Source organism: Gossypium hirsutum, chromosome D06 (genome assembly GCF_007990345.1).
Source record: "Gossypium hirsutum isolate 1008001.06 chromosome D06, Gossypium_hirsutum_v2.1, whole genome shotgun sequence".
NCBI classification, from domain to species: Eukaryota; Viridiplantae; Streptophyta; class Magnoliopsida; order Malvales; family Malvaceae; genus Gossypium; species Gossypium hirsutum.
This window is the reverse complement of record NC_053442.1, coordinates 64749777-64871672: the sequence shown is the minus strand read 5'-3', so window position 1 is coordinate 64871672 and position 121896 is coordinate 64749777. Positions and strand designations below refer to the sequence as shown.

The 121896-nt window shown below is 31.9% G+C and overlaps 17 protein-coding genes and 1 non-coding gene across 22 annotated transcripts; 11 read left to right on the top strand and 7 right to left on the bottom strand.

The window, feature by feature from the left end:
• The first annotated feature begins 626 nt into the window (after positions 1-626).
• Positions 627-1844, top strand: LOC107937261 (NDR1/HIN1-like protein 13). The gene has a single exon (XM_016870112.2). The coding sequence runs from the start codon at positions 887-889 to the stop codon at positions 1649-1651; it is 765 nt and encodes a 254-aa protein (XP_016725601.1). The 5' UTR covers positions 627-886; the 3' UTR covers positions 1652-1844.
• A 2796-nt stretch (positions 1845-4640) lies between these two features.
• Positions 4641-5069, top strand: LOC107937276 (LOB domain-containing protein 22). Its single transcript, XM_016870127.2, has one exon. It carries the CDS (start codon positions 4641-4643, stop codon positions 5067-5069), a length of 429 nt encoding a protein of 142 aa, XP_016725616.1.
• A 1715-nt stretch (positions 5070-6784) lies between these two features.
• Positions 6785-7297, top strand: LOC107937275 (LOB domain-containing protein 22). The gene has a single exon (XM_016870126.2). The coding sequence runs from the start codon at positions 6785-6787 to the stop codon at positions 7295-7297; it is 513 nt and encodes a 170-aa protein (XP_016725615.1).
• A 6006-nt stretch (positions 7298-13303) lies between these two features.
• LOC107937279 (transmembrane 9 superfamily member 7) lies at positions 13304-18364 on the bottom strand. The gene is made up of 7 exons (XM_016870131.2): positions 18138-18364; positions 16773-16937; positions 16546-16655; positions 16280-16388; positions 16087-16199; positions 14872-15022; positions 13304-14778 (listed from the first exon to the last, which is right to left on the bottom strand). Exons 1-7 carry the CDS (start codon positions 18237-18239, stop codon positions 13621-13623), a joined length of 1908 nt encoding a protein of 635 aa, XP_016725620.2. The 5' UTR covers positions 18240-18364; the 3' UTR covers positions 13304-13620.
• A 1800-nt stretch (positions 18365-20164) lies between these two features.
• LOC107937242 (WD-40 repeat-containing protein MSI4) lies at positions 20165-26899 on the bottom strand. Its single transcript, XM_016870093.2, has 15 exons — positions 26652-26899; positions 26255-26318; positions 25844-25930; positions 25629-25691; positions 25195-25260; positions 24991-25065; positions 24609-24684; positions 23723-23948; positions 23390-23471; positions 22633-22706; positions 22384-22486; positions 22197-22271; positions 21932-22011; positions 21467-21566; positions 20165-20563 (listed from the first exon to the last, which is right to left on the bottom strand). Exons 1-15 carry the CDS (start codon positions 26768-26770, stop codon positions 20465-20467), a joined length of 1389 nt encoding a protein of 462 aa, XP_016725582.1. The 5' UTR covers positions 26771-26899; the 3' UTR covers positions 20165-20464.
• Positions 26900-29845: 2946 nt separating this feature from the next.
• LOC107937247 (HIV Tat-specific factor 1 homolog) lies at positions 29846-31976 on the top strand. The gene is made up of 2 exons (XM_016870099.2): positions 29846-30372; positions 31350-31976. Exons 1-2 carry the CDS (start codon positions 29952-29954, stop codon positions 31847-31849), a joined length of 921 nt encoding a protein of 306 aa, XP_016725588.1. The 5' UTR covers positions 29846-29951; the 3' UTR covers positions 31850-31976.
• Positions 31977-33905: 1929 nt separating this feature from the next.
• On the bottom strand, positions 33906-34732 carry LOC107937263 (DNA ligase 1). Its single transcript, XM_016870113.1, has 3 exons — positions 34510-34732; positions 34261-34356; positions 33906-34177 (listed from the first exon to the last, which is right to left on the bottom strand). Exons 1-3 carry the CDS (start codon positions 34730-34732, stop codon positions 33906-33908), a joined length of 591 nt encoding a protein of 196 aa, XP_016725602.1.
• Positions 34733-35156: 424 nt separating this feature from the next.
• On the top strand, positions 35157-37549 carry LOC107937288 (60S ribosomal protein L28-1). Its single transcript, XM_016870153.2, has 4 exons — positions 35157-35304; positions 35424-35597; positions 36502-36665; positions 37214-37549. Exons 2-4 carry the CDS (start codon positions 35450-35452, stop codon positions 37352-37354), a joined length of 453 nt encoding a protein of 150 aa, XP_016725642.1. The 5' UTR covers positions 35157-35304; positions 35424-35449; the 3' UTR covers positions 37355-37549.
• Positions 36871-36960, top strand: LOC121218971 (small nucleolar RNA R24). Its single transcript, XR_005915452.1, has one exon. It is a non-coding gene; the product is annotated as a small nucleolar RNA R24 (small nucleolar RNA).
• A 2093-nt stretch (positions 37550-39642) lies between the features above and the next one.
• LOC121218658 (uncharacterized) lies at positions 39643-40500 on the bottom strand. Its single transcript, XM_041096227.1, has one exon. It carries the CDS (start codon positions 40498-40500, stop codon positions 39808-39810), a length of 693 nt encoding a protein of 230 aa, XP_040952161.1. The 3' UTR covers positions 39643-39807.
• Positions 40501-40597: 97 nt separating this feature from the next.
• On the top strand, positions 40598-43375 carry LOC121218659 (ESCRT-related protein CHMP1B). The gene is made up of 2 exons (XM_041096228.1): positions 40598-42326; positions 42919-43375. Exons 1-2 carry the CDS (start codon positions 42002-42004, stop codon positions 43203-43205), a joined length of 612 nt encoding a protein of 203 aa, XP_040952162.1. The 5' UTR covers positions 40598-42001; the 3' UTR covers positions 43206-43375.
• A 1814-nt stretch (positions 43376-45189) lies between these two features.
• Positions 45190-48339, bottom strand: LOC107937283 (protein CHUP1, chloroplastic). Of its 3 annotated transcripts, none has more exons than XM_016870144.2 (5): positions 48055-48339; positions 47580-47709; positions 47394-47479; positions 46236-46985; positions 45190-46137 (listed from the first exon to the last, which is right to left on the bottom strand). In XM_016870144.2, exons 2-5 carry the CDS (start codon positions 47707-47709, stop codon positions 45292-45294), a joined length of 1812 nt encoding a protein of 603 aa, XP_016725633.1. In that variant the 5' UTR covers positions 48055-48339; the 3' UTR covers positions 45190-45291. The 3 variants fall into 3 exon arrangements, with proteins under 3 accessions (XP_016725633.1, XP_016725634.1, XP_016725635.1); XM_016870145.2 differs by lacking the exon at positions 48055-48339 and adding an exon at positions 47838-47948; XM_016870146.2 differs by lacking the exon at positions 48055-48339 and having other exon boundaries at positions 47572-47709.
• Positions 48340-50837: 2498 nt separating this feature from the next.
• On the top strand, positions 50838-56675 carry LOC107937290 (mitochondrial-processing peptidase subunit alpha). The gene is made up of 14 exons (XM_016870155.2): positions 50838-50965; positions 51090-51187; positions 51985-52161; positions 52260-52556; positions 52905-53072; positions 53172-53339; positions 53944-54024; positions 54140-54206; positions 54558-54655; positions 54851-54923; positions 55012-55082; positions 55235-55284; positions 56062-56174; positions 56255-56675. The coding sequence occupies exons 2-14, from the start codon at positions 51149-51151 to the stop codon at positions 56305-56307; spliced, it is 1455 nt and encodes a 484-aa protein (XP_016725644.1). The 5' UTR covers positions 50838-50965; positions 51090-51148; the 3' UTR covers positions 56308-56675.
• Positions 56676-58856: 2181 nt separating this feature from the next.
• On the bottom strand, positions 58857-61805 carry LOC107937243 (auxin-responsive protein IAA18). The gene is made up of 6 exons (XM_041096226.1): positions 61323-61805; positions 60850-61223; positions 59627-59904; positions 59389-59530; positions 59166-59230; positions 58857-59068 (listed from the first exon to the last, which is right to left on the bottom strand). Exons 2-6 carry the CDS (start codon positions 61164-61166, stop codon positions 59031-59033), a joined length of 840 nt encoding a protein of 279 aa, XP_040952160.1. The 5' UTR covers positions 61167-61223; positions 61323-61805; the 3' UTR covers positions 58857-59030.
• Positions 61806-70745: 8940 nt separating this feature from the next.
• Positions 70746-87425, bottom strand: LOC107937241 (clavaminate synthase-like protein At3g21360). The gene is made up of 3 exons (XM_016870092.2): positions 86824-87425; positions 72307-72560; positions 70746-71326 (listed from the first exon to the last, which is right to left on the bottom strand). Exons 1-3 carry the CDS (start codon positions 87196-87198, stop codon positions 70966-70968), a joined length of 990 nt encoding a protein of 329 aa, XP_016725581.1. The 5' UTR covers positions 87199-87425; the 3' UTR covers positions 70746-70965.
• An 8576-nt stretch (positions 87426-96001) lies between these two features.
• LOC107937253 (LRR receptor-like serine/threonine-protein kinase IOS1) lies at positions 96002-100042 on the top strand. The gene is made up of 13 exons (XM_016870104.2): positions 96002-96210; positions 96295-96838; positions 96920-97383; positions 97468-97606; positions 97699-97770; positions 97870-97941; positions 98023-98103; positions 98215-98381; positions 98468-98682; positions 98764-98890; positions 98982-99044; positions 99128-99311; positions 99406-100042. The coding sequence occupies exons 1-13, from the start codon at positions 96009-96011 to the stop codon at positions 99818-99820; spliced, it is 2745 nt and encodes a 914-aa protein (XP_016725593.2). The 5' UTR covers positions 96002-96008; the 3' UTR covers positions 99821-100042.
• A 6530-nt stretch (positions 100043-106572) lies between these two features.
• On the top strand, positions 106573-110274 carry LOC107937266 (uncharacterized). The gene is made up of 4 exons (XM_016870116.2): positions 106573-106896; positions 108497-108604; positions 108710-109580; positions 109827-110274. Exons 1-4 carry the CDS (start codon positions 106693-106695, stop codon positions 110057-110059), a joined length of 1416 nt encoding a protein of 471 aa, XP_016725605.2. The 5' UTR covers positions 106573-106692; the 3' UTR covers positions 110060-110274.
• A 1012-nt stretch (positions 110275-111286) lies between these two features.
• LOC107937284 (MMS19 nucleotide excision repair protein homolog) lies at positions 111287-120548 on the top strand. 3 transcript variants are annotated; one of them, XM_016870147.2, is made up of 20 exons: positions 111287-111467; positions 111655-111717; positions 111886-111940; positions 112165-112262; positions 112617-112775; positions 112928-112987; positions 113642-113830; positions 114445-114498; positions 115361-115447; positions 115565-116279; positions 116755-117134; positions 117446-117519; positions 117681-117789; positions 117887-118770; positions 119050-119125; positions 119241-119352; positions 119476-119552; positions 119797-119877; positions 120059-120138; positions 120241-120548. In XM_016870147.2, the coding sequence occupies exons 1-20, from the start codon at positions 111396-111398 to the stop codon at positions 120272-120274; spliced, it is 3459 nt and encodes a 1152-aa protein (XP_016725636.1). In that variant the 5' UTR covers positions 111287-111395; the 3' UTR covers positions 120275-120548. The 3 variants fall into 3 exon arrangements, with proteins under 3 accessions (XP_016725636.1, XP_016725637.1, XP_016725638.1); XM_016870148.2 differs by lacking the exon at positions 111287-111467 and having other exon boundaries at positions 111660-111738; XM_016870149.2 differs by lacking the exons at positions 111287-111467; positions 111655-111717 and having other exon boundaries at positions 112621-112775.
• Positions 120549-121896: the final 1348 nt, after the last annotated feature.

Sequence of the window (121896 nt, the reverse complement as noted above, 5' to 3'; positions counted from 1 at the left end):
GTAAATCAAACCAATACAAAGCACGAATGAATAAAGAATTAAAATATAATTAGACAAAATCCACACATAATAACTACACATGATGAAATTTGAAACTTTTTTCAACTTAATCCTTAATCTTTTTTTGTCCCTATTAGTCTTGGAATGTAACAATTTTTTTCACTTTGGTCCTTAAACTTCAATTCGTTAATGTATTGAATTTCTTTAAAAATATATATATAATATAAAAAAAATAGAAAACAAAATATAAAATTACATGTTTTTAGAAAATTTTGGTAATGATGCGGCGAAGTCTGAGAGTATTACATTACCATGCTTCAATTAGAATCAAAGATTTAAGGACTAAATTAAAGAAAATTAACAAATTTAGGGACTAAATCTTGCTTTCACATAATATATTTTTAGCTTGCGTTTTGTGTAAGATATAATATTTTCGTTCTTTTTTCCGAAAATATTCCTCCTTTAAGTTGGTCAAAGTATCTTAGTTAGATTACATTTTAGTCCGTATAAAATAGAAATTAATTTTTATACATTAAGTAAAAGTTGATTTTTATACGTAAATATGAGATAGAAGCTATAGCTACACTAATTTTTATCTATACAAAGGAATTATTTTTAATATAAAAATTAATTTATTTTTTGATTTAATGTATAAAAACCGATTTAGAGCAAAATATAATCCAATTACTAGTACAAGAACCTCCATAGTAATTTTACCGGGTTACCTTTAAAACAATCCCCACCTTCAATATCCTAGTCGCGTTCAAACTTACGTGCATTCCACTTTACATAAACTAAACAAAATTAAAAAGAAAAAGGAAGAAGCCAAGTATAAAGACATCAGTGACAGAGTATTTTCCCTTTGAATCCCCAAAGCAAAAACACCATGAAAGACACTGTTTTCCCTTCATCCAGACAAGCCACAAACGGCCGCGCCGCCGCCGCCAAACCTTCCTTTCCCGCCACCAAATCTCAACTCTACGGAGCCACCCGCCCTCTCTACCGTCCACAACCAAAGCCTCACCGTTACCGCCGTTCCTGCTGCTGTTCATGTTGCATTTGGACCACCGTCGCCATCCTCATCCTCCTCCTCCTCGCCGGCGTATCAGCCGCCATATTAACCCTTATTTACAGCCCCCACCGCCCCACTTTCACAGTCTCCTCCCTCAAAGTCTCCACCCTTAAAATCACGTCATCTTCCAAGCTCATCACCAACATCACTCTCAACGTCAACGCCAAAAACCCTAATAAAGAACTCATCTATATTTACGACCCTATCGCCATATCTCTCACAACCAAAAACGACGTCGTTATGGCGAACGGCTCGTTTGGTCCCTTCGTGCATGGTACTAAAAACAATACCCTTTTGAAAGCCACCATTAGTGGTGGAAGCCAAGAGCTGGATGACTCGTCGGCCGGCGAGTTAAGGGTTGCCTTGAAGAACAAGAAAGGGTTGCTATTGAAGATGAAGCTTGATACTAAAGTGAAAGCTAAAATTGGGGGTTTAAAAACACCAAAGGTTGGGATTAGGGTCATTTGTGAAGGAATTAAAGTAACTGTTCCAAACGGAAAATCCCCATCAAAGGCTTCAATTTCTAATGCAAAATGCAAAGTTGATTTGAGGGTTAAGGTCTGGAGATGGACTTTTTGATGAGAATTGAGGAAGTGAAATTGAGAAATAGAAAAAAAAAATGTTTATTTTGTTTCATTTTTTCCGCTTTTTTTAATTATTTTTTGGTTAACAATATCTTGCGTAAATTTGGTGATTGTTTGTAATAACAGGATAGGGGGATTTGGTGTACTTTCTTTTAATTTGGTATTTAATTTAATTATTTATTTTAATAGTTATTTAGGTAAAATAGAGATGTGTGATTCACCTTATCCGATTGAAGCACACAAGAGAAAAGAAAACTCTAACACAGTAGACTACTATCTGGTCCTGGCAAACTCACAACCGCAACCGGTGGAGTGTCCGAAATCACTAGTCTATTTAGTTGACCTGAACCAATCCTGGACATATGTAGTCTGCAACCTCATTATGCTGTCGACCATTATGTCTCAGGCGGACACTCCATTCCCGTCCACCGCATTATTCACTGCTCATTCCTCTCGCCATAACAATCTCGAATAAGCTCAACAAGCAAACCATTATCGCTTTCCACCTCAAACCCTTCGTCCCATGCGAACCGCATCCCCTCGTACAAGGCTTTGGCCTCTACTTGGAAGATGGGAGTGGCACTGACATCCATCGTGAAGCCTACAACCCAATCCCCGCCACAATCGCGAATGACACCACCGATGCTTGCCTTATTCCCACAACTTGACGGAAAGCCACTCGTATTAACCTTCACCCACCACAACCGCGAATGACACCGCCGATTTAAGAGATAAATTATCTTCTCACAAAATTCTATCATGCAAAATGACGTGCAGGGTTGTTAAAGAGCCAAGTTGTTTCTAAGTAAAGCCTGTTATGTTTTGTCTTTGACCCAATTTCTTTTTCTTTCCTAAAGAGAAAGGAAATACTAAAAAAAAAAGAAATTCTTTATATAAATCTATATATTATAAATATTAGGAGACTTCTTTTTCTTTTTAGATAATATAGGTGATTTTTAGTGGTTGTCATGTCATGTCTTACTCCAAATATGAAGAGTTTTGACTCCATTGAAATTAAGACAAAAAAATTAATGCATTATTCTATTAAATAAATAAACTACTAAACATTGAATAGGATAATGAGTAGGTGAAAGTTGGCAAAACATATAATAGTAATGGTGTTTTAAGGTATTTTTAATACATTAATAAATATATTATATAGTTTTTTAAACATTATTGTATCATGATATTATATTGGTGTAAATAAAAATATGAAATTAATTGCTTTGTCACTTGTGGAGTGGTTGGTCGACCTAAGCACTTAGGATGGCAGCTTAATTATATAGTCTCAGTCAAATCATAAATATTAAAAAAACCCTAAAAATTAAAGTGATAGTTGTTAAAAGTTTATTAAAATGATGAGTTGGTACTTATCCCAAAAAAAAATTTCTAATTGTAGAAAATCTTGCCAAGAGACCATGATGGTGCATAGTTAGAGAATTCTCCATACACAACGTTGTAGGCTGAGGTTCATGTTACTCAGCCGAATGTGTTGTTCAATCAGATTTCCTTTTAGCTATTAAGAAAATCACTGGTGCTCTTAATCAGTTGATGTCAATGTTGTCTTTATGTAAGATCGTCTACATTTTCCAAGAGAGACAAACTGTTATTCTGATTTCCTTACTGCTTGGAGACATGAGTCTACAATAAAAAACATTGAGATCCCTCCTCTTACTCTCATGAAGACCAAGAGCTTATCGTCTGTAAGCGATTAACCACTCATTTTCTCAAAAGAAAAAGATATATATATGTATATATAATATGAAATGAAAAGAGATAGATTAAAATCTCACAATCAATCTATTCAAGGGAAGAATCTATGTTATGAACAGATCTTGAGAAAGCAAGGACATCATTAGGGTTTTGAGCTACATCACCTTGAGTAACAGTTTCATTAATCACCAATTTAGCCATTGGATCCATACCTACCGTCTTTGTTGTTGTTGTTGTTCTTTCAGTTTCTTCCTTTTTCCTTCCCTTTCTCGCTTCTTCTTCTTCTTCTCCATCTTTGAATGTTCTCTCTTTGTTATTATTGCCCTCCATCGTCTCTTTGTTTTGTGTAGCTAATTGTAGAGATGTATGATACACTTATATGATAGGGCAATCAGTATTTGTTAAATTAACATAATAAACGTGTCCCCTTTCTTTCATGCAATCGACTTGGAAGTTACACGTAAATGCACCGCTAAAATAAGGCTTGCCAAGTGGCGCTTCGTTGTTTTAATTTGAAAAAGGGTTAGATTATTTTTTGGGTCTTGTAACTTTTTTGACTTTGAGTTGTTTTTTTTTTTAATTAAGATATGAACTTGATCATTCTTCTCACATTAAACTTAAATAATTTCACTCGATTTGTCTCGAACTGAATTTTATTTTATTCGAAAAATTCAAATCGAGTTGGCATGATAAAATGAGACTCGTCAACTTGACTAACTCAATTTTTTTCACTTAAGTCAATTCGATTAAACGCTTACCCCTAACTTTAAACACGAAGAAACCATAAAAAAATTTTTAAAGGCTACATTTTAATTTCATATTTTTATGAAAGCTAAAATATAATTTCAAAATCTTAATAGTTTATATATTTATAATTTTTAAAAGATTAAATTAAAATTTTATAATTTTAAAACTCTAAAAGATTGGATTTATGGAGAAACTTTTAGGAAATTAATTTGTTGGACTCTTATTTGACCCATTCTTAGAACAATAAAAATAGGATTCAAACCCTAAAAATAGAGGAATCAATTTAATAGAAATTTATTAAGTCAGAATAAATTTAATAATTAATTTTTCGCATTCTATAACGAGTAGATACTCATCAAATTTCGAGTTTTTTCATTGTTGTTTGACCCTTTCTTCTCTTATAAAATCAGTCTATCTCATCCTTTTTTAATTTTTCTTTTATTTTCCATTTTCTCCACAAGAAAAAAAATTCTCCCCTAAAGCTACCTTGCTACGAGACCGCCTCCGGGCCGAAACCATAAACTATGAGTATTTCAACAAGCGGCAAAACCGCCGTCGCGACAGAAGATTGCTTGGCGTGCAAATACCAACGTCGGAGGTGCCCTGCCGATTGCTCTTTTGCCCCGAATTTCCCCCACGATCGCGAACAACAGTTCAAGAACATGCATAAATTGTTTGGGATGGCCAATGTTATAAAGCTCGTTAGAACCCTAAAAGATCCTTCGAAGAAAGACATTGCGATGCGAACGATCGTCGTTGAATCGGATATGCGAGCTAAAGACCCCGTCGGTGGCTGTTATCGGATCATTCAAGAGCTTCAACATCAAATAGAGTGTAAGGAAGCCGAGCTCGACAAGATTTATTATACCATCGCTAATTGTAGAGCCCAAAATGCACATCGTTTGCAAATGCAAACGCTAAAGATAGACGATGGTGTGATCATTGCCAAATGATGAACAAGCTGCCACTGATCGGGTTTGAAACTGAAAAATGAGCTAATTTGTCTATTAAATCAGATGATAATATAGGGGGAAAATAAATGTAATTAATTTAGGATTATTTGGAACAATAGCAGAATCGTGCAACCGTTGGCCCTTGGCTCGAAATTACGTAATACTATAGTCATGTCGTCGGTGCAATTATTGGCCTGTGGCTTAAAATTACGCAATAGTGGAATCGTGTTAGCCTATGACTCGAAATTACACAATAGTAGAATTGTGTCATAGGTGCAATCGTTGGTCGATGGCCTAGAATTACACCATAAAAGAATCATGCAACTAGCAAAAGTTATCAAATTAAAAAATTAATATAAATGGCAACATAAAGATTCGCATGTACATAAACATTAAACTTACCATTTGGACAAACATGTAAAATTATAAATATAATATATGCATAGACGAGACCCTCATTTGCTTTAATCAAGAAGGATATATATAGGGGTATTTGGTGAACCCACATTGTAACCATAATATTATGTATAATAAATTTGTAGTTTGTGGTCGATTATAAGTACGGGAGATTAAAACTTGATTCGACTTAAAAACATATAGTTTTTAATTTGAGCTAATTGAATTGAATTATTCAATTTTTTTAAGTTAACTCGAATAAGTTTTTTTTTTTTGAGTTCGAGTAGAGTTAAATTTTACAATTCAAATAACTCGAATAACATATTAATGTAAATACCCCTTTGGTCCCTATAAATATCGAAAATGAGCAAATTGATCATTTTCAACAAAAATTACAAAAAAAGATTTAAAATAATTTTCAAAATTTTAAAATATTTATAAGAATTCCGAAATTTTATAAATTATTCTAAAAAATTATAATTTTTTGTTTAAAAAAAAAGAGAATTCTAAAAAATAATATATATAAAAAGTTAAAAATCTTCCAAAATAATAATTTTGAGGACCTAAATTACGAAGTTTATCATACTAGAGTATCAATATATATGGTTTCAAATTTCTATGCTCTAATATGAAATTAGTTATATGGTAACAAGATTTTAATTTTACATGCTTATTTCTAATTACATTTAACTTAAACAATTTCATTCGATTCGTCTCGAATTGAATTTTGTTTCACTCAACGTGTTTCAAAAAATTCAAATCGAGTTAACATGATAAAATGAGACTCATCAGCTTGACTAACTCAAAATTTTTTTCACTTAATTCGATTCGATCAAACGCTCACCCTTAATTATAAACACAACGAAGCCATAAAAAATTTTTTGGAAGCTACGTTTTAGTTACATATTTTTATGAAAGCTAAAATGCAATTTCACAATTGATAGTTTATATGTTTATAATTTTTAAATAATTAAATTAAAAATTTATAATTTTAAAACTCTAAATAATTGGATTTATATATGGAGAAATCTTAAGGAAATTAATTTGTTAAACTCTTATTTGACCCATTCTTGAGCAATAAAAATAGGATAAAAAATTTATTTATTTTAAGCTATTTATTTCAAACCCCCAAAAATAGACAAATTAACAGAAATTTGTTAAGCTTCATTGTTCTTTGACCCTTTCTTCTCTTATAAAATCAGTCTATCTCATCCTTTATATATTTTTCCTTTTATTTCCCATTTTCTCCACAAGAAAAAAATTTTCTCCCCCAGAGCCACCTTGCTAAGATACCGCCTCCGGAGCGAAACCGAAAAAATATGAGTATTCCAACAAGCGGCAATACCGCCATCGTGACAGAAGATTGCTTGGCGTGTAAATACCAACGTCGGAGGTGCCCTGCCTATTGCCTTTTTGCCCCGTATTTCCCCCACGGTCACGAACAACAGTTAAAGAACATGCATAAATTGTTTGGGTCTGGGATGGTCAATGTTATAAAGCTTGTTAGAACCATAGAAGATCCTTTGAAGAAAGACATTGCGATACGAACGATCATGGTTCAGTCGGATATGCGAGCTAAAGACCCCGTCGGCGGCTGTTATCGGGTCATTCAAGAGCTTCAACATCAAATAGAGTGTACGCAAGCCGAGCTCGACCAGATTTATTATACCATCGCTATTTGTAGAACCCAAAATGCGCATCGTTTGCAAATGCAAAAGATAGATGATGGTGATCGTTGCCAAATGATGAACAAGTTGCCACTGATCGGGTTTGAAACTGAAAAATTAGCTAATTTGTCTATTAAATCAGATGATAATATAGGAGAAAAATAAATGTGGGGAATCAAGTTTTGATACCTTTAGTTTGTTTCTTGTAATTAATTTAGGATTATTTGAAATAATTTTTTCTTTTGTTTTGGAAGTTAAAATTAATTAGGTCACTTAACCATTGTTAAATTTACACATTCGATACTCAATTTCAAAAGGTCTTCGTAACAGATGTCAGATTGTGGTGGACGGGTGAATTTATAATTTGGTCTTTAGTCACCATATTATTAGTAAATTTACAAGCTTAGACTTTGGTCACTCAATATATGCATCATTACTTCCCAACTTGATAATCCAAACACTATCAACAACTCAAGGCTCAAGCTCTAGCAAAGCCACTGTCAACTTTGTGTCTAATTACCTCTGACCCTATCAATGCAGCAACCCTTCATTCTTAACCCACTCACCATTTTCCCTTAGGTCAAAATTGTAACCTAAAAAATTCACAATCAACCTATTAACACACACCTCAAACAAGACTAACAAAATGTCACCACAACCACAATGAAAGCAAACAAAAATACCAAAAAGAAGCAAATAAAAAAAAAGGAAGAAAGTCTCCTCTTTCGGCAAGCCCCAAATAGAAGCAAAACAAAAGAATTAATTGGAGAGTTCCAAACAACGAAGAATCAATCCAAAAGGTCAAAGAGAGCCTCATTGAGAAGAAGAACATATCAGAATCAGGCGGCCATTCAATGACGGTGTACGAATGCCAGTGACCAACTTGTAACTTTTTTAAAATTGAGTGACTACAATGTAAACTTGCTAATAGTTGAATGACTTTAGATATAGTTTACCCAAAATAATTAACTAATTATACCAATAATTCCAATTCAAATCAATCATTATAAATACTGACCTGAATAATTTAACTGAAGTCTAACTAACTAACTGACTAGTTAACCCACGTATATTTTTCACAAGTTGAGACTCAAACCTAAATGTTCAAAATCTCAAGTCTTTGTCAACACAACCAAGAAGTTGTTCAATATGCATGCAAAATAGAATTGATTTTATCTTAGGATTAGATATATATAAATTTGGGCTACTCTTGTTAGTTGGGCGCATCAAGTTGGTTTCGGATCATTTTGATTTGTGCTGGTTTAGAGTTTAGATTTAGGTAATTTCGGTTTATTTGTTCAAATTATTTTAAGTTGAGTGAATTTGATCAAGTTAATTCGGATTCATGTCCGGATTAATGACTTTTTATAGCCAAATCCAGTTGGATCAAGTTTATCATGTTGGGTTTCCAATTCATAGAATAGACAAGTCTAATTTGGACGCATTGTGATAATATAAATACGATAAAAGAATAATAATTAAAATAAGGCATATTGAAAAATAATATGAATATGATATAAATATGTACAAATGTGTTACCCCAAACATTTGCTAAGAAACAAATTACCATAGTGAAAGAGTGATAAAGGGAGGGGACACTCCATCACAATGAAAACAGTAAACAAATCAGAATAGGAGGAGTTGTTTATCAATTCAGTTTCCTTGCATATATAGAGTCTTGCTCAGTGAGAAATATTCATTCTGTTTACAATTACAACAATTGATTCTAACCTATCACACCCTGTGATAATTTTTCTTACTTTTGTACTTTGAAAATTCGATACCCTTACCACTAAATTCACCCCTTGTGAAGCAAGTAAAACTGCAACACATGTTTTACTATCAAAATACACTCATAGAATAATATTCCTCACAATAATAGATTAAGTGTTTAATTTTCTGTGTACATTAATTTATACAAGTCTCTCAATTATATAAAGTATTTCAAGACTTACTTACATAAGAAATTCTATCACAATCCCACTAAAACAACAATAAGATAAGTTGGATACAATATAATAATAACAACGAGTAACGTAAATATGGACTCTTGGCAACTAATCAATTTAGAGTTTCAATCCAGTCCAATATCCACAATCCAAGGGATTAGATGGGGCGATCTGATTCGATTCAATATCCAAAATAAATTATCCCATGTGATATGATTTTCATTGATAGGCTAGATATCATTTATATACTCAGTCAAGCCCATAAATACAGTTAAATAAATTCAAATCCAAAAATGTTTTTTAGTGGCCAAGGAGGGGCACTCAACGATCATATTTTCAACAAAAATGAATTAAAAATTATATAATTTGAATGATTAAGGCGTTTTAGCCTAGAAAATAATTAATGTGTTAGAATTTATATAAATATATAATAGATTAAACATAGTTATAAAATACACGTATTTCAATTGAATAATTATGATACTCGGGTTATAGTGTGAGTGTCGATTAAGGTATGTGTTTAATATGATTGGGTTTATTGTTTTTTTATGTTAAAATACGAGTCAAAATATGAAAAATATTTCAAGTAAAATCTAGAGGAAATTATAAGATTTTACCGTCCTTCAAACTTTTTTGTAGCAAAGAATCTCAAAACGTTTAATTAAAATTTTAAAATTTTAAAAAATTTAATGAGAATTTCCAAAAATAAAATAGAGGACTTAATTAAAATTTTTAAAAATTTTGAGAAATTTAATGAAAATTTTCCAAAATTAGTGAGCCAAAGCTATCCTTTTAACTTTACACCTACTAATTTAATTTATTGGGGAAGATAATATGATTAATTTATGTTGCTAATAAAAAAATTCAAAAAGAAAACCTCAATTAAGTTCATTATTTACTTGAATTCAGTTTGTTTAATAATTAAGGCTGGTCGAATTTGAACTTAATTTAACAATGATCTAATTCAATTTTAAAATAAAAAAAAAATTCGAATCAAGTCAGGATAACTTATAAATCGAGACGTTGACTATAGGCTCGATTCCAGAAAATGCTCAACCCCAAATAGTTTGCTTAAACCACTCAAACCAAAACCGATCAAATTAAATTGGTCAATTTAGTTGGTTTAAACCAATAAATGCTCTCCTTTAGGATCATAGACTTATCTTAAGAATACGGCGTCGTTTTTTGGCTAGCTCCGTCACTAATTGTTTTCCCTTTGGCGGCGCACGACTATAGCGAGGAATATACGGGTCGTCGCTAATAATAATAAAACCTTTGACCATTTATTTTTCTTCAATAAAATTCGGCTTCTAATGGTAAAAAATATTACAAACGTGTTGTGTATAATAAGTAGCAACCCTAATTTGTAGCTCTCCACCAGAGGATAAAAAGGAAGCAAATATATATATATTGAAGATTTTTTTATTATTATTAACGAAATTTACTTACATTTTCTTTTTATTTAGCTTACGATAGTGGCAAAAAGGACTAAATCGAAAAGATTTCATCTTCAAGTTTTTAAGGTTTGATTTCTTCAATCTCTTATCCGTTATATGATCTAAAATTATGTTGAAAATTTTGTGGAAATGGGTACTAACCTAGAATTTTTGAGTTTAAGATTTTGGTTGAAATTATGGGGGAAAAGGATACATCGCTTAAAGGACAAGATTTAGCTCGTGTTTGATTTATATCTGAGTATGAGCATACGGAGATATACAATCTTCGAAAGATTTTCAAATACATAAAAATACTTTAAATACTTAACATATTTATGTACTGTATATATTTCATATTTGATTCTCATACTCGAACTCGAATAACCTTAGATAATAGCTTATACTTAAGTTAAAACAATGTTGTGAAGAGTTAAAATGAAGGATTTCATCGAGACAAAAGTTTCATAGGGAGATATGGATGATTTTTCAATGTTCGGTTTTGTCTACAAAAAATAGGGGCGGAATTAGGAATTTTACATGCGGATTGAGATGAAATTATAAATTTCTGGAGAGGTCAAAGCTATAAACTATGAACGGGCCAAAGTTAAAAAGAATTAAATTGCATTATTAATTTTTTGGAGAGGCCATAAACAGAATTTATTTTTCATTCAATTAAGAAGTAAAGAGCTTAATTAGAATTATTTAATGTTTGAAAGGGGTAAAGAGAAATTTTCCCATTTAATTGGCTACTAGCAAGGAATGTCTAAATATATACAAAGGAGCAAAGACGGGCCTCGGTCTCTAAAAATGATCAATTGTATTTTGAGTTTTTTTTTAAATGTAAAATTATACTTCTACCCTTTCAAATTTTATAATTTAATCTTTGACTCTTAACATAAATTTTTTTGACTTCGCACATACGGTTATGGAGATATAATTATCTAAAAACTCTTTAAATACATTCTTGGATATAGCTATAAAGAGATGACCCTCAAACGGCTCTACATACGTGAATGATTTACAAATTTAAGTATGTTCATATCAAACGCCAAAGGCAACGCTAGGGGTTGGTAAGGGTCCCGGCCTCCTAAAAGTAGAAGTTTAGATTTTGACCCTTTAAAATTTATAAAGTTTTAAATTAGTAAATAATAAAATTGCACTTTGTCCCTGAAAATGAAGAAATTTTGATTTAATCTTTTAAAAATTATAAGCATATCAGGTATTAAAATGAAAAAAATTGCATTTTAGCTCTCGTACAATTATAGAACTTAAATCTACCCCAAATATTTTCTTTGTCCCTGTAAAACACGTATCTATAATCCTTACACCCGAGTCCAAGCCTTGCTTCTATTCTTTTGCATTGTTGCTCAAATGAGACTAGAATTTGAGATTTTTATGATTTTGGAAAATTTTGCAGGACAATCAAAATAAAATTATATATATGGCAGTGAAACCAACCGTAGTGTTGAGGGCATTTCTTGTAGGAGGTGTAGCTATTTTTGCCAAAGTGGGTGGTGCTATGAAGGCTGCTGGCAGTGCAAAGCTTGGCGCGGCAGCAGCCGCCATGACAATGGCGGCATCGGCTGCTATGTCCAAACAGGACCAAAATGTTGTAACTAAGCTACCTTCCAAATGATCATCATTCATTAAAGCTTTCTTTTTTCAGCTTCGTAGACCACTATAATGGGATACTGATTGAGCTCTGTTTTGAATTGTAATTTTGATTATCACAGATATTTTATATTCACTTGAAATAAACAATAATAAGAGAAACCCCATACTGTTGGTTTAAATTAATCTTCTTGTTGTAATTTATTGTCATTTTACTACCGCTTAATAGCTTATTTAGCTTTTCAACTTTACAGAAAAAAATAATTTTGACTTTTTGTTTAATTTTTTGTTTCTTTTAATCATTGAACTTACATTATTTATCAAATCTCCCCAAAATTAACAAAAAAAATTTTAACTCGCTGACAATCCATGCGTATGTCATATTAGCAATTAATTATTTTTTTAAAATTGACATGACTGACGAAATAATTAGACAGTGACACGGCATGCCACGTGTACGTCAACAAGCTAATGTATAGGGACTAATTTTTAACCATAGAAATAAACAATTTTTAACAGAAGAACCAAATTACTTTCTAATTTAACATATAGGAATAAATTTATCCATTCTTTGAGTAAATAGAGCAAAATGCAATCTGACTCCTACTATAAGAACCTCCACGATACTTTTGCCACAAAATTTAGTAATGATTGCCGGGATATGCTCAATGTTTATTACTCCGGAGTGGTGTTAATCGAACTTGTTACCGGATGGAAAGCTATGAACCTTAAGCAGCTGAAGGACCATAGTACCTAACCAAAAGGGTACTTTTAAACATGTCCTTGTCGGATTACGATCTTTGATGTCACTGCTCGATAAGTTGCAAACTGTTTCACCAATTAGTTGAATGTTGTTTCAAAACATGTGCTATGAGTATGGACACAAATTACATCGGTGACAAAGCCGGAATATGATGCTGGCAACCAGTGGCCAGATATGAAGATCGAGAAACGCTATATGGTGGAGTCATAAGTAAACGAGGCATTGGAAGGGTTCAGTAGGAAGCATAGTTTAAGTACACATTCAACAATCACGTCCGAGTAACATAGATAGCAGTTGTAATATTGGAAACACGATGTTTGTGTAACAATCTACGCTACATACTTGAACTACAACATGTTCCAAGACCAAATTCTCTACGTACCATCAGGATGCAATGCTCAACTCTACCAAAGAAAAAATCGAGCCGGAATAATAAGCATTAACAAATCCACAAATCCCCCAATGTTCTGTTACGAGTAGATATTGAAGTATTGAATTATCTACAAGACTAGATCACAAATTTTACTCATTGGAGAAACTACTTAAAACAGTACGGTACATAACAGTGTACATAAAATAACAGGCCAAGCCTACAACACGCAAATTCAGCAAAATAAAAGAAGACTGTAGAGACGATCAGAAATAAAATTTTCTGTACTGTATCATTGTCTCGTCCATCCCGTAATTCGCATAGGTTTGATGTCTGATCCCCTTTCTACATTCTTGATCTCAGTCAATTTTCACTGAAGAGTAGATCTTTCGAACAAACCAGAAGCAAGCATAGAATCCGATTGTCCCTGTTAGGACAAAGAAGGCATATGAAACAATTACCATGTACCCAAAGTAAAGGATGCCTGAAACCAGCTTCGTGATCTCCAACTTGGTAAAGAAGTAGAAAATCGAGTAAAGGAAAAGGTAAAGAGCAGAGGAGCCAGCAGTCAAATAAGATCTCCACCACCAATGGTAGTCTTCACTGCACAACTGGAAGTAGCATAGCACGATTGTTATCTCCGCACAAGTGATTATTAGAATAACGAACACTATGAAAAGGAAGCCGAAGATGTAATAGAACTGGTTTAGCCATATTGATGTTAAGATGAAGAATAGCTCGATAAAAACAGCTCCAAATGGAAGAATGCCTCCAATGAGTATGGAGAAGATGGGCTTCATATACCATGCCTGTTCCAAGATCTGCCTCGGGATTTTATTGGTCTTCACAGGGTCTTCAATGGCTGGTTTTTTGAAACCTAAGTAACTGCCGACAAAGACTAAGGGAACTGATATACCGAACCATAAGCAAACAAGGGCAAACATTGTCCCGAACGGAACAGCACCGGAAGATTGTTCTCCCCAAATTAGTGCATTCAGTACAAAGAAGATGGCGAATAAGATACCCGGAAACATAAATGCAGTTTTCAAAGTAATTCTCTTCCACTCTGTGCCCTTGAACATCTTGTATAGACGTGATGAAGAGTAACCGGCAAATATTCCCATGAAAACCCACAAAAGAACCATAGCTGTCATAAGCCCTCCACGATTGGAAGGAGATAAAAAGCCCAGCAACGCAAATATCATCGTCACGAGCGACATTGCAAAAATCTGGACACCTGTGCCAACATAAACACAGAGTAAACCATAATTGATTGGGGCCCTAAAGACATCCCCGTGAACAAGTTTCCATCCCGTTTCTTCTTGTGCCTCGTCTTGAGTTTCCAACTGATTATAGTTTGCGATATCTTTGTACAATGTTCTCATCATGATCATGGCCACCATGCCAGATAGGAAGAGAACAATCATCAATGAATTTATGATGGAGAACCAGTGGATCTGATCATCGTTCATCAGAAGGTATGTGTCCCAACGTGAAGCCCACTTTATATCACTCTCCTGACAAAGGAAAAAAAACGTAAGTTCACCCATGCATTAGCATATAGAGTGAAAAAAACTAATGACAAGAAAGAGAAACGGAAGGCGGAGTACCTTGAAAGTCACATCGTATGTGAAGACAACCTCCTTGCCTGCGTCAACTTCTTGTGGAACAGTGCTGCCTTGAATTAGATTTTTGGTGTCCTTATTGCATGTTGTTACCTGGGGATTCTTCTCGTCCCATTCCTTGTACTCGTGATTAATGCTGTTCACAAGAGCCACACAATGGACAATAATGACATAAGTAAGCTGGTCACTTGATAACCGATAACCAATAGATGATAACCCTGATCCTAAAAACGCTAGTCTCTAATGTTGCATGATGACTGCATAGTTCATCACAAATTGAGTTCCCCTTTTGAGTAGCATGTTTCAAGGGGACAGACAAATTGCTACTTCAACTATAATTGGAGGAAATTGGAGAATAATGAATATATAAGTGCAAAAAAGAACACTCAAGTAGTTCAATGGCTACATGTACTCAGCATACCATTATAATGACTTTTCAAAATAATGAAACAAAAAGAAACAATGGAGTACAGAAAATTACAGGGCTTGGAACCTGTTGTACATTTTTATTGAACTCCAACATACGATTTAGGGTTAAATTACTTTTTAGGGCCTGAACTTGGCAACTTTCCCTACATTGGGGCCTGAATTTTTTTCGTCCAAGTTAGGTCCTAAACTTAGCAATTTTCTCATATTGGGGCCTGAATTTGTTTCATCCAAGTTAGGTCCTAAACTTAGCAATTTTCTCACATTGGGGACTGAACTTTTTTTTATTCCAGGCCCTGAACTTGGCAATACTTCCCACATTGGGGCTTGAACTTTTTTTTTTGCCCAAGATAGTCCTTGAACCCTAGAGTTTAGGTCCCAATGTGAGAACAATTGCCAAGGTCAATAATTAACTTGGACAAAAAAAAAAGTTCAAGCTCCAATGTAGGAACAATCATCAAGTTCAGGCCCCAATGTAAGAAAAGTTAACAAGTTCAAACCCCAAATAATGATTTAACCCTATGATTTAGTGTGATCTTAATGTAGAATATCTCAGTCTAACACACATCCGTTAGATATTGAAACCAACATATCTGACACAAGAACCTTATGCTTCCAGTGATGTCAAGCATGGAACAATTTTTGAAGGTAGCCCATTACCCCGTAACCTGACCCACAACTCTTAATGGCTAAGTCATAATTAAATCACACATATTAACCAAATGTCAAAACAGATGCAAATGAACAAAAAGTAAAAGAAAAATTGTAGAAAACCTGTTTGGAGTAACCTCGAATCCAACAATTCGAGCAGCATCAGTCTCGGTATCCCTGTGAAACATGACCCTGAAGCTCAAGTGATTGTTGATGAAATACTTCTCTTCCTTGCTCTGCAATGACACATGAATGGCTAAGAAAAGATAAGACGAGCATAAAACTTTGAAAGTAGTACTAGCTTCCCAGAGCATACCCCGGCATAATTCCCTTTGAACCCAACACGGAAACCATGTTCATATGTTGTTGATTGACTTCCATCTCTCCTTTGTCTACGAACCGCAACTGGAAGGTTATCAAGTATCCTGCACATCAACTCCATATAATTCAGTACAAACATGAACATAAAAGGGGGGGGGGGAACAAACATTAAAAGAAATAAAGGGTAAGAATCACATAAAAAATCTTCAAAAAGGAGAAAAGAATAAGGAAACATGAACCTTTAACATCAAATTTACTTACATATTAACTCGATATTCATCATCAATTTTTTCCTTGAAATTCTTGGCAGAATCAGCATCGAGTTTTATTCGACAGACTATTTTGCAAGGCTGATCCTCCCTCATTTCAAACTAAAGAAAGAAAAAAATGATAAACACAACGGATAAAAGATATAATCCATAAAACTTTTAATAGAAAACCACTTGTCACTAATAGCACACAATGCTAGAAAAGGTACAGATGCTCACGGTGTAGACAGAGTTCTCGATGCGGTCACCTCGTAGCACCTCCCCCAAATTTTCAGCATTGTTCACAATCTTGGATGGCTTACAATATTTCAAGTAGTAAAAGTCATATGGAAGTTGTGTCTTTGTAGAGGATAATTTGTTCACTTTTACATAAAGAGGATCACCCTGTTCGGAATAGGTAAAAGAAAATTTTAAGACATAAAACAATTCATAGCAATAAAGGAGACAAAAATACATAATAAAAAAGGATCTTAAGGACCTGATTGTGAAATGTAAAACAGCATTGGAAGATTAACTAACTTCAAGTTTTACAAACAAATAGCCCGAGCACCACATGGAATTAACACTAAATATGCTTTATGTTTTTTTAACTCTTTGGTCAATGATCTTTTGGACTTGGAACACTATTATGATATCTTTATAGTTTTGGATTTTCATGTCGATGGTCGCTACAGTGTAACACACCAAAAAGCCCCTCGGAATCAAAGTGCGAAGCTATAAGCCTTGATCAAAATTAACCATGCACTGCAGTAATTATACTATGATTTGCAAAAAGGTGTTTGCAATTCACATTACACAATCAAGAGACATGGTGTTTATTCAGGGATCAAGCATCCATGCAAGTCAAATACGAAGACTGAACTAATTAATTAGCAAAGAAAGTTCTTGCAATAAATCACCATTGGTCCTACATTTTTAAGCCAAAGTAAGATTTAAATTCTTAAAAACCCTAATACAGTAGCTTAAAATCTTGCCAAAAATCATTACAAATAGGCAATCTGTCAATTATATCCTAAACATTCTACCAGTTGTTAAGCAAAATATGATCATCTCAGCATTAAGATTCAAGAACAAAAAAAAGGGTAAAAGCAAACTATGTTGCTTTGACTCTTCACTTTTGCAAAGTACTGAATCCGACACATGGACTCGAGGATATAATCTCCAAAGATCCTCCAAATAAATGAAAAAAAAAACTTCGAAAGATCCGTCATTTACCCATGTCGGTACCCGAATCTCACACTTAAACCCGAATCCAAGTAACATGATTAGCAGACGTTGTTAAGCTTACACTATGAACAGTCAATTTCATAATCAAAATCCCACAAAATACCAAACAAACAACGCAATCCCCATTAGAACAAAATCCAAAACCCAAAATTGAAAAAAGAATGAAAACCCAAAAGGATACAGCACGCAACTACAGATCTCAAAAAGAAATGAATACACCAACACATCAAATCAAAGCTTAAAAGACCTAGATCCCAACTCCAAACCCACCATCAACAAAAACAAGAACTAACCCATGAATCAACACGAAGATTAAAGATAAACCCAGAGAGGGATAGAGTGAAAAAAAGAAGGTACCCTTTGGAAATCACGAGGTGCAACACCAGGGAGATAGAAGGAATGAGCAGTGGATAACAGTAGCAGAAAAGCGAAGAACAGAGTCTTGCTTTTCGTACCCATTGCACTGCTTCAATAGGGAGACAGATTGAAAGCGAGGAGAGCGAGGTGAGAAGAGTTGACAGAGTTGGGATAGACAAAGAGAAATATATAGCAATATATACACTTAAAATAATATATATATACATATATATATTTGACTTTTAATTAAGGTTTTAAAAACCGAACCACAGTATTCAATCTTTAATTCGTTTTTTATTAAAATTTAATAAAAATTAAAAAATAAAAACTAGTTCAATCGGTTTTTAGTGGTTGGTTCAAAAATCAGTTTAAATTTTTTTGTTTGAATCGATATATTTACCAATTTTTAGTTCAATGAAACGATTTGATTAGTTTTTAACAATTATGCTTTCAATTATTAAATCAAATGATTTTTATTTAAAGATGGCATATTAATTTATTTGGTCCTCCAACTTTAAAAAAAATATTTTAGTATTTCATGTAATTATCGTCTCTTTTAATTCTTGAACTTACATTATTTATCAAATCACTCTAAATCTGAAGCAAAAGTTAACTTATATTAATTTTACTTATGTAGAAGCTTTTATGTATGCCACGTTAGTAATTAATTATTTTTAAAAAAATTAAAAATATATTTTTAAAATATTTTTAATAACTTTTATAATTTTTAATTTTTTAAATTTTAAAAAATTATTTAATTGTTGACATGATAGTCCACATATATACCATGTAAGCAAAATTAGAAGGTGTTAACTTTTTCGTCTATTTTGGAATGATTTGATAAATAGAGCAAATTTAAAAATTAAAATAAGCAAAAAAAATTAAGAGAATGACTAAAATATTTTTTTTATAAAGTTGGAGGGCTAAATAAACTATTATACCTTTAAAGATTTATATTAGTGATAAAATTGATGACTACGTTACAAGTTACTACACTAGTTTTTTTTTTTTTTCAACAAGTGGATATTAACAAAAATTACCAATTTAAAAACCTCAATATTTATTACAAGAATATTTATTTCATTTTATATTTTTTTTATTTTTTATTAAATAGTTTTAACTATAATTTTAAAATAAATTTCCAAATTAATGAATGATTAAATTGAGGGTTTTAAAGGTTAAATCCCTAATATTGTTTTTATTTTTATATATATATTTTCTTTCATCTATATCATAAGTGTCACCTAATATAATTTATGATAAATCTCTTCTACAATAAATATCAAATTGCATGAAAATGTTTTAAGTGAATATATTATATATGTATATATATTAAAAGATGTCTTTTCTTATAACGTTGTTCTAATTATATCTGCTCTTTTCAAACACATATCCTCTTACATTGACAACAATATCTATACTAATTGACTCAATTGGTAAAATTACCTTTAATTTTAATTAAATGTATAAAGCAAAATCAATATTCAATAGGTAACATGTTTGCCTTTTTCTTGCAATTAAAATTATTATATGACCCTTAAAATATCATATTATATATAAATATCCAATTGACTTTTGAAACAGATTCAAAAAGAAAATTTAAAATGCACATGATTTTTAAAAATATATTTTAAATACTAAATAAATATAAAAAATATTTGACTTAATTACTATCGTTTCAATATAAAATTAACGAATATTCCCCCATTTAAGGATTTAGACGTTATAAGTAATGTAAGAATTGAATAAAAAGAAGAAAAAAATTAAACTATATTAAACCAGTTTTTAATTAATTAATTCAATATTTTACTGATAAATAATATTTTTGGAAAAAACCGGTAATCAAACTGATCAAGCCATTAATTCCAAATCTGTCAAGTTCAAAACAAATAAATTATTTAAAAAATCATAAAAATTGAAAATTATAGAATTCAATTCAACCAGTTTTTTTAACCCAATTCAACTGATTTTTTTACTTGTTCCAAACTAGTGTACCAATAGATTCCCTATCCAATTGAAGAGTCCAATTCTAAAAACACTATTGATAGATCATTTCATATATCATTCGATTAAATCGTCAATTCTTAATTCAACCAATCAAATCGGATCAGTGCAGCACTAGTTGGTCCACATGCTTTTTTGCACGTCAACCAAGCCACGGGCACTCGTTTCCCCCTACCAACAAACCAAGTGATATGAAATAAACCATTGGTACTTCAAATCTTCTTCCCTACCTCAACATGCATATGAGAAACTATGGTTCTCAAACAGATTTGGTTTCAACAACTTAAGATTTCCACCGTAAAACAATTAAAGCATTTTTTTCACTAATTTTTTTCACATGCTAGAATGTGAGGTTTAAACTTATCTAGCTCGGCTAAGACTTCGTCTACCGGACGGTAAATCAAATCGATCATCCGCCATATCTGCACGAAAAACATCACTTCTTTCAGCCAATTTCGCTTGGTTAAACACGAAATTTTTTTCAGTTGAAGGTGTAAACATCATATATCCATAATAGTTCTATAATGCAATGTAAATCATGACTATGCCTTTCTCTATCCAAGTATCCGGGAAGCCCCAGTATTATACGCAATTTAGTCCATCTACTAGAAAATTAACCAAGCTTAATCCTAAAATCACTAACAATATTAACGTAAAATATTAAAGATTGTTAACGTGTCAGTCAAATGCTAACACAAAACTCGTTACAATACATCATCATTTAGCTAGTCACGTCAGTATTTAACCAACAGATTAGCAATTTTCAATGGTCCTTTTTACTAAGTTATAAAAGCTGGAGGATTAAATTGGTTAGATTTTTAGTTGAGGGACTAAATTGCCTTAGATGGTATAGTACAAAGATTTTCGAGGTACTTTGACCAATTTTCTTGCTTCAAATATACCACCAATTGTGAATGGCCGCAAGAAGTACACAGATAAGGTAGTGTCCATGGTGCCTACCAATTCCATATGATAAAAGTGAATTCTAGACGGCACGCGGCCAAAGGAAGTGATGAGATACTAAAATAAATAGATGAGCTATGTTACTTGTAACTCTTCATTTTTCATGCAGTATCTATATCCAACACTCGTGCCCAACATATTCATATGAGTATGAAGATATAACCCTCCAAGTACATAGAAAACTTCCAAAACTTAAAACATATTTGTATCCAACACTCACACCTAAATCTAAGTAACATGGATGTTGAGAACTGGTTTTAACAATTTAGCATAAACGATCAACAACCAACCTAAAACCTCAACAAGGTATTTAATTAGCCGAAAGATGACTTCTAAATGCTAAGTGGAGGTAGTTTAATTACCTGTAGAGTACCACCACCATTAGTGCTTTCGCAATCATCTGACACACTGACAATTGTCCACGGATCAGATGTATTCCAATGGAAGTCCACAACCTTGTCCCTGAATATATATACAAGAACATGCTTCTTTAAAAGATCAAAATTGATACTAAAGTTCTGTGTTAAACTACTATGCAAGTTTATCATTTGCAAATGAACCAGATGAAATTAAAAGTAAGAATTCCAACGTATCAAAGCAGATTCTAAAATTGCATAATCATTTTTAATTAATGACACATACAAATTTAACCAGTTTTGTTAAATGTAACAAGAAATATGCTACCGCCTTGAAAATAATGCATAACTAGAATATGATAAACTGGTCATCAAGTAAAATGCGTACGCAGCATAAAGATGTCTTTTCTGGCATATCTCATACATATGTTACAAAAATCAGCAATTGTATTGATTCTTTGAACCCCGTACCTATGCCCTGCATGTTGAAAGAACAATCCAGGAGGAGCATTTGGTGCCTTCAATCCAGTAGTATCTTGCCTTTTCCCAATCTGAAACAAGTTTATCAAACATGAAGTAGCAGAAATATATATATAAACATACATATATATGGACAGATTTTCAACGCTAATGTTTTTTTCTTATCTGTAACCTATACCATTTTACTATAACTATACATGAAAAAGAGTAAGAGAGGGAGAGCAAAGTTGTCTTGCAGAAGCATTTAGCTAAACACCTTTTCATGGTCCCAGATGTTTAAGATCCCATCCTCGGCAGAACTTCCAAAGACTGATGACTTGTCTGGGGACCACTGCAAAGACAAGAATATTGTCAAAAACAGACAATATCCAAACATATTCCATATTATAAATACATAAGAAAGAACGGAGATTTTGAGCTATGTTAGAGAGTTTCATTGGCACCTGTACACAAAGGACAGCAGCACTGTGGCCCACGAGTTTATGAACTGGGGAGCCAGAGGAAAGGTTTCGGCGGTCAAACATGTGAATGGTATTATCAGCAGACCTAATAAATACAAAGAGAATTAAAGCAACTCATAAACATGCATAGATATTGGTCAAAAGAAATGCAGAATGTAAAATATAAAATCACCAGAACATCCTACACTGCAACATAATAGAGAATACAAGTGTTATGTCTAACAGATATACCCAGTCAAAATGAGATTTATGTCATGACGATTCCAATCGACGCAATGAATATCAGCATTATGAGCTTTCTCAACCTGCCCATACACCAAAAATAATCCATAAGCAAATTTAATAATAAATAATAAAGTAAAACAAACCACATGGACAGTTTAAATAGTGAAAGAAGCTTTGAGCTACGAGGATGATGAAGGAGAAGAGCAAAATAGCGTGCAGAAATAAAGGAAATGCCATAAAGAGAGCATCCATGAATTACTTTGAATAGCATAAAGAGGGCATCAAACAACCCAACACAAACCTTTTTGTTCGCATATTCATCAGTACTTTAAACTATCATTGAGTGATAAAGTAGACCCCTATGCCACAGGAGTAAATAGCAAGTCCCTTGTGGCAGCCTTCACTGGAAACATAACAACTACACTCATTACTCTCATATTTGACAAAGCGGTAGTCTTAACACTCAACAGGGACTTTTTTATCCTGATAATCGGGACAAGTTTTAGGGTATAACCTATGATCATTTAAGCATGATAAAGGACATCTCTATCAAGGCTATAGTACAATGGTTGATGATACCCACTGAAGAGTAACTCTTCAGAAGAAGATAATGTGCAATACTAATAACTAGGATTGACATTAAGTGGACAACTCAATATTTAGTTTCCTCCACAACTATTACACATAGATATCTATAACATGTATCGTGAAATAAAATTGGAATAGAAAAAAAAAAGATAGTAATACTGAAAAGAATTTGAACCTTGATAGCTGGAGTTGAGCCAGCTCTAGCATCCCATAATATAAGACAAGAATCATCTCCAACACTGCAGAATTCCTGAGCACTAAAGACAAGGTACAAATAACACGAGAATCAGAGAGGAGTTGTTAAAATGATTCAGGAAAGATGTAAGGGTTTCATTCTGCCATGTCACTCAGAATATCCTCATGAGACTAGCATGAAACTCCAAATGAATAATCTTTAAATAACAATTAAAACCAAAGACATCAATGACATGACTAGCATTCAACTCGGCATTAGCATAAATCATGAAGAAACAATGACACAAACCATGCCAATAATCAAGTCAATTACCTTGATGGGCAGAACTGAACATCTTCAACTGTATCGTCATGGCCTTGGTAGATACCTCGTGCCTCGACGGAAGGGCCCTCAACATGGTTATCGTTACCCCCACCACCCTTAGAGGCATGTTTTGTACTGGTACTAGTAGATCCTGGAGACTTTGTGGGCCCTTGCTCCTTTGCCAGAGTAGAGATATGATCATGAATGCTCCACAAAACCACTAACTTGTCCTTGCCTGCAGGTAAAATCTTGTTTAGGACCATCGGATAGGAGATCAACATAAAAAAGATAAAAGAGAAAATAGTTAAGTCCCAGCACATGAACCGATGAGTGTTTAATTTAATTTTCCAGAAGGAATAATGCATGCTAGCATACTTTTAAAGTATATACAGAGTGCCAACTTTTCCCAGTTTCTCCTAGGTAATTGGAATTAGATGACAAAATTTGTATTCAAGGGGTACAAGGTGTGAGCCAGCTCTTGGCAGGCAAAACAAAGATAAAACAATCTCTCGTGGCAGTAGTGCCTCTCAATGAACTAACACATCATTACAATTGACCACTTGCGTGTCACAACTTCCATACAAAAATCTGCACTTCAAGTCCATAACATGCTTACAGAATCTTTTGTTAAACCACAACTTCCTCATGCTCAATGATGCTTGAATAACAATGAAATACATAATGAATTAGAGTTTTCCAATGCACTAATACTTGCATCAAACTTGGCTTCTTATTTTGAAAAATACCATAAGAAAAATAAACATCTAAACATGTGATTACTATATCAATCTGGTGATATTTGAATAATCATGGCAATACATAAAGGATTATCATGCACTGCTATGACTTAAGTTATAGATTTTAAAAGCCTGCCAAGTAACACAATGATTCAAACCTCCAGATAGGACAAAAGGTTCAGTTGGACACATAGCAAGAGCAAATTCAGCATTTTCTTGATGTCCAGTCAATATCTGCAAGACAGTAGATTCTAAGTAAACAACCTGATGAAAAGAAGCTAATATCTGCATCTTAATTTTCTAAAGGTCCATTAACAGCTAAAATTACACTATTCAAAGATTTCAACCATTTGTCAAAAACTTTTAAATCTGCAATAAATGGAATCATGAATGTGCAAATAAGAGTTTTTCTTTTGGACACCTGTACTTGCAAATTCTACAAATAAGTATATAGATATTGTCAATTTTTTGAATGAATAGTTCAAAGAAAGAAAATGCATAGTAAAAACATCAAAAAACTTAATTCCCTTCAGTACAAACCAGATCTGGACGAGAATCTGCAGCTCCCAGCACAGCATGGCGATTAGGCTGGGCCTCTACATCCCAAATGAGGACCTATTTTGAAAATTCAATGTGCTTAGGTCATATTGAGTGTCAACAACTCATAAATTTCAAGTATACAAGAACAAATAGTATATGACCCCCCTATCTAACGGGATGACATGAGAAATAATAAATTCTTACATCAGGACTGTCAGTATGTGTCGCAACTATCTTGCTGTTCTGTGGGAGTTCTCTGATTCTGTTCACCTGCAAAAATACAACCATATATAAAAAATGACTCCAAAGAGTTCATTCAAAGTTCTACTAGAATTACAAGAGAAATTCATGATTGAGAGAATGAACAGAAGCTTTGATAAAAGCTAGAGTAATACATAAATAACTTTACCATAAATAGCAAGTATTAACTTATCAGAGATTTCTCAAGTAAACACTGTCCTCTCAAGAAAGAAAACTAGTTTTTGTCCATCTTTCTTCATCCCGGTACTAGAATCATGCACTGTTCAGTATCTCAGGTGGGCAGTAGCTTTAATTAAAAATTATTTTTTATTGTATTAATCAACTACCACAGAAACTAATTGAGTTTAAAACTAGCAGAGAATACAAGCCATGGATACCTCTCCAGGATGTATAATAGTTTTATATTTCTTCACAAAGGGAGAGCGGGCTTCTTCATTGAACTGCGAGATCAAGCAAGCGAAAGCACAACAACAATTCAATGAATTATAGATAAAATCAGTGTAGAATCTTGGATGAAAAGGGAAAATGAAAGTGAAAGGGGGTAACTAAGTAAAAATAAAAGGAAACACTTGTGTTGTTTAAGTCACGTCACCTGAGATATGTGCTCAGCAGCAGCAACCCTAGGTTTAACAACCTCACAGTTGGCTATTACAAGTGTGTTTGGAACACTTCCATCAGTCTGGTAGACAAACATAAATTGAACAACCAGGATGAATCAAAGATCAATAAACAAAATCTCCAGACACAACCAGAACAAAGCATACCGTTTACTAAAATGAATAGCTAAGTATAACACATAAACAAAGAATGCAATAGGTTCAAACTTTTCACACAAAGATTAAATTTTCTGAACATACAATTATGTTCTTTGTCAAGATCAAAAGAAATCCAACATATAAATATCAAAATTCTCCAATTCACTCGAATTAAATTACAAGCAGTGACTCAAGAACCAACTTCAAAAATATAATCAATCAAATTCCTCCTACAAACAGTGACTTGCCTGTTCTGAAAGGTAAAGACGCTGACGGGTCTTGTAAGTAGCTTGCTCTAGTTGCGGCCCCCATCTAAAAAAACAAAAAAGAATAACATAAAGATACAGTACTAACTGGAATTTGATTCAAACTCCACGAATTTAAACAGACTTCCATATTCATCACAATAACGTTTTCTAATGCCAATAATAACAAAAATAACAGTATTCATTTTCTCTTTTAAACTATTTACTTCAGTTTCTATGCAACCAAACACAGTATTTCCAAATAAAAATAAAAATAAACGTGAGATTCTCTTTTAAACTGTTCACTTCAGTTTCTCGGCAACCAAACACATTATTTCAAGAAAATAATAATAATAAAAGTGAAAATGTAAGCCCTAAAAAGAGGGGGGACTGTACGGACCGGCAAGAGAGAGAAGGCCAAACGAGGTTGTGATTAGCGAGCCAATCGTAGAGGACAGGGACTAAAGACTTCCATTGAGTGTATTTCTCTTCCACCGATCTCCCTTTCTCCCCCTTCATCCTCGCTTCACTTGTCTTTTTTCTCTTGCATTTTACCTTCGATTTTATTTTTCTTTTTATTAGGAATAAAATGTTTTCCCGCTCCTTTTTTTTTTCTTGGATTTTGCACTGTCAGTTGGGCTCGGCACTAAAATGTCAGGGCTTCTTCATTGTGAAGTTAAATAAGTTAGGTAAAAGGACCTCTCCAGTCCCTCGCAATTTTGATATTGATCAAATTAGTCCCTCTCAAAAAAATCAAAACAATTTAATCTCTTTTAATTTTGAAAGTGAATAAATAAGGACAATTAATCAGATCGTTAATATATTTCATCAATTAATCAAATTTATCTCTCATGATTTACACGTTCTATCAATTTGGTCATGATTTAATAAATTTAACCTGCAATATTTTTGTAAATGTGCAAATGTTGAGGCTAAAGTTGTTGAATTTTTCAAAATCAATATCAAATTAACAAAATATGTAAATATTAAGGGCTAAATTTTCTATTATACTAATCAAAATTATGCACAATTGACGAATAACATTAACTTTGATTAATTGTTATTAATTGCTCACTTCCAAATTTTGTAGGGATTAAATTGCTCCATTTTTTTAGAAGGACTAATTTGCTCAATTTCAAAAATGAAATGGACTGGATAGGTCTTTTTACCAATAAGTTATACAGTTTTCCTTTTATGTGCAATTAAAAATAAATGTTTTTTTAAACATATTTGTGGTCGAATCAGTTAAGCCACCGATTTGATTAATTTTTTTAAATTTTTAAAAATAAAAAATCTAGTTCGGCCTATACTTTAATTCTCGATTTAACTAATACATGTCATTTTTTTACCAACTCTCAATTCAATCAATCCGACTTATTAGTCCAATCTAATTCAAACGTGGTAAAAACAATATTAAAAATATTAAAAATAATCAAATTAGGTTAAAAACATCTTGTAAGATGTTTATTAAACTAAATATTATAAAATAATAAATTATTTATTTAAATAATATGTGTTTATAATTATTTATCAAATTAATATGAAATTAGTATTTTATTAGATTTTAATATAACTTACTGTCTTTCATGATGATTTAGGAATCTCGAGATAATTTTTTGCTCTAATTGTGGTGATTTGAAATCTCAATATAGCATGTCAGACATTAATCTAACATATTAGATAAATTTGATCACCTCAAGATTCCAATATAAGAAATATATAAAAATCTAAATTATAAAAAATATAATATTTTGATAAATAATTTAAGAGTTATATTATTTCGATAAATAATTTATTTTTTTATAACATTTTAATAAAAAAGGCTTAAGATTTTATACATTTTGAATATAGTTTCTTTAATTTTATATTTGAGAATTTTAATGATATTAATAATTGGACTTACATTTTTAAATCTTAAAAATAAAGGTATAAAATTTCTTCAAACAAAAGTAGATGGATTAAATTTCAAATGTGCAAATAATAAAGGGACTTTGAGCACATTCTAACCATTAAATTATAGGCATAATGATTTATTCGGTTTTCCAACTTTACAAATAAAGTCATTTTAACCCATTCTTTATTTTTTCACCTCATCTAGCCTTTGAATTTGTGTTGTTTGTCAAATCACTCTACAAATGATAAAAAGTTAACGTTTGTTCACTTTATTCACGTGACATATATGGAGATTGCCACTTGAATGTCAACGGTAGCAATTAATTGTTATTTTTTAAATTTTAAAGAAATTTAAAATACAAAAAAAGTATTTTTAATATTTTTAATTTAAAAAATTTAATTGCTAATGTGGCATATACGTGGTCTGCCACGTTAACAAAGTTAACATAAGGTTTTTCCATCAAATTTTAGGTGATTTGACAAATAATGCAAGTTCAATGGCTAAAAGAAGCGAAAAATAAATAGAGGCAAAAATGACTTTTTTTGTAAAATTGAAGGGCCAAATAAGTTATCGTGTCATTATTATAATAGGGAGAATAATTTGATTAAAAAGAACCTACAAAATCTTTGATAGAATTTTGAAATCTGAAAAGCAGATGGATTAAATTATTCAAAATAAAAGTAAATGAATCAATTTGAAAATATACAATGATACAGGGACTTGAAGCAAATTTAACAAAAAATTAATAGTAGCTAATTGCATCAGAAATTCCCAAACTATGACCGTAATTCTAAATTGGTTCCCAAACTTCAAAGCATTCTAAGTGCATCTCCAAACTATCAATGTTATATCGATTAAATATTTTAGTTATTAAAACTGTTGACTTAACCGTTAAATGACATGTCAAATCTCTCGTAGCTAAAATTAAAATGAACATTTTAAATAAATAGAATGTTGCCACGTAACTTTTAAAAGTAAAACATTTAAAAATAAAGTAAAACTGAAAAGAGAAAGACCAAACAATCATGTTTTTATAAAAAATTTGAAAATATCAAAACTAATATATTTGAAACATCTATTTTTACAATATTAATTTAAAATTGTCATTTTAAGTTTCATCACACGAGAACTTACGTGTCATTTAACGGTTAAATTAGGTTTTTAGCAATGAAAGGACCTAATTGATATAACCTAAATAGTTTAAAGATGTAATTAGGATGATTTGAAGTTTAGGGATCTTTTTAAAACTACGGTCATAGTTTAGGGATATTTGATGCAATCTAAAAATTCCCCTCACAGTTTCTTTAAAAAATCAAGGTTATACTCCCCGCACGTTTGAAATTTAGTCCCTCTATATGTTAAATTTTAAAATTTAAGTTCAATTGTCAATATAATTAAATTTTTTCTATTAAATTGATATGACATCTTGAAATAAAGAATATATATACATTTGGTAGTCATGTAACAAAAAAATTAACGTTGTAATGAATTTAAAATTTTAGTAGAAGAATTTTAACAACGTTCAAAATTAAACTTAAATTTTAAAATCTAAAAAGTAGAGGGACTAAAGTTCTAATATATGAGGAGTATATAGACTTAAAACAATTTTAACCAAAATCTAATAGACGAAAATTTGTCTAAATTTCAAAATTTCTGCTCGGCCCAATAAATATAATTCGATTAGGGCTAAATTTCTGACATAGAACCCATATCCGATCCATGGACTTGGGATAAGTGAGCACCGTTTTAAAATGATAATTTCGAGATTCATTTCACCATGCCGTTGCTACAATCCAGGGGAAGAAAATGGAAATCGAAGGTGCAGATGGTTCAAAATTGGCGCTAAAATCCGGTTCAAAAACCACATTCGGGAGAGGTTCAGGGTTTAACACCGATGATCGGACCGTGTCTCGCCGTCACGTTGAATTCGAGCTCGAAACTCTGGTTGACGAAAACGGCGAGACTCGAACGGAGGAGCCTAGTGTTTCATTCGAAGTTACCGGTTTGAATCCGGTTTGGGTACGGAGAGGAACGAATGGGGAGATTAAGGTTTTTAATAGTTCCGACAAAGGTCGGCTTGAAAACGGCGATTGGATCTGCGTTTCGGGTCGGGTCCCTGTTTGGTTTGTTTTGAAGAAAACTGAAGAAAATGGAAAAGAAGAAAGGGATTTGGGGAGTGAGAGTGGAGCAGAGAGTGTCGATATTGAAGATATTGACCCTGTTAAAGGTAATAATTTATTCTTATTTCTGAAAATTTTGTTGGATTAAATTTGTGTCTGGTTGCTGAGAAAATGAAAATCCTGGAAAATTTATTAATTAATCAACCAACTTCCCTTTATTTGAACTTACGTGTAACTTCACATGTTAGAAATTTCAAATTCCAACTTTTACCTAGATAATGTAAGTACAGATTTTTTCTTTTTTCTTTTTTTAAAAATTGGGCTTCTTATATCTTAAATTTGTTAGATTAAACTTGAGTTTGGTTGCTGAGAAAATGAAAATACTGGGAAATTAATCAATTAATTACATTTTATTTTATTTTAACTGAGTGGTAACTTTATATTATGGAAGTTTTAGTTTTTAGCTGGATAATAAGTGTTTAATGCTGAATTAAAAAGAAAAAAAGGCATGACTTTGAAGTGGTGTGAATGGCATTTTATTTCTTAAAATTTCTAGATTCAACTGTGTTTGTTTACTGAGAAAATGAAAATACAGGAAAACTCAATCAATCAATTACATTATATTTTATTTGTTTTATATTTTGAAAGTTAAAATTTTTCGTTGGATAATGAAATACTAAATGCAGAATTTGGTTTTGCTAGTTATTGTGGTGGTAAGAATGGCTTTTTGTTTCTCAAATTTGTTTTTCTTTTTGTGTTTGGTCACTGAGAAAAGGAACTCCAGGAAAATTAATCAATTAATTACATTAGTTTTAACTGATTTATGACTTTATATTTTGAAAGTTCCAATTTTTGGTTGGATAATGAAGTGTTAAATGCATAATTTGGTTTTCTAGTAATTGGTGTGGAAAGGATGGTTTCTTGTTCTTAGATTTGTTTGATTCAATTTGTGTTTGGTTACTGAGAAAAGAAACTGCAGGAAAATTAAGCAATTAATTACATTGTTTTTTTTTTCCCAACTATTTATGACTCTATACTTTGAAAAGTTTATGGTTTTAGTTGGATAATGAATTGGTAAATGCAGAATTTGGTTTTCTTGTAATCGGGCACGAGTTTGATCGATACCCTAATCAAAGAATCCGTAATATAAAGAACTGGGAATGGTTTCTTGAGGAACACGGAAACGGTAGCGATGATGAAGATGACGTCGAACGAAAGAGGGGGAGAAGTAAGGGGAAAAAGAGAAAGAAAGGCGATAATGATGATGACGATGACTGGACCGGTGAGAGCGAGGGTGAGATTGAGGAGGTTGCCAGAAAAGGAAGAAAAGCCCGGGGAGCGGTTTATTCTACAAGATCGAAGGACCGTGACAATTCAAAGAAGAATGGTGGCAAAATAAGTTCCACATCGAAGAAAACTGTCACTTCAGGGGAAGAAAGCGGTGTTGATGACGATGACGAAGATGATGAAACACTCGGTGGCTTTATCGTGGAGGACGATGATGCGGAATTGGAAGAAGAAAGCGAATCGGATGAAGAAGAGGAAGAAGATTTTGATGATGAAGACGAGGACAACAACGACTAAGTAAATTTGTAAGTATTTTGGCTTTGGTAGTTGACCTGTTTTAAAACTAGCATGACATGTCGAAGCTTCGGTACATGTCCCGAATAGGTGAAATATAATGTTCAGTCGTGTTCTATTTTTCATGTTATATTCATGTAGTGTAATTGTGTCATGTTCTTGTCAAGTCCGATCGAGAATCATGACCCTCATCCCGACCCTTGATCACATTAGCAACACCGTCACATTCCACGCTTAGCTTCCCATAACTTAAATCCCAAGCCACTATCAAACCATCATAAACGGCCAACAACTCAGCTTGCAACACCGATCCCCACCACCAGCCGATTTGCCATCCACAGTCCCATTTGCATTCCTTATCATCTGTGGTCCTCGGAATCTCCATGTATGTAACCAGACACTATTCTCCGGATTCTTATAAGCTTCTGCCACCGTACAATTACCGTCTTTCGCTCGATTGTAAACACACTTGTCTGGACCAGCCCTCAAATTAATCGGATCCTTGGACTGAGATAATTTTCCTAGACCCGACAGTCACAGTTCCCATTCTCGTAAACTAAATCCTTGACTTCGGCGATGAAATCAACACTTAAATTACCCAGTTTTCTAGATCGATCAAAATTGAATCAAAATCGAATATGAAACTTTTTGAATCAATTCATTGGTTTCGAATAGATTTGATTAATCAAAATTTTAAAAATAGTTTTTATATAATATTTTAAGTTATTTTTACTGATTTAGATATAAAATATTTATTTTTATATTATAAATTCAACATAAATTGAGTAAAAAAAGTATGAATCCAGTCTCAATAAAATTTCAACTAATGAATCGAAAATCAAACTAAAGTGAATGTATTTAAGTAATGTCCAAATCAAAACCGATATAAAGTTTAAAGGAAATTGAACTAAACATTACTATTTGGATCGATTTTCTAGAATTTTTTCTCAGTCCTGAACTACAGTTCATCTGAAGGCACTAATCTTACCAAATAACATGCAATTTGAGGGTATTACTGATTAACAAACAAATGAAATCTCAAACCCTTTGCCTCGGTTATATTGTAAAATGCTGTAACAGGATCATTTGATTGTCTTGACAACTTGCTTTTGATACATTTCAACCATGATCCCCAATGACGAAGCTTGTTCGGGATCCTTGTCTTTTCGAACACGAAAAAAGCTATGAAACCATGTCAAAAGGCCCTCACTAGCTTCCACCACGCCAAAAGCGGCATAATAAACTGGACTGGTCGTCAAAGAGCTAGCTTTCACTTCTCAAACCTCCGAGGGTTCAAACTATACATCCAGTTTAACTTTGTTGGCGACATACAAGCTTCGGTTTTGGAATCACCTTCGAAGCTAGCCTGGAAGATATTTCGGTAAGAATTTTCTTCGAAAATACCGTCTTTAATTTGCATAAAGTTTCGAATTCTGCGGTTTTACTGTCATAGCAAGCCATAAGAAACACGATGTAAGTGCCTGTTTGCTTGAGCGGCCATGGTATGCAGCGATTGAGACGAGATCGAGTGAGTCCCCAATGCCTTCCATGTACTCTTTCTTCAGTTTCAACCATGGATACGTACTCGGTTCATATGCATCATCTAAGCCTTTAATAACAAGGCTTTCACAGTTTGCATCCATGGCAGCTTTTAGGAACTTTTCGATCTTCTTTTACTTAGGATTTGTCGACTCTTATGCAGTTGCGAACTGAAAAAACCCGGATTCTTCCTCGAACGAGCTGTTGTTCATAGATCAAATCACCATTAAGATACAATATATCAAAAGCAAATATGCAAAACTGAACTTTAATCTCGATCAAAGCAACATGTTTACGCCTTCGAGTGCTTAGAATTTTATAAGGCAGTGTTTCGTGTTTGTCAAGGTCGTATGCAACGATTTCACAGTCCTAAACAAACGATTTTACCCCGGATTTCTTCGATCTTGATACGGCGATAACAACATCGGGAAATATTTCGGAACTCGGTTCGAGATTGCGAGTGTAAATCTTCACTTTCCCGTCTTCCATGTAATGAATTTGAGCTTGTTCGCCATCGTACTTATACTTTGCAAACGTATGCCAGACCATTAAATCTTTCGATTATCTCCGATTCAGCTAGACTCAGTTTCGCCAGCATTGGCTCGACCGGAACTCCGATAGAAAAGCTGCATGAACTTGAAAGTTTCGATATTCCATCGTCGAGAATCGCCCAGATTAGCTTATCATAAACCAGACAAATCGAATGCACACGCTTTACGATCTCCGCAGCCTCTGGTGAATCCAAAGGTTCCAAATTTCGGTTTTCGTTGTATACAGCAGCTTGTCCCAATGCTGCTAAAAGACTCGAAACCAAAATCCGATCCGATTGCTTGTTTTAGGGGTAAGAAGATGAATTATATGCTTAACTTCATTACTCCCAGCAGCCATTACAAGTTCTTCAACCAAATCCAGTTTCTTCCTTTTGTTCTTCCTCCTACATTCTTTGGCAATGGCGAGCAATGCTTTGAATACTTTAGAAACCGTAAGAGGCTGGTGGGGTTTGATCAACACCGTCGATCGTATAGTTTTCGCCGTTTAGCCGAAATCTCCGAGAGTGTTGTACTGGTTTCTGATTTCATCTTCGGGTTTGTTGTACGCTTCAGCTAATGCAGTGATGATCAGACCTGATCCAACGCCTAAATCCGACGCTAGTTCATGCTTGGGAGCTATCTTATTAGCCAAAAGATGGAAAACAGCAAGCAAATCACGTGGCGTAGTGCGCATGACGGTCCTTAACATATTACAGGCGACGTTCACGTCGTTGCGGCACACCCGTTGAGTAGTAAAATCAAACGCCCGGAAGAGAAACGAAAAAGGAACCCCATCGTTCTTAGACCAATACGCCATTGATCCCGAAATCTTCTGCCGCTGTTTTCAACACAGATACCTTGCTGCTATTCAGTTCTTCATCAGTCATCTCTTCAGACTCCTTCAATCCCGAAAGTTTCTTCTTCTTTTTCTTTTTCATCATCTTCTTCTCCTAATAACTTCCATTATCGTCGTCTTCGTACTGGCATTGCTTTAATTCCAGGGTTTTAGGTGGTTTAGCTACTGATTCAGCCTTGTCAGAAGCAAATGAATGTGGGATTTTGCGCTTTTTGGATAATGATTGGTGTTTACTCTTCGTTTACAGCGGCGGCGGCGGCGGCGTTGAAAGCCGTCGAAGCCATTGGTGTCTGGTTCTAGTTTTTTGTTTGTCCTTTCTAGGGTAATAAAAAATTGGCGTAAGGTGGGTCCAAATTTTCTATTTGTATTTCCCGTAATATTTTGAAGTGAAAGGATATAATCGTAATTTTACTTAAAACAAAACCCTACTTCCACTAATATAAAGCCTCCATTTTTTTTCCCTTCCTCTCTTACCTCTCTTTCTCCAATTGTTCATCCCTTCATTAAAAAAAAAACCCCTAAAAAACCAACAGGTTCTTCTTTAGTTCTTATTTCAATATCATTAATAAATTTATTCTGATTTCTTTTTCCTTTTTTTTAAAAGATTTTAATCTCACGAATTAGGGTTTTTTTGTGGTTAAATCTGGTGCAGTGAGGTGCAGGGAAATAGAACACAAAATGGCGACAGTTCCAGGACAGTTGATTTGGGAGGTGGTGAAGAAGAACAATTGTTTTTTGGTGAAACAATTTGGAAGAGGAACTGCTGGCGTTCGATTCAGCAAAGAGCCCAACAATCTCTACAATGTCAACTCCTACAAACACTCTGGTATTATTATTTATTTACTTTTTGATCCCAAATCTTCATTTTCATTATCTTTGGGATGATTTGATGATATTGATTTTAGATTTATTTGTAAAACAAAAAGAGATCGATATTGTTGTTATTACCATTTGTTTTTTAATATGTGAAAGAGAAATGGAAATTATATAAGCAAATGGTTTTTTGCGTATAAATGCTTAGATTTTATTGAGGAAATGAGAAGAGGAATAATGGGTATTTGTTGAGGGGAGGCCGACTCTGTTCTGAGAAATCTTCGAAGGTTGTCTTCCCGGAGTTGACCGTCCCTTCAATGGGTTGGTATTATATTTGGGTTAAGCCAGGGTTCACAGAGTGTGAGCGCATCGTTGGATAGTAGGATGGAAAAAGTTTTTGAATTTGGCTCCAGTCGTCTTCACATTGAACTCGAGCACAATTTATCAAGGGGCCTGAATTCGAGCTCTACTAATACTTGAGTCGAGCTGCTCTTGAGCCTAATCAAGCCTTTTTTTTTAAAAAAAAATTGATTTTTATTGAAAAATTTTGATTTAAACTCAAGCAAAGGTAATATGGCTTATTTCCATTTGGAAAGTGAGCCTAATTCAGCAAGCTCGAGCATTTTGATCTTTATCTTGAAACTTGATGAAGATCTAGTGGAGCTTCAAGCTTTGAATTTCTAATGGGTGCTTGAGCTTAAGATTCTTTTATCATGATCTTGTTTCAGCTGTGCTCTATTACAGCATTTATATGGGATGAGAAATGGTAATTGTCGTAAAATGCAAAGAGTTGTGGAAGGTTTTCTTTTATCTTGAGAATAATCAAAAAGCTTAAAATGTGAATTTAATATTTGCATGGTGATATATGTTGTATTTGTAAAGTATATTAACTCTTACCTGGATCCGTGAAATTTTAGGTTTGGCAAACAAGAAAACCGTCACCATTCAACCTGCAGGCAAAGACCAGTCTGTGCTCTTAGCCACAACCAAGTCTAAGAAGCAGAACAAGCCTTCGAGCTTGCTCCATAAGTCTGTCATGAAAAAGGAGTTCCCTAGGATGGCCAAGGCAGTCAAAAACCAGGTAATGAGGAAATCAAATTTTGAAACTTGTCTGTTTATTATTTTACTAGGTTTGCTATCTGTAATTGCTGTGATTCTCTTCCGTAAATTAGGAAAAAAAATAGATCATTTAAAGATTTAAACACTGAAATTCTTGTTAACTCGAATGATTGTTAACTGGTATGGTGTTTCCGGCTTTTGAGTTTAAATTTTTTCGAGGGTTTTATCTTGCGGTGATGAAGCGATAACATATAAGAAGGATCTATTTGTTGGATTCTTCGTTGAAATGTACTTGTTACGCTTGGCTTCTGAGCTTCCATATGATCCTCTTCAATGCTTATGTAGCTACTTTAGGCATTATCGTGTATATGTATGCTTTGAGTAGCCTTTTTGGATATAGATTATCAACGATATTCTGGATCTCATTTGTGTAGTATCCATTTTCAATGATATTCTGAAGTTCTGCTTGAGTGGTTTTATCTTTTCCCATCATCTATTACAATTTGTATCACATCGTTAACGTTCTTTTAATGAATTTTTTCCTAATGATCTACTATTCAAAAATTGCAGGTGACAGACAACTACTACAGGCCGGATTTAACAAAAGCTGCCCTAGCAAGGTTGAGTGCTGTGAACCGAAGCCTGAAGGTTGCCAAATCCGGTGTCAAGAAGAGGAACAGACAAGCATTGAGGATCCATGGCAGGAAGTGAGCTTTTTTACACAACTTCACAATCATTTTGCTGCAATTTTCGTTGTTTCTGACACTTTTTCATCCTTGTTTCGTGGTTTTAGCTTGTTGGTGTATTTTATAACTAGATTTTGAAACAAAAAAAGTGAGAATCATGGTGGTTTTGAGTTTGGTTTTTGGACTATAATATCGCAAGTTTGATAATTTTGCCCTTCAATTTCCTCTTTGACTTTGTTGAGATCATTAAGCTGTGTTTGTTATTTTGTGTTTGGATGATTTAGAAAAAGCTAAACTCACTACCCTTTGATGCTAATTACTCATGTTTTCAAAATATGGGTACGAGGATAATGATTCAATCGCAAAGGGAAAATTTCTTTAAAAATGCTATGAACTAAAAAGGTTGTAGTTGAATCGAATTAAAGCTCTAAAGAGTTTGATATTCGGTTTAAGCTTGACTTAAATATAAATTTTTAAGTTCAAATTTCGTCTGAGACATAATCAAGCTTTCATCTAAAAATTCTTGTATCCTAGCTCGAACTTGCTCGATTTTGCTTGTTAGTATTCAATATTGAGTGCATTATTATTAATCTAATTCTATATTAATGAAAAGTAGTATTATTAAATTTGAATTCGATTTTATTGATGGGTTGAATTGATTAAACTCGAGTTCGGCTTGATAGTATCAAATCAATTGAGTTTCTTAGTACCAATCTATCCACGGGGGTTGAGCCATTTTAGGTTCAATTATGAGTTTCACCAAAATTTTAAATAATTTTCAGTTTTAATGCATATTTAATGTATTATAAATGATAAAAGAAGTTAATAATTAACAAATATATTTTTATTTAATGATATTATATTTTTTATTTCGATTTTTTTGTTCATATATATTATCTATTTTTATACGATACTTTAATTTTACTTATAGTTGTCCTTTAATTGTTATATCGGAAAAATATCACGTGCTCGAACTCACATTTTTTTGTTGTAATAATAAAAATACCTTGAAGCAAGATGAATTGGAAAAAAGTTAAAGAGTAGAAATTAAAAATAATTTAAAAAAATTAAGTTTTCTGTGATCTTATTGGTTCCCAGTATATGACATATTGATAATTGGTCAAATTTTACATATTAGATAAGTTGTGGATTTAGTATCTCTACTTTAATTTGGTTGAATTTGAACATTTTAGTCCTAACTAAATGATAACTATTAAATTTATTAAGTTTTGTTATTCTTAAATATTACTTGTAAAAAATCAATTAATGGTTTTAATGATTGTTGTTTGTATTAAAATTAAAATTTTGAAATTAAAAAAAATAGCTACTAAGAATGATCCAATTAGTAAATGTGGACTAAATATTTAATTTTACACATAATACAGGACTATTACCATAATTTAATTAAACAGAATTAACTGTTATCATTGAGTCAAGATTAAAATTTCAAAACTCGAAAAGTACAGAGATTAAAATTGATCAAATTAAAGTAGAGGTACTAAATCCACAATTTACACAAAGTACATCATCTAATAGCAAAATTTGATACTTCAATTTTTTTATTTCCAATTTAATATTTAAATATAACTTCAATATTCAATTTAAAAATAATTTTAAAAAACGTCTTAGTTTTTCTATTAATCAAACTATTTTCACGATAAAATATAAACAAAATTACAAAAATCATTTTCCATAAACATTTTTTTAAATACACAAGCAATATAATATCCAAGTTTTACTTACTCGATAATTGAGCTACCTAAATCTTAATTTTGTAAACCAAATCTGTACTGATATAAAAATTTGGTAAAAAATCTCTCTAGTCCCTTTCAATTTCAAAAATAAAAAAATTGGTCTCTCTAAAAAAAATCAAAGTAATTTAATCCATGATAATTTCGAAACTAAGCAACTAATGATAATTAATCACGGCTTTAATGTATTTAGTCTATACATAATTTTGGTTAGTATAATAATAAGTTTAGCCCTCAAAATATACACATTCTATCAATTTGAACCAGATTTAACAAATTTATCTTCCAACATTTGTGAAAATATGGAAATATTGAGATGGAATTTTTTGAATTATTTAGAAATAAGGTCAATTTGAGAAAAATATGTAAACGTCAAAGACTGAATTTGTTACCATACCAATTAAATCATATAAAATTGAGGAAAAACATTAATGTTATGATTCATTGTCTTCAGTTATTCACTTTTGAAATTGTCGAGAATAAATTACTCTAAATTGTTTTAGAGGGACCTATTGCTAAATTTCAAAATTGAAAAGGACTGGAGTGGTTTTTTGACATAAAAATTTTCGAACCATATTCGAATAATTTGCCAGAAAAAAAATCTATGATTTAGACATTTTGATGAAAAAAAACATTATTTTGAATGTGCAAAGACAATATTTTCTTGCAAAATGAAATTGCAAAGAAAATAAAAAAGCTTAAATATATAAAATAGAAAAAAGATGGATCAAATTTGAGGACTTATACAGATTGCATGTAGTTGCCTGAGATTGATCCAAAATTTCTTCTTTTTCTTTCGAACTTTCTGTTTCAAGCTCACATCTGTAAAAGATTGGTCCATTAAGGAATCGCTAGTTTCCGATTGATGAACTGGTGAATCACTAGGGATCGATTCAGGTACATCACGAACTGTTGCCTTTGATTTGTTCGCCGATCGGTATTTTCCGGCGAGATTCTCTCCGGCAAGTTCGTGATAACCTATGGCGGAGGCTTTATTCAACGCTTGAAAGCCTGTAAATGCGTTAAGAACCGTTGCGCCGACGTTTAAGGTTCCGAAGAATTCGCCGGAAGGGCTGCGGATCAAGAACGCTGCGAAAGCCGGCGATGTAATCGGAGATGAAGGAGAAGTATGGAGGAAAGTGCTAATGAGAATGCGAACGGTGCCTATGAGTTTGTCTCGAATGATTCCGGCGGCGTAAATCGCGACGGAAACGGCTGAGGTTTCACCGGAAAGGAAATCCGGTGAGACTTTGAAGAGAAATTTATCGTTCCAAGTCGGATTTTCGCCGCCGGTACGATCGATCCGAGTCGGAAGCTTCGTCGATGGATCAACCCAAGCAATGGCGTAGTTTTTGGTATGACGCTTAAGTCCTTGTGCTGAGATTAAGTTGATTTCCAGAACCTGAACTGAAGACTCCATTGCTGTTTCTCTAAATCTCTGAAAATCTCTTCAAGAAAAAAATTATATTACAATGTGAGTATTATTTAAATTTATTTTTTATAAATCTATTTAAACACTTTTAAATTAAAAAAGTTATCTTAATTTAATAAAACAACTAATTTTCAAAATTATTTAATTTGGTAATAATGAAGAAATTAGTTTTATTTAATTTAAAATTCAAATCTAGATCAAACACATTAAAATTTTAAATTTTCAATAATCCTAATATTTAACATTTTGAAAAAAATTAATAATTTAGTATTTACCTTAGATTATTATTATGGTAATAATTTTACATTTAAAGCCTATATTCTTTATTTAAAAATGTCATTTTTTAATGACAAAAATCTATTTTTTTGATATAAGCCGATATGATTTATTCTAAATTACATGTAAGAGAGTCTTAACAAATTAAGAGATTTTAGTTAAATTATTTAAAATATATATTTTAATTAATATTATTATGTTTGGTGAGAAAGATTTTTATTTAAACCTGAAATTTAATTTAAAAATAAAAATTTGACTATTTTTTTAAAAAAAATTATTATAAATTTAGATTATATCTGCTCTTTTTAACATAATATTTAAAACTACTCATAGCCCCCAACCCGTAAATTGGAGTATAACGTGCTTCAGACTCGAAGCCACATCTTATTATATTGGGAACAATATCTATGCCTATTGAGTTAAGACTCAATCGACAATTTGACTCATTCTTTAGTTTTGAAGTTGATTCACAATGAAATATTAAAATTCAAATATCAAATTTATTATATGTTATTTTAAGTTCAAAATAAAATTAAATAATTTAATGGATATTTTTTAATAATAAAATAAAAACAAATAATGATAAATTTTGTCTTTTAACATTTTTTTACTATATCATTTTGATCTTAAATCCTTTATCCTTAGATCACTTTAGTTTACAACACTCAAATTTTAATTATTTTTTAGACGAAAAATTGATAATTATTAAAATTTTAATGGTATTGATACGAGCCACATATATTTTATTATCGACAAAAAATTATATACATTTTAAAAATTTTTAAATTTAATCCAATTTTCATTTAGAAACAAATTGATTAAATTTTAAAATTTGAGGATTGAAGTGATAAAAAATATATATGGACGAATTAGAAAAAAAATATGTTTTAGGGACTAAATTTACATTATACCAAATAAAAATTGTAAAAAGATTATCAGAAAGTTGTATTTATGTTTTTGTAATTGGCATTTATATTGTTTATTTTTAAATATATATTATTTTTAATCAAATGCCCCAAAACAGTAGTAAAATTGGTCCAATTTTTCGCTTTGCGCTAAACGCTGCGTTTCACTATCGTTGAACATAAATAAAAGAAAAGGCAAAACCCGTATACAAACATCAAATCAAAATCGATTAGAAAACGCCCCAAATTTTGAACCCTACTTTCTTTAAATTCATCAATCTCTCTTCGATCAAACAAAGAATCCAGCCATGGGGAACACCGAGAAGCTCTTGAACCAGATCATGGAGCTGAAATGCACGTCCAAATCGTTGCAACGCCAGTCGAGGAAGTGCGAGAAGGACGAGAAATCCGAGAAATTGAAGGTGAAGAAGGCGATCGAGAAAGGTAACATGGACGGAGCTCGTATCTACGCCGAGAACGCCATTCGAAAGCGCAACGAGCAGATGAACTACCTCCGTCTTGCCTCGCGGCTCGATGCCGTTGTTGCTAGGCTTGATACTCAAGCTAAGATGACTACCATTAACAAGTCCATGGCTAATATTGTTAAGTCACTTGAATCTTCATTGGCCACAGGTTATTTCTCAGTACTTTTGTATCATTGATCATCTTTCTTTTTCGTGGCTATTCATGATGATAATAAAATTTAGGAGAAATCAAATATTACGGAGAATTTAGGTTAGAATCTATGAAGCAAGAACACTTTTGTTAGGTAGCTTTTTGGAACTTGGATTTCAAAAATAAAGTAAATTGAGTAGTTATTTCTCAAATCTATGATGATAAATTCGTGTTTTTATACTTTTCAAATACATATTATATTGAATCACATCTAATTTGTCTGTAATGCATGCATTTCATAATAAATGAAATTCAAATCCGAATTTTCAAATTCATGTTACCGAAGGGAGCATTAAGGGAGTGTTCTAGTATCGGATATGGATACATCCTCAACTCGGCGAAATACATATTGGAATATTGGACATGGTTGGTAATGTTAAAAAAATAAAAAATAAAACCGGACATGGTCAAAACGGACATGTATTGACGCGGAACCGTTAAGGGAGTGTCCAGTGATGGACACGAACCCAGCTCCGAGGAAAAATTAGTTGAAATCAACATAATGTAGACATATTAGCCTAAAGCAAAACTAATTCAAATGTTTATGCAGGAAATTTGCAGAAAATGTCAGAAACAATGGATCAATTCGAGAAGCAGTTTGTGAATATGGAGGTTCAAGCAGAGTTTATGGAGAGTGCTATGGCTGGTTCTACTTCGTTATCGACACCCGAAGGTGAAGTCAACAGCCTGATGCAGCAGGTGGCTGATGATTACGGATTAGAGGTCTCCGTTGGGTTGCCAAACGCTGCTGCTCATGCTGTTCCGACGAAGACTGAAGAGAAGGTCGACGAGGATGATTTGTCAAGGCGGCTTGCGGAGCTTAAAGCTCGAGGTTAGAATGAAAATGGTTGAATTTTATTTGAATGAGCTTGTAATATTATGATAACATTATGATGTTTGGGATTATAATTGCTGCTTATATAGATCATAATCTGTTTGTAAATTTGACTGAATTTGTTGCTTTACAATGTCATTAATGCTGATGCCCCTTTAGTGTGAGTTTTCCATTTTGCATGGAATCCTTGTGATAACGTGTTATCCAGGTTTTGGGTGAAGTGACGGACACGGGTATGTATCTACGCGGGTATATCAAGTTTTTTATGTACTTAGGAAAAATTATATGTTTAAATATATGTCAATTGAGGATGACTTTTCAATGTGGATTATGAGTGAGCAAAATTTGATTCAAATTTAAAAAAATTGAAAAAAAAATTAAATTTCTTAATCGAATCAAGTTATTCGATTTTTTTGAATTGATTGGATTATGTAATTTGAGTTTTGAGTCATATTGAAATTTACAATTCGAATAATTCAAATAATAAATTGATGTAAATATTTTTTTGGTCGTTGTTAGTTTTAAAAATGTGCAAATTGGTCTATCTCAACAAAAATTATAAAATTTTTAAAATAATTTTTAAAATTCAAGAAATTTATAGAAAATCCAAAATTTATATTTTTTTTGAAAAGATATAAAAATGATAAAAATATAAAGAATATATAAACTTAAAATTTTAATTTTTCTTGAAAATAGTAATTTTTGCTATTTAAATAAATTAATTAACGATTCAAGTTTATCATATTAGATTTTTTTTCCATCTTGTTTTGAAAAAGTCTTCACATTTATGTGTTCTAACATGAAATTAGTTATATTATAATAATATTTTAATTTGACATATTTAATTTTTTAATTTAATACAAACAATTTTACTCGATTCAACTCACTAACTCAATTAACGATTTGAGAAAAAATTCAAATCGAGTATTAAGACTCACTAACTCGAATTCTTTTTTATTTGATTTGATCGAATACTTACTTCTAATACATATCAGTAAATATAAATTTTTTTTAAATCTAAAGAATATATAATGAAAATTTTAATTTTAATTTTTTTCTAAAATAATAATATTATTACATTAATTGAGGAAGCTATTTGACCAAAGTTGGATTGTATATTTCAACATTGGTGATGAAGGAAATTTCCGAGAAAATAGATTTCACTCCATTGATTCAAAATATCTAAATTCGAAATAAAAATATCTTAAAGTTGATGGGTTTAACTAAGAAAACAGAAGTCGCGTCTCAAACGAATTAGGACATTCCAATTTTCGATAAAATTAATTTAGATTTGGATTTGGATTTGAATTTTGGATAAATTAATTGTAATTGGCTTTGACTGTTTAAAAAACAGTAAATATTTAGATTCATGCCATCCTCTTGTTAGAGATTTTTACTACATAGATTTACATTATTCGGGTTTAGTTGTGAGTATTAAATATATGATATGAGTTCGTGGTTAGTATCTATTTTTTAATGAGTCTATAAAATACGAAAGATTAACTACTAAACCCGTTTTAGTAAATACTTAAAAAAAAAACAGGACAGGAGTATTCTTTTAAGTTTTGTATTTTCAATTTGTTTGGAAATATTTATTTTAATATTTTTAGTGTATTTTACGTATTATATTTTTAAAATTTGTTTTTATATAAAAAGATAATCTAAAAAAATGTATTACGAGATTTAAGTTTAACGTTTATAATATGGGCTGAAATGGTGCAAAATTTTAAGTCTATTTTTTGGGCTGAACTTGATCTGAACTTAGAAAGCGAACCTAAAATTCTACTTCGGCCTAGTTCATGATCATAAACACAACTATTAAACATGTGAAACCGATCTTACATCAATCTCTTGTACAAACCGATTAAATCGAGATAAGGTCAGTTGAGTCAATGGTTAAATCGAGTTTTATAATTTTTTATAATTTTAAATAATTTATTTAATTTAAACCGAATCAACTATCAAACACGTAAAAGAAATCGGAAATCAAAGCAACGTAGGTTATTACCATATTGTGAGTGCATATTTCATTTTCATTTTCTATATGATACATATGGTACATCTGAACAGTATGTCTGAACTAATATTTCATATGATACTTGCTGATTTCTTGTGAATCTTTACTTTTCGTGCTCCTTCCAAAACTTCTCCAAACTTCACTAACTCAGATTTCCAAAAAGAATCCGAGTCGGTTTCGAGTTTGGGTTCGAGAGGAAAGTTCGGATAATCATCACCATCCTTGCCTGCTACGAATCTTCTATATCCATAAGAACCGCATTTGCTACGAAATTTTTCGATATTCTTTATATGTTCATCATTAAGACTTCTCCATCTAGGTATGTCCGAAGAGGTTCCGGACGAACTCTGAGATGGAGTTGTAACCCTATCACTCCGGCTACTTACCATGGTTACAGAATCGCTCTTTGTGCTTGAACTCCAAGTTGGAGGATCGTCAACATGATCAGGTCTGCCCATTGATGAAGCATGGTCCGCGTGATGACCGTCTTTTCTCCGTATTAGTCTCCGTAAATTCTTGAAGAACTTATTTTTACCCGAATTGGTCGGTTTTGTAGCAGATGAATTCTCGATCAAAGGATCATCAAGTTCTTGAGTTTCGGAAGCTTGGGAAGAAGACCATTGATCGCAATCAAAATCAATGCTACCCATTCCTTCGGTATGTGCATATTCGAGTATCAGTTTTTTAGCTTTTGCCTCCGATTTCGGACTTAAGCTTCTACTTAAATCTCTAGCAACTGTTTCACCGGCCGGGGATTGATAATTCCTCAGCTCATACCGCAAACAAGCATTTATCCATCGGAGATAAACTAGTTCCTCAACATCATCACATCGATGCAATTGGAGCTGTTCGATTTGCTTTGTCAAGTCTTCGTTTTCTTGCCTCAAACGATTGCTCGTTTCGTCGATTGCTTTTCTCTGCAATCAAACACACACGGAAATAACAAAAAATCTGAGAACAATAATATTAGTAACCATGTAAACAAAGATGATTCACCATAAATGAAGCAAACTACCTCAGGATCCTCCAAAGCAGAGTTCGCAAGGATTTGGGTCAATTCCAACTTCCGAGCCAATTCAGAGTTTTCCATCTGCAATCTCGTATTCAAGTTCCTCAACTCTTCTACCTCACATTCCAAAATCTTTAGCCTTTGTAACTTCGATTCGATGTCCGGGTTATTTACCGGAGCCTCAAGTTCTTGCTCTTGCAATCTAGCAACACTTTTTTGAAGGTTAAAGATCTGTTCTTTATTCATCTCAGCCTCATGCTTAAGTTTCTTCTTTAGCATCTTAATTCGAGATCTTGCACTTTCGAGCTCAGCTACGGCTTTTTCATGACCAGTGACTTGGCTTTGTAATTGTCGTTTTTCCGACTGTAAGGACTCAATCTTGAGACTGAAAAGTTTAACCTCTGTATTTTTTATCTTCAATCGGTTTACGAGCTCCGTAACTGCTGTTTCTTGTTCTTTAAGGCCATAATATTTGAGCAACTGGGCCTCGAGATTCTTCTCCTTCTCCTGAAGTAGTTTTACTGTGTTTCTTAAGTGCTCAATCTCTTGCTCGTAATCGTCCTTTTTAGCACTTGTAAGCGTTATCAAAGTGTCAAGATCCGACCTCGGTGCTTCCACTTCCAGGTTCGGAGAAGGTTCAACCACAGCAGAAAAGTCAAATTCCTTAACAAGATCATCAAACTCTGTCAAGAAAAACACATCTTCATCGTGACTAATGCTCGTGGAATCATCCATCCGTTGCTTCGACGTTTCTTCCTGCCAGAGAGAGACCGAAACATCGTAAACAGGAAATCGAATCAACATCACAAGCATAAAAATTGAACCTCGAAAACAACATGATACATTAGCAGATCATATTCAGTGTCCTAAAAAAGTTAAAAAATATGCCATAGGTCTCTGTAGTCTTCACAAATTTGGAATTTAATTCCTATACTTTTATTTTTAGCAATTTAGTCCTTATTTCAGTCTTTTTTTTTGTTAAACTTTTTGGCGTAACAATGTAACTAAAAAAAGACATTGTAATGAAGTTAAATTTAACAAAATAATTTCAACAGTGTTACAATTGAACCATCTAAAAAGTAGAGGGACTAAATTACAAAGAATACAGGGACTTATATGGCATATTTTAGCTTCACAAATTATATGAACTCGAAATGTGCTTACAGGTTCTGAAGTTAATGACATCTTTACGGCTCGAAAATCATCTTCACTCCGATCGGTCTCACCGGAATCAACCTCACTGCGATTATCTGCATGATCAAAGTTCGGGATATTATAAATTTTCAGAATCGATCCGATATTTAATACAATAAAATGCAATTATCGCAATAGCATCCATTACATCCGCACCCGAAACCGAATTGGGATTTACGGTTCTAAATCGATAACACAGAAACCCAACGAAAGAAACAGCAACAGCAACTCCAAATTTCAGCAAAAGAGGCTTTGAATCCAAATCTTCTTCTTCATCATCTTCCATCTACATAATAAAAAAACTCGGAATTAAAACAAAAATAAACAAATAAACTCAAATTCAAAAAAAAAAAGAACCCTAATTAATAGCAAATAATGAAAAAAAATTGAAGAATCAAGAAAAATAATGGAAACCCATTTTATTTAGCAGAAGATTCCTCAAAGGCATCGAAAAAAACTCTAAATTAAAAGTCAATAAATAAACTCAAATCCCCCACCCCCCCCAAAAAAAAAAAGAAGGAAAAAACCCTTGCTCAGATGAATAGCAACTAATGAAAAATTGAAGTAAGAATCAAGAAAAATAATGGAAACCCATTACAGTTCAAGCAAAACCCATCTTTTGAGCTCTTACTATTTAAGGAAGAATCCTCGAACGCATCGAAAAAAACCAATGAACTTTTAACTTTGTGCTATGAAATGGGGTTCTTTGTTCTGTTTTTTTGATTGAGTATGCTGTTTATAGATCAAAACAAAGCATATGCAATAATGGAAAGAGAATAAATTAAATGTTTGGGGGGAGGTTGAAGTTGAGTTGCGTTTTTGTCTTTATTACATGATTGAAAAAAAGTAGGTTGACAATGACCAAAAGACAGAGAGAGAGAGAGAATCAGAGCTTTGTTTTTCGTTTGTCAATGGTGGAAATTTAGGGCTTTGGGTAATTATATAAATTTAGTTTTTTTTATTTGTCAATATATTAATTTTTTTCAGCTAATTTTCCCTCCAATGGCTTTTCTACATTTTAAATTTTTAAATTTTATAGTAATTAATTTAAAATCAAATTTTTAATTGGACTTTTTGAAAATATTACAATTAAGTTTTTAAAAAATAGTATTGTATCAAGTTCTTTTTTTTTTTGCTTAAGGATAAATTTATTCATTAAATCTTAATATATCACTGATGCGTCGGAAGATATCCATTTCTCATAACTGAATTATGGACAATATATTATGATCTACAAGTAACTCGTGATAGAAGTTGTTCTAGAGAGTGATAGTAATGTAACTGTTGATATGCTAAATACAGGTACTGAGGATGTTATGATGGCTTTGCTCGTTCGATATATTCAGGCAGAATGCAAACAACTCTCGATGGTCAAAATTCAACATATTTTTAGAGAAACTAATGCAGCAGTTGGTTGTATAACAAAAAAAATTGTCATGAGAACATTTTTGAACTCCCTTTGAATAATGTTACAATGATGTTGCTTAAAAAATTTATAATTTGATTTTGATTTTAGAAAAAAAATATAAATTTACTCATGTTTGCTAAATAACTCGCATGTTTTAAATATGTTTAATGTAAAATTTAAGCTGAAATTCAACACCCAATCTAATGGCAAGTGACCTAATTAATACAACATTGATGCTTCAAGGACTCAATTAAAATATTTCAAATTTCAACGGATCAATTTAAAATTTGAATCATATTTTGGAGGCATATAATGAAATTAACCTTTTTCCTTTTTTTTATCAAGTATTTTAGAGTACTTTTTCAAATGGAAGGTTATATTATTTGAATTTTTTATTGAAAAAAAAATCAGAAAATATTTGTCAACATATATAAAACAAATAGGTCTAATTTTAATTTTAGACCCTCTATTATGTTAATAGTTAACATATGAATGAAAATTCACGTTATAACTTCAATAATTAGCTGAGATTAAATTTTGAATTTCAACATATAAAATTAAAATCAATATGAAATATCACCTCCTCCCCTACCTTTGTTGTTTCTCCGATCATCGTCGTAGACATTTATGTTTCGATATTTCCCGATTGACTGGAACACTCCATTTTCATAGTAAATCGAAATTGATTTCACTTGTACCACTTAAAATATGGTGTATCAATTTATAAAAAGAAAATTTAAATAGACGTGTAAAACTCAAATATAAAATAAAGTATTTCGCCAAAAGAATAAAAAATAGCTAAGTAATTTTTGAAAAATTAAAAATTATAAAGAAATTATTTCGGTATAACATACCGTAAATACAAACTGATATAAAATACAAAAATATTAATAGAAAATACGATCATACCTTAAATACAGAAAACCGATATAACATATCATAAAAAATTAATAAAACAAACTAATCATTACTTAATGCATTTTAAATCTTTACGTAGGATTGCATCATTATTTATTTTATGTGATATAAATTACATAATGTATAAAAATAAAAATATATTACAAAGGTATAAAATATGATGAGTTGGGTTGAACTCAAATCTTGAATGGTGAAACCCAAACTCGATCCAGATTTTTTTTTTGTCATCATGCTTATATTAAGCTAAAAATTATTTTTTGAGGGATTGGAATTGAGTTATATATTTTTATTAGAGTTAAAATGTAATTGCATTATTGTATTAACTTATATCTTTATAAGTTTTTTAAGGATTGAATAAAAATTTTATCATTTTTAGGGGGTCAAAATTTAATTTTATTATTTACTAACATATAATTTTATAAAATTTAAAAGGGCTAAAGTGATATTTTCCCATTTTAAATATATGGAAAATTATATAAGTGATAATGATTCCAACTAGAGGTGACCATGGGCCGGGCTTCAATAGAATTTTAGGCCCATTTTTGGGGTTCGGGTTTGACCTGACCTGCAAAATGAGCTTAAAATTTTGTCCAAACTTGGCTCGGATAAAAATGCAAAATCTGAACCCGACCGGACTCACCCGGATTAAAATTTTTTATATTATTATTTTTATATAAAAACAAATTTTAAAATATAATATATAAAATACACTAAAAACATTAAAATAAAAGTTTTTAAAATAAATTTAAAAAATTATTTATATTTAAACAATATTAAGATAAGTGTAACTTTGCGAGCAAATACTTTTAAAATAGAAGCAAAATTAACAATAAAACAAAAGTTATATAATATCCAAATAATAAAAATAAAATAATAGTAATATAATAACTAAACGACACAAAAACAATAACAAAACAATACTAAAAACAACAATAAAAAACATTAAATTTTTTTCAAATTCAAGCTAAATTATTCATACTTATTTTTCGAGTTTATATTTTTATTCAAAATTTCTTATTTTTCGGGTCAACCCTCGATCCAGCCTATGATCCGCTCAAATTTAATCGGAGCCTAAATTTAAGAGTCCCACATACACAATGCTGAGGTGGCAATGATCGGTGAAGAGACTTAAACCCTACTGAAAAAAATGAAAAAGAATGTGAAAGCAGACATCTTCTTCCTCTTTAACCCACTAAAATCGGAACTCAACTCAACTGTACGTCTTTTTCGCCTCTTCTCGTTGCAATACTCACACTTTAGAGAGAGGAGACTTTGATTTTTCTCTTCATTGATTTTATTCATTACAAAACAAATTAACACAGATCACTTTTTACTGACAGGGGAGAAGACAGTTTCCCAAAACCTTAAAATCCACGAAAAAACATAAAAAACAGACACCATGTATAGAGTTGCTCTTTCACGTTTCAGGGCTCTCAAGGTTAGTTTCTTTTTTAAAACCCGAAATTGCTTTTTCTAAAAACCCTGTCAATTTTCTGTTTGTCTCGAGAAAATACAGGGAATCAGTACGAAAGAAGATGACCCAATACGAGTTTATTGAAGACCCATTTTCAATACCCATTCAATCACTTTCTTATATAGATTATGCATTTTATGATGTTAACTGATTATTGTTTTTTGTTTGTTAAAATGGGGGGGGTCCCTAATTGTTTATTGGCATTAGTATTTTCTTTTGATTTTGAGAGAATGGAAAATGGGGGAAAATGTTGGGTTTTTTTTTTAAATGTGAGAGAGAGAGAGAGAGAGAGAGAGAGAGAGAGAGCTAAATTTATGGCATTCCTTTATGAAAGAGTTCTTGATTCAAAAGAACTAATGGAAACTATGCCATATATCCCTTTAATTTTCTTTGATTGTATATACTGTTTGTTTGTTCTCTTTAAACTATATAATGGTGCTTGTTCTATAGATTACTATGCCCCTCTACTCAAAAAATATTAATGTATCAAAGATCAAACTGATCATTCTGTTAAAAGTTTCATCCATTTCTACTGTTGAAAACTGGTATTGTCCATTTTTGAGTAGAGTGCCTCCATGGTGCTTTTTCAATTACTATGTTGATGGTTCATCAAATATTTGCCTCATACATTCTGTTCGGGTTTTCTTTTGATCCACTTGATGTGCATGGTGCTGATCAAAATCGAACTGTTGGATGGATTGGTCTTTCATGTAATCACTGACAGAGAAGTGCTTTTTCTTTTCCCAAACATTTGTGAATAGGGCCGTTCCGGTAATTTAGCAGCTGCACGTTATGCTACTTCGAGTGCCGTTGCTCCTCTGGACACACCATTAGACAGCGTTTCCCTTCCGCCACCACTACCTGATTACGTAGCACCTAGTGAAACTAAGATTAAAACCCTATCCAATGGTGTGAGAATAGCCTCAGAGCAATTACCGGTATTGAAAAATCTCGATTCTTCATTTATTGAACCGTTATTTTTGTTGATTGTTTAATCGGTTACAGTGTGGTTAAGTTCTTTGCTTGTTTTCATCAGACTCCTGCTGCCTCGATCGGCTTATTCATTAATTGTGGTTCCATTTACGAGACACCAATATCATCTGGTGCCTCCCACTTGCTAGAGCGAATGGCATTCAAGAGCACGACGAACCGTAGCCACTTGCGTGTTGTTAGGGAAGTCGAGGCAATTGGAGGTAACACATTAGCCTCGGCCACTAGGGAGTGCATGACGTACACCTTTGATGCCCTTAAGACCTATGTACCCGAAATGGTAGAATTGCTTATTGACTGTGTGAGGAACCCTGCTTTTTTGGAATGGGAAATTAACGAAGAGGTAATTTAGTTTAATCTTTCCTGATTTTCCAAGTAAACCGACAGATGTCGAAGAAGAATCCTATAAAAAAATGTAGCTTATGTTAAGTACAATAATTACCATTGACTAGTTTTCCATGTCATTGTGCTCTTCATATTAATTAGCTCTACCTTTCTTTGTATAAGCAAGTAAAGTTAAATGCTTGTACATGTAAATTTCTCAGTTTAGCTTCGATGCTTTGTGTGATTGAGGAACTCAATGCTTTGGCCAGTTGTAATGAGCTTGGATCCTGGATTTTTCTCCTTTTATCTTTTCCGGGTTTTTTTGTCTGTATTTTGAGTTTTTGATATGTACCCCATTCTTGTGCAGTTGCAAAAGATTAAAGCCGAGCTGGAGGAAGTTTCAAAAAACCCCGAGCGCTTAATTTTGGAGGCAGTTCACTCTGCTGGTTACTCTGGTGCACTGGCAAATCCTCTCTTGGTTCCCGAGTCAGCAATAGACAGATTGGACAGCGACATTTTGGAAGAATTCATTACTGTAAGAATCTCTTCTATCCTGCTCCTACCCTTACATATATTTCTGAGTTTCTGTCAATGTTTGTTTTGTTGAATAGTGGTCTGTTTTTGATGGTTTCAGGAGAACTATAAGGGGAATAGAATTGTCCTGGCAGCTTCCGGCATTGAACACGAAGAGCTTTTGCAGATTGCCGAGCCCCTTCTTTCTGATCTCCCAGCTGGACCCCCTCTAAACGAACCGAAATCTGTTTATGTTGGTGGCTATTTTCGTCGCCGAGCTGATTCACCGGTATGTTTTTACCATAATAAATAAAATTTTGGTAAAATGACATTTCCAGTCCCTTTCAATTTCGATATTGCGCAAATTGGTTCTTCTAAAAAAAATCGAAGTAATTTATCCTTGTCAATTTCTGTCAATTGTATATAATTTTTATTGGTATAATAACAAATTTTGCCCACAAAGATCTATCAATATGGTAATTATTTAACAATTTTAGCCTGAAACATTTATGTAAATATGTACATGTTGAGGCTAAAATTGTTGAATTTTTTATAATATACTCAAAATTGACAAAAACATGTAAACATCGAGAGCTAAATTTGTTATATCAATCAAAATTATGTACAATTGACTGATGACGTTAATGCCGTGATTAATTATCCTTAATTGCTCACTTTCGAAATTGACAGGGATTAAATTGCTCGAATTTTTTTTTAGGGACCAATTTGCTCAATTTTGAAATGGGGAAGGACCGGAGCGGTCTTTTTACCAAAATAAAATTTTCTTCACATCATCCTTCCGTCCTCCCATGAAAAAAGAAAACAAAAATATTTTTCGAACTTCAAGATTTTTGCTTGTTTGTAGATCAAAAGTTTTTTGTTGTGAATTGTAGAGTACCCATTTCGCTCTTGCTTTTGAAGTACCTGGTGGTTGGAATAATGAGAAAGACACCGTCACTCTGACTGTACTGCAGGTGCCATATTTCGAACTTGGCTTCATTTTCAGTGAATCTTTTGGATCCCACAAATATGCTTTGCGAAAAAGTCTTGGACTTTATTTTGGTTTTAATGATTTTGGTTGATCTACAGATGCTCATGGGTGGTGGTGGCTCGTTTTCAGCTGGGGGTCCCGGGAAAGGGATGCACTCTCGGCTATGTAAGTTCTATTTTTATCCAGCATGTAGTATCCATGTCCAATACATTTCTGGGTATTAGTATTTGGATATGACCCTCAAAGTACGTGCATGCCCATTTTAGATACATACTCATATCAAGCACTCAATGCTGAGTCCGAGTAACATATTGTAGTTCTCCTTGCTCAACAATTTTCATTTGATTTTATCTGAGCTGTCAAGTTTTCTGTTAGGCAAAATTTGTTTTGTGACAATCTTGCTTTCTTCCTTTTAATTGTGAAATATCACAAATTTTGTATGTATTACATCTCGAATTTCTTCCATGCACTCGATACGTTCTTACTTTTCCTTTTCTCGGTTATGTTTGGAAACAGATCTCCGTGTATTGAACGAGTATCAGCAGATTCATTCCTTTTCTGCATTCAATAGCATCTTCAATAACACGGGATTGTTTGGCATCTATGGCAGCACGGTAAGGCTATCATTACGTACTTGTCTTTGTCATTTGTTCATGCAATACAATCATAGTAGCGCAGAAGCATGTATGTATATATGTGCATGTATATACGTACTCTTCAATAGTCGCATGTCGTTAGTCAGGTCTTTCGATATTGTGCTTCCCTTGATTTCTACTTACAACGAGCTGAATACATAATTTTCATGCCAGAGCTCCGATTTCGTGTCAAGGGCCGTTGAGATAGCAGCAGAAGAATTACTTGTGTTGGCAACTGAAGGATCAGGTTTGCTTGTATTTCTCCAATTTCGTCCATTATCGATACCCCCGTTTTAAAAGTTCTTTTAAAGTTTTTGAACCCGTGTTGGTTGCAGTTTCTCAGCTAATGATAAAACGTGCTCAAGAGGCTACAAAATCGGCAGTACTAATGAATCTAGAATCTAGAGTATGCTCTCTTACTCTCTTCCCCATACCAAAATGCCAAGTTGTGCATTATTCTGGCAAATTTCGTATTTTAATCTTTTTTATAAATCATTTCTTTTTATTACTTTTATTCTGTTGAAATATTTATAAGACTCAATCGGTTGTGTTTTTCAGATGATTATAGCGGAAGATATCGGAAGGCAGATTTTGACATACGGTGAAAGGTGAGTTTACGGACTTCTAAATATGTTTTCTTCTTTATATATCCCTATGTATTCCTGCATGATCGCCTACACTAAATCTAAGAAGCTATGATACTCTGACTTGCATGCAACTTTCAGATATGTTTATGTTTCGGACATGGTTTTGTCTGATTATTTCTAAGTTTATCTTCGTACTTGGATGGTTCTTACAAGATCATATTTTGTACCTTTATTCCAATATGTGTTAGATATAGGTGTCAGAACGGGTCAGGAAAAATGAAAAACTTAAGCAACATGGGTATAAGCTAAGAATCTTAACCATGGTGAATTCTTTCACGATTTTACTAATTCACCCGAGCTCCAAACCGAGACCTAAACAATTTAACCTGCTACAGGGGTTGTCCACCTAAAGTTGAAGGCTCTTTTACCTTTCTGAAAATGCTTATCGTTTGAAAATGATCTTACGAGTGAAATTACCATATTCTGAGTTTTATGGTTAGTAAAAAGTTTATGCTAGTTTATAAAACAGGTGAAATTCATATTAACTGTTATTACATAAAAATAAGTTATGTTTATGTTCTAGTTCCAACTTTGTTTTGACATCCTTATCGGTTTTCCTCAAGCGAAAAGTTGGGTGATATTAATCGTCCTCGATGATAGTTTAACACTATGTATTGTCCGGTCCGGCCACAAAAACTTGTTTCCTAGTCTCTCCTCGAGTGAGGTTTCACCGTATTTCTCGTGAACGTACTTCACATTTTGCTTTCTTATTACACGTTTTATCTTATTTCTTCATAGGAAATCCGTAAATGCATTTTTAAAGATGGTGGATGAAGTCACGTTGCGCGATATTACCAACATGGCTAAGAAGATTATATCCTCGCCTCTAACCATGGCATATTACGGTGACGGTAAATATCAATTCCCCTGGATTTATTTAATCCGAGTCATTAATTTGATTATGAGATTCTTTACCTTTCTTGCTTGCCAGTTTTTCGAGTCCCCAGCTACGAATCAGTTAGCAGCAAGTTCCATGCTAAATAAGTTGCGCCATGAACTGCAAGCCGGAGATGGAGTTTACCGTGGCAGCACCGACACCCCACCACAGCCATCTCCTTATACTTCCCCCTCCCCCTAGGTTTTTTTAACTTCCTAATTTTGCCGGTCGCTGAAAATTAATGAGCCGTCTCAGTTTTGCACTCGGATTATCAGGTTGCAAGAATCGGACCTTGAGAAATATTGTTTGTTTGCCAATTACTGGCTCATAGATTAAGGGCCCGGAAGTTTCCTAAACTCAATTTTTCAGTGTTTTGCATTACATGCATTTAAACTGTTTGTAGAAATGTTTCTGCGAAAGCTAAGACATAATAATGGTATTTTTATTGGTTCCATGGGGAGATGGGAACCATCTACATTAGCCCGAGTTAGTTTCCCCTCCTATTACCAGCTAAAAGAAATATTAAGCCGGTTTGAAAAATGGGCCAATGGGTCGGTTTGGTTCGGTCGATTTTATTTATAATATATTTTTATTTCGTATAAAATTTTAACATATAATATGATAATTTTAATACTAAAAAACACAAATTTAATAATTTAATAAAATATAATTATGAAATGTTAAACGAAAAATAATATTTTAAAATATTTATATATATAAAAGAAATGTGTGCTTAAATGGATTTGATTCATTTACAAATAACAGCAAATTTGGAGTTTTTCTATTTCTTTTTTCAGATTTTAGATTAATATTTCGGTTTGGTTTGATTGGATTCGGATATTATCTTCGGTAAGTGTTTTGTTTAAGAACTTGAGCACGTACATGTAGTAGTTACAAATTCTAAAAGGATTAATTTTTTTGAAGCACGGTTTTGAGTTTTAACTTATATTTTCAAACACTCGATAATATTTTTCTATTTTATAATTTATTATCTTTTCAAGCATTTGTAATTCGTTGTCTTTTTAAGCATTTGAATTCTCGACAAAATCAAAATTTAAAAATTTAAAAAAAAAATTGATGTTATTGGGAGATCTGCCTACTCTAAATTTTCCGTTTGATGTCGACGAATATCTGAATTCAATGAATAATATTTTGGGTCAAAAATAACACGTGTTCCTCCCGACCAACCAAACTCAGTCAGGATAAAGCAAACTAGCAAAGACCAAAGACCAAAGACATGCCGATGGGTAGGCAGGCGAGTGACAGCTGTAATAAGTGCCGGCGAATGCGCACGTGTGTTTTTCACTCTTTTTACATTCCCCACACGTGTCTCTAGTCTTAAAATGGAAGGAAATTAGATTACAGCCAATGTTAGGCATTGACCATCTAAGTCTAAATATATTCATTTCGATATGACTACCTTTATATATATATATATATGAAAAATACATTTTTTTTATATTTTTGTATAATTCTGAATATTATTATTTAAATTTAAAATAAATATCTAAATTCATTTTAAGGTAAAGTTATATTATCAAAATCTTAATATTCCAAATTTATGATTTCTGAACAATAAATATTCAATCTATTTTATCTATTATTATTATTATTATCACCCTATATTGAATACAAATATTTTGTAAAAAAAATTAAAATTAAAATCCAAGTAACATGAAAATTAAATTATTTTTGCCCACCGCCCTTTTGAGACTTTAAACAGTAGAAAACTAAGGAAAACAGTGAAGGTAAGCATGAAGATGATGATATCAAAGTGATTAGCAAGTTGGGTTGTTCAGGGATCAATTCATTGGGTCTGTCCTTTTCAACAAAATGGGTTGATTGCTACTTGGCTGCTGTCAACATAAACTACAAAACCATTTGTATCAATTCCATGTACCCACCCGAATCCGATTTAATTTTTTATAGTATTTTTATTAAGGTAGTTAGTATCGTACCGATCAATGTATTATTTTTGTTTTAGTATTAACATGTCTTAGTATCGATGCATTTTGATATATTATTTCGAATTAATCGATATTTTTATTTTTATACATGTATATATATAATGTAATACATGAAAATATATCTCAATTGCATCTATATAATTATACCAACCGAAATGCACTTATACAAATTGATATTAGCTAAAACACACCCAAACAGCCAAAATGCACTGAAATCTTGACTGAAATTGAACTTAGATTGTAGTACTGATCGAGAACCGAAACAGTATTGCACTAACCTATATAATACCGATTACCGTAGGAGAAAGGATTGTATGAAACTGTGATTCTAAGTCAACCCTATCCCTTTCTAATAGGAGAACGACAAATCTAACTAAAAAATACTAAAAATAAGGAGAAAAAAACTAATTTATTATTCTTATGTTAAAAAAGAATAATGATGACGTGAAATTACATTTTCGTACAATTCCTCCTCACTACCATAGATCCTATTCAAAACCCAATTTAGATTCGAGCTAATATTAAAAAAACAATTCAAACATACTCGTTTTTATAGTAAACGCTCTGAAATTTTTTTTGTCTACAATATCTCCTTTTAGGAGAACTTTACCTTAAATCCGAAAAATAAAGAATCAAAACTTCCAAAAATAAAAAGGACTAAATTCAAATATACAAAAAGTACAAGTGACTTCGAGCATATTTCTTTAATGCTTCATATTAAGGATTCACTGTTCCAAATGGCAAAGCATGTTCAACAAGTCAAATAAAATTACATATAAAACTACTTATATATATATTGTTGCGAGTACAACATTTCCATGCAAAACAGAGGATGAAATTGTCAAAAACATGAAAATTTAACTCTAGTTTTGCACCCTCTTTCCCTTCTTACTGCTTCCAACTGTAATAAAAGCAACAGCCAACAATTTTTGTTAATGAAACCTAGGAAAATGGATATGTAATAATAACCATATCATCGAACGGTGATCGTAACTTACGGTTGATAACGGAGAGTTCCGAGCTCTTCAACACACGCAGCCGCTTCACCGTCGATACAAACATACTGCGAATCCGATCCGGTATGATTATGGTTAAGATACAAGTAATCTAATGCCGGTTTTAAGACGGAAACTTTCAAGACAACTCGAATACAAATGTATACATCATACGGAATAAGTAGGATGTCGAATTTCATTAGATTTATAGGGATCAGATGCTTACTGCCACGGGACATCACCGACAAGCATCCGGTCGCCTTCGTTATCCTCGTAAACGAGTGTATATTCCCCATTTCCATCCAATACACCGGTAATCGCTTTCTCTTCCTCTTGCTTCGGTCCATCAGCAGAGGGATCTCGTTGAGCTGCACCGGATCAAAACCAAAGACAAATAGATCGATCATTGTATATCACATTCGCACAACTTAATTAGTACAAGCATGCTTCGAATTCGGAGATACCTGCAAGGAGGCCACTAAAGAGTTCACCAACCGCAGTCGACAGTTTTTCATAGCTATCGTAGGCTTTGAGATCGACTTTCCGTCCGATTGGGACTCCATCCATGTTGATTTTCACGAATAGACCCTTACCACGAGTCTCGGGGGCCGCTGGATTTCTTTCGTTAGCAACCTTGTGAGGGAGACTAGTTGGTGATTCAGAAGCTAGTTTTGAAGTGGTTGCAAGATTTTTCCTGAATGAGCGAATCGGCGGCCATCCCACGACCGGACCCGGAGCAGTCCTGTTTTCATAATTATAACACGATGTTACCTGGACTCTTCATTTTTCCTAAAAGATTTCATATTGAATAGACCCTCGAAACAAAAAAAAGTAGAAACTAAAACATGTATTCATATACAACACTCACTAATATAATTTCAGATTGAACTGGTTGATTGAACTAAGAATCGATGGTATGTTCGGCCTGACCAGTATATTAAAATCGGCCATTAGTCTGACCGGAAAAAAAACCAGTTCAACCAGTAAAAAAAGCCGGATTTATAAATTTATTTGTAATTAATGAAATTTTTTTGTTTTTGTTGAACACTAACTATTTTAATATTTATTTAAGGTTTAATACCTATTTTGGCCCTTATACTATAGTGAATTTCACTTTGATATACACTATAGTGAAAATTTTCACTTTTACCCTTGTACTATAATGAAATTCTCACTTTGATCCTTTTACTATTGTTCACGCGTGGGATTTTAACGAAAATGGTCAAGGGGCTAACGCAGTGGACCTAATTAAAGTATTAGGGGCAAAAGGACCGGAAAAAAATAGTAAAAGGGCTAAAATGAAATTTTCATTAGATACGGGGGCAAAAACAGGTATTAAACCAATATTTAACATCAAACAGTATACAAATATGTGGGAAAATAGTATTTCCATTTATGATTTATATATAATAACTGCATAGGAGGAGATACTACAGATAATAGACAAAAATAGTAAAACTTACACATCTAAAAATGAAGATCAACAAATCATGTAATAAAATAACATAAAAAATGAACACAACACATGAAAGATCAGAAAATTTTGAGATTTTTCATCATGTAATAGAAAGATTAGAAAATTTTGAGATTTTTCATCATGTAATAGAAACATGAAAAAGGCATGAAGATAATGAAACATGTAAATAACCATGCATGGACCACATAAGCATAAGCTCAACTCAAGTACCTCTTTTGAGAACAGTTGGGAGGCTTTGGCTGGTGATGGTGGTTTTTGGCCCAAGAGGCAGCCAAAACCGCCCCACCACGGTGGTCCTCCTGTGGTGGTGGAAACTTATTATGTGCATGTTTTGCATTGCTTTTCATTGAAGAAAAATACCCAAATGAGACCAAAAGCTCGTCTTCTTCACCTGGTGGACCAAGCTTCAGCTCTAGTTTCTTCTCTTCTGAAGATCCATGGCTTATACCATTTTGATTTTCAATGAAACCCCATTTTTTTTCTTGAGGTATCAAATCAAGAAGCTTCTTTGAACAACCACTCTCCATATTAAAACAAGACAGCTTTTTGTTTTTTGTCTTTGAAGAACAAGAACTTGAAACGAACTGTAAAAAAACAAAACAAAGTAAATCTTAAAGTGTCAGAAAAACAAAGAAAATAACAAATGAAAAAGACATAAACCATTGAAGAAACTTGCTCTATACCTTTAAAAATGAGTCACACTCATGAATAGAAATGAAAGGTCGCTGAGGAATTTCAACAAACAAGGCAAGAACATTTAAAAAAAAACCCAACACTAAAAGAACAAAATGTTTTGTTTTTAACAACACAAAGAGCAAAGAACTATAATAAAAAGATGTGAAGAACACAACAAATGAAGGGCAGCGACGAAAGAGAGAGCTTAAAAAAGAGAAACAGATTCCCCTTTACTCAATGACCCAAAAATGGGAAAAAAAATTTTAAAAAAAGGAAAAATTTTAGAACACCAATCACGCAACCATAGCTAAAACAACATTGGGTTTTGTTTTTTGTTCAGCTCAAGAAGCAAAAGCTTTGCTGTTTTGTTCTGTGTTCTTATTGTAAAAATGTAAAGAAGATAAAAGACCCATATGCTTAAAATGTAAGCCACTTGTTGTCTTAAATCAAAGTTTTCATTTTTAATTTGGATTTTAAAAGCTTTACTTATTTAGTTACAAAGTGAAGAAAAGGATAGGGGAATTTCTTTTTCACTTTATGCTTTTAATGGGGATAACTATTGGGGGAGGGGAACTTTGGAATTAAAGTTTTCTAGTTTTGAGATCAACTAAAAGACAAATTTATTGCTACTTTTTTGGCCTAGAAAGTGTAGCTGTAATTCTTGTATTATTTACTGAAATTTTCAAAGGTAAATTACGCTCAAGATTATTAAATTAATAGAAAATTTATATTTTAATTATTTAATTTTAAAATTTATAAAATAATTATTGAACTATTTAAAAATTTGCATTTAAGTTATTAGATTGTTAAATTTATTGTTGTATAATATTCTGTGTTTGTACCGTCTACACCAATCGAAAGTTCTCATTCTCCTTTTCTTTTACAGTTCAGTCTTTTTTTCATAAAATAATTTTGAACGTTAGGAATTTATAAATCAGAATCTAAACAATTTTCTCTTTTCTGATTTCTGACATTGATTGTCAGATAAGTTTGGATTTATGGTATGTCATATCCAAACAACCTAATGTCTTAAATAAATTTTTTTGAATAATTCAATGATCATTTTGTAATTTTTTAAAGTTAAATGGCTAAAATATGAACTTATTAATAATTTAATAACCTTTAACATAAATTACCTTAAATATTTTGATTAGTTGAAGGTTTAATTAAAGCCGACTTTTTAAAATTGGTTTAAAAGAAAGAGGGAGAGAGACTTGAGGCCTAATTCAATACAAAACTAGAGTTTTGCTTTTAAGGAGAAGGTGATAGATGGGAAGTTTGTTTGTTTTTTCAGTTAATTTCATCAAATATTTTTAAATAATTATTAAAATTTTAAAAGCATTTTAATTTGGATTTAAAAATATTAATTATTTTTTTATTAATTTAGGCATTAAATATAAGTTCAAAGCATACGAAAAAAACGTAAATCAAGTTACAAATATACATATGAAGCAATTGAATCTAATGTGTTACAAAATTTGACCCTAATATAATGACTTTTTTAGCAAGTAAGATTCAAGTTGTATATAGTGTAAACATTTTTTTAGTAAATTATAATAACAAGGCAAAGCCCGGATAACTAACGTGATTAACGCAACTCGAACTCATGCCACACATAGGGCGGTGAACACCCTAAACCATCAGGCGATTACATGGGATTCAGACACTATGATTTTTAACATCTCTACTTTGTTGTTTTAACTAAAACCTCAATTGTTTTTTATTTCATTTTTATAAATATATTTATTAGATAATCTTATTTTTCATCCATATCTTGAGTGTAACATAATTCAGTACTATTATTAAATGTTTGACTAAATTTGATGCCACACGTTAAGTGACACCAACTCGGTCATTGAATTTAAAAAAAATTATCGCATACGTGAGTGAAAGGAGAAACTAATATTAGGAAAAACTGTATAATATTTATTAGGAAACTTTCAGTAGGCATAAGTTTAAATATTCATATAAAATAATATTATACTAATATTTAATTATTTATTAAAAATATTTTTAAATATTTTTTATTTAATTGTTGCTAAATTAACTCGTGTTATTGATCCAATTAACATTATATTAATAAGAGTAGATTACTCTCACACGTGAAGGGTAATCATGTCATTTATATTTCTTTATGAATTATACTTTTTATATTAAAATATCATCCATAATCTTTAACAAAAACTTCTCATTTTAAAAAATTAAAATTATCTTAAAAATTATTTTTTTTAAAAGCTATATATATCTATTTATTTGATGTTATAATTTAGTATTAATTATACTCTTTATAAATATCATATTTGTCCAAACATAATTATAAAAACTAGAGAAAAAATGCATATTTAAATATTTTATTTCAATTTAAATATTTACTAATTATATGAAATAATTTTTTAAAAATTAAAAATTTAATATAAAATATGATAATTAAATAATATATTTATTTCCTTCAAAAACTCTAAAATAATCGTTGCTAAAAAGAATTCGTGTCATCGCCACCAAAGACCAAATGCAATGAACGCTCTTTTAGCGGCTCAACAAACCGACCAAACCTTATTACAATGACAATATTGTCCTTACTTGTTAAATTTAATTACATTAATAATTTTTTAGCTAAAATTTATTTCAAAAATAAAATTAAACATAACAAAAGAAAAAAGAAAAAACAATTTTACCAGTGAATGCAAACTATTGAGTCGAAAATCGATGATCCAATTGATTGAACCGAGATGTAAAACCAAATAAAAATTAATTTTTATTGGACCAATAAATTTTAAAAAATGGTCGAGTTGTTTTTTTAATAACCATATTGACTAAAACATTAATTTTTAAATATGGTAGCGCATATGGCAGTTTACATTTGATAAACTTTTTATAATTTATAATTTGTTTAGTTTTATAATTTTAAATTATTTGTCAATCTGTCAAATAAGATAAATAATATTATGTCAATATGAAGTACACGTGGGTTGCACACGCCAACATCGTTAAAAGAACAATATTTTAATAAGTCAAATGAACTTATTCAAGAAAAACTCTTCTTGAAAGATTAATAACCAATTTGAAAAAATATATAAATATTGAAGACTAAATTTATTATTACGCCAATAATTATTATCCCCTACCATGGTGCACATCATAAAACTCAACAACTTCAACAACTTAAATTGTGTTTCTTATAAATTTTGTAAAGGTAAATTACACGCAAGATCATTAAAATATTAGTAAGTTTACTTTTGGTCACTCAACTTCAAAAAGTATAAAATATCAGTAAACTAAGTGAAAATTTTCATTTAAGTCATGGATTGTTAAAATGTTGTATGACATTCTCTATTCTCACCGTTCATTTTTCTCTTATCTTCTATAATTTAGTTTTTTTAATGAAACAACTATGAATATCGTGAATCTACAAACTAAAATTCAAACAGTTATATTCATTAATCTTTAACACTAGTCGCCAGATCAACTTAGATTTAATGTATGTTTTTTTACTCGTCCATGAGTACTAATCCATCGTACCGGTCGTCGAACCATCACTTAGAGTTCACTAGTTGGACTTTTAAAAACTTCAGAATAATTTATAGACTTAATTATTAATGATTAAAAACATCGGAAAATTATTCATTATTTGATCTTTTATTAATTATTATACATTAATTCTTAGCCAATGATAGATAAACTAATTAACATTTATCGTAATTTTATTGTTGTAAAGAAAAGAGACAACCTTTGCAGACTGCCACAAAGGATTAAACATGGAACAAATATTATAACAGGAGGAGGAGGGAGGGGTTCGGCCGCTTTGACACTATGGTGGGTCCCACTGAGTCAGGCTGTCACTTCACTCGGGGGCTCGTGAATCGGTAATGCTTTTTCGCCTCCGACCACCCAACATGTTCGATATTTAACGCCACATCCTATTTGCTAGTCGGCTGTATTATCATTACGTACGGTCGGTCCCATAATAAAATAGCAATATTTTTCTCTTTCATTTATTGTTACGAAACTCCTACTCCTATCCCACCCGCAATTTAGACCGCGTCAACTGAGTGTGCTCTTCTTTTTTTTGTGTGGATAGTTACTAGGTAGTTGGTGTGGAATTTTTGTATCAGTCCCTATACTCTTTCTCAATTTATAATTTGATCCTTGTACTTTTTTAATTTTAAAATTTAAGTTCAATTGCTACCGATTAACACCATTAATTTTTTGTCAAATTTGTTTGTGTGTTTTTCTAAATAAAAGATAACTTAATATCCATGTAATTAAAATAACATTATAATAAACTTGAATTTAACAAAAAAATTCATAGTGTTTACAATTAGACTTGAATTTTGAGATCTAAAAAGTAGAGAGATTGAATTCCTAAAATTAAAAGTAAAAGGACTAAATTTCAAATTTAGAAAGAATATAAAGACTTATTACATGTTTTAATTAAATTTTATTTGTTTTGAAAATAAAAAATTAAATTTATTTTTTTGTTAAAATATATCATAAGTCTTTATATTATTCATAAATTTAAAATTTATTCTTATATTTTTATTTTTTAAAAATTTAATTACTATTTTTCCTTTATTTTAAAATTATACTCTAATTATTAACACGATTAAAGTGAAAAAAATAAACATGAAGAAATAAACTTGATATTTTTTTGGATAAAAAATACATTTATATGTAATTAATGTAAAAATAATAACAATAAAATTATATATTATAATACACGTTTATCCCTAATTTTCGTTGGAGACACGTGGGGGTGAAAACCCGGGACCTAATCCTTTCTATTTTATTAGTCTCAGTCAAGAACATCAGGGATTACATGTTCCCATTATCAAACGGAAATCAGGACCGTTCATGTTCAATGTACGTGGTGACCTGTACAAAAATCTTCATGATGTAGAGCCAAATATATCAGATCAACGGGGATGACGAAGGATGCGTTGTAAAAAGGAGACAGCTGATGAAGTAAACGTCATGTCAAAAAATCTAAATAGTAAATTAAGGAAAAAAATTTAAATTAAATTAAATAAAGGGTACTAAAGGTAGCGGCAGTCTAATCAAGGGACTTGATCTGATGGGATAACCCCGACCGTTTGATTAACGGTTCCGATATCTCGCATGATTGATTTGTGATTGTAGTTATTGACAACTGGATGAAATTAATCTATTTATTATTAATTTAATTTTTTAATATTAAATAATGTTAAAATATAATAAAATTAAAATTTATTTTTATTTACGGTTTAACTGTAAATGTTAGATCTATTTAAATTCGGTCTTATTTGATTATTTTTAATAATATAATGATTGAATTTATTTATTTAACAGTAGATGTAGTAATTTAATTTGATTCTTATGATAGAGGGACTTACTAAATACATTCACCTCTCTCAGTATCATGCATGTTATTATGCTAATATCATTAAAAAAATTCAATATTTTACTTAACATTTCCATTAAAAATAATAATGTGACTATTATTGAATGATTAATGACTAAATTTAGTTCAAAAATTTTAAGAGTTAAATTGACGAAATATGTAAACGTTTAGGGCTAATTTTATCATTATGCCTCTTTACAATAACTTGAAGATATTGATTTGAGCACATTTAAGCCCATAATATTCTCTAATTCAATTATTTTAAATTTTGAGGGTTTGATTTGAATCGAGTTTAAATATCTTTTGCCCTAAATGCGTTATTGGCCTTAAAATGTGTAATATTTTTCTCTTAAGTACCTAAATTTTTTTTATCGAACATGAGACCTAAACTATGATTTTTGTCTCGTTTAAGCTCAAAACACTATATCAACTTTTAATATCATGAATCTATAAACCAAAATTCAAATCGTTTTTTTCTATGATATCTAATATTGACCATCATATTGACTTGGATCTAAGGTTTGTTTTTTTTTACTCGTTGATAGATACTGATCAATTGTAATGATATTAAATCATCACTTGGAACTCAGTAGCCGAACTTAAAAAAAAAAACTTAACAACCCAAAAACTTAAATTAAAATTTGAATAGTTCAATAACTTAAATAAAAACATTCGAATAGTTTAATGATCATTTTGTAGTTTTTTGAAGTTAAGTGGCAATAATGTAAACTTACTAATAGTTTAATGATCTTCAGTGTAGCTTATCCAAAAAATAAATACCCAAACGAGAAAAATGATAGTTTAAAGGCCGATTTATATAAATTTTAGTACGTCAAGATGTAAACTTTTACATATATTGTTTATATCGTACCAATAAGTGTTGGTTGTAGTGATAAGAAACAATGTACTTCTTATAAGAGAATACAAAATCAAACCTCGGAGACGATATTATTAAGAGGAGCAACCACAAACCTCGAACATATATCGTTAAATGGACATAAAATATACAAAAACAAAAAATAATATTTATATCATGTCTAAATTTATTTGCATTTCCAAATTTACCCTTTTAATTTGTGTTTGCGTATAATATGTTCATGCGCCGCTACAAGATCACTTGTTGGACCCAATTCCGGATTTTCTCCTCTCCTTTGGGCCCTTTCTCTTTTAAAGTTATTTAAAAGCATACATTATTTTCGGCAAAGCTTAAATTTTTTTATTATATTAATTATTTAATGCACTAAATAATAAAAAAAAACAAAAGGCAATTTTAATTATTTAAATTGGGAGAATATGAGTGTGATTATTACAAACATGGAGCTTGCTAGCCAAAAGGCAAAGATGTTGATAACAACCATAAAAAATAAATTAATAAATAACATTTAGTCCTTAAATTTAGTTTTTTTTCATTTTAGACTTTAATTTCTTTTTTGTCTCTTGGAATTTGGAAAATTTTCCCAATTCAGTCTTTAAAATTTGAGTTTATTAAAGTGCAGCTATGCGACGCTGTGAGATTGTTCCACATTATCATCTGGACATTTTTTTTAAACTATATAATTTCTTTATAAAATTTTAGACTATATATATTAAATTTTAAGTGATAATGTGACACTATACGACACACTCTCAGAATATCGTATCATCACGCATTAATAAAATTCAAGTTTAATGACCAAATTTAAAAATTTTATCAATTTATAAAACTAATATTTTAATGATCAAATTGAAAACATATATATAAATATTTTATTATTTTATGGATGATTCAATTGATATTTTTTATTTTTATTTGTGGGTTAAATGGGTGGCTGTGATGCAATGCATTCAAAAGAACAAGGATTAAAGGCTTTGAATTTAGTAAGACCTTCTTTGTCCCCCTTGATTTTGGATTAGGTCATGTTTATACTTATTAAGAAAATAATGGGTAGTTTTCATGAGTTGGATTTAATTATTATTTAATAAAAAGCCAATTATTATTTAATTATTATCTAATGACAACAATTTGAGCCCTTTAGTAAAATTTAAGTGGGACTTAAATTGACTTTTATCTTAATGAAATTGATTGGATCGGAGGTTAGATGGAATGCTAATTTGATAAAAGGTTTTAAATTAGTTAAACCGTGAATCGGTATGGGTTGAGCTAAAAGACTTGGTTGAATTGAGTTTTAATATACCTTTTTTATTTTATGATTTTTTTTAATGTTTCATTTAATTGAACTATCTAAACGGGTTGGACCAACGAACCTATAGGACTGTCCTCAAAGCTGGGAGACAAAACCTTATACTGGGATAATACTTTCGATTGTTGAGGGTGATGCTAACTTATTAACAAATGACACTTTGAAGACTTCTCTAAAAAAAAATTATCCTCCTCAACAACGTAAAATAGTTATTAAAATAATTATTTTCCGTGAAATAAATATTAAATATAGTTAGTAAATAACAAAAAAAAATAGCATTTGGTTTAATTTGTTTCTAATCTAAAATGGAGTGATTAAGGATTTAAAACTCATTATTTGCAAATATATATACTTTTAAAAAAAATTAGTTTTTTTTTACCAATTTAATATAAATTTTTACTGGTCAAATCGGGTTTTGATTATTTCAATTTTCATATAATTATTATATTTATCCCTCAAAAAATTGTTGATTTAGTCGATTTTGATTTGGTTGATTCGATTTAAAAAAAAAACCATGCATTTACAAAGAAGATTTGTTTGGATAAAAAGAATCATAAGAAGATAGTGATAGATCATAAACAAGGATTGTAAAATATTTGAAAAAATAAATGGAAATGAAAAACGTGGTAAATGAATTTGGACAAATATTAAAAAAATTTTAGTTGGGATGTCATAGTTTCATAAAGACGAAGGAAGGGGATCAAACCAAACATATCTTTATGTTTTTTTTGTCCTATTCCAAACAAAACCCATATCCTAGAATGCAAATTTCAAGGCTGCGAAAAAAAAATGTTTTATTTTTTATATTTTCAAATTCGATTCGAGATAAAAATTAGATTATTTAATTATTTATTTAATAAAATACACGTTTGGTTTTTATGATTAATTTGAATCGAGAATTTTCAATATTAATTAAAAAATAAATCAATATTGAACATGTGGCACTGTAAGAGATTACTTGATAAGTATCTATGGACAGTACTTTATCTCACATCGTCCGATTGATCACTAAGGAATCAATTATCTTTGCATCTCACCTTTCACCAAGCCACCTGCTTTTAATAAGAACACTCCTATCTTTAAGTGGGATCATTGAAGCTTAATGATCTTGTACAAACTCAACAAGGAGAATGTCAGCGCAATATCATATTTGACGACAGCTTGCGTAGAGTGACCTTACTACTAGGCCAACCTCACAATCACCATATCTGGGGTCTATCGGTGATGTGGCATTACTGGATAAGAGACCTTTATCTTATATATACTCCGAGGAACGATAAAGAAATGATCTTTTCCCCCATCAGAAACCCTAAGCAATATCCTTAGCATTATGCCTTCCTTGTCTTCACCGTCTCCTCTACTTCACTCCCTTACTTTTTTGACACTTTACTTGTTTAAGTGAACCGACCTCCTTAGCACTACCACCTTATCCTCTTTGTCTCTCCCCTTATTGAATACTCATATCAACACTAACTAATAAACCTGTTTAAGAGTTGTGCAACCCGTCTAAAGTCGAAGGCTCATCTGATATTCAAGAGGGCTTGGGTTCTTTAAGAAAAATATTAAGTCCAAAATAATGAGCTTGGACTTTTAGCAAAATTTGAGATTCATACGTCTGGTTAGACCGAATTTAAACAATTATATATAAATTTAATTGTCTAATCTAACCCGACATGTCTCATGAAAACCTCTACTAAATAATGTGTTTGCTAAATTAAATAGTAAAATACTGGAATTTGTTTTTTTTTCTTTATTTTTTGGGCTATCTTTTGGGTGGAAATGGCAGTTTTTCAAAATGAATGGGTCATTTTATAAGGTATGGACTTTGGGGGTTACAAATTTAAACTGTAAGTCAATTATCCATGGTAATGCTATTATTTTAAGCATTATTTTTATTTAAAAAATACCCATGTACGATTCACATTTGACACATATGAACATATATTCCTCCAAATATATGAACAATATTGAATATACCTGTATCAAACACATACTTATGCCCTTACACTTGTTCCAACTTTTATATACTTATATTAATGTGTGTCGGATATAAGTATATGTCCAACACGTGGATGTCAACTTATGTCTGCAACCCTATTTGCAAAGTGAAGCTAGCACACGTCGGGGCGGATCGAATGAACGTCGAGAATGAAGAGTGGCCAAATTATCTATCAACATAACATCTCCTTTCTTCCAAGGGATGGGAACACATTCATCTTCAAGGATTTTCAAGCAATCGTAGATGATATCGGCTGGTAACGGTTGGCCATCCCCGAATGTGACGGCTTTCACTGGGTCGTTTCTTGAGTCTTCCCACCCCGTATATGCTGCAACCATGCTGTTGAACCAGATTTTGCGTTGCCTTGATTTGTCGTACTTAATGGCTGGTATTGGTCCCATTACTGTTTTCACTCCATTGCTAAGCCATTCTAGCTTCATTCCTAGCATTGCAGCCCTGCGACAAGTTTTGTAATTAATAATTGGGTTAATTGCACCATACGGTCCTAGAACTATGGCCCGGCATTTTAAATTGGGTTAATCGGTCTATACATCCCTAAACTATGGGTTAAAATTGGGTCTGAATTGGTCCCACTTAAAAAGTTTAAAATTGGGTTAATTACACCATAAGTCCATAAACTATGACCCAAATATTATTCTGGTTCCGAACTTCAAAATGTCCTAAATTCTAATTGAGTCTTGAAAAATCAGTATCATATCAATCAAATTCTTCTGTTAAGTCTACAATTCCAACTCAGATATAATGCAAAGCATGTTTAAAACAAATTGATCAAATTTCATTCACGTGTATACTGACTGCATTAACAACTTTATTCTCATTTAAGTCAATAATTGGGTTAATTACAAAATTAAGTCCTTAAACCCTGCACCAAAAATCAATAAGTCATTAACATGGATTAACTTAAAAAAGAAGTAATATAATTTTTTTCTGAAAATCAAATTTCAAAATTGGGTCAATAATTGGGTTGATTACACCTCATGTCCTTAAACTATGATCTAAATTCTAAATTGATCTCAAACTTAAAAAAATGTTCTGAATTCTAATTGAGTACTTATCAGTACATGTCAATTAAGTCCTTTCATTAGTCTACACGTCAACTCGAGTGCTAAATGCCACCTCAGATCTAACGCAAAGCATGTTTAAAACACATTAATCAAAATTTAAATATGTATACACCTACTGCATGGACAACTTGAATATGATATATATATATATTAGCATGTTATATCAAAAGATTCAAAACTATACTGCATTGTATTTAAAATATAATCCATGCGTTTTAAATATGTTTTTATATCAATCTGATTTAGTAGCATTTACCGTCTAAGCTTATGGTTAGGCTGATGGAAGGATTTGATTGAACTAAATCAAAATCGAAGCTACTTCATTGAGTCGATAATGATGAAATCACTGACCTTTCCTCGGCCACTGCCTTGTTGGACGTCAAGAATGTTGATTTCCAGCCACGACCAATGGGAGATGAAGGATCATCATCTTCCCCTAATACCCTCGTATACAACAATCCATGCGCCTCCAATCGATCAACAAATTCTGGGTAATTCTCTTTCATTTTCTCATACACAATGTGGCTTAGAACTATGGGGGTTTCTCCCCCACTGCCTGGTTCAACTTCACAAAAGAAGAACAACTTTGATGGAAATTCAGGAACCTGCAATCACATAAGACCAAAAACATCGCAAATAATTGAAGAATATACGGGAGAAACTAGGTGGTTCATGGGCATGAAGGAGAATAATGATGGGGAAAGAAGTCATCAAGCACAATATCGCCTGACAAAACATCAACAGATGCAGTACACTGAACTCAACAGAGGCACCCAACCAGGTATTGATTCGGAATGAAATTTCTAACTTGGATGTGCAAGTACTGAGTAATTTAAAGACCATGATTGAGGGTCCTATTAAACCATAATGGAAGCACACTCAGGATGAAAATTCTTGGTTAGATCAGCATATTTTCAGGTACTTAATAGTATACAACCAAAGGGCACTAGCACACACAGCTCCAACGTCCCAAAGAAAATATGGCAATTTCTATGGTCATTCAAGTTACCATACAAGGTGATCATTTTTCTTTGGAAAATTCTTAACGGGGCTCTACCTCTACCTAGCAAAACTGAGATTCAAAAGAGAACACATTCCATACGTACTGAGTGCACATTCTGTCAAATGGACGCAAAACATCTGCTCTGGAGATGCAATTTTGCTAGAGCAGTGTGGCTTGGTTCATTGTATGAGATTCGCACCAGGGAGCTCAACATAAGTTCGATTAAGGAATGGATTAATGGAACTGGCACTAGTAGGTAAAGATTTTACGGCAAATGAGCTTATAGGTTTTGCGATTATACTATGGAAAATCTGGGTGCACAGGAACAAAGTTTTTTACAAAGGAGCCAATCCAAATCCTTTCAAAGTTGTCAAGGAAGCAGATGAATATATTAAACAGATCAAGAAAGCAAAAGCTGGTTGGGGTAACACCAAAGCAAAAGATAGAGTTAGAGAAATAATTAGGGTAAGGTCAATGACCTTCAACACATATCAGATGGAAGAACAGGGTCAACATTCGAAGGAAGAATTCGGCACGGAAATGGAGCAGCACTAGTAATGTCCTCAAAGCAGGCATTTCCTCATGCATATTTAAAATGAAAGACAAACTGATTGGTAGCATCCTTGGAAAAAAGCACTACTCAATCCATTGGACACTCAAACCATTATTGGACGACATCCATATACTAAGATAGCAGATGCAAAGTGTACTGTGAGCCAAAGGGAATGATGACACGCTAGTTTAAGGAGAGCTAAATACACTCTATTGCACGAATGGTTTAATGACATTATAAAAATAGGACCAAATTAAATTTAAAATTTCAGAATTGTTGCGCGGAAGCGTGTGAAAGAGTAAAATTATTGTACTAAAAAATCACACTAAGTTCAATTCCCAGGAAAGAGAGGTAGATCACGAGGATCGCTTAAGTACCAGGTTTTTCCTAGCCAGAATATCCCTCTATCGTAATTTAATAGCACAATAAATCACTACAATCACACTCGCAGAATATGCAAAATAATTTTAACGAGGTTCAGCAAATTTTGCCTACGTCATCGGGCATTACCAAATTTATTTCACTCCAAAATACAAGTGAAAATTTACAAATAAGGAGAGAGAATAATGCCTTAAGTAGAGAATGACATATGTGGAATGTTAAAATGAGAAATAGTTAGACCTATTTATAGTTGAAGCTCAAGGATAAACTTGTAAAGTTCCTATACAATTAGGGACCAAAATTGCAATTATCCCAAGCCAACTTTCAACCCAAAAATCTGTGCCTTAAATGCTTACATTTTCGGTGCCAATTGTTTGACACCAATATCTTTGACTTTTCAAAGATGGATGGCTGTCAAAAATCTCCACCTTGAAGATTTGATTAGGATAATCTTATCTCCACACAATTCTTTTTGCCTTTGATAACAATACTTGATAGTGCCTTCTTCAACTATTAAACTTGTAGAATATTGATCAAGTTCAAACATTGTTTGAACTTGATTGTTGTTACCACATTGGTCATCATATCTGCAGGATTATCTGCAGTCTTAATCTTCTAAAGACGAATTTTCCCCTCATCAATAATTTCCCGCACAAAATGGAATCGTACGTCGATATGCTTTGTACGTGCATGATAGACTTGATTCTTTGCTAAATGAATAGCACTTTGACTATCACAATACACATTAATATACTCCTGAACCAATCCCAAGGTTTTAACCATACCTTGTAACAAAATAGCTTCCTTTACAGCCTCTGTTACAGCCATGTATTCGGCTTCTGTGGTTGACAACACAACTGTAGACTGCAGTGTAGACTTCTAACTTATTGGTCATCTAGCAAGTGTAAACACATAACCGGTGGTTGATCTTCGTTTGTTCAAATCACCGGCATAATCAAAATCAACGTACCCAATAACACCTTTACCAAGTGTAGTATCCTGCTTGAACAGTAATCCAACATTCACGGTCTTCAAAATATACCGTAGAATCCATTTCACAGCTTGCCAATGTCCTTTTCCAGGATTATGCATATACCTGCTCACTATACTAACAGCTTGTGAAATGTCGGGTCTTGTACACACCATTGCATACATCAAGCTACCCACTGCATTAGAATACGGAACTTGTAACATGTATTCTTGTTCCGTATTCGTCAAATGAGATAGTTGTGTGAAAGCTTGAAATGAGAAGCCAACGGGGTACTTACAGGTTTTGTCTGCTCGTTCATGCCAAACTGCTGTAGTACTTTATTCAAATACTGCTTTTGAGATGAGCTAACTCTGCCATGAGCTCTATCTCTACATATTTTTATGCCAAGAATCTTCTTAGCTTCACCTAGATCTTTCATCTCAAACTCGAGATTGAGTTGAGTCTTCAATCTCTCAATCTCAACTTTGCTCTTAGATGCTATCAGCATATCATTAACATATAAGAGCAAGCATATGAAAGTTCCTACTTGTAGCTTCTGAAAATACACTCAATGATCAAATTTACTTCTCGTGTACCTTTGCCCTTTTATGAACTGATCAAATCGCTTGTACCACTGCCTCGGAGATTATTTCAATCCATAAAGCGACTTCGTCAGTTTGCAAACTCAATTTTCTTTATCAGCAACCTTGAATCCATCAGGCTGAGTCATATAGATTTTCTCTTCCAAATGACCGTGTAAAAAGGCTGTCTTCACATCAAGCTGAACTAGTTCAAGGTCATATTGCGCAACCAAGGCTAGCAAAATCTAAATAGACGAATGCTTCACAACTAGAGAAAACACTTCATTGTAGTCTATTCCTTCTTTCTGAGCGTAACCCTTTGCTACCAATCTAGCCTTGTATCGAATTTCATTTTTACCAGGAAATCCTTCCTTCTTTGCATATACCCATTTACATTCAATTGCCTTCTTTCCCTTGGGCAGTGTCACCAACGCCCAAGTCCTATTTTTATGAAGAGACTGCATTTCTTCATTCATAGCTTGCTTCCATTTTACACCATCAGGGTGACTTATTGCTTCTGTGTAAGTAGAAGGAATCTCTCTTCTTGTTGCTGTAGAAGTTCTTGGGTCGAAACTTCTTCACCGTTTGTTCCTTCAATATTAGTTGGATCATCATTAACCTTTTCAAGCTCCACCTGCTGCAAAGTACTACTGGTTTTGTCATCCTTTTGTGAATCCTTGTAATTTATCATGGTTGATTCATCAAAAGTGACATCTCTACTGAAAACAATCTTCCTTGTATCAGGACACCAGAGACGGTATCCTTTTACTCCACCAGTTATACCCATGAATAATGCTTTTTTTGCTATTTGCTCTAACTTAGATTCTTTTACATGACAATATGCAGTGGAACCAAAAACATGTAAAGAATCATAATCAGTACCAAGTTTACCAGTCCACATCTCCATAGGAGTTTTACCATTTATTGCAGCTGATAGCAACCGGTTAATTAGATGGCACGCACATATAACTGCCTCAGCCCAAAATTTCTTGCCCAACCCAGCATTGGACAACATACATCGTACTTTCTCCAGTATAGTCCGATTCATACGTTCTGCCACCTCATTCTGCTGTGGCGTATCTCGAACAGTGAAGTGTCGCACAATGCCCTCATTTTGACATACTTGTAGAAATGGATCATTTTTGTACTCAGTACTATTATCTGATCGAAGTCGTTTGACCTTTCGACCAGTCTGAGTCTCCACCATCTTCTTCCATTTCAGAAATGCATCCAAAACTTCACTTTTTCTTTTCATTAGATACACCCATACTTTTCTTGAATAATCATTAACAAAAGTAACAAAATAGTGCATACCTCCCAAAGAAGCCACTTTGGTAGGTCCCCACACGTCACTGTGAGCGTAGTCCAGAATTATTTTCGTATTGTGAATTACTAAACCAAAATTTACCCTCGTCTGCTTGCCCAGAACACAATGTTCACAGAATTCCAATTTGCAAGAATTTGCACCTTTCAACAAGTCTTACTTCGCCAAATTTTGCAAAGCTTTTTCACTAGCATGTCCTAATCGCATATGCCATAACCTGGTAGCCTCTGAATTTGCATATTTCGTAGAAACCGTTGATGTTGATCCAATAACTGTACTTTCATTTAGATAGTACAAGTTATTTCTTCTAGTGCCTTTCATCACCGTCAATACCCCAGCTACTACCTTTAATAATTCATCTCTCAAAGTGACTGTAAGCCCTTTAGATTTTAGGGCCCCTAATGAGATGAAATTTTTCTTCAAGCTAGGTACATAGCAAACATCTGTCAAGACTTGGATTGAGCAGTTGTGATTTTTCAATTTGATTGTACCTACTCCCATTATCTTACAAGCACTGTCATTACCTATAAAAACAACTCCACCTTCTAGTTCTTCAAGACTAGAAAACCAGTCCTTATTAGGACACATATGATAAGTACATCTCGAATCCAAGATCCACTCATCCGTATAACATGTCATTACCATGCCAATCAAGCTAAAGTCTGACTCCTCATCATGCTCCGCTACACATACATCAAAAATAGCTTTGCCCTTTTCTAACTTAGGACAATTTTTTTTCCAATGCCCTTTCTCACGACAAAAAGCACATTCATCTTTGGCGGGTCTCCCTTCGGACTTACTCCTTCTACCAGGTTTGTTACTGTGTGAACGACCTCTTACTGTTAAGACTTCTGCAATTGTATCTCTGTGATCTCTTTTATCTTTATTTCGAGTCTCAGATCTATACAACGCACTACAGACTGCATCAAATGTGATCGTTTCTTTCCCATGAAGCAATGTAGTGGTCAGATGATCATATTCATCAGGAAGAGAATTCAACAACAATAATGTCTTGTCTTAATCTTCAAATTTCTCATCCAAATTTAGCAAGTCTGTTAAAACTTTATTGAATGAGTTCACATGGTCATTCATCCATATACCGGGTGCATACGTAAATCGATAAAGTTTATTTTTCATATAAAGCCTATTTTCAAGACTTTTCATTAGAAACTTTTCTTCCAATGTATCTCACAACTTCTTCGCTGATGTCTCCCTCATGACACAGTACTTCTGCTCTTTGGCCAAACATAGCGAATTGTACCACACGCCTGTCTATTGATCTTGGCCCACTCCTTGTCATCCATCTTGTCAGATTTTTCTTCAAGGGCTATATCTAGCTCTTGCTGATATAAGACATCCAGGATCTCACATTGCCACATACCAAAATTATTGGTATCATGAAATTTCTCTACTTCAAATTTTGCATTGGTCACGGTAGTCTTTGTTGATGACGACACCTCTGTCATTTTTCTCCTCAATCCCAACTACTGTATACGTGAATACCGTCAACGTGAATAGTATCGTGGATGAACAATACCGTATACGTAAATAGTATCATAAACGGTCGTATTCTCTAAGTACGAATCTAGCTCTGATACCAATTGTTGCGCGGAAGCGTGTAAAAGAGTAAAATTATTGTACTAAAAAATCACACTGAGTTCAATTCCCAGGAAAGAGAGGTAGATCACGAGGATCGCTTAAGTACCAGGTCTTTCCTAGCCAGAATATCCCTCTATCGTAATTTAATAACACAATAAATCACTACAATCACACTCGCAAAATATGCAAAATAAACAACACAAGAATTTTAACGAGGTTCAGCAAATTTTGCCTACATCCTCGGGCACTACCAAATTTATTTCACTCCAAAATACAAGTGAAAATTTACAAATAAGGAGAGAGAATAATGCCTTAAGTAGAGAATGGCATATGTAGGATGTTAAAATGAGAAATAGTTAAGCCTATTTATAGTTGAAGCTCAATGATCAACTTGCAAAGTTCCTATACAATTAGGGACCAAAATTGTAATTATCACAAGCTAAATTTCAACCCAAAAATCTGTGCCTTAAATGCTTAGATTTTTGGGCAGCCATCTATCTTTAAAAAGTAAAAAATATTGGTGTCAAACAATTGACACCTAAAATCTAAACATTTAAGGCACAGATTTTTGGGTTGAAATTTGGCTTGTGATAATTACAATTTTGGTCCCTAATTGTATAGGAACTTTGCAAGTTGATCCTTGAGCTTCAACTATAAATAGGCCTAACTATTTCTCATTTTATGTAACAGCCCAATTTTCAGTAGTGTCAGAACAGTGATTTGAGATCACTAAATTCGATGAGAAAGTTAGAAAAATTTATTAATTAATAATTATAAGTTAAGCGTGATTTTAGAAATATTTTTGAATTAGTGAATTTTGTGATTTAAAATAAATTATTAGGTAAATTGGGTCGAAAATGAGGTATCGAGACCTCGATATTATAAAATGAGCCGTAAATATTTTTATAAATATTTACGGAGTGTCATTACGGTAGTATTAAAGTTTCGTTAAGAAATTTTAATGTTCCGATAGTTAATTGATTAAAAAGGATTAAATTGCAACAGGGGTAAAAGTTTAATTATAGATTAAAGAAAAGTTAAAAGGGCTAAATAAGTAAATATGCCAAGTCCCATAAATGAGGCTGCATATGCATGATAAAATCTGAGATTTTTTTCAAAGTATATTATTATTTTATTATATTGTAAATTATATTAATTATATTATATTATTATATTTCAAATAAATAAAATTGTTGACAAATGCATGGTGTATATGATGACATGTGGAAAAATGAAATACATACATATTAGTAATGATTACATATTTACTTATTATTTAAGTAAGTAATATTATATTGTTATTTTATTGTTATTATATTAAACTAATTAAATAAAAGAAATAAAAGATAGAAAAAGAGAAATGGAAACAGAATAGGCAAACGAAAACAAGGGCGAAAGGAAAGAAAAAGAAAAAGGGAAGGAAAGGAAGAAAATTTGGGATTTCAAGATTCCAAACTCAATTGGTAAGTTAAATTAAGTCTTTTTCTTATAATTTTTGAGTTTTTGGTATCCTAGAACAAAGTATTATTGGATTTATTTTGAAATTTGGGAAGTTATTATATTTCTAGACATTGATTATGTTGAATAAATGAAAGAATTAGGGGTTAAATTGATTAAATTTCAAGTTAGAAGTTAGTAATAAAAGGTTGATTTGTAAAATAAATTATAGGCTTTGAATTAATAGAGACTAAATTGAGAGAATTTCGAAATTAGGGATTTATGGTGAAAATGAAGAGTTAAAGTGAGTTTAGAGTAAGAATTAAGAGAGAATATGGAGTTAGATTGGGAAAATAAAATTAGTATTGATAAGGGATTAAATTAGAATTTAGGTAAAGTTTAGGTATAAATGGAAATATTTTAATAAAATTGTGTAATAATGATTTTTAATTGTTTAATTACGAAGCTAATGTCGTGCAAGAGTCATTGTCTGAGAAAAGAAAGGAGAAGGTGAACAAGGAGTGACTCGAGAAAATTTACGGTTAGTATTACCATAATTCAAATTTAATTATTAATTGTTAAAATTTAAAATTAATATACATGATAAGCAAATTGAGGTAAGAATCATGATTGAATTAAATGAAAAATACGTATTGGTATTGAATTTATCAATAGTAATTATTGTTGAATTTTGAATAATATGTTTAGTAAATAAAAATAAGGTAAATATCAATATTAAATTAAATGATATTGAATTGTATGTGAATTGAATGAAATTAAAATGAAGTATGAATATGTATGAGCATTTGATGGTATACTGATTGGAAGGTGAAAGATGTATTGAATTAAATTGTGATTAAATTGGAATTGAAAGTATGGGAAAGTGATTGAATTGAAATATGATTCGAATACCCTATTAACTTGTCGGGCTAGATTGGATACAAATGGCATGCCATAGGATTTGTGATGTGATGAGGAGATTTGTAGCTCGGCCGAGAAGTTATTATATGCTTCGGTTTATCCGAAGAGGCATTTAATGCCTTATTGGTGTGTTTGGGAGAATATGATATATTGGTGTGTTATGGAGGATTTATATTTATTTCGGGTGTGTTTTGGTTGGATATTCTGGTGTGTTTGGGTGGAATCCGCGTATCTGTCAGAGTTCGAGTCAAGTTAATAGGGGCAAATGAAATAAATTACTGATAAAATTAATCTCGAATGATATAGTATATATGAAAAGTGAAATTTGAAATAAAGAAATAAGAATGATATTTATATATATAATTAATTGAAAATATTAAAAGATTGAATTGTTTATTAATAGTGATAATTATAATGAAATGTATGAACCATAGGTTCAAGAAATAGATAATGATATAGTTCATGAAGTGGTTTTGGTAGTATGAGATGATGTAAAAATCTAAGTGAAGAAAAGCAAATTAAAATAGCTACTGTTGAGAAATGAGAAGTGAAAATAAAATGATTTGAAATAGTGAAATAATATGTGAATTTAATTGAATAAAAGTTATTGAAATTTATTTATGGATTTAATGAATAAATTGTGTGTTAAAATATTATAAGTGTAAATTGATGATCAATGAACGAATCGAATTAAAACATAGTTATTATTATTATTGTTGTTGAAACAAGTTGGTTTTTATGTATTAAATGTTTATTGAAGATTAATGGTATAAATTGAATTAAGAATAGTGTATGAGTTAATTTGAATACAATTTTATAAAATTAGTTATTATAATTGTTGTTGAAAAATCCAATAGAATTTAGATAGTAAAATAAGGTATGAATACAATTAAATATAAGATTGAAACATTGCTTATCGTTATTAATGATCAAGTTGAATTAAAGTATGAGATAATTAATGAATAACTGTAGACATAAATTTAAATGTATATAATTTATCGATTAATGTTATTAATTTGAATTATGGTAATACCACTGAGTATTCCTATACTCAGCGTACGGTTGTCTCCGTGCGCAGGTTAGTAGAAAGTCAGTGTCCGGTCCAGCATCCAGAGCAATCCCGACCTCAGAGAAATTTTAGTGATGTACCTTTGTTTTGATAATGTGGCATGTACCTAGGTGATGTATAGGTTAAGTATAAAAGTTTTATTATTACGGTTGTAGAATGATGTTTAAATTGGTTATAAGTATGAAATGGAATTAATATGACATATTTGATACAAGTATGCGATATCTGTTATTTAATTGTGAACTAGTTATAAGTTATCTGATATATCCGGTAATGCTCCGTAATCTTGTTCCGGTGACGGTTTAGGGTTAACATTTTAACATCCCACATTTGCCATTCTCTACTTAAGGCAATTATTCTCTCTCCTTATTTGTAAACTTTCACTTGTATTTTGGAGTGAAATATATTTGGTAGTGCCCGAGGATGTAGGCAAAATTTGCTGAACCTCGTTAAAATTCTAATGTTCTTTATTGTTTATTTTGCATATTTTGCGAGTGCGATTGTAGTGATTTATTGTACTATTAAATTACGATAGAGGGATATTCTGGCTAGGAACGACCTGATACTTAAGTGATCCTCATGATCCACTTCTCTTTCTTGGGAATTGAACTTATTGTGATTTTTTAGTACAATAATTTTACTCTTTTACACACTTCCGCGCAACAATTTGTATCAGAGCTAGATTCGTACTTAGAGAATACGACCGTTTACGATACTATTTACGTATACGGTATTGTTCATCTACGGCACTATTCACGTTGATGGTATTCACGTATACAATAGTTGGGATTGAGGAGAAAAATGGCAGAGGTGTCGTCATCAACAAAGACTACCGTGACCAATGCAAAATTTGAAGTAGAAAAATTTCATGGTACCAATAATTTTGGTATGTGGCAATGTGAGATCCTGGATGTCTTATGTCAGCAAGAGCTGGATATAGCCCTTGAAGAAAAATCTGACAAGATGGATGACAATAAGTGGGCTAAGATCAATAGACAGGCGTGTGGTACAATCCGCCATGTTTGGCCAAAGAGCAGAAGTACTCTGTCATGATGGAGACATCAGCGAAGAAGTTGCGGGATACACTAGAAGAAAAGTTTCTAACAAAAAGTCTTGAAAATAGGCTTTATATGAAAAATAAACTTTATCGATTTATGTATGCACCCGGTATGTCGATGAATGACCATGTGAACTCATTCAATAAAATTTTAGCAGACTTGTTAAATTTGGATGAGAAATTTAAAGATGAAGACAATGCATTATTGTTGTTGTATTCTCTTCCTGATGAATATGATCATCTTACCACCACATTGCTTCATGGGAAGGATACGATCACATTTGATGCAGTCTGTATTGCATTGTATAGATCTGAGACTCGAAAGAAAAATAAAAGAGATCACAGAGATACAACTATAGAAGTCTTAACAGTAAGAGGTCGTTCACACAGCAACAAACCTGGTAGAAGGGGTAAGTCCAAAGGGAGACTCGCCAAAGATGAATGTGATTTTTGTCGTGAGAAAGGGCATTGGAAAAATAATTGTCCTAAGTTACAAAAGGGCAAGGCTATTTCTGATGCATGTGTAGCGGAGCATGATAAGGAGTCAGACTTTAGCTTAGTTGGCATGTCAATGACATGTCATACGGATGAGTGGATCTTGGATTCGAGATGTACTTATCATATGTGTTCTAATAAGGACTGGTTTTCTAGTCTTGAAGAACTAGAAGGTGGAGTTGTTTTTATGGATAATGACAGTGCTTGTAAGATAATGAGAGTAGGTACAATCAAATTGAAAAATCACAACGGCTCAATCCAAGTCTTGACAGATGTTTGCTATGTACCTAGCTTGAAGAAAAATCTCATCTCATTAGGGGCCCTAGGATCTAAAAGGCTCACAGTCACTTTGAAAGATGGATTATTAAAGGTAGTAGCTGGGGTATTGACGGTGATGAAAGGCACTAGAAGAAATAACTTGTACTATCTAAATGGAAGTACAATTATTGGATTAACATCAACGGTTTCTGCGAAATATGCAAATTCAGAGGCTACCAGGTTATGGCATATGCGATTAGGACATGTTGGTGAAAAAGCTTTGCAAATTTTGGCGAAGCAAGGCTTGTTGAAAGGTGTAAATTCTTGCAAATTGAAATTTTGTGAACATCGTGTTCTGGGCAAGCAAACGAGGGTAAAATTTGGTTAAGTAATTCACAATACGAAAGGAATTCTGGACTACGTTCACAGTGACGTGTGGGGACCTACCAAAGTGGCTTCTTTGGGAGGTATGTACTATTTTGTTACTTTTATTGATGATTATTCAAGAAAAGTATGAGTGTATCTAATGAAAAGAAAAAGTAAAATTTTGGATGCATTTATAAAATGGAAGAAGATGGTGGAAACTCAGACTGGTCGAAAGGTCAAACGACTTCGATCAGATAATGATACTGAGTACAAAAATGACCCATTTGTACAAGTATGTCAAGATGAGGGTATTGTGTGACGCTTCACTGTTCGAGATACACCACAGCAGAATGGGGTGACAGAACCTATGAATCGGACTATACTGGAGAAAGTTCGATGTATGTTGTCAAATGTTAGGTTGGGCAAGGAATTTTAGGCAAGAAGATAGATTCCTATGCACTTCCAATTGCAGATGATGATGTTCCTTCTACTTACACAGAAGCAATAAGTAACCCTGATGGTGTAAAATGGAAGCAAGCTGTGAATGAAGAAATGCAGTCTCTTCATAAAAATAGGACTTGGGAGTTGGTGACACTGCCCAAGGAAAAGAAGGCAATTGGATGCAAATGGGTATATACAAAGAAGGAAAGATTTCCTGGTAAAAATAAAATTTGATACAAGGCTAGATTGGTAGCAAAGGGTTACACTCAGAAAGAAGGAATAGACTACAATGAAGTATTTTCTCCAGTTGTGAAGCATTCGTCTATTCGGATTTTGCTAGCCTTGGTTGCGCAATATGACCTTGAACTAGTTCAGCTTGATGTGAAGACAGCCTTTTTACACGGTGATTTGGAAGAGAAAATCTATATGACTCAGCCTGATGGATTCAAGGTTGCTGATAAAGAAAATTGAGTTTGCAAACTGACGAAGTCGTTTTATGGATTGAAACAATCTCCGAGGCAGTGGTATAAGCGATTTGATCAGTTCATGAAAGGGTAAATGTACATGAAAAGTAAATTTGATTATTGCGTGTATTTTCAGAAGCTACAAGTAGGAACTTTCATATACTTGCTCTTTTATGTTGATAATATGCTGATAGCATCTGAGGGCAAAGTTGAGATTGAGAGATTGAAGACTCAACTCAATCTCGAGTTTGAGATAAAAGATCTAGGTGAAGCTAAGAAGATTATTGGCATGGAAATATGTAGAGATAAAGCTCATGGCAGAGTTAGCTTGTCTCAGAAGCAGTATTTGAAGAAAGTACTACAGCAGTTTGGCATGAACGAGCAGAAAAAACCTGTAAGTACATCGTTGGCTTCTTATTTCAAGCTTTCTGCACAATTATCTCCTTCGACGAATACGGAACAAGAATATATGTTACAAGTTCCATATTCTAATGTAGTGGGTAGCTTGATGTATGCAATGGTATGTACAAGACCCGACATTTCACAGGCAGTTAGTATAGTGAGCAGGAACATGCATAATCTTGGAAAAGGACATTGGCAAGCTGTGAAATGGATTCTACGGTATATTTTGAAGACCGTGAATGTTGGAAGCAGGATGCTACACTTGGTAAAGGTGTTATTAGGTACGTTGATTTTGATTATGCCGGTGATTTGGACAAACGAAGATCAACCACCGGTTATGTGTTTACACTTGCTGGATGACAAATAAGTTAGAAGTCTACACTGCAGTCTACAGTTGTGTTGTCAACCACAGAAGCCGAATACATGACTGTAACAGAGGCTGTAAAGGAAGTTATTTGGTTACAATGTATGGTTAAAACATTGGGATTGGTTCAGGAGCATATTAATGTGTACTGTGATAGTCAAAGTGCTATTCATTTAGCAAATAATCAAATCTATCATGCACGTACAAAGCATATCGACGTACGATTCCATTTTGTGCGGAAAATTATTGATGAGGGAAAAATTCGTCTTCAGAAGATTAAGACTACAGATAATCCCGCAGATATGATAACCAAGGTGGTAACAACAATCAAGTTCGAACATTGTTTGAACTTGATCAATATCCTGCAAGTTTAACAGTTGAATAATGCACTATCAAGTATTATTATCAAAGGCAGAAAAAATTGTGTGAAGATAAGATTATCCTAATCAAATATTCAAGGTGCAGATTATTGGCAGCGATCCATCTTTGAAAAGTCAAAGATATTAGTGTCAAACAATTGGCACCGAAAATCTAAGCATTTAAGGCACAAATTTTTGGGTTGAAATTTGGCTTGGGATAATTGCAATTTTGTTCCCTAATTGTATAGGAACTTTGCAAGTTGATCATTGAGCTTCAACTATAAATAGGCCTAATTATTTCTCATTTTAACATCCCACATTTGCCATTCTCTACTTAAGGCAATTGTTATCTCTCGTTGTAAACTTTCACTTGTATTTTGGAGTTAAATATATTTGGTAGTGCCCGAGGACGTAGAAAAATTTTGCTGAACCTCGTTAAAATTCTAGTGTTATTTATTGTTTATTTTGCATATTTTGCGAGTGTGATTGTAGTTATTTATTGTGCTATTAAATTACGATATAGGGATATTCTGGCTAGGAAAGACCTGGTACTTAAGTGATCCTCGTGATCTACCTCTCTTTCTTGGGAATTGAATTTAGTGTGATTTTTTAGTATTATAATTTTACTCTTTTACATGCTTCCGCTCAACAGAATCATACGTCGATATGCTTTGTACGTGCATGATAGAGGACTAAAACCATAATTATACCTATGTATTAAATTTTCACATAAATATAAATTGGATAATGTATAAAAAAAGAACATACTAATTCAAAACCGTTCAATCATGAATTCATAATTTAGTCAAATTTGAGTAAATTACCTGAGCCATCTCATGATGAAAAGGAATCTTTTGATCAGGCGGCGATTCATTTGCAGTAAAAACACGACCGACGACGTTAGTCCGAGGAGCTGCCCCGCCGACGTAAGGCAACTCTTCGAAGCCGAAAGCCTCGACGACGTCGTTGAAATCTTTGGCCGTTTTCACTGGGAATCCCCTGAAGAGCAAAGCTCCGGATTTGAGCAACAAAGAATCGAGAAAAGGTTTATGAGATTTGATGGCTTCGGTGAAAACGGAAAGTGAAGAAGGGCTCGATTTAGGGTTCGGCGATAGAATCGAAGGGAAAGTGAAGGAACCGTAGTGTTTTTGGTGATTGGGAAGTTGAGTTTCGATGAAGTACTCGGCTTGGGCTGCCATTGTTAAAAGCTTTGCGAGGTTTTAGTAACTTCTGTGTGTTAAACTATGCGGTTTATCTTTAGAAAAAAGGTGGGAACGTAGATCACGCGCCGAATGTGGTTGTGGTTTTGGTTTTGTACACTATAGAAGGTTATTTGGATTTGTTTTGCGACTAGGTTCAACGCAGAGGTGGTGATATCTTGGATATTTCTTTGAAGTTCGAATTCGGTTGAATTTGAAAAATGAATTTTTTTTGTCCGAACTTAGTATAGTTTTAAAAAGATAAAACTCGACCCATTTCACCCATATTTAATTTTTTTAAATTAAATTTTATTTAAAAATAAATTTATAAAAATATATAATACACTAAACATACTAAAATGAAAGTCTTTTAACACATTAAAAGTACATTAAAAAAATTTATTTTAATAAACACCACCATAAATATAATAAATATTTTATTGTATTATATATAAATTTTAAAATTTTATATTTTGGGTTTGGTTATTTAGTTGGATAAATTTTTTAAAATTGTATTAGGTTAGTGATTTAATATAAGTATAAATATATATATAATAATTATTTAATATATATAATTAATATAATAATTTTATAATATAATATAGTTGGGCTGAGTCGGGTTACAGCAATATCACTTGAAATTTTTATAAAATATCATAAAATTTTATTTATAATTTTTTTGTATTTTTTAAATTTATAGGTGATAATGTAGTACAATCTTAGAGTACCACATAGGGTGTAAATGACACATTGGTGATTGCAAGCTACTTGAGTTCGACTCAAAAAAATTCGAACTCGATTTAGTAATTACTGCTCGAGCTTAAACTATTGATCGAGCCGAATTCGAGCTTAGTAATACTTGACTCGAACAACCCACGAACCTTATTGAGCTTTTCATATTTTTACATTATTGCCCTTAATATATATTATTAGCACTAAGCTTAATTATGGACCCGAGCTCGAGTAGTTCAATTATATCTCAAGCCGAGCTCAAGCTTAAAAATAAATATTCGATTGAGCTCAAGCTCCAAATTTCGAGTGGAGCTCGAACTTGACAATATTCGAGCTCAGCTTAGCTCGATTACACCCTTAATGACATATCATCACACCTTAATGAAAAATCCAAGTTCAAGATCAAATTAGAAAAAAAAATTAAATTTTAAAACTAATGTAGAAAAAAAACCAGTGACCAAGTCAAAAAAAATTATCAAGTTTAAGGATTAAAATATTATTTTATCCTCTTTTTCTCGCCAATTAAAATTTAATTTAGTTGTTATTATTATTGTTATAACATGTTAAAAAGACATGAATTCTAATGCATTAAACTGTTAATATTCTCCGCAAGAGATTATTTTATAAAAGAAAAAAATTCCTTCCACTTCATTATTTTTTGTTTTCTCTTTAATTAATTTTTTGTGTTAGATAAATTTCTTTGATATTTTTTATAAAAAAGTGCTGAATTACTCTTTTCTCCTAAAATATGAGTTGTTTTAATAATTTTGTACTTAACTTGATAATCACCAATGTATGGTTGGAAGCTACCAAAATTTGATTAAATATATGGATAAATTACATCCAAGGTCACCAAATTATTAGTAAGTTTATGATTTGATCACTCAACTTCAAAAGGTTACAAAATGTTCATTGAACTAGAAATTTTTTATTCAAATCACTGAACTATTAGAAAGCTTTTATTTAAGTCACTAGTTATTAAGTTTTCTTTTAAAAAGTTTGACTAGCAAGCTCCAAGCGATGACTCAATGATTGATATAATGGACCAGTACTCATCGACGAGTAGAAGAGCATACATTATATCTAAGTTGATTTGGCAATCAATGTTTTAGATCAAAGAAGAAAGCTGTTTAGATTTTGGCTTGCAGGTTCAAAACATTCAAAGTTGTTTTATGAAAATAAATTGAACTATAAAAGAGAAGTGGAAAGAAAGCTTTCAATTAATATAGGCGATGCAAACAAAGAAGACCATACAAGAGTGATTTTAATAACCTAGTGACTTAAATGAAAACTTTCAACTAATTTAGTGATCGTTTCGTAACCTTTGGAAATTAAGTAACCAAACTATAAATTTACTAATAGTTAATGACCTTAAGTGTAGTTTATCCTAAATATATTTGGTTAGGGTTTCTCTTGTGTTTAGTTGCTAAGAGAAAAAAACACATGCAGCTAAGCGAAAACAAGCACATTTTGATACTACATATATTTACCAAAGGGTTCCTGTCCGCCACCTACACACTTGAGTCCTTCAAAAGACTTTAATGGTTAAATTTTGTCACAAGTTCCTCTATTCTTTGAAAATTTTAAATTTATCCCTTGTATTTTTATTTTCAAGAATTTAATCTTTTTAATTTTAAAAATTTTGATAAATATAAGGACTTATAGTATATTTTAACCAACTTTAATCTAGGGCACCACCTTCTTTAGCAAATTTGGTATTATTTGAAATTATTAAGCATGTCTAAAGTTGTAGAAATTCAAAAGGATTAAATCACTATTTAGGGTTTGAATTTGACAACTATTCCTATATTAGGTCCTAAACTTGACAATTGTTCTTATATTAGGGCTGAACTAAGCAACTATTCCGACATAGGCTTGAACCATTTTTTTGTCCAAGTCGACCCCTAAACTTCACAATTATTTCCATATTGAGGCCTGAACTTGACAATTATTCTCACATTGGAGCTTAGACGATTTTTTACTTAAACCCCAATATGAAAATAATTACCAAATTCAGAGCTTAAAAAATAATTTAACCCAATTCAAAAACTTATTCCGAACACTATTAAAAGTAACATTCAATCTTATTTTATTGACATATGTAAAGTTGACATTCTTGATTTTTTTTAATTAACAAAATTAGTCAAATTTGAAAATATATTTATAAATGTTGGAAATCTCTAAGTTGCATGTGTTAATTAATTCCATGATGTATTAATTTAATCCAAATTTATTTCCATCTTCTTAATTTTGTTTTCTATACTTTCATAATTTATTATTATAAATTTAATCTTTGGTATAGAGAATTTTTTAAAATTACAAATATCATTATCATCACATATTTTTATTTATTAATGAATAATTATTTTATACAAGGTTGATATGTGTCTAGTTTTTTTTTTATCTTTATTAATATTAAATCCTTTACAAAGTTTGATGTCAAAAGGTTAAAGTTTTAATGGAGCACCAATTTAGTGGAAATGACGAAAATATCTTTATTTTATAAAGTAAATTATATTACTTTAAGAGAGTATTTTTGTCATTTTATTTCATTTATATAGAAAATAGTAAAATATCCATAAAAATTAATGGGGTAAATCACAAAAATAATCACTTTTGTTTACATTAAATTACATTTTAGTCACTTATGTTTGAAATGTTACGTTTTAGTCACTTATGTTATCATTTTGTTAAGAAGTGATCACTCTACCGTTAAACTTTGTTACCTCCCTAACGACAGTCCTACGTGGCAGTCCAAATGCAATCATTTTGTATGTCTAGTTGTTGGGATGAAAATAGGTTTTTAATTAAATAAATTTAATTTGGACTGCCACGTAGGACATCCAAGTTGGCATTTAAAACCCATTTGAACTGCCACGTAGGACCGCCGTTAGGGAGGTAACGGAGCTTAACGGTAGGGTGACGACTTCGTAACAAAATGATAACATAAGTGACTAAAACATAACATTTCAAACCTAAGTGACTAAAAATGTAATTTGAGTCAAACAAAAATGACTATTTTTATAGTTTACCCAAATTAAAATATACACATATAATAAGATTTGAACCCGAGTATCATGGATGCCCTTGTATTCAGAGTTAGATTGTATTTTCTCCATTTATTAAAAAATGGACAAAATAGTCCCTATACGTTAGATCAAAGAATAAACTGGTTATTTTGTTAAAAACTACGTCCATTTTTACTATTAAAAATTGGTCACAGTAGGTCAGTATAAAATACATATGACACACCATGTGTAACTATATAGTTATTTTATCAACCAAGCCAATTTTTAACGATAAAAATAGACGAAATTTTTAACAAAAATAACCAATTTGTTATTTAATCTAATGTACATAAATTAATTTACCATTTTTTCTAAATAAAAGAAAAAATATAATTTGACTTTTAAGCCTGCATAAATATGTAATAAAAAATTATCTCCAAATTACATAGGGTGATAAATCATTGATATACATGTTATATGTAAATTAAGAAAACTAGGTCACATCATTTGATGAATCAAGTACTTGTTCAACTTTTGGAAAACCTTAAAATTTATAATATTTCATTATTTAATTTTAAAGAATATTTCATAATCTTAGTTCTATATTAATATAGTAACAATCAAGACATCATTTCACCTTTTACTTTGTCAATGCAACTTCTTTTTAATTACAATCAAAATTCAAAATTCAAAACCCAACAAAAAGTGTAAATAAAAATTATATAAATTGGCAGTCTTTTCTTTTTCCTGCTACAAAATATAGTCTAAATATAATTATTTAAAACCCTCAAAAAATATATTATTATTTTAAAATCTTGACTAAGACATTTTAATTACCTATTTAACCGGTTTAACTGCTACATCGTATTAAAAAATATTAAATATTAAATATAATGAATATTTAATAAAATGATATAATTTCTAATATAAATTTAAATATTAAAAATCCCTTTTAAATTATGCCTATTTTTACACTTAAATAAATGAAGGTTTTCTTTTAATTAAAAAATATTTAAATTATTAATTTTGTTTTATTTTATAAAAAAATTTATACATCATTCAATAAACACATACAACCTTGCATGATTTTTATTGTTTGATATCATATTTCGGAATGAAGTTATATAAAATAAATAGTATAAATACCATTTTAAACAAAAAAAAAAGTTTAAGTAAGAAAAATAATATAATTTAAAAGTCAATTTTATATTTTAATCCTTTTAAGATCCGACAAACAACATAGTATCTTAGAAAAAGCATGTTAGAGAAATATTTAGTCTATGAATTTAGTAACTTTTTTTTATCTCCGCTCGTAAAGTTTTTGATCAATATTAAATTTGGAATATGGTAACTTTTCTTAATTTGGTCATTGAAATTGGATTCTGTTAAGGTATAATGATGTCACATTTCGATATTGTGTCACATCGTTACTTGAAATTTTTTTATAATTTCTTTTTAATTTCTAATAAAAATTTAAAAAACTTTGTGTTATATATTTTAGATTTTCTATTAACTTTTAAGTGATGAACAATGTTGTTTAAATCAGATCGGATTAGATGATTTGATTAGGAATCAGTTGGGGTATCAATCCGAAAAAGGGGTTTGAAACAAACTGGTAGAACTGGATAGTTGAACCAGAATTTATTGAAATTTTTATTATATTTTTGAAATTTTAATAATTTAAAATTTAAAATTTATCTCTTGTATTTTTATTTTCAAGAATTTAATCTTTTTAATTTTAAAAATTTTGATAAATATAAGGACTTATAGTATATTTTAACAGACTTTAATCTAGTGCATCACCTTCTTTAGCAAAATTGGTATTATTTGAAATTATTAAAGCATGTTTATAGTTGTAGAAATTCAAAAGGATTACATTATTTTTTTGGGTTTGAATTTGACAATTATTCCTATATGAGGTCCTAAACTTGACAATTATTCTTATATTAGGGCTGAACTAAGCAACTATTCCCACATTTAGGTTTGAATCATTTTTTTTTGTCCAAGTCGACCCCTAAACTTCACAATTATTTCCATATTGAGGCCTCAACTTGACAATTATTCTCACATTGAAGCTTAGACAATTTTTTACTTAAACCTCAATACGAAAATAATTACCAAATTCAGACCCTAAAAAAAATTTAACCCAATTCAAAAACTTATTCCAAACCCTATTAAAAGTAACAATCAATTTTATTTTACTGACATATGTAAAGTTGACACTCTTGATTTTTTTAATTACCAAAATTAGTCAAATTTGAAAATATATTTAGAAATCTTGGAAATCTCTAAGTTGCAAGTGTTAATTAATTCCATGATGTATTAATTTAATCCAAATTTATTCCATCTTCTTAATTTTGTTTTCTATACTTTCATGAGTTGTTATTATAAATTTAATCTTTGGTATAGAGAATTTTTTAAAATTATAAATATCATTATCATCACATATTTTTATTTATTAATGAATAATTATTTTATACAAGGGTGATATGTGTCTAACTTTTTTATCTTTATTAATATTAAATCCTTTACAAAGTTTGATGTCAAAAGGTTAAGGTTTTGATGGAGCATCAATTTAGTGGAAATGACGAAAATATCTTTATTTTACAAAGTAAATTATATTAATTTAAGAGTGTTTTTCTCATTTTATTTTTTTATGTAGAAAATAGTAAAATATCCATAAAAATTAATAGGGTAAACTATAAAAATAGTCACTTTTGTTTGATTTAGATTACATTTTAGTCACTTATGTTTGAAATGTTACGTTTTAGTCACTTATGTTATCATTTTGTTACGAAGTGGTCACTCTACCGTTAAACTTTGTTACCTCCCTAACGACAGTCCTATGTGGCAGTCCAAATGCAATAATTTTGTATATCTAGTTGTTGGGATGAAAATAGGTTTTTAATTTTGGATTGCCACATAGGACATCCAAGTTGGCATTTAAAACCTACTTGAACTGCCACGTAGGATTGCCGTTAGAGAGGTAACGGAGCTTAACGATAGGGTGACGACTTCGTAACAAAATGATAACATAAGTGACTAAAACGCAACATTTCAAACATAAGTGATTAAAATGTAATTTGAGTCAAACAAAAATGAATATTTTTATAGTTTACCCAAATTAAAATATACACATATAATAAGATTTGAACCCGAGTATCATGGAGGCCCTTGTATTTAGAGTTAGATTGTATTTTCTCCATTTATTAAAAAATGGACAAAATAATCCCTATACGTTAGATCAAAGAATAAACTGGTTATTTTGTTAAAAACTACATCTATTTGTACTATTAAAAATTGGCCACTGTACGTTAGCATAAAATAGATATGACACACCATATGTAACTATCTGGTTATTTTATCAGCCAAACCAATTTTTAACGATAAAAATAGACGAAATTTTTAACAGAAATAACCAATTTATTATTTAATCTAATGTACATAAATTAATTTATTTTTTTTCCAAATAAAGGATAAAATACAATTTAACTTTTAAGCCTCCATAAATATGTAATAAAAAATTATCTCTAAATTACTTAGGGTGATAAATCATTTATATACATAATATATGTACATTAAGAAAATTAGGTCACATCATTTGATGAATCTGGAATCTGGAATCTGGAATCTGGATCAAGTACTTGTTCAACTTTTGAAAAACCTTAAAATTTATAATATTTCATTATTTAATTTTAAAGAATATTTCATAATCTTAGTTCTATATTAATATAGTAACAATCAAGACATCATTTCACCTTTTACTTTGTCAATGCAACTTCTTTTTAATTACAATCAAAATTTAAAATTCAAAACCCAACAAAAAGTGTAAATAAAAATTATATAAATTGGCAGTCTTTTCTTTTTCCTGCTACAAAATATAGTCTAAATATAATTATTTAAAACCCTCAAAAAATATATTATTATTTTAAAATCTTGACTAAGACATTTTAATTACTTATTTAACCGGTTTAACTGCTACATCGTATTAAAAAAGATTAAATATTAAATATAATGAATATTTAATAAAATGATGTAATTTCTAATATAAATTTAAATATTAAAAATCGTTTTTACATTATACCCATTTTTACACTTAAATAAATGAAGGTTTTCTTTTAATTAAAAAATATTTATTTTATTTTATTTTATAAAAAAATTATACATCATTCAATAAAAACATACAACCTTGCATGATTTTTATTGTTTGATATCATATTTTAAAATAAAATTATATAAAATAAATAGTATAGATATCATTTTAAACCAAAAAAAAGAGAGTTTAAGTATGAAAAATAAGATAATTTAAAAGTCAATTTTACATTTTAATCCTTTTAAGATCCGACAAACAACATAGTATCTTAGAAAAAACATGTTAGAGAAACATTTAGCCCATGAATTTAGTAAACTTTCTTATCTCGGCTGGTAAAATTTTTAATCAATATTAATTTGGAATATGGTAACTTTTCTTAATTTGGTCATTGAAATTGGATTCTGTTAAGGTGTAATGATGTCACATTTCGATATTGTGTCACATCATCACTTGAATTTTTTATAATTTCTTTTTAATTTCTAATAAAAATTTTAAAAAGTTTGTGTTATATATTTTAGTTTTTCTATAAACTTTTAAGTGATGAACCTTGTTGTTTGAATCGGATTGGATTAGTTTATCAGATTAGGAATCAGTTGGGGTATCAGTCCGGAAAAGGGATTTGAAACAAACTGGTAGAGCCCGACAGTTGAACCAGAATTTATTGAAATTTTTATTATATTTTTGAAATTTTAATAATTTTTTAACCAGACCGGTTGGATCGACACACTAATGGTCTAACCGATTCGATCATTGATCTAGTTTAAAAACATTGGTGATGACAAGGTACAATCTTAGAGTGCATGCTAACTTTCAGGGGTTAAATTGAAAAATAGTTACCAAATTTCTAGACTAATATAGACCCAAAAAAAGTTAGGGGCCGAGTTGAAAAAAAAGTTGACAATTTCAGAGACTAAATGTTAGTTATCCCTATATATATATATATGCAAGAATTCAACTCAGACAAAGAGCCAATTTTCATGTTTAAAACAAACAATTCACTTGGTTTTACCAGAATATATAAGATACTTAACTGTTTCTTTGCTCTCAACCATGAAATTTTAGAGCAAAAAAGAACCAAGAAAAAGAAAAAAGAAAAAATGGAGAAGACAAAGCATTATTTCATAATATTATTCATCATCTTTACTCTAGCAGTTGTTGTTCATGCACAAAATCAAACAGGTTGGCTATCCAATTCTTTTTTTTTTTTTTTTAAGAAAAACTAAACAGAACAACTAATCAAGCTCTTCCCCATGGTTCTTTTAGGGTTCATCAGCTTAGATTGTGGATTACCAGCAGGTTCAAGCTACATTGATTCCATCACTGGCATAAACTACACTTCAGATGAACCATACATTCAAACAGGAACAACCCATAGTTTATCTCGATTCAATTCAAGCATTCAACAACAGTTTCTTGAGAATCTTAGAAGTTTCCCACAAGGTGTTCGACATTGCTACCAGCTGAACCTCACAAAAGGAGAAAAATATTTGATCAGAGCAAGTTTCATGTATGGTAACTATGATGAAAACGATGAAAACCCAGAATTTGATTTGTATTTAGGACCTAATTTGTGGGCTTCAATGGTGTTTGAGAATTCAACAAGTGTTGTTGTTAAGGAAATCATTTATGTTGTTAAAGCAAGGTATCTTCATGTTTGTGTTGTTAATACTGGGAAAGGGATACCTTTTATATCAGCTTTAGAGTCAAGGCTTTTGAGTAATGTAACTTATAACACTGATTCCAACACACAAGCTTTGGAGTTTTTCTTAAGGATCGATTTTGGTTCAGCATTAAATTCGAGTTTCCGGTAAGTTTCTGTTCTTTTCGCTATCGATTTTCATAGTATATTAACTGTAATAGCATTTGTTATCTGTAATGTTTATCTCAGGTTTCCTGAAGATATTTATGATCGTATATGGCAACCGTATAGAAGAAATGATTTGACAACAATAAATAGCTCTTCCTCCTTGATAAGTAATAGTTATTTTGATCCACCATTGGTGGCCATGATGACTGCTAGCATACCGATGAACGGTAGCCAAAGTTTGAATTTTACAGTTCGGGATTCCGATCCTGATGTTGAATTTTATTTCTACATGCACGTTGTGGAACTTGAAGAGCTACAAGCTAACCAGACCAGAGAGTTCAACATCTATCTTAATGATAATTTCTGGTATGGACCTTTTAGTCCCATGTATTTGCAAGGAGAGACGATCCTAAGCTCTCTATCCGTAAAAGGAGGCCAGTTTTCGATGGAAAGTACCAGAAGTTCGACTCATCCACCCATCATAAATGCCTTTGAGGCTTATAAGGTGAAGGAACTTGTTGAATCACAAACCGTTGAAACAGAGGGTAGGTTGTCTCGAAAACTAATGAATGATTTTCTTTGGTCAATTGTTCTTGATTTTCCGGTTCTTACATGATTGTCTTTTGTAGTTAATGCGATGATGAATATAAAATCGATGTATAGATTGAAGAAAAACTGGGAAGGTGATCCTTGTGCTCCAAGAACATATTCATGGGAAGGCCTTGATTGCAGCTACGACGATTTGGATCCGCCCAGGATCATATCTTTGTAAGTGTATGCCTTGGAGTGCAAGTTAGCTACTAATTTTCATTAAATGATCCCATAATCATTGTTGATGAAGCTATTGTTCATGGAATCAGGAATCTGTCCTCCAGTGGTTTAAGTGGAGAGATATCGCCGTACATCGGGAATCTCACTCAATTACAGTATCTGTAGGTGTCTCCATCTTATACGAAATAAAATAATTATAGCCCTATGTGAGGATGATGGTGTAGAAATAACAATGTTACTGGTTTTGATATCGATGTCAGGGACCTATCGAACAATAACTTGACAGGAGGAGTACCTGAGTTTCTAACTCAACTGCAATTTTTGACTCTGATGTAAGTTAACTCACGAATTAGCCTAAAAAAATCAACTCCTGAATAAGAATTTAAGGAAGTTTTTAACTTTTTTTTTTTTAGAAACTTGCAAGGAAATGCATTGAATGGTTCGGTTCCTGCGGGACTAATCGATAGGATAAACAGACGTTTTCTGCAATTGAAGTATACTTTGCTTTCTTTGATCTATGATTGTGAATATCTAGAAATTGGGATCGGATTAGCCCTTTTCTCCAAATCTTACTTAATTTTACTTTTGTCAATTTAATTGATTAGTGTTGAAGGAAATCAAATTCCGTGCACATGGGAACCATGTACCACGGGGACGAAAACGTCGGAGAACAGTGTAGTGGTTACAGTAGTAGCATCAGTTGCATCGGTGTTGTCTGTCGTCATAATTGTTTCAGCTCTCTTATGGTGGTTCAAACGGATAAAAACATCAGGTAGAGTAGAATGAAACTTACATACTACAGACTTAAGTAGCATAAAATTGACCCTATTGAACTTGTTTTGATGCTATAATTGGCAGGGAAACTGGTTTTAACGCCTCGAAAACTATTCCAAGAGTTAAAGAATCGACAATTTACATACTCCGATATCCAAAGGATCACAAACAACTTCGAGAAAGTTATTGGAAAAGGAGGATTCGGAACAGTTTACCATGGTTTCTTGGATGACAATCAAGTAGCAGTTAAGATGTTATCGAAAACATCTTTCCAAGGGTATAAACAATTTGAAGCTGAGGTATGATCCGATGACAGACCAACTAATACTGATATTTGAACTCATTGAGAATTTGGGTTTTAAATTTATGGTTATATGTAGGTGGAGCTTCTTTTGAGAGTTCATCATAGAAATTTGACCGCCCTTATTGGATATTGTGATGATGGCACCGAAACAGGGCTAATTTATGAGTTCATGGCCGAAGGAAATTTAGCAGAGTATCTCTCAGGTTTCAGTCATTAAATCAAATACCATATATTTTCATTGATTATTCAGATTTCATATATCAGTATATTATATGAGATTCTTTCGGTTTTTAGATAGTAGTATTAGTGTCTTGAACTGGGAAGGAAGACTCGGAATAGCACTGGAGGCAGCACAAGGTTAGCCCGAGTTCACCGATAATAGTTTATTTTTTTTGGTTAATTTCATTGACTGATGTACCAAAAAATGAACGAAAATGCAGGGTTGGAGTATTTACACCATGGTTGCAAACCACCTATAATCCATAGAGATGTGAAGTCTAGCAACATCTTATTAACTGATAACTTGCAAGCTAAGCTATCTGATTTTGGGTTATCGAAAAGCTTTGAAGGTGGCTCTCATGTCTCCACTGTCATTGCCGGTACCCCTGGATACCTTGATCCCGAGTACGTACACCTTATCTTGGGATGACCATTAACTTCAATTCGTTTTCTGCTTGAAATTCTGCAAATTTGTTGGTTTCGATGCTTGGGAATGCAGGTATTCTACTACAAACAGGTTGACCGAGAAAAGTGACGTTTATAGCTTCGGGGTAGTTCTTCTTGAAATCATTACGAACAGGCCGGTAATAGCAAGAACCATAGACGAGCCTACTCACATAAGTCGTTGGGTCGGTTCGATGTTGTCGAATGGAGACATTGAAAACATCGTGGATTCGAGGTTGAAAGGAGATTTTGAGATAAATTCTGTATGGAGAGCAATCGAAGTGGCAATGGCTTGTTTATCTTCGGCTTCCACAAAAAGGCCAACTATGAACCACGTCGTGACCGAATTAAGCGAGTGTTTGGTAGCCGAGATAAACCGAACAAGGGGAGTCGATGAAGATGAATCAAGAGACATGATGTCCATGGCATCATTGAATTGTGATTCTGACATAATTCCTCTATCAAGGTGATCAAATCATTAAATTTGATGCCTTTCTTTTTTCATGCTTCATCCACACCAAAACTATCATAGAATGTGTATACTTATGTATGTATGTATGTATGTGTATTCACTTTTTTCTAAGAGTGTCCCAATTGTAGCTTTATTTGTTTTCAGATATTGAACTATATGTAAGATGTTGAATTAGATTGATAATTGTGAAATAAAAGATGGCTTTTTTGTAAATAAGAATTTAGTGCGGGTAGTTCATATTGTTTTTTTTATAAAACAAAGCATTCCGTAAATTTAGATCGAGTTTCAACATCTATAATCCTGTAAATTTTTTGAGTGAGATTGATGACTCACGTATCATAATTGCATATGGTGGTACTAGTATCAAAGGCTAGAACTTTAATCTCGTAGTTCGTGCGATTTTAGACAATATTTTGATTTTAAATCCACCTAATTCTTACAAAGCAAGAATTCTCGATAGAAGTTCTCCAAGGCATCGAAAATAAAATGAAAATAACTTAAAGATAAAAGAGAAATAAAAGAACAAGAAAACAAAAACACGCCAAGTGTTTGAGTAAATGCTCTCAATGAAGGATTATAACAGAGTGAAAATGTCTCTATTTATAGTTGAGTTCTCCTAGATCCAACAATACAAATCAAATTACATTGGTTGAGTTTAGGGCCTGTTTACAATATGAGAGTCATAAGAATTTAAACTCTTTTCATATTTATTCATTAAAGGCACGTTTGGTTCGCTGTATTGGATTAGAGATGTATTGGATTAGAGGTGTAATGGAATAGAGGTGTAATAGCAAATCAACTGTTTGGTTGAATGTAATGGAATATAGGCGTAATAGTAATCTTGTGTTTGGTTGAATAGAATAGAGGTGTAATAGCATAATGGAAAAAACTAAAATGACTAGAATACCCTTAGCATAAATTTATTTTGGTAAATGATTATTGTTATTGTTATTTAAATTTTAATAAGATTATTATTATCAATAATAAATAATTTAATCATATTTAAACATAACAATTATTAAATATATTATAATTAAAATATAAAACTTAATAAAATTCTTAATAATCAATATTCTTATATGAATTTACTAAAATCATAATATATGATACTATAAAATATAATTTGAAATAATTAATATTAAATATATTTTAATTAAAATATATGATTTAATAAAATTTAAAATAATTATACCTAATAAATTTTCTTATATGAATTTGTATAATTTAAAATAATTATTATTAAATATAATTTAATAATAATATATAATTTCATAAAATTCTTGATAATAAATTTTCTTATATGAATTTATATAATTTAAAATAATTAATATTAAATATAATTTAATAATGATATATAATTTCATAAAATTCTTGATAATAAATTTTCTTATATGAATTTATATAATTTAAAATAATTAATATTAAATATAATTTAATAATGATATATAATTTATACATTTAACCAGTGCCAAGCATTATGACCTTTAACCAATGTTGAACTTGATCACCCAAATTTTCACAAATACTGCTAATTACTTAATTCAAACTGCTTCAGCTTTAGGTGTTTCAGTCAAGGAGATAGAGCAATCATGTCAACAAAATTTTCTCATTAGAAATGCATTGTACAAAATGCCGGTCAGATCATTTCAACCTTCCAGCTACCAACTAATATGTTTTCCAATTTTCTAGCCCACCCAAACTTTACAAAATGCTAGATAGCATATTAGTCACAATCATATTCACATCACTAACTATATCCGAAAATGAATGACCCTGGGAAAAATTACAAATATTACATGGATTTCATTCAATCAATGTTGATGTAGAAGCATCCTTGCCCTCTGTTGAAGTTGAGTCAATGACCTAATACAAGTGCCCTCCTCGCATGTCTTTAAGCGTGTAAGGCTGATTAGTTCCCGAATAAAAACTACAAGACTACTTTGCATTGGCAACTTGTCTTCAGATCCCTTGCTTCGGTGTTTCCCGTATACAACCTCAAATTCTCTAGATTTAGTGGCAGCTGTTCGTAGTACTGAGTCAGGAAGCCCTGAAATGATTACCAGTCAGGTGACATTCATCATAGCAGATGCAAAAATTTTGCAATTCAGTCGATTCTCTATAAACAAAGATGTAGATAAAAACAACAAAATACATCTACATCTTTTTGTCCCAAAGGGGAGTAGGGCCAGAAAAGAAGTAAAAGTCAAAAACACCACCAATAATCTTATACGTCAATGAATTCCCTTTGTAAAACACATCCATGCCATTGCTGTTCAACAAGAGAACAACATGTGCAAATGGCTCACCACCCACATTCCTCAAATCCATGTAAACAGGGTGGGATCCGTACAAATCAGTGTTGAGGTTAATAGCCGACACATCGGTTGTGTATAACGTGTAAGGGTTATTGGGATACAGCTTAATGCCATGCGGTTGAGTGTTCTCTCCAAGTCCATACAGTGAAGCATCTTTAGGCAACTGTGTGGATATCTCCAAGTACTGGTCCTTAAACACCATTTCTCCAAATGAGTCCGACCCACCAGAGCTGGAATTGAAAAGGGTCTGCCCATTTGATTTCCTTTTCACCGCAAAGCTAAAAGGGTCTGCTGTGAAGCTGAATATGAGCTCAGACCCTGCAAGCTCCGACACTGTTAAAAGGTTCTTTCTTGATCTCCCAATCGTTTGCTTCAATGCGGGTGGTTGTTCCCTTGGTAAAAGATTATACGGAACTTTCCATCTCTGCTTCTCAGCATCTGTTATGTGTACCCTCAAACGATCTCCCGTATCATGCCTTTAGAAACAGAAAAAAGGAAGAAATTTTGATTAAGAGGAATGTAAATGCAAAAGAGGCAAAGATTAAGAGTAAAACTAGACTGATGACTTACTTGACATAAAGTTGCAAGAGAGGAATACCATGATTTATAGCATTTTCTTTCAAATCAATGTAATAAATACCAATCAGATATTAGATCATCATAAAAAGAGCACGACAACGAGAGCAAGAAGAAAACAACCAGCAGCTATTCTTGCAGTGAGGAGATTTGTGGATGCAAGAATCAAAGCCATCCCCCAAAATGATGAGCCAAGATCTGAATGTAAAAGCAATTGTAGTAGCATAAGTATACAGATTACATACAAACTTGCACTCAAATTAGACATGTCTTGATCATGCACTCATATACAGATTACATACAATAATAAATACAAGAGAGCTGTATCTTGTCCGAATAAGAGTAAATGGATCTTTCCATAAATTTCATAAAATAAAAATGTGTTTCTTACATAGTTCTAGCATTTATGTCACATATCATGAAAAAAAAAAGGATGAGTTTAGAGATGAAAAAACTTACATCCAGCAGGTAAGATCACCCAATATATACCGCCTCTTGTCTGTGTCACTCCACCTTTATCTGCATGAACCTTGATCCCTTCTACTTACATCATTAAGTAAAAGGAACATGATAATTGAGCAGACCATAATCCAAAGACTAAAACCAGCAAGATGGGTTAGTAGAAAAATTATGCAGCCAAAATCTAATGGTCACATTAAAGACATGTTTAAACCCTTCATATGACATGTGATAAAGGAAAGGGCTTTCTTACATGACCACAGGTAAGTTTGCAGGCAATTGCATGACTTGCTTCATGCAAGAATACTGTAATGAGCTTAAAAGGCAGCAACATCACTATTCTCCATAGCTACAACAATCAGGGGGAAACATTAGGTCAATCCATTTAAGCAAACAGAGGCAACCAGTTCAAATTCCAAAGAATGCTGTATCTTTTAACAGAAAGTCAACTGCAGTGAATCCTCCTAGAAAACTCCTAAAACCTTGGCATCCTTATCCTTATGAACAACTTATGAAAATTGTTGTAAATGCCATAGCATTTATGAGTTCCTTATGAACAGATTTACAACAATTATTACAAAAGTAAATCACAAATGCTCCCAGAAAAGAACCCAATTTCCTTCAACGTGCAAACCAAGAAACTATTTAAACTGTTAATCTATTTCATAATTCAAATTACCATCAATTCGATGGTTTCTCCAAAACAAGAAACTTATTAAATTTTAAACTAAAACTAACAATCATGGCTCAGTCAACTAAACCGTAGATATATCATCCTTCAAACAAACATAACCAGGGAGCTCTTACCAAAATTACCCCATTGTTTTTACCGTGTTTATATTGTTTCCTTACAACAACCAAAAGCATAGCAGAGAAAAAGATGATCTTCGCTATAAACAAGAGAAAAAAAAAATTCAAGAAAGAAGCTTACAACAAGAATGACAACAGTGAAGACACCAATTGTAACCAGAAAGGTAACTCAGCCATTATTGCAGCAACTGTTTAGCTCCCAGTTCACCATTTTTCTGCCTTTATTTCAAAATCTAAAAAGAACCCTTTTTTTTTCCAGGGGTCTTTTGTTTGGAGTTTGAGAAAGTTAGATGAAAAAACAATATATATTCCAATATCCAAATCATTGAACTTCAAATAAATAGAAAAAAATATCTCAAAAAGTTTATAATAAAGGCTTCCTAAATTACCAAGCATCAAAAACCCATAAATTTTCATCCTTTTCATTCACAGACCAAATAAATAACTATGAAAACAAACTAAAAGGGGAAAAAAATCTCGATAAGAAGAACACACCCACAAATGGTACGCCAGAGGATGTTAGAGGAGCAGAACACACTGGATGTTAGAGGAGAAGATGGTGAGGAGAGTGGAGAAGAAAGGTAGAAGGAAGAAACAGAAGACGTGGATTTTGGGTAAAACAGAAGCGTGAATCGGGAGGGTAAAACAGGGACCAAAACTGAAGCAGCATCTAAACTGAGCTCAAGGAAAGGATTAGAAAACGGTGGATTTTGGGGATTAGATTAGTAATGTATTAGACCCGTAATAGTAATACACTGAACCAAACAAAGTATTAGAGGGGGATTAAGTAGGGCCCACCGATTAGGGGTGTATTGGATAGCCAATACACCCAACCAAACATGGTGTAAGATTTACAATAATTACTTTAGTAACTTTAGTTTTATTGGAGTATTTCACCAGGTCACCAAAGCTTCAAATAGATGAACTTTTTCATGTGTTCCATGAATTGGGTCAATTCAAGTGGATTAAATGAGCCTCATTTGATCAGTTAACCTCCATGAGATGTTTCATATGTATTCGTTATAGGTTTTGATCTGCGGCCCATGACATTTTCCCCCACCCATTTTTGTAATGCCCTCATCATGTCCTCGGAATGGCACTGGTTTGACTCGTCTTGGAACTGTCTCAATGCCTCAGCTGATTCCTAACTAGTGTTTCTATCGAGTAGTTCTGCCCCTCAAAACATTTGCTTCGGCTTATATCTTCGTCGTCGCCTAACTTAAACTGCATTTCTCTCTTGTACATCTCAGTCGTAAGAGTCTATCGCTCTTACTCACCCCTATTGGGACTTGCCTCGATCCAGATCCTTTTGATCCATACACATAGTATTAGGCATGTCCACATTAAACACTAGTTAATCTTGAGTATAGTTGTCAACTCCTATTTATAAGTCCCTCGACTTACTCGTTTTAGAACTCTAAAAAGGTCCTTATGTCCTTACTAAGCCAACAGTAAATCATAATGTAAAACACTAGATAAGTGTTTGAGATGTACATCGCTCATTGCATTTGCTCGGTTCAACTGCCCATTTTGCATCACCATGTTCCCCCCAAAATTTGATGCACAACATACCCATATCGTAGATGGGAACTCCATTGTTACTTAACAAGCTTCATATTGGTCTGCCGCACTTTTAGCATTTTTAAGAAAGTCTTCATAACACTCCGATCTACCAAGTCAATGTGCTTATCATAATGAACATCCTCAACTAGCTAGATTGTCGAAAATGCCTTAATTCCACATTTCATTTCTTGACTCACCGGTAGAACGCATTGTTGTTGTCAAGTATCCAATATATACATACAAAAAGGACCAATAAAGCATTGTTTTTGGCCTAATAACTTATTTGACCCTCTCAACTTCACAAAAAAAAACATTTAAATTTTCGTCTCTTTTAACCATTGCACTTGCATTATTTGTAAAATCACCCCAAAATGGATGGAAAAATTAATGCCTATTAAATTTGCTGACGTGACATCTATGTGTATATCAAGTTAACAATTAATTAATTTTTAAAAACTTAAAAAACATTTTTTATATTTTTATATTTTTATAATAAGTTTAATTTTTTTAAACATATTCTTATTTTTTTTTAATTTTTGAAAATTTAAAATACTAATTAATTGCTAATGTATGTCATGTCAATTAAGTTAAAAAATATTAATTTCTCCATTCATTTTGGAATGGATTGAAAAATAACGTAAATTTGAAAGCTAAAAAAAATGAAAAATTAAATAGAGGGTTAAAATAAATTTTTTACAAAGTTAAAAGGCCACATAAGTCATTATGTCTCTTTTTTAAAATATAAATTTTTTAGTATTTTTAGATTTATATAATTTTTTTTAAAATTTTCAAGCGAGATATAATCTTAGAGGACCATGTCATCGTACTATTACGAAACTAATTTTAAAGATTAAAATTTAAAAAATAAATTCTAGAATTAATGTGGAAAAAAATTAATTTAAATTACAAATTAAAAAAAATGTAAAAATCGAGAGTGTTTTATCCTTTTAAAAAAACAAGCCAAGCCCATCACCTCTCAACATTTGGGTCCAAATATAATGAATGAATAAAATAAATAAATGAGAATAAAAATAAGACAGACAGCCCGCCTTGCAGAGAGCCTGACCAGGAATTCAAAAAACCAAACGGCACAAAATCTAGAGAAAAGAAAAAGGAAGGAAAAAAGAAAATTTTCCCGAGAAAAAAAATGCAAAGATCGAAATCGAAGGCGAAACCGACACGGAAGCCGCTGAGAGATTTATCAAACAATAATAGCACAAAGAATTTTTTCTCCAAATCAGAGATTCCGAAGAAGAAATTGATCGACAAAGATGATAATAATCATCGAAACCACGCTTCCCTCGATCGCCTTCTTCTCCTTCAATCCGATCTTTCTTCTCTCCTTCGCCAGGTATGACAAACTCAAGGTTTAGTTTCTTTTTCTTTTCGCTTATTTTTTATTTAATGTGTTTGGTTAAGGTTTAGCTTCTGTTTGGTTGCTAAGAAAGTATGCCTAAACATGTATTCGAGTTTATATAAGGTTTTTCTTTTTCATTTTATTACGTCTTGGTTTTTTGTTTGATAGATTTCTTTGATTTTGTAATCTAATTGCTGAATTAACTTTTGTCCCCTAAAATGTTAGTTACTTGAGTAGTTTAGTACTTAGCTTGACAACTACCACCAGATTTTGTTTAAATATATTTGGTTAAGGTTTATCGTCTGTTTGGTTGCTAAGAAAATATGGCTAACATATATCCGAGTTTATATAAGATTTTTCTTTTTCAATTTATTACTTGTTTTTTTCCCTTTAATTATGTTTTTGTGTTTGATAGATTTCTTTGATTTTGAAATCTAATTGCTGAATTATTTTTCCCCTAAAATATGAGTTACTTAAGTAATTTAGTACTTAGCTTGGTATTCAGCAATTTATGCTTGGAAGCTATCAAATGCATTTGTTTAAGGTTTATATTCTGTTTGGTTGCTAAGAAAATATGGCTGAGATATATTCGAGTTTAAGTAAGATTTTTCATTTTCATTTTATTACTTCCTTTTTTTTCTTCTTTAATTACGTTTTTCTCTTTTTTTTGTGTTTGATAGATATAATTGAAGAATTATTCTTTTCCCCAAAAATCTGAGTTGTTTTAGTAATTTTGTACTGTGCTTGATATTAACCAATTTAAGGATAGAAGATACCAAATTTTTATTAAAATGCTATTGGTTAGAGTTTATCATCTGTTTGGTTGCTAAGAAAATATGCCTAACATATCCTAGTTTATATAAGCATTTTCTTTTTCATTTAATTTCGTTGAGGAATCTAATTGCTGAATTCTTTTTCCCCCTAAAATATGAGTTGCTTGAGTAATTCTGAACGTGATATTCACCATTTTATGCTTGTAAGCTACCAATTTTTGATTATAATCTACTTGGTTAGGGTTTAGCTTGTGTTTGGCTGCTGGGAAGATATGCCTAACATGCCCAATTCTTATATAAGCTTTTTTCTTTTTCATTTTGTACTTCTTTTTTTTTCTTAATGGGATAGATTTTTTGATATTGTAAGAGTTAATTGCACGAGACATTCATAAATTATGACTTTTATTGTTAATTGATCCTTAAACTTCAAAATGAATTTTTTTAAAAATAAAATATTATAACATGACTTTTAAAAGTAAAAGTTAAAAATAAAGTAAAACTAAAAAAAGAGGGTGAGCAATATAAAAATTTTGGAAACTTAAAAACCAAGACTTTTACATCATCTATTTGAACAATATTCATCTTTTTAAAATTTTCATTTTAGATTTTGTTGTATAAGATTTGATGTATCATTTAACACTTCAATTAACAATTTTAGTTTGAGGATATAGATATAGTAAGAATGAATTGAAGATTGGGACCAATTTAGAATAAGGGTAATAGTATTGGGATCTAATTGCCTAATTATTCGCCCTCTCTCTTATGAGTTCTTTTAGTGCTTTTGCACTTGATATTCACCAATTTATGCTTTGAAATGGCAGATTGATGAACTTGTTGCGCAAGCTTTTAAGCTTAAGGCAACAAAACTGGAGACAAATGAAATTGAATCTTTCGCCAATGTCATCTCCGGAATGCTTTCTTCTTTAAAGGTTAATCCTTTTTTAGGTTTATTATCTAAACTATATATTTATCACTTAAATTTCAATGTATTTGTTACAGATTTAACATGGATGGTTGTGTTTCTACAATTGCAGCCATGGGTTCCCAGATTTCAGAAGGCTCTTTCGAGTCCTTCGGGTGTCGAATGCGAAGATAAGTCCGGAGAATGTTTGGGAATTGAAGTTGTTCCTTTTGTTAATGTTAATGTAAACGAAAATGAATGCTTTGATGTTGGGAATCCGGAAGAAGAATCTACATTGGACTCGTTAATCTCGCCTTCTCCACTCGTGTCTTGGCGTGCTGCTGCCGAATGTAATGTCGAGAGAGGCAGGCAGCTGTTTTTGCTTACGCCTCTTCCGATGTCGAAAGCATTGTCTTCCAAGATGCGTGATTCGTCTAAATCGGTATTCCAAAGCGTTACTTCGAAATCGATGGTTGAGTTACCTTTTATCAACTTTCATGAGGATGAAAATGATGATTTGCTTGAAGGTGTTGCTATAAACCAAACTCCAATTAAGCCTTCTCATTCAGTGGTTGTTTCTTCGGCTGCATTTTCAAACACCGAACATTCCATGCTTGTAATGACAACTCCATGCTTAAAAATGTCGCCGCCTAAATCCTGCGTGTTACTTGAACCGATTCACGAGTACTTGCTACGAGACAATGTCAGAGTTCGCAAGTGTACCCCGTTTCCCCGCGGAATCAACAATGGTGAGTTTTCTGATTCCTCGGGCAGTGAAGCTTCCGAGGACTTGACATCGAAGTACTCCGAACTACTAGGCATACAACGAACTCTCAAATCCGAATTTGAGAAGAAAGAGCTTGATTCCTCACCGATGTGGCTATTCTCGCCTCCTAAAAGTTGCATTTTGTTAGAACCACCAGATGAGAAATCGCTGCACAATGTTGCCACAGATCACAACCTTCCTAGTGCAATAAACCAACAAAACAAGATGATTAACCAAGGTATCTTCCCTTATATGTTACTCGAACTCGGGGTTGAATGTTATATATCGGTATAGGTAAAGTATCATGGAGGTTTTTATATTAAGAGTCCAATTGCATTTTACCTTCTTTACTAAAAAATAAGCAAATTAATCATGGTACAAAATGCAATCACACTCCTAGTACAGTACTTTTACCATCTATATGTTGTATATTGATGTTTTTTTTCCTTAGTAAGTCAAATAAAAATTGCCATGTTTTCTGCAGAAAATACCCGCAACAACACGGCACTCGTGGAAAACACTCCGATGTGGAATGAACAGGAGAGCACGATACGAACAGGCAAACGTGCCGGTGAGAGTACGTTAAAGAAAGAGTTATGGACGAAGTTCGAAGCAGTGTCGACATTTGGGCTTCGTTATAACGCATCGGCGATTCAAAGGACGGCCAGGAAAGGGTTTCTGGACATGTTGGATGAGGCCTCATGTGATGATGATTGATCGTCGAATTCCCATATACAGTTTGAGAAGATGATAACAGTATCCCTGTGTCATCAAAATGCTGTCATTGTCTATATGTAAGTGGTGGTGTTTTGCTGATTTTTTGTTCCTTAAATCATTGTTATGTGTTAGCGTTTTTTTCTTTTTCTTCTTCTTCTTTTTTTCTTTTTGTTGAGAATTTTACCAACTAAATACCACCTAAAATATACATATCTTATGTGCTGATTTTTGTTCATCGTATTATTATATGTAAGACTAAGAGTTAAGGAAGCATCGTGCATATTTTTGACCCAACATCTCCAAATTATGATTTTCATTATAAATTAATTTTTAAATTTTTAAATATTTTAATTACCTCCTTAAATTATTAAAATTGTATCAATCAAGTTTTTTATTAATAAAATTGTGTAATGATATGTCAAATTTTATATAACCAAAATTTAAAATGGTATTTTATAAAAAATATAAATTTAAAAAATAAAAAATAAAAATAAAATAAAACTGAAAAAATAATAGAAACAATAAAATATTTATAAAAGTTTCGGAAACCTCCAAATTTTAAACATAAATACTATTTATTTAATGTTTTAAGAAAAGCTTGTTCTAATCTTCTACTTAGAATGCTAACTGCTAACTGCTAAGGTGTAGTAAACCCATGCCCAGATTTTTTTTATTTAAAATCTAATTTATTTGGGTTTGTTTGACAAAATATATGATTGTTTTTTTTCAAATTTTAGAAGTTTTAAATTTTATTTATGTAATAAGATTTAAAATATGTTTACAGATATAGCAAAAAAGTACTGATTTTTAAAAAAAATAAACCTGATGATTTTTTAGGGAGGATTTTTATTTTATTTATATTAATATAATTATATTTATTTAGTATTAATATAAAATTTTAATTTATTATTATATATATTTTTAAAAAATATTTATGTATTTTATAAAATTTTTTAAATTTTTTAGAATTAGGATCAATTGAGAATATTTGTAAATTTTAAATATTAAAATAAAAAATTATGACTAAATTAATATAAAAAATAAAAGTTAAGGATTCAATTTATTATTATATCGAATTTTTTAACTGCCACAACCGTATGTGATTTGGAGGGAAGAAATGGTTGAAAATTTTTATTTTGGTACCTAAAATGAAATCTTTTGTAATTTAGTGACTATTTGTGTAGTTTTTCAAAAAGAGGAAACTAAAATACAAAAACAATTTGCTTAATGGAATATTGGAGTCGCAACAAATAACAATTTCTACTCTAAACCCCTCTTCGCTCTCTGTCTTTTCTTTCAGTTCTAAAACCCTAATACTGACAATTCGCTAAAAACAATGGCGGAACCGATTCAACTCAGTCGGTACATTGAATCGTTTGTTGATTCGTCTCGTTCTCTGACTCAGCAGGTTCACTCTCCGTTCTCTCAATTTCTTTAAATTTTTTATTGATTTCAACACAATTTATCTTACTGAGCATAATAATTGGTAAAAAAGTGATCTCGTTTCACTTAAATTTAATATTTTAAGCTCCTAAGTCTCTGATATATTAATTCGAATATATTTGAATTTTTATGTTTATATGTGCTATATATAGGCTGCAAGTTTGGAGGCCATTGCTTCATTGTTGAAGAATAATCAGTTAACAATAGAAACACTGGTATGCTTCAGTTGAACTCAGGTTGCAGAAAAATTGCTTTTACTTTTTTTATTTTTTTTTATTTTGGGTCTTTTACTTGACTTATTTATTATATATTTAATTTTATTTTGTTCGTTTATTTCTTTTGGGTATTTATTGCTTACTTTCTTCTTTCATTTCCATTTAAAGGTTAGAGAGATGGAAGGATATTTGACCACCGTGGACAACATTATTCGTGCAAGAGGTACTAAGATTCAGCTTGTTGTCAGTATGATTTTGTTATGTTGGTTTTTTGGGAGGATTTCTGGATTTCATGCTCATTAAATTACTTAATCTATAACTTGATGCCTGTAGCCTTATTGGTAATTTACCTTATTTTGTATTCAATTCTTTCATATACATTTAGATTTTGTTTGGAACCATAAACAAATTATTATTAAGCTTCTTGTTACATGGTGTCTTTTCCAGGCATCCTCCTTCTTGGAGAAGTTCTTGTGCGCCTTGCATCAAAGCCATTGGGTGATGCTACTATTCATAGCTTGATAGGATTTTTCACGGACAGATTGGTGAGTCTTGCATTTACAATAAACACTATAGTTTTAATTAATACAAATGATGACAAATTTTACATGATTTTGAATCAACATTTTACTTTATTTGAAAGGTTTTCTTGTTTATTTTTTGCATCTCATTAAAACTTCTGCTTGACAATTAAGAGTTTTAACCATTCTATATCTGGATGGTAGCTCCATAAATAAATCTGAAATTTATTTCTTTACCTTTAGTACTTTCCATAAGTTAGTCACAGTTTGGTGCCACCAAGCAGACCTGGGCTTCCTTTATTGCTTTGTTTGTAGTCTCTATGTTATGTATTACATTCTAATTTCAAAATTAGATTGATGATAATTTTACCACATCAGGCAGACTGGAGAGCTTTACGGGGAGCGCTTGTTGGCTGTTTGGCTCTGATGAGAAGGAAAAGCAGCGGTGGTATGGTCAGTGGAAGTGATGCAAAAGCAGTTGCAGAGTCCTATTTACAGAACCTACAAGTACAGTCTCTTGGGCAATATGAACGGAAGGTAAACATAATCTGTTATTCCTATAATAAATGATCATATGCATACCTTTATCTGAGTGCTTTGCTCGAAATAGTTATTTGCCATATTATCATATAATATATATTTTCAGTTTTAGCAATTTCATTTTAACTTTTAAATGGATTGTTTTGCAGCTTAGCTTTGAACTTATGGAATGCCTGCTAGAACGCTACCCCAATGCTGTTGCTTCACTTGTATGTTTTCTGGTCTTGTTTCTTCAGTTCATACTTTATTGGACTGATTTTCTTGTTTCTTTTTAATGTATTATTTTTTCTTGTTAAAGTCATATAATGTAATGAGTTTAATGAAGAATAAAGGAAGTGATTGATGCAATCTCTATTAAGACTAACCAGGGAAAAAAAAAGAAGCAAGAGGGTTATGTATTTTAATTTCTAGGTCACTATATATCACCAAAAAGTCAATTGTGGTTGGTTTGTTAAGAACACCATGGTAGAGCCATGGAGCTATATTCCTTCTGTAAATAATTGATAAAGATGTTTATGCTTATTATTGTAGTTAGAGTTCTTTAAATTTTTATTAACGTCAAAGGAAGGTTTATGATTGGAAATAATGAAACTGTGCTAATTATGTGATATGCAAGAAAAGAGCATGGTAATAGGACACAATTTTGATGCTTTGCACTAGGAAAGGAGAATGAGAAAACATAGAATTTCAGTTTTATAAAAGAAAATGTGAAACTGTTCTGGTTTTCTCGCTCCCTTTTGTCTTTGTGTCATAACTACCAGCATCTATGCTTCCATCCACAATTTCAAAGCAACGTCTCAATTTTCACTTTTATCTTTTCTTTTTACTGTTGATAATATTCTGATTTCTCATTTATGGTCCAGGGTGATACCCTTATATATGGAATCTGTGAATCTGTTGACGGAGAAAAGGATCCTCACTGTTTGATGTTAACATTTCACATTATTGAGGTTCTATCGCGACTATTCCCTGATCCATCTGATGCCCTTGCTGGATTTGCTCACGAACTTTTTGAGATTTTGGGCTGTTATTTTCCCATTCATTTCACTCATGTAAGTTTTATGCATGACCATCTACTCTGCTATATTAATGAGTTGTCATATACAATTCAAATGAGTGTGGAAAACTGCAATATATATCTGATAAAGTTTAAACTGTCAATACAATTTTTCTTCGGAACTTTTGAATAACACGTGGAATTTCTTTCTGGGCCTTTGAGTCAAATGTCAGTAATAATTTGTTTTTTTTTATCAACTTATTAAAAATAATTAGCTAACTTGGTATTGCTCTTCTGTTTGCCCTGAGATCATTATTTTATTTTAGATAATGTTTGGAAAAAGTAAATGCCCTAAATGTGACGAACTTTATTTAAACAAAGGCTCATATTTTGATGTGTATTCCTTTTCTTTCTAATTTTAAATACATGCATCACTGTTATAATATTGTTCTTATTTTCAAACCCTGCGAAAGCTGGAATTTAGTTATTGCCCAATGTTCTAGCCAGTGCTCTCTTGTTAAATATGAACAGAATTTTAAAAGGAAGAAGCTATATGCTCATAGAGTAGTGCTGAAAGTATAATACTGTGTGTGTATGAAACCTATTGGAATATGTACCGATAAGAGGCTTTGATTTATGATATTTGGTTCTCTTTCTTGTGTTTTCCAGCAAAAAGATGAAGATATGACTATCAAAAGGGATGATCTCGCAAGAGCATTGATGGTATGTAATTATGCTGTTGAAACTTCTCTCGCTAGGGGTTGTGCACCTATTTTCTTATCCAACATAGGGTTTTTTGTTGTTAAGAATGCTTTCATACACTTTTTGACTTTCAGTTGGACACAAAACTATACCCAAATATTTGAAGTTGTCTTGTAACTGTTGCTAGTAGTTAATTCCTAGACATGCAGCTAAGATTCTTTGGAAAGATACATTGTTGTATTCACTTTGCTTCATCCGATATACGGCATACCCCTCTGCCCTTCTCGTTTGTTTTTTTCTGCTTATGTTCATTTCTACTGATTCCAAAATTTCAGCAACCTTGGATTTTCTTCTCCTTAATGCCTCCCTATGTGATCACTTCTATATGCACATTTTCTTTCTTTCTTTCTTTTTTCCCCAATTTTCTAATTCTTGTAGTGAAAATACAATTTACTTCTTTATTTTTTTAATAGATATAACACACCATGTAAATTGTAGAAAAAGAATGTATGGAAACACAACAATGTGGTTGAAACCTGTTTCCGAGTTTTGGATAATACCACCATTATTTTATAAAGAGGCATTCTTAAATTTTCCATGTAGCTTACGTTGTATTACTTGTTCCCACCAGCATAACAGATTGTTTCATTATTTGTCATACAATTAGAATTGTTTGCCACCTAAAAATTTAGTGAAATTATCTTATTCGTTATACAGTGTGAATGTTTGTGTATCAGGTCGAAAAATATCTCAACTGAACAGTAATTTGAATTCGTAAATTTGCTAAAATATGCTTATATGTCATTATTTCTTTTCTTATATAACATTAGTATTTTAATGCATTATGTGTCTGATCTGTTTATTGATTTTTTTATTCTTGCAGCTAGCATTTTCATCCACACCACTTTTTGAGCCATATGCCATTCCATTACTACTTGAAAAGCTTTCATCTTCACTTCAATCAGCAAAGGTCAGTGCAAATGAATTATTTTTGCTGTTTGAAGCTAATCATAATCTTCATATTCTGGCTATGGGAGTGTCTCTTTAAATGTCAAATCTGTTGAATGTTAAGTATGCTTGTTTGCAGCTTGATTCTTTGAGGTATCTAACTGATTGCACAATGAAGTATGGAGCAGACAGAATGGCAAAACACATTGAAGCTATTTGGTCTTCATTAAAAGAAGCAATATTTACTTCACTTGACAGTGTTTTATTGTTCACTCCAGAATCCCTTGAAGGTCCAGATCTTCCAAAAAATGAAATTGCAGCAGAGGCTCTAAGTCTTTTACAGAAGCTTATTGTGCAGAACACAAAATTGTTTTTGGATTTAATTGTTGGTGATGAAGACATAAGTATGATCTTCAATACGATATCTAATTATAAGAATTACCACGAAATTCCTTTAGAGAGGAAGCAGAGACTGAATGCAGTTGGTCGTATCCTTTTTACTACTGCTAAGGCTTCACAAGTGTCATGCAATAGAGTTTTTGAATGTTTCTTCAGCCGATTGATGGATATTCTGGGTCTTTCTGCTAGAAACTCATCTGGACAACCATATTTTGATGAGAGTATTTTGATTTCCAAAAGATGTAATCATGGAGCTCTCTATCTTAGCATTGAGATCCTTTCAGCATGCCGAGATATGATTGCTAGTTCTGAAACAATCCTAGCAGCTACTTCTCATACAGAAGAAACATGGAAGTATTTGCTTCAAAGCTTTTCTCCTGCACTTACTATGGGCTTCTGTTCTGCCTTCATTTGCAGTAGTGAAGGTACTCATGATGCCGCTACATACATTGGAGGTAAATGCTTTTTGTCTTTCGATGCAGTAGATATGATTTCTGTGCTTAACTTCAGTCTTCACCGCAGGCTTGCATACTTATCTGTGGTGCCTATTGTGCAATTGTTCATGTTACATTCTTACTCCTGTCAATCTTTTTGCCTGAGGTTTTAGTAAAAGCTTCTGGCTTTGATTTGTGATATATATAGAAGTGTAAAGTTATCATTTCAAAAAGCTTGTCTGTTTTGACTGAAGTTGGTTTTGTCCCCTTCAATCACTTTGGTTCCCACTCTCTCTAACACACACATACAGAGATTAGAAGAATCTATTATTTTTATAGTATGCTTTTTAACTTGTGCTACCTATAAGGTTTTTCAATGATGGGCTGTGTAGAATATTCTGGTTTGGGTCCACCTTTAAGCTCCTGTTCAATTTAATCAGCAAAACCAAGATCAAAATCATTGATTTGTTTTGTTTTTGTTTGATTTTAAATGCAGTAAAGGGGTTGCTGATTTTGGCTACCTTCCCTGGAGGCTATTCGCTGATATCAAAAACTGTGTTTGAGAAGATCTTAGTTACGTTTGTATCCATTATTAATGAGGAGTATAGCAAGAGACTATCATGGAAACTGGCACTTAAAGCACTGGGGGAGATTGGCTCATTTATAGAAAGATACCATGAATCTGAAAAGGAACCAAGCTATATGGACATTGTTGTTGAAAAAATTCTTTCATTGGCTTTTGTGGGAGATTTTGGCATACCGTTTCCACTCAGACTGGAAGCACTCTCAGACATTGGCACAAGTGGGCGAAGTTATATGCTGAAAGTTGTTCAAGGGTTGGAAGAAGCCATATATGCCAATTTATATGAGGTTTATGTATGTATGGCCAATAAGTTATTGCTCATCCTAAAAGATAACTTTCATGTGAAAGTCCATAACATCAAATATCCTTGTTGTGGAAGATGATGGTTTCATCATCTTCATTTTCTTTTTCAAAGATGGTTTTCTGGTAATATCTGGATAGGTTATGACATTTCACTCTTCTTAACATGACCAACTCTACTGCACCATATTATAAGCTTTCCCTGGTTATTTTTCTATGGGTTTTTTTTTTCCATTTCATATTTTTCTTTAACCACATGCAATATGATTGATTATAATTCAAGTTTTCCCCCTGTTTTGCTTAGGTCCATGGAAGTACAAGTTCAGCAGAAATTGTTACTCACCTTTTGAAATGCTATTCTGATAAGGTGATTCCATGGTATATAACTCTACCTTACATGCTCTTGCTCCTATTTATTAATTGATTAATTTTTACTTTGGTGGTGGAGGTTGGAAAATGGTTTCTTTCTTGTCCCTCTTTGTTCCACCCAAATTTTTTTTTCTCTATTTGGTATAATATATTTACTGGCATGGATGCAGGGTACATTGTGAAAAGGGTTTTGAAGAAGTTCTATTGCAATTTGCTATTAATATTTGGAACCAAATTGAGAATAGCACGCACTTCAATGCTAGTCAAACCAACAAAAAGGTAAGCTTTTTCGAGTTTGTATTAGAACTCTGCATCAGTCCTTTGGGATTACATGGCACTAATTATTATTATTATTATTATTATTTTTTAATCTAAGGGAGTTCTTGATGTGATGATGAAAGCAATGAAACTTGCTGTTGCAAATTGTTCAGAGGAAAAGCAAAACATAATTGTGCAAAAGAGTTACAACATACTTTCATCAAGTATTTCTTTTCCATTGGAGGAGCTGTTGCTGCAGGAAAGGTTTCAAATTGCTCAAGAAGTGGATGATAGTTCCAGTAGAGATGAATGGATTCTTTCACTTTTTGCTGCAGTGACTATAGCAGTTCATCCTCAAACCCACATTCCGAATACAAGATCAATAGTTTCTCTGTTCATGACAACCCTTCTCAAGGGTAATGTTGTAGCAGCCCAAGCATTGGGCTCTATGGTTAACAAATTGGATCTAAAATCCACGAGAGGACAAACTTCAAGTGATTGTACCTTGGAGGAAGCAATGGATATAATTCTTAACTTGAGTTTGTGGATTTTCGACACGAATAGCTCCTCCAGTATTCAATCCAAAATGATCAGTGTCCATGATACAGGTTTAAATGATTTATCTAATGGTGTTGGAAGTTGTACCTCCCTTCAAATTCATGCCATTTTGGGACTTGCATGGATAGGGAAAGGTTTGCTTATGCGGGGCCATGAAAAGGTTAATGACATTACTATGGTCTTTTTACGGTGTTTACAGTCAAGTGGAAGAACAGGTATATCTCATCAGGAAAAGAGTATCTCGGAGAACAATTATAAGCTTGATTTGCATAATTCTGTGATGAAAACTGCAGCAGATGCGTTTCAGATCCTTATAGGTGACTGTGAACAGTGTTTGAATCGGGAATTCCATGCAATAATACGACCTCTATATAAGCAACGATTTTTCTCAACAATAATGCCTGTTTTGCAATCTCTAGTTATGAAATTGGAACCACTCTCAAGGTAAAAACGATCTATCTTCATTAATGGTTTTGTGATGTTTATCTTTTTATGCGCTTATGCCTATATATATAGTACCTATTTTCATTTTGTCCAGGTTTGTGCATGCTTGAATGATTTATGCCAAGATACAAAATAATAAATTAATAGCTTCTTATTGAGCTACTTAGTAGCTACATTTTTCTCGAGCACTGATGACGTTGTTGTTGACCCCGTGATATAGTATGAAAGTTTATTGGCCAATTTGGGTTGATTTCTCACTAAACTGCAATGTGATTTCAGGTCTTTTCTATTTCGGGCTTCTGCACATGTTATTATAGATACTCCACTAATTGTTGTCTTAAGTGACACCAAGAAGGTTAGTATTGGAATTTAGTATTAAACTTTCTGCAAAAGGTTATGGCTATTTCTCGGATATATTATACTCTTTGAGAAAGTTCTTTACTTCACTTGCCAAATTTTTTTTAATGTAGGTAATTCCAATGCTACTGGATGGTTTATCTGTATTAAGCAATGATGTTGTGGATAAAGATGTTCTTTATGGTCTCCTACTGGTCTTGTCTGGAATATTGATGGACAAAAATGGTGAGCTTAACTATACATTGGTTGATTGTTGTCATTTGTCCGAACTTTTCTATTGCGATTTTACATTTAGAGCGAGCATCTACTCGAGTTTCCTAGTTCTATAAATATTGTGTATGCATGCAGGTCAAGAAGCTGTTTCTGATAGTGCGCATACAGTCGTCAATTGTCTCGTTGATCTTACACGATACCTTCATATGACGGTAATGGAAATCTTTTCGAGGAAAATATGTATATATATTTTATCTTTCTTGTGCTTGTTAGTACATGTTTTGGAACAGAAGAAAAAATAAGTGGACTATTGATAGTTGCAATGCCATTATATATAGCATGCTGTTCAGCTACCGTGAAATTTACCACTGCAATTCCATTTTCATTCAATCCATATAATACTGATTACATGTACCGTTGGTTTGAAATTGTTCTTTTCTCTCTCGGCATCTTAAGCTTGTTCGTGAGACAGCCATGCAGTGTCTCATTGCCATTTCTGGGCTATCCCATGCAAGGATTTATCCAATGAGAACGCAGGTAAGTCGACCGTTAAGGAGTTGGGTTTTCTTTTCCGGAATTTTTTGCTATCTGTTTGGCATATCTTTCAAAAAATGATATTTCCAAGTCCTGGGATGATGAGCTTCTCATCGAGACTTGTTTGTGCGGTTCTGCCCTCTTCTGTATCTGCATTGAAATCTGTATCTTCGTTGTTTATCAGGTACTACAAGCTGTAATAAAGGCTCTTGATGATCCGAAGAGAGCCGTCCGTCGTGAAGCTATCCGATGCAGACAAGCATGGTCAGTGTTTTCAGAGTGCTGTATTCTCTTCACCACAACTTTTCATTTTCATCATTTGAAATTCATAACTATATTTTTTTTCTTATTCATTTATCAAAACAGGGCATCAATTGCATCAAGAAGTCTCCATTTCTAATTCCTTCCATAGCTTTAGCCAGGTACAGTAAATATTGCTCTACATATTCTTTATGATCATTTGGCACGGTTAAGAAAAATTGTCTTTTAACTTTTTAACATTTACAAGACATTTTTGTACTTAATTAAGAATGTAAAATTGCTTGTTCATACCTCATTGTACAAAATTTAAATTTATGTTTTATGCATTTATTAACTGGATACAGGTAGATTGGATACAGGCCTGTAAAAAAAAATATTTGTGGCATCTATTAATTCAGAACTTAGATTTGAAATTCTTGTTTGGTCTATAATAGGTTTTCATGAAATATTTTGAAACTCTTATTGATTGGACTGGTTTGAAAATTTCTCCTTTTTTTCTATTTAAAAAAAAAATTAGTTTGATATTTGTATATTCTATAATTAAATTTAAATAATAATTCGATCTGTGCTAGGTCGGTTTGAATTGTGAATCACCTTATCGTATGTATACTATATAAGTTTAGGAGTTAATTTTTCACTATAAAGTTGAAAATTTTAAGCCTTGTTTGATGTTGAGAATTAATATTTTTAGTGATTTAATTTTTTAATAGCGATTGATGAGTAGGATTATTTTCTATTTTTTATTTCTTTTATCATGATCTTTTAAATATATCTTTTTAATTTTAAAAATTTCATTTTAAAATTGAAAGAATTTTTCTTATTAACTTTTATTTTCAATCATTAAAATTGATATTATATAAAATTTTAGTTTAAGAAACTCAAGTTTTTTTTTTCAATCTAACTGTATAAGAGTTGAGTGACAATTTTACTCGTATTTCAAAATATTATTGTAAATATCAATGAAGTGATAAATTTTATTATTTATCTAATAATAATTAACTAATATTACTTATTGGTAATACGTTGAATTCAACTCAATTTGTATAATTTAAATAATAAAAACTCTACTATGTATCGTATTAAGAATAAAATAGTAAATAGTATTGAAATAATTTTATTTATTATCAATAATGAATTAATATTACTTAGTTGAATTCATATTTAATTAAATTGTATGGTTTAAATTAATACTAATTTTATTTTATGAAAAATAAATATTATTCTCATTTGGTTTTGAAATTGTATTTTTATATTATTGAAGACGATGCCTAAAATAATAAAGGTAAATTACACTAGAAGTCAGTAAATTATTAATAAGTTTACGTTTTGGTCATTCAACTTTAAAAAGATACAAAATGCTCTTCAAATTGTTCTAATTTTTTATTTAAGTTACTGAATTATTCAAAAATATTTATTTAAATCATTGGGTTGATATGTTTTTTTATTTATTTAAAGTTTGGGTAGTGAGCTCTAAGTAATAATTTGACAATTAGTTTGGTGAATAAATACTCATTGACGAATAGAAAAAACATATTTTAGATTCAACTCAATATGGTGGTCAATGTTAGAGATCGGAGATTTATGACTTTCAAAATTATTCATTAAAAAAATAAATTGTAGAAGAGAAGAAGAAAGAAACTTTCAATTCGTCTAAGCGATGTGAACAAAAAAGGCCCTACAATATCGATTTTAATAGTTCAAGGATTTAAATAAAATTTTTTATATAGTTTAAGGATGATTTTTTTAATTTTTTGAAATAGA

What these genes read in the sequence shown, in the direction of transcription:
- LOC107937261 (XM_016870112.2), top strand. Translation starts at nt 887, where the DNA reads ATGAAAGACACTGTTTTCCCTTCATCCAGACAAGCCACAAACGGCCGC.
- LOC107937276 (XM_016870127.2), top strand. Translation starts at nt 4,641, where the DNA reads ATGAGTATTTCAACAAGCGGCAAAACCGCCGTCGCGACAGAAGATTGC.
- LOC107937275 (XM_016870126.2), top strand. Translation starts at nt 6,785, where the DNA reads ATGAGTATTCCAACAAGCGGCAATACCGCCATCGTGACAGAAGATTGC.
- LOC107937279 (XM_016870131.2), bottom strand. Translation starts at nt 18,239, where the DNA reads ATGGGTACGAAAAGCAAGACTCTGTTCTTCGCTTTTCTGCTACTGTTA. An exon ending in TCGAGAACTCTGTCTACACC is followed by an intron (nt 16,656 to 16,772) that starts GTGAGCATCTGT and finishes TTCTTTCTTTAG; the next exon opens with TTTGAAATGAGGGAGGATCA. An exon ending in TCAAAGGGAATTATGCCGGG is followed by an intron (nt 16,200 to 16,279) that starts GTATGCTCTGGG and finishes GTGTCATTGCAG; the next exon opens with AGCAAGGAAGAGAAGTATTT.
- LOC107937242 (XM_016870093.2), bottom strand. Translation starts at nt 26,770, where the DNA reads ATGAAGGGGGAGAAAGGGAGATCGGTGGAAGAGAAATACACTCAATGG. An exon ending in GTCTTTACCTTTCAGAACAG is followed by an intron (nt 25,931 to 26,254) that starts GCAAGTCACTGT and finishes TTTGTCTACCAG; the next exon opens with ACTGATGGAAGTGTTCCAAA. An exon ending in ACCTTTTGTCCTATCTGGAG is followed by an intron (nt 23,949 to 24,608) that starts GTTTGAATCATT and finishes TTTTACCTGCAG; the next exon opens with GCAAGGACAAGTTAGTGGTT.
- LOC107937247 (XM_016870099.2), top strand. Translation starts at nt 29,952, where the DNA reads ATGGAAATCGAAGGTGCAGATGGTTCAAAATTGGCGCTAAAATCCGGT. An exon ending in AGATATTGACCCTGTTAAAG is followed by an intron (nt 30,373 to 31,349) that starts GTAATAATTTAT and finishes TGGTAAATGCAG; the next exon opens with AATTTGGTTTTCTTGTAATC.
- LOC107937263 (XM_016870113.1), bottom strand. Translation starts at nt 34,732, where the DNA reads ATGGCGTATTGGTCTAAGAACGATGGGGTTCCTTTTTCGTTTCTCTTC. An exon ending in GGATTTAGGCGTTGGATCAG is followed by an intron (nt 34,357 to 34,509) that starts GTCTGATCATCA and finishes CGGTTTCTAAAG; the next exon opens with TATTCAAAGCATTGCTCGCC. An exon ending in ACTTGTAATGGCTGCTGGGA is followed by an intron (nt 34,178 to 34,260) that starts GTAATGAAGTTA and finishes GTCTTTTAGCAG; the next exon opens with CATTGGGACAAGCTGCTGTA.
- LOC107937288 (XM_016870153.2), top strand. Translation starts at nt 35,450, where the DNA reads ATGGCGACAGTTCCAGGACAGTTGATTTGGGAGGTGGTGAAGAAGAAC. An exon ending in CAACTCCTACAAACACTCTG is followed by an intron (nt 35,598 to 36,501) that starts GTATTATTATTT and finishes GTGAAATTTTAG; the next exon opens with GTTTGGCAAACAAGAAAACC. An exon ending in CCAAGGCAGTCAAAAACCAG is followed by an intron (nt 36,666 to 37,213) that starts GTAATGAGGAAA and finishes CAAAAATTGCAG; the next exon opens with GTGACAGACAACTACTACAG.
- LOC121218658 (XM_041096227.1), bottom strand. Translation starts at nt 40,500, where the DNA reads ATGGAGTCTTCAGTTCAGGTTCTGGAAATCAACTTAATCTCAGCACAA.
- LOC121218659 (XM_041096228.1), top strand. Translation starts at nt 42,002, where the DNA reads ATGGGGAACACCGAGAAGCTCTTGAACCAGATCATGGAGCTGAAATGC. An exon ending in TGAATCTTCATTGGCCACAG is followed by an intron (nt 42,327 to 42,918) that starts GTTATTTCTCAG and finishes ATGTTTATGCAG; the next exon opens with GAAATTTGCAGAAAATGTCA.
- LOC107937283 (XM_016870144.2), bottom strand. Translation starts at nt 47,709, where the DNA reads ATGGAAGATGATGAAGAAGAAGATTTGGATTCAAAGCCTCTTTTGCTG. An exon ending in TGTCATTAACTTCAGAACCT is followed by an intron (nt 46,986 to 47,393) that starts GTAAGCACATTT and finishes TCTCTCTGGCAG; the next exon opens with GAAGAAACGTCGAAGCAACG. An exon ending in CTGCTTTGGAGGATCCTGAG is followed by an intron (nt 46,138 to 46,235) that starts GTAGTTTGCTTC and finishes GTTTGATTGCAG; the next exon opens with AGAAAAGCAATCGACGAAAC.
- LOC107937290 (XM_016870155.2), top strand. Translation starts at nt 51,149, where the DNA reads ATGTATAGAGTTGCTCTTTCACGTTTCAGGGCTCTCAAG. An exon ending in CACGTTTCAGGGCTCTCAAG is followed by an intron (nt 51,188 to 51,984) that starts GTTAGTTTCTTT and finishes ATTTGTGAATAG; the next exon opens with GGCCGTTCCGGTAATTTAGC. An exon ending in AGGGATGCACTCTCGGCTAT is followed by an intron (nt 54,207 to 54,557) that starts GTAAGTTCTATT and finishes GTTTGGAAACAG; the next exon opens with ATCTCCGTGTATTGAACGAG.
- LOC107937243 (XM_041096226.1), bottom strand. Translation starts at nt 61,166, where the DNA reads ATGGAGAGTGGTTGTTCAAAGAAGCTTCTTGATTTGATACCTCAAGAA. An exon ending in CTTTAGTGGCCTCCTTGCAG is followed by an intron (nt 59,531 to 59,626) that starts GTATCTCCGAAT and finishes GATCCGGTGCAG; the next exon opens with CTCAACGAGATCCCTCTGCT. An exon ending in GTCGGTGATGTCCCGTGGCA is followed by an intron (nt 59,231 to 59,388) that starts GTAAGCATCTGA and finishes TCGGATTCGCAG; the next exon opens with TATGTTTGTATCGACGGTGA.
- LOC107937241 (XM_016870092.2), bottom strand. Translation starts at nt 87,198, where the DNA reads ATGGCAGCCCAAGCCGAGTACTTCATCGAAACTCAACTTCCCAATCAC. An exon ending in TTCATCATGAGATGGCTCAG is followed by an intron (nt 72,561 to 86,823) that starts GTAATTTACTCA and finishes ATGTGATTGCAG; the next exon opens with GTTCCTGAATTTCCATCAAA. An exon ending in AAGGCAGTGGCCGAGGAAAG is followed by an intron (nt 71,327 to 72,306) that starts GTCAGTGATTTC and finishes AACTTGTCGCAG; the next exon opens with GGCTGCAATGCTAGGAATGA.
- LOC107937253 (XM_016870104.2), top strand. Translation starts at nt 96,009, where the DNA reads ATGTTTAAAACAAACAATTCACTTGGTTTTACCAGAATATATAAGATA. An exon ending in CTGCAATTTTTGACTCTGAT is followed by an intron (nt 97,942 to 98,022) that starts GTAAGTTAACTC and finishes TTTTTTTTTTAG; the next exon opens with AAACTTGCAAGGAAATGCAT. An exon ending in TTTAGCAGAGTATCTCTCAG is followed by an intron (nt 98,891 to 98,981) that starts GTTTCAGTCATT and finishes TTCGGTTTTTAG; the next exon opens with ATAGTAGTATTAGTGTCTTG.
- LOC107937266 (XM_016870116.2), top strand. Translation starts at nt 106,693, where the DNA reads ATGCAAAGATCGAAATCGAAGGCGAAACCGACACGGAAGCCGCTGAGA. An exon ending in TTTCTTCTCTCCTTCGCCAG is followed by an intron (nt 106,897 to 108,496) that starts GTATGACAAACT and finishes TTGAAATGGCAG; the next exon opens with ATTGATGAACTTGTTGCGCA. An exon ending in GAATGCTTTCTTCTTTAAAG is followed by an intron (nt 108,605 to 108,709) that starts GTTAATCCTTTT and finishes CTACAATTGCAG; the next exon opens with CCATGGGTTCCCAGATTTCA.
- LOC107937284 (XM_016870147.2), top strand. Translation starts at nt 111,396, where the DNA reads ATGGCGGAACCGATTCAACTCAGTCGGTACATTGAATCGTTTGTTGAT. An exon ending in TTGGGCAATATGAACGGAAG is followed by an intron (nt 112,776 to 112,927) that starts GTAAACATAATC and finishes ATTGTTTTGCAG; the next exon opens with CTTAGCTTTGAACTTATGGA. An exon ending in CCAATTTATATGAGGTTTAT is followed by an intron (nt 117,135 to 117,445) that starts GTATGTATGGCC and finishes TGTTTTGCTTAG; the next exon opens with GTCCATGGAAGTACAAGTTC.